We start from the raw sequence: 139,653 nt of genomic DNA, 5'->3' as shown, positions 1-139,653 counted from the left end.
CAGATATATACTCAGTATCAGATGTTAAGGCTGTTTATTGTTTAATTGTAAGATGTGCATCAAACTTCCAGCTGCCGTCAGGTTAACTTTCCATTATTACGAACGACTTTAATCTGACATCGGATGTGACGGCACAGTTAATATAGATATAAATGTATATGCTGGTTCAGACGGTTACATTAAATAGTGATTGCTGTGATTGTTTATTGCATTAAAATGTGCCTGACACTCTGGAAACCTGCCTCTGAGGGCAGCACATGTGCGCCTGTCACCAAATTACAGCTGCGGAGGGTGCGCTCCGTTTTGCGCCAAGAATAGACCAGGTTTGAGCTGGCGAGCTTTCAGCGCACCTTCTGCACTGTTTTTGGCACAAAATTGTCACTGCACCAACATGAATCTGCCGACACCTCCCCCTGACTGACTGTCACACCCATCTCTGCGCAGACGGTCTACCAAATTGTCAAATTGGCAGCGCACGGCGGTGTGCCACACGAAATTAACACTGCGCAGGGTGCGCCAGGCTTGCGCCCCCTGTGCTGCGCCAGGAAATTAGAGCCCATGATGTCATCCGACAATCGGGCCTTTGCTGGCTTTGAACGTAAGGGGGAAATCTGGACCAAAATCAGCCCGATTATCCTGTAGTGTGTACCCGCCTTAAGACAACACCTGGAAAAGAGACAAAAGGGATCAAAAAATGCCTGAAGTGCCCGGCTTCAAGCAAGACAGTGGATTTTAAAAGTCATTTCCGCTCAGTGTTACTGTTCAAAGCGTGAACCTGTTAACTGATGACCTTTAGCTGGGCATATCCTTCTCAAACAGCTTCAGATTATCACTGAATGTTTCCTCCATGAGTGGGAGGTGACACTGTAATAAAAATCTAAACTATGATGTATTCCCAAAGACTCCTTTGATGTTTTCACAGCTGCTGTAAACTTGATATCTACAACTCGATATCTACTGATATAAACTGAGAGTCGACAGTTAACAGGGTCACTTCTCAGGGTGTAACACCGGGGGCTGATGGGAATGCTTTCAGACTATCAGGCTCAGAGAAGCTGATTGTGGAGTTATTAAGCCAAGTGAATTATATCAAGTGAGTTTAATGTTGTAAAGGACAGCAGGTCAAATAAACACATTATGGATAAATATTCAACATTGACGGATCTGTTTCTCAAAGTTCCTGGAACCTTTTGAAGATTCTACCAGAGATAAGCAGCTACATTTAGACCCTAGTTCCTGCAAATACAAATAGCTCATACAGAAAAAGTTACTGCTGTCAAAAAGCACCTTAACAGTTTCCTCGAGCTAAACATGATAAATTGACCTGTTACTGTTTGTACGCCATCAAATTGACTGATTCACCTCGACCAGCTCATTTAGCCACAGTTACATTCCTGCTGTTCCTCTGTGCTCCTCAGAGGAAAACTGAGAAAGCTTCAGACATTTTACTTGCAGCACTAATGAGTTATTGTACCTCAACTAATGAGAGAATACATTTTTGGCAGCAAGGGAAAGCAAAAGCGAGCGCCTCCTGCTCCAGCGTAGGATGAATCACTCTTGTAGGTTGAGACCTGTGGGAGAAGAGTCTTACTGGGCATATGGCCTGAGTGCTGAGTCAAGAACGACTGCTGCTGACACATTTAACTTCCCACCAAATGACACAGAAGGGACCACTGGAGTTGTAAAAGTGGAACACATCATTTTAATTTAACTCTGAACCACTCTTGGTCATGATGGAGCCAGTTTCACTGCAGAAGCCAGGAGCCAGAGTCTCTGGCTAGGTACCACTGTGCTGGGAGCCCTAATGAGGGTCAGGCACATCCTGTCATGTTGTTTTGGCAGATTATGTGGTATGAAAAGAGAGCTGACATTTTGTAACAACTTCCTCTAAAGTTTCAAGGAGGCTGTGGCTCCAGTTTTGTGTGGAGTAACATATTTTTGGCACCAGTTCTCGAGGCTTCCCTGTGCTACTGGCCCAATAAGGACCGTTCTGTGTTAGTGTGTTGCTGGAACCTCCGCCGGGCTGTCCTATCCCCTTTTCCTGTCCCACGGGGGGGCCCTCCAGCAGCCAGACACACTGGCCCATTTTACTTCACTGTCTGCCTCCGCCTCTTCTGCCTTTCTTACTGGGTCTCCCTGCAACTCCTGCTGCTGCTTGATCCTTTATGTTTATCTCCTTTAAAGATGAGAGACTGACGCTTTGAATGATCAAACTATTGAATCAGTTGTTTCTGTATTAGCTTGGTCCAACCTCAATATCGGTCTCTGTTGATTGACTTTTTATTTTCTGTCTAAGTAATTAAGGATGCAGTAGCAGCTTGTGGCTAAAAATTTTACAGGGTTGTGTTGTCTCAACTCAAACACTGCTGCACTGCACTTACTGGAAGTGACGATCGCATTTCACAACTGTTCACAGGTGTTTTTCTGCTGTTCATTAATTGTAACCATCAATCGTTGTTTGATCCGTCCCCGCCCCTTCCTCTAACTAGCAAAGATGGCAGCAGAGAGTGTGAGAAGTATCTAGTGTTCCTGTTGTGGAAATTTTCCTGTTTCTGGTGAAGAATGAAATAGAGACTTCTGCCGGCCAGCAAGATTTTATTTTCCTTTGCAAAGAAAAAGGTCAGTCAACACGCGAGTGGTCAAAGTGAAGAAAGACCTCGAACATTGTTCGAGTAAAACATTTATGCTTGAGAGAAACGCCCCAAAAGGTACTGTTCACGCCCCTCTGTCTGCTGCAGGAATCCACATTGAGATCAGGCCTTGAAGTTAAGCAGAAGGTGTGATGACAAAAGGGTCTGGAAGCTTATTGGGAAATGAGGGTATGAGGGTCTCAAATGGTGGAAACAAAAGCAATGAATTTGCAATTACACAACAGGGCTTTGAAGCTGGGCAGAAGGTGTGATGACAAAAGGGCCAGGAAGCATATTAGAAGAAAAGAAACAGGACATAGGATGTCTCAAGTAATGAAATTACAATTACATTCCTCACTCAACTTTTTGACTGTTTTGAGTGCGCTAGCTGAGAAATCAAACCACTCTTTTCTTCCATACTGTCAGTGCCAATGCACTTACGCCCTCAAAATAGTAAGTGTAACCCTCAATTTACACATACTACATGCGTACCATGGTTCGTCAGCGCTGATCTTTTTGTGCCATTGGACGACTAGCGCTCATTCACACTGGCTGTGTCTCTAGAGCAGAGCACGACACACTCCACAACAGCTTGATATACAAGATCACAAGTTTACAGGAGAACCACGTGTTCCTGTGGGAATTTTGAAACAACATATAAAGAAGAAACATCCTGTGAAAAAAATGTACTTTACCCTTTATGTGTTGTTTGCAGTTCACTTTGAGTTGATTCAGTAATTTTTGTCTGCTACCATGGTTAAGTATGTTAGGTTAGTGACTTAGTGGTAATCCAGCGATCCAACTTTTGTGGTTCTGATACGATACTGATACCTGGGCTTTGGAATCGATTAATACCGATACTGATCCAATACCAGTGTTAAGTTATTACCTGCATACCCTGTATATAGAGTGGACAGTGTGGCTCTCATTGTACAGTTTTAAAGCCAAAATACCTCCGTCACAGGCGCTGCTATTGGTAGCAGTTGTGCTGCCAGAGTCTGCGCAGTAGAGACTGTGAGGGATTCTGGGAGAATTTGAGAGGAGCAGGGTGACAAAAATATATATATATTTTTTTTTCAAGAGTCTAATCACTTTTTGACTCTACCTCCAGACATATTTTACAATCCCCTAAAAAAATACACCAGAACGGCAGCTGTCAATCGTCTCTTAACGTGACGTAAAACTTAGTTTTTAACCTCTTGTAACTAATGAAAACAAAACTTTTCAGAAAAAAGTGAACTTCAATACAAGGCAGCCAAATTATATCTTCAAATCACCACAACATTGGGATGTGAGAAACATTTCTACAAGGTGTATAATTTTTTAAAGTTTGACCACAGCCCATCTGGAATGACTGGGGAGATGGATTTTGTTACCTGTACTGCAGCCAGCCACCAGGGGGAGCAGTTTTTGTGGAGACCTCACTCGAAGCCGAGCAAGATGACAGTCATTTTTTTTACCGTCTGTTGCCACGTTTCCACCAAGCAGTCTGGTTCGGTACAGTTAAGCCTGATCCCGTTTGAGTTTCCACAGCAAACCGTGCTCTCTCGTGGTTGGCGGTGTGTAAGCAGGATGCCGACGCGGTAGCAGCGCAACACAGTGTACCCTGCTAATAAATCCAACAAAGAAGAAAATCGCAACACAGTAAACAAAGAGCAATGATGGCAGACATCCAGCATTTCATCCTCTCTGTGATTGGCATGTAGCTCGTTGATACAAAGTGCAATCAAGCTTCGTTTCAGAGAAGTCTGTGTGCCGCCAGGAGAAATACAGTCGCTGTTGGGGTGAGTGATGATTCTTTTGACCAATCAATGGTCTGCAGTGTTGTAGCTCCACCTTACGAGAGGGGATCGGTTCAGTCTGGCACCCATACGAAAGAGTCCTAAAAATTGGGATGGCTTGTCTTAGTTATTTGGGGATTTGTCCCGGGATAAGTCAGTGGAAACGCCACAAAATGCGCACCATACTGAGACGAACCAAACCGGTCTGCTTGGTGGAAACGTGGCTTATATGCCCTACTGTGGTATAGGACTGGTAATGTTTTGGATAAAAGGCAAAAAATGAGTAGATGGAGTAACTGAAGTTTATATTTATTTAAACTATGAAATACTCAAACGTTTACTGTCAAAATGATTCTTCAGAATGTAAACAAGTTCTTTTCAAATGTAAACTTTTATACCCTGTTGACTGGCAATGTGGCAAAAAAACAAAGAAAGTGCATCAGAGGCAACATTTCAAATCAAGTAGCAAAGAGCGCTGGTAAGAAAGAAATAAAGCATAGAGCTGTTTGCCTGGTTCAGCAACATCGATACTGATCCAGTTTTCAGGGGTACCAATAAACCCATAACTAATACCACCGATTGGTATCTGTGCATCCCTATGACTTAGTGTTGATATACAACAATGAAATTTACGACTGGGAGCGGGAACATAGAGCTTTGTTTTAAGGTCAACCGGCTACTCTGTTCATTTTTATGTGTGTTTTCTGGAAGCTGGAAGTTGTGTATGTTTAGAGTGGTGGCTAAGTGCGGCATTGTGCGTGGTGCTGACGTACCACTGAGCACACTTTGCTGGAGTATGTGAGAATAGGGGCAGAAGTACGCAATTCAAGAAACAGCTAGTGTATCAGCTAGCTAAGTATTAGCTTGTGTTTGTTTTATGCTGTGAGTGTTGTTAAATATAGGATTGCAGCAATAAAGTAATTACCATCAGACTGCTGATGCAAGTCTACCCACCAAACCTCAGTGGATAATTACACAGAAGAGCAAGGAAGAGCTTGATAAGTGTAATAAGTGTCCTGGGCATTAAGAGGTGGCATCAGATTTAGAGACTGAGGAAACAGAAGTGCAAAGGGGGGAGATAAAACAAGCCAAAAAGAGGGGAACACCCTCCCTCCCTTCACTCCTTCTGCTTCTCAGCCAAACGTGTCACTGAACCAGCCGCTCACGTTTTGCTCCAGTTTCTGCAGCTCTTATTCCTCTGAGTTTTACCACTCCTTTAAACAGCTCTGAAAGGCAGATGAGGCTTTTAATTACACATTCGCTGACTCTCTGCCTCCCAATCCAAAGTTTTTCCACAAAGTCTGCACCGTTTTTCATCACCAGACCAAACAAAAAATGATCTCTCACAAATTTGGGTTTGGAGAAATGAAAGGTAGCTGTGAGCTTGACAGTGGGCAGTTGTAGGAGTCTGATATGTGTCTGCTTCTTCCCAACGCTGTGAAAAAGTGGTTCAGTAATTAAAAAAAGCCTTTCTCTGGTCCCTGCTGAAAAGGGACAAGGCGGAAAAGGGTGAGGAAGCAGAGAGAGTGGGTGAGTTAAAGAAGAAAGGCGAGATAAAAGCCAGGGACGGTTTATTTTTGATGCAAAGGGAAGAAAGGGAGGTTTTAAATTTAGCTCAGCGTGCCGGATCGCCACGAGGGGGGAATGTGGCAGCTGAATGCAGAGATGCTGATCGCTTAGACAGGGATGCACACACACACACACCAGCACTGACATTACATCTCAGAGCATGGGCACGCTGCAGAAATGCCCCTGAAGACAAGAGCTTCCCTCAGTTTACGTCTAATGACCGAGGCCGAGCTTTCAAGCGCATTGTACACACATCAGCAGTGACCCAGTTCAGAGCTTCATTTATTCCCCCAAAATCAGGATCCCTTTTCTTTATTGAACTGCTGTTTCCACCTAAAGTTAACACACTAATTAGGCTGCTGTGAAAGGTTCCCTGGCTCACACTCGTGACTGAAAAAGCCTCAAATCCCAGAGAAATGTAGCTGCTTCTCCCCCTGTAAACATTCAGCACAGTTTTTGTGTTCAAGCTTTTTCTGGTGCTCGTTATCTGAAACTTTCTGGCAGACTCCTCGCCTAACGAAGGCGTGAGCTGCGCCGTTCTGCCGCCTGGTGTGTTTGTTTTGAGAGGTGTCTCGTTCTGACCTACATACATTACCCTGACCAGCACTAAACTTTCCCTCCATGACAACAGGAGGTGTGAGGGAGGGATGTGCCCACTTAAAAAAAAAGGAAGGTTGCTGTTGTCTTCCCACTGTAGCACAAGCAAGCCCACACAGCGTGCAATTGGAGATTTATATCAGAGCAGATATTCGATAAGGTGTTAAGCCAAGACATCTCCATTTTGAATCAGCCCGAACATAAACACACTCTTTTTTTTGTTCCAGCGAGGCACGAGGGGATAAATGTTGAGAGAAGAAGAGGGAAGGTCTCTGATGTATAATTTATCTGTGCTGTGGGTGGGCGGACAACGTGGGGTGTGAGGTGGGAGAAAAGAGGGGAGGAGATGAGTGTGGCGGAGAGGAAATTTGAGGGAGGAAAGGTGGGCGGGCAGGGAGTTGGAGGGAATCCAACACTCTCACGTTTTCCCTGTTATCCATCACTGTGCCACAGACTCTGTAGGAGAAAGGAGTCTGTGTAAATTAATGAGACGCTTGCCTGCTCATGGTATGGTTTTGTTCCTCCACACATACAGCACTTCAACTTTAAAGATGGCTGTAATTTGTATCATATACATTCAGGAAGGTGCGTCAGTTTTCCAGTCAGTTTTAATTAAAACATGCTCCTCAGAGACACTTGGCTCGTGCAGCCGCAGCCCACTCACTCAAGCAAACTTACACTTGCACATGCACGCTATGGAGCTTTCTCAGAGCAGATGGCATGTATAGCGTTAGCGCTTTGAGCCTGTGAGCGCTGTAGATTGCAGAAAACAGAAAAGGAAGAGGAGGATGAAATAAGGGTGGAGGGGTGAACCGTAGACCGTAGAGGCTGGTGCACTCCTGGAGGGAAGCGCAGGAGAGCAAATCTGCTTTGTGAGGAGAGCGGCATAGAGACCTCATTCCTTCATCCCTCCCTCCCCTTCTTCAAGTTCCTCTCACCCACTCCTTCCCTTTTTTTCTATCTCCTCAAGACGTTTCCACGTTTTTGCCATCCACATGCCTGGCTGCAGGCTACGGATGAGGTGAAATGGAAAGGAGGAGAGGCTGCTGATTTCAAACGCACATTCCTTCAGGGATGGGGTGGGCTGCAGGCAGAGAGGGGTCTGCGGAGCCGGTAAACAACCGCTGAGAAGATGGGAGGGAATTTGTAAAATGTAATCTAAAATATGACCTAAATAAAAAGTACGCCACCTCCCTGCTTTTCTCTGTGCTCCACTTCAAGTGTGTGCCCGTCTAGTTGGTGTTAGTGTGCCTGTGTGTGGGCTCTGTTTGTGCACAGTTCCTCTGAAGAAGACAGTAGGCTGTGGTCTATGTGAGTCTGCTGACCACAGATAACACTCCGCCGTTGTTTCTACCCACTGATCAGTTCTGCATCAAACACCGTCAGGTGGGTGAACAAACACACGAGTGCACATGGTCAATCCACCTCTGCGTGCCCCACATTTGAGCCTCCACCATGGCCCCAGAACAAACAATAAAGCTGGCTTCTTTCTGGCAAAGCGTTATCGATTAGGTTTTGAATTGAGGTCAGGAAGAAGTTTGCCTGTGGAGATGATCAGTTTGTCAAGTTTGTTTTCGTCCTAACCTCATTTTCTAACTTAACACAGAAAAACATTGTTGTTCCACTTTGTTCAGTAAGCATCTTTAAAGGAGACTTCTTTAGTGGTCCATCACATAGTCAGCTGAAAGGGGAAAAATGAAGCAGTCATCACAGTCTACTCTTAGTTTTGTCATTGGTTAGGTCATGCCAAACACCTGGTTGCCAGGGCCTCATTAAATATTTTGATGCGTTGGTTTTATTGATAGTATGCTAGTTGGGCAAAAGCACCCATTATGAAATGCAGCTCTGTGCAGTTTGCTCTTGTTTTGGGTCGGCTCTTTGCTGTGCAGCACTTTGTCCTCATGAGCTGAAAGAGAAGACGACAATTCTACAATTCTACAGTTCTACAGTTCTACAGTTTCATTTAGCAGACACTTTTGTCCAAAGCGACGTACAACACAAGCAAGAATTTAGACAGAAGGAAAACCTAGTTAGCGCAACAACAGTGCTTCAAGTTATTCGGCTGCAGGTGCTGCCATTAAGTGCAAGTTTTATTTAATTTTTTATTTATGTATGTATTTATTTATTTATTTATTTATTGTGTGGAGGGTGGGGCGGCAATAATCTTCAAGCCAACTGCATGCAATGCTGCAACAGAATACCTCAGTCTTTATCAAAATTCAGTAATAGTGGTAAAAAATCATAAGAGCTGAGTCATAGACCCTCTGACTCATCCTACCCCTGAGTGCAAAGAGGAGAATAGTCAGCTTAAGTGCACAAGTGTTCCCTGAACAGATAAGTTTTCAGACTTCTCTTAAAAGTAGAAAGGGACTCTGTGGATTGTATAGAGTTAGGTAATTCATTCCACCATTTGGGCACAACAGAGGAGAAGAGTCTGGCTAGTGATTTGGAGCCGCGCTGGGCTGGGAGCATCAGGCGTCTTTCACAAGCAGAGCGCAGTGGGCCAGAGGGAGTGTAGACCTGGATGAGGGACCCCAGGTAGGCAGGAGCCATTCTTGTTAATGATTTGTAAGCCAGGAGAAGAGCTTTGAATTTGATTTGAGCTGCTACTGGAAGCCAGTGAAGAGAGATTAACAGCTGGGTGACGTGTGCTGTTTTGGGCTGGTTAAAGACCAGACGTGCCGCTGCATTCTGGATAATCTGCAGAGGTTTAAATGTACACGTTGGGAGGCTTGCTCGGAGGGAATTGCAGTAGTCAATGCGTGACATCACAAGGGCCTGTACCAGAAGCTGTGTGGCCTGTTGTGTCAGGTAGGGTCTGATCCTTCTGATGTTATAGAGGGCATATCAACAAGACCGTGAAATTGAGGCCACATGTAGCTTAAAGGTCAGCTGGTCATCAATCATGACACCTAGATTTTTGGCAGAGTTTGTGGCACAAGTTGATTGGAATCCAGCAGGACATTGATCTGTAGTTGAACCGAGGAACAAGCAGGAAGGACAATGAGCTCAGTTTTGGACAGATTCAGCTGAAGGTGGCGTTCTTTCATCCATGTGGAGATATCAGCCAGACACGCTGATATCTTAGCTGAGACAGTTGTGTCATTAGGAAGAAAGACAGGGAGAGTTGAGTGTCGTAAGCAAAGCAGTGGTAGGAGAAGCCATGAGAGCGGATCACTGCGCCAAGTGAGGTGGTGTATAAGGAAAGAGTAGGGGACCAAGCACTGAACCCTGGGGTACCCCTGTTGATAAGCCATGTGATTTAGACACTTCTCCTCGCCATGACACTCTGAAGGATCTGTCTGTGAGGACAATTCTTACCATTACTCTGAAGTCAGTTTTTGAAAGCTGTGAAAAAGAGATCCACCCCTCCAATTAGCAGGCAAGATCAAAAAGTATAGTTTGTAGGATTTTCTTTCAAAAATAAAAAAAACAGCCTGTGAACTTTTACAGGAATATTCCTGTTCTGCCGTCACTCCGGTGCCTCGATACATGTGTGTCAGCCTTGACCCCCTCCTCTGCCTGTTTGTTGATGTTTTGGTTGTATGGGGGCATTTTTGGGCAGAGAGTGGAAGCATGGTTACATCAGCAAATCACAAAGTGCCAAGTGCGCAAGTGACTTTGCATGTTGATTGTGCGTCACTTCTGAGGAAGTGAAGATGCTATCCCGAGTAGCACGGGCACGGAAAAACACAACCGAAGTGAAACAAAACGCCACACAGACAAAGCATTTTCGAGAATGAAGCCTGGCTCGACTTTCACTCGCTTTCGGGCACTTGGAGAGCAGCGTGAGTTAGCTTTTTGCAAACTAAGTATGTGCCAAAATACTCATGATTAGCTTGTGCTAACATGTCAAGTCGGTGCACAGCTCTTGAGTCACTCTTATGGATCAGGTGGTTGTTGGGCCAGTGAATGTGTACACGTCACGGTTGGAGGCTGTGGGTGTGTGCTGCCGCTGGCACTGAGCCAAGGGGGAGGAGCCCAGTTTGAATGTTGTGTTTCCTAACAAGTATCAAAATTTCCTGCAGACCCTACCTTTAACCTGACTCTTATAGTAACAGATTAGATTATGAATAGATGTATCTTTTTAGGTCATCCAGTGATGAGCTGGGTGTCATGGTTGCTGGAAAGTTTGGGCATGGATTCAGGTGGACAAGATAGTTCCTTTTTTAGATCAGTGTTCATCAAAGGACGCACATTTTTTTCCCCAGTGCATGCATAATGTGGTGTTGTTTTGTGCAATGTACAAAGACACTTTTTGGTCTGCTGTTTGTGGCGTTTTTAACCCTTTTCATGTGTTTTGTGAATTAGTGACGGTTTGTCTAATTTACAGATTTAGCTTTCACAAATGCAAACCTTATCTCTCATATGATTCACCAGGGCTTTATGTACCAGTACTTATAAAGCTGGAGCTGTACCCGAACCCTCAACCTTGTGATGGAGAGTTTTCAGACTGATCTGCATAAAAGTTTGAAAAAAAATCCAAAGTGATTTCAGTCACTCAGCATCGATTCAGGAGACCTGGAACTCAACTGTAAATCTGCTGCTGAGGATGGAAAAAACATACCATTTCAATCTCAGATGAACCCAGATTATGTAATCTGTAGGTCCTGTGGATTAAAACGACCACCTGCCATTCTGCCCTCATCTAACTCCCAAAGATCATTTGTTATCTCATGTATCTTAAGACAACCCCAAGCGACAAATGGTGCCTTCAGAGAAGCGTAATTCTTCACCTTGCACAGATTTCCTCTTCTTGCTGAGGGATTTAGATAGTTGTGTCCCTGTATGCAGCAGAGTGGTTACCTCACGGGGAATCTTGAACTCTTGATCTCACATTACCTCTTTGTTTCACTTCACTCAAGACAGGTCAGGTCATTCAGACAGGAGCTTCCGCCACCACACTGAATAATTTAGGAGACCATGATGTTATTTGTATGTGCAAGTGTGTGTGTGTGTTTGTGTGTTCAGGAACAGCCTCAGTAGTGTGAGTGTGAGTGTGTGAAGACGGTGCTGACACACAGGTTTCCTCTGTCTTCTTGGAGAAGCCCCATGGCCCACATAGGATCAGCTTTCAGGCGTCTGACTGGGAACGGGCTGGCTGAAAACTGACTCACTGTTTTGGGGATGTTGTTTCCTCGCTTCGACGTTGGGTGTCACAGCTACAGAACAGACCTGCCACTGTTAACACTTTATGATAATAATACCACCAACCTGTTGTGCGGGTGGATGATTTACATATTACCAGAGCTGTTGTCGTATTGCCCGTGCTGATATATTCAGAACGTGTATAGATGTGACTCACCACACTCAATGCGTCATCCTCCTCTTCAAAAGGATTTCCTGTAAATACACTATGCAGCCCTGTAATTGTAAGAATCTTGGTTAGCAGTGCGTCTTAGAAACACACATAGTGAGATGGGGGACGTAATGTATGCCGTTATGTTATGTATATGTAAAACGTTACTGGAATTTCTGTAAGATCCAACCTCTGCATGCCTGACTTAAGTTCATGGGCATGGCCAAGGTGTTTTCTATGGTTCCTCTTGGATTACATTGCCACCGGTCCACTGATCAGCACTGACATAAGGCTCTGGAGTTACACAGCACGAGTACACAGGGTGCACCCATACATCTCAGTGTCATGAATAATGGCTGAAGGGATGAGGTCAGGGTAGAGCACTCTTTCACCAAAGCCTCTGTATGGCTCCACCTGTGCTGCACTGTAAAATACTTTTTTGTACTTCTTGCACATCTAAGAGGGTGTCAAGCTCTCTTAAGAGAAAGATATGGCCAACGTTTGCATATCATTTTAGGTCCAATATGTATAACCTTTACACCAAACAGCCTTAAAAGTTTGATAAAAGGTTGCACAGAGTGAATCCAGACAATGAAAAGGTTTCTTTTGCTTCTTTTAGCTCTTTTTTTTAATTTCACCACCAGCATTATTGTTCAATAAGCAATATCCTTGTGAGGAGTTTCTAAGTGATCTTGAAAAAGTCTCACTTAGGTTGACAAAATTTTGCAGTAAGAGTGGTCCGAGTTCTTTCCCTGCTCAAAAAAGTTTCTTAGATTAATTTTGTAGTAATGGCAGACAGTGGAGCTGAACTGTCAAAAAGAAAAAAAGACAGAAGAGCAGAATAAATCTAAATAGGAGAGGGGTAGAGCACAGGCTAAAACATGCGCCAAGCTGTTTGTGCTAATGTTCATTCTAACCCTCAGTCAGCAGTTATTCTGCAGTGGTCTGTTCAAACCTGAGAGTCTATCAATAAAATGAAGAATAAGGTTACTTTAGCTTTGCTTGGTAGACTACTGGACATGGACAGGATTCACTAATGTGAGTAACACTAAATAAAAACAGTTACTAAACTATGGTACAAACTGAGTTTACAAAGTTTGTTGTCACATTTCAAACAGTAGCGTGACATAACTGTTGATGAAAACATGACCTTGTGTTGTATATGGAAAAAAAGTTGTCTTGATCAAAAAAAAGTAGTGTTAAAAAACAAACATAGCCTTGTAGTAGATGCTGCTTTGCAGTAGATGCTGGTGCTCATGGGAAACAGAGTCTTTATCCTGGAAAACACTAACTTCTCAGGATAGCCCTCACAGCCCCTTTGATGAACATTGCCATGCTGCTGTGCTCTACCATCTGTACGGTTTATAAACAAATACAGACTACAGATGTGACATTGCACACACGTCGCTGTTTGGTAGTTACTGATCCAGAAAAAAGGAGACAAAATCAAAAGTAGGTTGTGTCCGGTTAAACTAGTGTATGTAAACTGTGTAACCAGCACAAACATCTACACTGACCAAGAAGGATTGGAAGCTGGTGGTTTGGATCAGCTGGTGAGCTCAATGTCAGCCACACTTGACAAACCAATTCATAGCCATCCACCTACTGACTGTTGGATTCTGTCACTAAATAGATATATTCTCTACAGTTATGAGTGTTTTCTCACCTTAACATCCAAATGTCTGTTTAAATGGCTTGGACATCACTCTCTCATATCTTTGGGCCAAAGAGAATAGAGTATATGTTTTTTGTCACAGATGTGTAATATTGAAAGTCAGTGAAATAGAAATTGTAATGCCTAATGTAAACTCATGTGGCAAACAGAACAGTTTACTCTGCAACCAGGCTTGGGGAATAACGGATTACATGTAACGGCGTTATGTAAATATGATAGAAAAAAACCCATACCCGTGATCCATTACAGTTCAGAAAAGAATATGTAATCAGATTACTGGTATATTTGATACAAATGTGTATTATTTAGCAGGATTACATTTTAAAATCAAATGAGATATAGGCCTACTAAAATGTTGCAGATGCATAGTAAGCACACATGCATCATTTTAAGTTTGTTAAGCTTTGAAAAAACAAACTTTCTGTCAACTCTGTGAACAATACTGTTTTATAGGCAAATACTTGAATAATTTGGAATCAGTAGGTGTAGCCTTAATTTGCTTGATAGTTTTAAACTTTTTTATTTTTTATTTTTTTAAATTCAGTTTATGGACACCTGATTTGTTAAAAGTTTATTAGATTTTCTCGTATGTTTCTCTAAAAAAAATACACCGAGCATGAGACAAATCTTGTATACTCTCTTGTCTTTGGTATTGAAGTAATCCAAAAATAATTTAAAGTAATAAGGTACATCGATGTAATATTGTGAAACATAGAGTAAGTTACTAATTTAATTTAACCCTTCCAACACTGACTGCAACTACAGAGACTGAAAGTCAGAGCACACCAACAAAGACAGTCATTGGTTGTTAAATCAAGTCAAAACTCCAGGTTCAAGTCAAACCAAAACTAACAGGGGAATAAATTTATCTAGAAACAGTGGATCCAAAAACGTTCAGTTTTATTGACCTGCTTGTCACTAAAAAACTGATGATTGCAGCTTGAAGAGACACTGTAGTGACTCTGTAGTAGTTTGGATTTTTTCTGTTTAATCGAAAGCAATGTTTGAAGTCCAGATTCAGTATGAAGAATTATAGGTTGGAAAGCCTTATATGAGGGAAGTTATTTTAAATAAAAGAAGTTTGGCCTTTCTCTGAAAAGCTAAGTAAATTAGAAATGACAAAACTACAGAGCTGTCCATGTTGTACACACTGTGTGGAGGACTGTGTTTTTCAGTGATCAGTTTTGTGTCTTGACAAATGCAAAACCTATCGTACAACACTGCACAGGGTTTAAGAGTTGGACTGCTGGAAGGTTTAGCAGATGTACATCACTGTTAAACACATTTTTACCCATACAAAGTAAAATAAGGCAAAGCAAGTTATTTATACAGCACATTTTAAAGTGCTTCCCACAGACATGATAAAGACAGTATGATACAGGGTGAAGACATTTGTTATGGATTTGTTGCGGCTATGTCTGGACCAACGTTTGAAATCCTCAGAAAGTCATCGGCTCTGACTGTCTCCACTTCAGCTGGCCTCGTCTCTCTGCCGTGTTTTGTCAAGTGCTCCCTTTTGTCCATCACTCCACCCTTTTAACTCCTATTTCTGTACATTGTATTAGTCATTTTATCCCATATTCAGAGACCTCTCCACCCTTCCTCTCGCTTCTGCTCCGTGTCACAGTGGAGAGTGAATAATTCATGTTTGGGCTGCTCGCTGGTGGAGATGAATCATGTGAGCAGAGCAGGATACACGTGCTCGTCTCTGAGTGACTCTTCTCTCCAAAGACCTCGGGACAGCGTAGGGGGAGCCACTGTGCTCTTCTCACAGCTCTCTGTAGAGACCACTACTACAACTCCATCCTGGCTGCATGACAGGATCATCTCGGCTTTATGACAGTCACACGTGAGCTCTGCCTTCAAAGCCATACGTGGTGGCTCCCCAGAGACCAGGCGATAGCTTCTCTCTGTATACTGATACGCTGCTTTTACAAAGAGTGTTACCAGGGCTACACTAATTATCTCTTAACTGATTTTAATTTTTGCACACTCTCCTGCCATTGTTTATACCTACAGCATGTAAAAAGTGCAAACAGAGTTTGTTTTAGGACACCCCATGCATTTAAGAAACATTGCATTAAAAATCACTCTTGGTTCGTCAAGTGCAATTTCTTTTAGTACGGTCACAGCCAAAATACTAAAAACAAATGCCATGAAAAACTTAAAATTTGATTGGTTCCATCAAATACAGAAGCAATTTTGAGTACTGGGTCATATTGGTACCAGTAATCCATTAATGAAGGTCATGCTTTTTATTAAAAGACATAATTATCTAGGGGTGAGTAAAAATATTGATGAATAGATGCATCGAAATATTTCCTTGCCCAATTCAATACCGATTCAGCAAATCCTCTGAATTGATTCACCTCCTGGCAAGTGAGGGGGGACTGTTTGTGTTATTCGCATTGTATGGACGAGGGCCATGAGAGACCAAACAAAAAAAAAAAGTTATTTAGGTTATTGCTTCAAAAAATGTGAGGTGACATACCACATATGTTCACATGGGGCATGAAGATTGATAATCGAAGCATTTAAATAAACATCAAATCGATATTGAATCGAATTGCAACCTAAAGAATCAAAATCCAATCAAATCGTGAGGTTCTTAGCAATACCCAGCCCTATAAGTATCGTTGTCATGCTCCGTGTCTATGCAAGGCCAACACATTTGAAAGTCTTTTAGTGATGAATGGCTAACACAAGAACCTAATGCCTGAAATACCAATGAACCAACATCTCGGAAGACAAACTAAGATCTAGGCGTCCTAGGGTTTCTTCAGCAACAAATGACTGCATCCTGATCTAGAAGTGCAAGAAAAACCGCCAAATGGCATCACAGGAGCTTCAGCAGCAGAGGTCAAGCCAAACTGGCGTCCGGTGTTTCACCTGTCAGGAAACCCCTAATCAACGAGAGACAGAGGTTAGCCAGACGTTGTTGGCCCAAGCACACAAGAAGTGGACAGCCAGGAATTGGAAGAAGATTGTGTGGACAGATGAGTCCAGTTTCCAGCTTTATCTTCCTTCTCATTAGAAGTTCTGTTTTAAGGGACAAAACAAAGAATTTAGAAGAATTAAAGCAGAAAATCAAGAAGAATGGGACAAGATTATCTTTCAACAATGTGAAGAACAAACCAGCCAGGGCTAGAGCTCTACTGCATGCTGATGACAGGACCACTATATATTATTTTGATGTTGTGATGGTTTTATTATTATCAGTTCTGTTGTGAACACATTCTCTGTTACTTGTTGACTTTGATACAAACAATATTGTGAACTGACAGATTGAAACTGACAAGAATTTAGTTTGTTGGTTTTTCTTGAAAACAATAAGGGGTATGTGTAGAGGCTGTGATGGAGGGCAGAGCAGAAAGACACACATTGGTTCATGACAATGACATCACCCTGTCCAATAAAGTGATCAGCTCTTATTCACATCAGCTTCTGATGATGAGGTTTCTATTTATATAACACAGATATTTGACCAAAACATGCTCCTTCCTAACAGTATTCTCATGGCTCTGTTACCTCATACTAAGCTTAGCACAAAGCACTACTCTTCACACCTTGAGTCAAAGAAATGAGATTCCAGTCTTTACTCAGTCCAGGCCTTAAGTCCATAACTATGGGAAAAGATTGTTTCTTATCAGCTGTTTATGGCTACTTCCTGATGTTCAACCTGATCCATGCTTGTAATATAACAATATGTTGATCCCATTTGTATGTTTGCTCTCTGGACACTAAAAGTTTGCTGCCCACAGCTGAGAGTACTGCAGACTCTGTCCTTTCACTCCCACACACACACTTCTGCCACTAGAGGAACTCCCAGCCGGAGCCAGGCTCACTTTGGCTACACACACTTGTGTTTGTATGTGTTTGTGTGTGTGTGCCCTTGTTTGCCTGGGCTCTGCAGTCCTCTAACGCTTACTGTGTCCTGATGCACACGTGTTTCTCAGTCCAAGCATCGGCATGCAGGAGTCTTATGGACTCAGAACAACAATTATTCATTTGGAAGGACCCTCATGGTTTTGTGCTGTCACACTGCGTTATCAGTCTGCTTGGCCGAGCAGACGGCGCTGTGGACTGAAGGCGTGCTGCTTAGTGCTGGCTTACAGGGATGCATTGCATGTGCTGGCTTGGATGGAAGCTAATTTTAGGGAATTTGGCCGTTGATTTTATTCTTCTACTACATTAGTTCAGTTTCAAAGCACGTGTGCATCAGACCTGCCTTTCTTTGAAGAAGCCACAGAAATGCGAGGAGGTACCTGGGACTTATTTTTAAACTAACATCACCTCTTGTTTGGTGTCCCATGTGACCAGTTTTTAACCCATTATCTAAAGCAGGGGTAAACAACCTAGGGCACAGGTGTCATCGCTGGCATGTGAGGCTATTTATGTTGGCCCCCAAAGAATCATTACAATGAGGCAGAGGACTAAATAAATAAATAAATAAAATAGATAATAAAACTATTGTGTTTTATTCTATTTAACACTTAGCAAGAAATTTAGCACACTATAAATGTTCTTACGTAAAAACTTAAATAATAAATGTAAATCATGATGTTACAATGTTTCCTGCAAGTGCGTCACCGTGAATCTTTTGGGACATCAGTCTGCTAGCTTGCAATCGCATCCAATTAGCAGCAAACAAACCAAGTTCCAGTCATTCTTTCTAACATAACTGGACAAAGTAGTATGAATCAATTGCCAGAGATGGCCAAAGATCAAGCTACATGCACCCTTTGCTGTGAAAGTATAGTATGTAGTACTTCAAGTGGGCAGCATCTTTTTCGAGACCAAACATGGAAAAAAAGTGTTAAAGTATGCAAAACAAAGAAACACATCCAAAACTTTGTGTACTGTTAAAAACCAGGCAACTGGAGGAAAAGAAACCATTTCTCACTAGGGATGGGTACAGAATTAGGTACTTTAATAGGTACTGACCAAATTCTGTCAAAAGTACAGGGTACTGATCCAGGTAAAATCAAATGTCCCATGTTTAGGTTCCTAAATGCATTCTTGTGTCTGTGAGGGAGTGGAAGAGAAGGAGATTATCCCTGCTTGACATTAACACAGCATTGCAAGTTTATATATTGAAGGATAAATATGTTAAATAAAAAATAGTTTACATTTAATTATTAAACAAATTTATATTTTTTTTACCATATACACACACAAAAGTACCGGAAATTGGTACCATTGGGTACCGATACTGATTGCCAGAAACCGGGTATAGGTACCGTATCGTTTCAAATGTGAAAGGTACCCATCCCTATTTCTCACTGCATAGCTAAGCATGGAAAACCATTTAAGGAGACTTTCTTATCAACTGTCAATGATTTGATGAGAGAATTTAGTCTTGGCACTTTGGGTATGAGTGGATTTGAAAGTGTCACGAGTCATAGATAAAGTTGCCTACCCCTGATCCAAAGTGTCAGTATGAACTCTGTTTCCTGTAGTGTTAAAGGCTTTTCTTAAGGTGTTTTCACACCAGTGGCTTGTTTGCTGTGTTCCGATTTAGGGGCAAAAATGATACAACTGTAGGGGTTGTCACTTGGTTCGTCGTGTGTTCACAAACTAAAAGTGTAAACAAATGTTGCATCAACAACATGTGTGGCTAGTTTGCGTTATCGCGTTTATCTGGCTAACAGTATGCTGTATATGATCAATGTATGTGTTTTTTTCAAGAGTCCTGACTGCATTAAGGCACTTCGATGAGACACTTTTATTACTGCTCCTGCACGTGAGCCCACAACTCATTTTCCTCAGTTCTTCAGTCTTTTGTTCTTCTGCTGCCGTTGTTGATTCTTCTACTTCTTCTTCTACTGTTTTAACTGTACAGTTGTCAACCGGGCTCATTACTGCCCCCATCACCACAGTGTGAGCCACAGCTATGAGTCGGTTGTGCCGGTTGCTGGGGCGTTTGTTTGCTCCAGGGCTCGAATGGAAGCGAGCCGAGACCACCTATTTTTGGCGATCTCGACCCACTTGTTTTGTCCCACATCTGAGCGCGATTACTGTGTTCACATATGCCCAAACAAACTGGACTTTAGGGGGGAGTTCCCACTGTTTTGGAACAACTGCCCCAAACGATCCAGGTGTGAATACACCCTTAAAGTCAGGTCAATTAAGTTTTAAATGCAAGTGATATATATTTCACATAAGGGCCTTTTTGTGTTCATTTAATGAACAGAAATGATCTTTGTAGAGAAACATAGCATAACAAGAGTAACATGATAAATAATTCAACACATCTAGCTGCTGAGAGCTTGTGGGTTTCAGTGGAAGAATTCATGCAGAGTTTGTCTTGGTGTTAACCTCTCTTCTCTTTCTTTGTTTCTCAGATCAGTCGCTGCTTGAAGCCCGGAGGACGGTTTGTTTCCATCACATTTGCTGATCCCTTCTTCAGGAAGCGCCTCTATGCTAAAACACAGTACAACTGGTCCATTAGACAGTTCAGTTACGGGGAAGGCCTGGAGTATTTTGTGTATGTGATGACCAAAGGAGAGGAGCTCAGCCCTGGAGATGCAGCTCTGGAGAAGAAGCTTCTCGAAGATGCCAAACCACAGCCTCCAGTGGCCTGCTCGACTCAAAGTGAAGATGAGGAAGACTTTATTTCTAATATTGACTTATGAGAAATAACTGAACCACTTATGAGAAAGTTGGGAGTATATAACCCCTGAAGATCAACAAGTACTCATGATTTACCAACAGTGACCTCTGAATTTTCTCAGTCTTCTCAAAAATAACACAAAGTTCTTACACTTACCCGAATATATTTTTGATTTGTTAGATTTTAATTTGTAAAGTTTTGTTTTATTGCAAGTGGACTTGACATTCGTTTGGACTTTTCCAGGACAAAAGTGGTGGACTGTTTTTCTTTGAACACTTGACGGATTCCTTATTCATCACACAGCTGTATGAAATAACTAATTTCTGGAGTTGAATTGATAATTCTGCTTAAAACATGAATACAACTTGTTTTTATGCATTTTTCTAAACTGCCATGTTAATTTTAATTAGTATGGACAGTTTTGGACTCGTGCAAACTGTCTCTTTGTGCCTTTTTTTCACATCTGTGTTATAATATTCTGTCTGTTTCTCTCAGCTTCTGTTCTGGTGCGGTTCCTAATTGAATCTTTTATAAAGCAATTTTACATCTCGCAGGCTTCATCTGTTCTGTCGTTTCATCAGATAGATACAGCAGTGTGATTGTGCAGTGCAGGAAAAGACACGCCGATGTTACACAACTTGCAAAACAAACTGACAAGTCTAGACACAGAGCAGAAGAGTGGCCCCGCTCTGCATGTAAAACCAGTGTTGAAGCTTGTTAATATGTCAGTCAGTCAACTTCTCTTCCAGGGTCTGTCCCATGGCTGCTCTAGATTCTGGACAAAAGCTACTAATGGAGATATGCAGTGACACAGCTGTCCAGCACACAGGCTCTGGGTGTGTACACACAGACGTAAAAGAGATCGCTCACCCTGCGTGTTATTTTATATGGAAACGTGAGAGTAGACTCAGGTCCTGTGCTCTCTGCTGCTTAAATATAGACCAGAGAGAGACAGGGGAGTGCAGACAGGCAGAGAGGCTGGTGACTGTAGGAGAGGGGCACATTGATAAAGTGGAAATCATTTATTTTTAATTCTCTGCTGAGATCTAATTACTGCCTATTTTTAAGACCTGAAAAAATGTATGTGATTTTTCAAGATGGCTCTTCTTTGGCACTCTGGTTGTTCTGCTGGTGTAACTTGATAATTTTGACATTTCTTGGAGGCAAAAGTTCTCCCACAAGACCTGTTATGCATATTTTTTTTCACACCCTAATCACGCTGTCATTTTTTATTTTCATATTGTCCACTTGAGCAAAGGAAGTTTTCCCAGTAAGCAAATAATTATTGTTAGAACCAGCCTCTGTCGCAGCTTTAAAGATTGTCAGAAGTTATTTTCACAAGGATGAATTTACAGGGCTCTAATCATCAGTAATACTTTAATGAAATAATAAGTGCAGTTAGCTGGATTCATGAATGTCACCAGTGTTGATTTATCAGTGCAACAGCTATGGATGGGAATCGAAAACCGGTTCCTGTTGAGAATCGATAAGAAACGTTTCAATCCAGTGATATCGTTAGCCTTTGTGCTTAACGATTCCCTTATCAATTCTTTACATTGTGCCAGAGCCACTGGGCCTTTCGTCGACTAGTCTGCTGCAGCTATCTTAGCTTAGCAGATAGATAACGTTTCCCAAGAAAACTCTGATTCAGGATTTTTAGTTTGAAGTTTTACTGAAGAACTGACTTCATAAAGAAATGTACATTACTCTCTGTCAGGAGATTCATATTCAGTACATTTGAAATGGTATAAATCACCTTATTTAACAACATAACAAAATAGCGCAAGCTTGATGCTAACGTATACGGGAAACTACATTGATTTGCTAGCAGTTAGCATACATCAGTATAGCTTCAGCTTCAGAACAGAATTTCAACTTTCATCACAGAAACATATCACATCAACTCTTTGTAAAACATACTGAGAGTTTCAAATGTCAAAAGCTAACAGGCAACTGAAAGGCTCATGGCTGACTTCATAACTACGGAAAGATTCCAAACAACTTAAACCATTGCTATAACCACTTTGAGACACTAGATGGCCTACTTGAATTGAAATATTACAACACAGTACATCAACGTCACATTGTGTGCAATTTTTACCTGTTTCTGTTTAATTATGCCCAGAAATATCCAGACTCTGGGACCAATTACATTTTATCCACTTACAGTATAAACTCAATTAAATGTTGTTGACACAGAAAACCTGTAAAGCTGCTTTTTGTACCAAGAAAATTCACAACAGGAATTGATAAGGGAATCGATTAAGAATCAGGTCAATAAGCAGAGTCGATGAGGGCATCGGTATTGACAAAATCTTATCAATTCACATCCCTAGCAACAGCTAGCTGCACAACTAAGCTAAACCTTGTGTATTTGTCCGTTTGTCTTTAACTCAATTTTTTTCTTGTATTTCAGATCATTTTATTTAGAAAAAGAAAGTAATGTGTGGGAGATGGCTACCCTTGGTATTTCACTGTTTTCTTTTGTTTTGTTTTGTTTTGTTTTGTTTTTGTCAATTTCTGAAGCTTGGCTTAACGTTAACCTCAGAGCTCAGCGAGCTGATTAAGACCATCAGGATGATAAAAACTCAAGAACAGCTACCAAATGGACTTAAGGGTAAGATATTTTTTCGTTAATCAAAAACTCATTCATGACTTTCAAATTGTACCAATCTTCTGCGCTCTCAAGAAATGCCAAATTTACACAAAATTAGAAAACAAAGTATCAAACGATTCGATCTTTCTGTGCTGGATCTCCTCTCGACCCTCGCTGTGTCTCTGGTTAAGCTCCAGCTCTAAGATGTCTGTTTCTGTGCTGACTGTTGTATATATCACCTCTCATTGTGACGAGAAGGTTATAAAAAAGTATGCACTTATTGGACGCAGCAGGGTGCTTATGTAAGTGTCCTGGGGTTTGATATTGACAATAGAAGCTCAGGGGTGCAAATCAGGTACACTGCAGGACTGGTGCATAAAAATACATTTGATAAAGTCAACACTCAATGTAGATGGATGGATGGATGGAGGTTCGGTCTGACCCTGGAAATGCGAACACAGTTTTTCTGATTCACTCAGAGCTCTTTTTTTCTGGTCTAAGTTTAGTCGTACTTTTCCTTATGATGTTGCAGTCTATAGAAATATCAAAACCCAGTGTTCCTTACGTTTCTGCTCTCTGAGCTGGACTGACAGATGAGCAATGGCAGAGACCCCAACAGTGCGATTTAACTTGATTGGACTTTAGTTACATAACCGCGGAGCAGGGCACAGGCCTCATGCAGGATGGGTTTAGTCATCATTTTTCTCTGAAGCACTAACCTTTTTCAGTCGTATGTGCAGTTTTTTGCGTTTCCTCAGCTGATCACCTGAGTCACCCAGGTGTCTGAGGCCATGATTTCATATAGTGTGCTGTGTAACTGCCAGAGTTTTCTCTCCTGCTGCTAATTGTCCTCCATGCTTTGTTGCTCAAGGGCATCAACAGCATTAATCTGCTGCATGCTCAATACTTTTCTCTCTGTTTGTCTCTGTGTTTCTCTTTTTCTCTCTGCTCACTTCCAGCAGTTCCACCCTGTCCTCTGTGTCTGCATCGATCGGCCCTGAGTGCTGGGGTGTGTGGGTGTTATGCGAGGACTCGTGCAAGTCAAAAGGTCGGCTGCATACTTTAACAAAACATCTCTGAGTTATATTTGCCACATTGTGTTACTTTGCAACAAACTCATCCCTGACAGTACAGCGGCACATTTTTCTCCAATTAATACTTACTTCTGCACTCAACCTATGCTCCATTTTTCATTGGGTGCAGCTTTTTGCTTCTTACAGCCAAGGTCCCGTTTTTTGGAGATAAAATCATCTTAGCTCATTTCTAAGGTCAACACATGCAGCATTTTTGCTACAGAGTTAAAAAAAAAAAAAAAAGCTTACTTCAGTCAGGTCCACTCACCTTAAAAAAACAAAAAAACAAGACCTTGCTAGTTCTGGGTTGGACCCCTTTTGCCCTCAGAACTGCCTTAATCCTTGGTGGCATAGATTCAACAAGGTACTGGAAACATTCCTCAGAGAGTTTGGTCCATATTGACATGATAGCATCACACAGTTGCTGCAGATTTGTTGGCTGAACATCCATGATGAGAATCTCCCGTTCCACCACATCCCAAAGGTGCTCTATTGGATTGAGATCTGGGGACTGTGGAGGACATTTGAGTACAGGGAACTCATTGTCATGTTGAAGAAACCAGTGTGAGATGATTTGAGCTTTATGACATGGAGCATTATCCTGCTGGAAGTAGCCATCAGAAGATGGGTACACTGTGCTCATGAAGGGATGGACATGGTCAGCAACAATACTCAGGTAGGCTGTGGACTTTAAACCAGGCTCAGTTGGTACTAAGGGGCCCAAAGTGAGCCAAGAAAATATCCCCCACACCATTACACCAGCAGCAGTCTGAACTGTGATACAAGGCAGGATGGGTCCATGCTTTCATGTTGTTGATGCCAAATTCTGACCCTACCATCTGAATGTGGAGCAGAAATCCAGACTCATCAGACCAGGCAACGTTTTTCCAATCTTCTATTGTCCAGTTTTGGTGTTGCTGTGTGAATTGTAGCCTCAGTTTCCTGTTCTTAGCTGACAGGAGGGTCACCCGGTGTGGTCTTCTGCTGCTGTAGCCCATCTGCCTCAAGGTTGGACGTGTTGTGTGTTCAGAGATGCTCTTCTGCAGACCTCGGTTGTAACCAGTGGTTATTTGAGTTACTGTTGCCTTTCTATCAGCTCCAACCAGTCTGTCCATTCTCCTCTGGCATCAACAAGACATTTTGTCCCACAGAACTGCCGCTCACTGGATATTTTCTCTTTTTGGACCATTCTCTGTAAACCCTAGAGATGGTTGTGGGTTAAAATCCCAGTAGATCAGCAGTTTCTGAAATACTCAGACCAGCCCATCTGGCACCAACAACCATGCCACGTTTAAAGTCTCTTAAATCACCTTTCCTCCCCATTCTGATGCTCTGCTTGACCTGCAGCAGATTGTCTTGACCATGTCTATATGACTATATGCATTAAGTTGCTGCCACGTGATTGGCTGATTAGAAATTTGCGCTAACGAGCAGTTGGACAGGTGTTCCTAATAAAGTGGCCAGTGAATGTATGTTTGAATCTGTTCTGGCAGCTCCCTGCCCTTTCATGTGTCTACATGCTAAAGCCTGAGACAGGGAGAGCACACCCTCTCTAGAGCAGCAGCGAAGACTCCAGGAGTACAGAACAGAACAGATATCAGTTAAAATACATACAACAATGATAAAATTAAGTACTACACATAAAGAGGAGCTGGGGTCAGCTAGATGGTGGAGCTCCAGTTCTGCTGCTAACTGGAAATATTTGGTTTATCTGTCATTTTGCTAGCTTATTTGAAGCCAAAAAACATTGAAAGATGAAAAATATATAAAGAAATGCTTTACTGTTTCTGAATTGCAGTTTAATTTTTTTCAGTGGATGTGAAAGTTGTTAAAACAGTGAATAGCTGAGCTGTAATAAGCTCAAGTTTTCTTTTAGCTTACAGCGAGTGCCAGTGTTAACCAGCGTAGATTTGATGAGGAATCTCTCCTTCTCTTTGTGAGTGTGCATTATAGATGTACTGACAACCACTAGAAAGCTCTGCCTCTACTTTCAGCAGCTCTGTATATCGGCCTGTCTCCTCCGGGGCAGCGTAATGGCACAATATACTGTATGTCAGGCTTATGTAACTGTGGAGGAATATTAATGGATGTCCACTCAGGACGGGGCAAAAGTGCAATCAGATCAAAGCTGTTTGTCTTCACTGCACAGGCGCTGAGCTCTTAACTGTAGTTTTTGTTTGCTGCGTATGATTGTGTATTTTTACACAGGAAAAAAAATATTTATAACCCCCCTAAAAAAAGCACTCAACATGCACAGTAGCAGGTTAAAAATGGGACTATATTTCAGTCAGGATTATGTATCTGTTCAGTTTTTTTTCCATTTTTTGTGGTATTTGGGATGAATTTGATCCTTTGTGTGTCAACACAGTACAGACTGAACCCACAGCTCATTTGACCCCTAGACCCTCCACTACATTTACAGCTCAGACTATCAGTCACCTGACCTCTGACCTCAAAGCAGCAGACAGACTGGGTGGAAAAGCTAGGGCAAATCAATGGATTATAATCATTCTCAGGGGAGAGCAGAAAATCCAGGCCTCTTTAGAATAATAGATGTGCAGCGGTGAGTTGTTTGACCATAACAGAGACTCGGTTTGCATAAACACAACTTGACCTCAACTGAGCGCTAACAGCTCTGTCTAGAGCAAAACACCATACTTACACTATTGATCTCAGCTGTGCTCATCAAATATTTATACAATATATTTTAGATTCTGATCAGGGTAAAACTCGAAAAACATTTCTACTGATTGACAAAACAGTGACAAATCAAGAAATTCAATACCTTTGCCTTTCGCTAAGCAAACATATACTCACTGGCTACTTTGTCGGGTAGACCTTGCTAGTATTGAATTAGACCCTCTCAGAACAGTCATAAATCTTGGTTCTTCTTTTTTTCACACTGACATGATAGCATCACACAGTTGCTGCAGATTTGTCGGCTGAACATCCATGATGAGAATCTCCCGTTCCACCACATCCCAAAGGTGCTCTATTGGATTGAGATCTGGGGACTGTGGAGGACATTTGAGTACAGGGAACTCATTGTCATGTTGAAGAAACCAGTCTGAGATGATTCCAGCTTTATGACATGGAGCGTTATCCTGCTGGAAGTAGCCATCAGAAGATGGGTACACTGCTCATAAAGGGAAGTACAAGGTCAGAAACAATATTCAGGTTGGTTGAGGGGTTTAAACGATTGCTCAGCTGGTACTAAAGAGCTCTAAGTGTGTCGAGAAAACATCCCTCACACATGCCCAAATATGTCCATCCTGTTCCGGGCTTCCAGGGCTGTCATTACTGTGAAAAGTGTAATCGACCATGACCACACACACACGCACACATAGCAACAACAACAACAAAAACACGATCAATAGCACTATGTTCATTCAGCGTAGAGCTGGCTTTATCAGGACAGTCAATACTCTGTGTGATGAGAATGTGTTCGGCTTCAGTGATGATGCCTTGTTGACGTTGTGTTATTAAAAGCACATCTGGGCTCAAACATTGTTTACATGCGTTGATGATTCGACAGCTGATTAGCAACAGTCTGTCATATCTGCAGTGAGATTGCAAGAAATACCATCTTCATCAATCAAAAATCAACCAAGTGAAGGATTTACAGACATACCCAATGTCTGAAAAGTGTATTCATTTAAACACGCTGTGTATCAATCAACCCATGGTACTGTTGAGGCGTTATTGAAGCCGGGTAGCTCTGCTCTGGAAGTCTTCAGCTTGTCTGTTTTCTGGCTTGTGTGACTCTTATCTTCCCGTTGATACATACTTTTAGCAATAGGTCAACAGTATCATGGTCAGAAAAACCATGTGGTTATAATTTACTATGAACTGAAAAGAGGAGTTTTGACCTCTGAGAAACAATCCATTTCTTAGCCTCCACAGTATGTTGTCTTGATTGATAGGTATTTGGACAACAGCTCGTAAATATCTGGCAGATGAGGATAAAAGCTTGGGATAGTGTTTGAAAGCACCTGAAATAGCTGTTGTTTGAATGTAATTTAGACTGAGTGATAGAGACTCTTGTTTTTAATATATAAAATGTGCTCCATGGATTAACAGTGCCCTGCTTAACGCCGTTCCCTTGGCACAGAATTTACAGTGTTACATCAAGGGTTTCAAAAGAGACCTTTAGGATTTTTTTATTTTACATTAACAAGAAAGGTTATCAATATTTTCATTGTCAAATACATTTAAAGTGAACTCAGTCATGTCTACATGACCATAGCTTTCAGCCAGGAGAAGATGTCGTCAGGCTGTATTGCAACTTTCTCACCACACAGTCCATTGGTGAGTCAGCAGTGGTTTGCAGTCACTGTCCACTTCCTCCTGCCCCCAGCTCAACTCCTCCCTTCTACTCCAGAGCCAGAAGGACACACTTTCTACTGCCCCCCCTGCCCCCCCTAACCTACAGGAAGCCAACTTCCTCTCCCTTCCTGCTATTCCCAGGGCTGTGAGCATCTTCCTCACAGACTGTGCCCGAAAATCCCTACTTTGACCGGGAATAACCAAGTCTGCCACCCTTTGACCCTGCATTGCTAAGCAAGGTCCTGATTCTTGGTGACTTTCCTCTTGTAGACCTTCTTGCGTCAGTCCTCCCAGGGGACCGTCTCTTCAATCAGAATGATCTTCTTTACCACTTCAGACCATAAAACCACGTCTGTCTTCAGTGGTGTCTACACAACCTGGGGATAGAGTAGTCTCCTACCTAGGTCCATCCTCATCTCCTAGGATTGTGCTTCATGGAGAGGTTCTTTCTGGTCTTCTTCCTTTCTCTGATGAACTATAGGTGGTATAGGTCTCACGCTGGTCTGATCCTTTTTCCGTTGCGCCAAGATGTCAACCAGTGACCAGAGAACCTTATCATGGCACCATCTTTAATTGGTTTGATCCAAAAATCCCCTTTCCCACTCCAAATAAACATGGACATGTTTGTAAATCACAAACAGGCCCAGTAAACTTTCTTTTAATTTGCAAATGTATCATAAGAATTTGTGGAAAGATTGTAAAATAAATGCACTGAACATATATTTTCCAACAAATCCATTTAGTTATCGCGTCAGTCCATTTCTGTTTTCCATGATGTCTGTCACAGGACGGGACAGCAAATGGAGTACTTTTCAGATAGAGCTATGTAAGGTCATTGGACCATAAATGATGGTAGCCCGAACCATTAACTACAGAATAGGTTGGGTTTGTTTTTATGATTTACTTTTTAGAGGTCTTGGTGATATGGTCAGGTTTCTTGGTCATCAGAGTCTGTGCACCATCCAGGTCTTCTGTGGTCTTTGCTGCTGAATGAGGACACTGTACATGTGGACTGTGATAGATGATCATGTGGCCGGTGTTGGCTCCCTCGGGGTCTGTGCTTTAATGGATTTACTGGTGTAGGCCAGCACAGAGCTTTTTAACGGCTTAACAGATGGATCACCACTCCTTCCCTGCTCTTTAATTAAGGATCAGAATTGACTGCCACTGAGCTCATGGCTACAAAGCCCAAAGCCTACAAAGAAATGAAGACTTTGACTTTCTAATGCTAAAACTATGACTGTGTTCAGTTTCTGATAAAGATCTTCATTTTTAATCCATCCATCACCACTTCCATGTTTTCAACTTTCCATTGAAGTCATTGTGAAGTGTCTTGGGAAAAAAGCCATACCAAAGAGCCGCTTGAACATTTTCTTTCACCATTTATTAGTTCACCAAATACAGTGAAAATGGCATCATAATATACAATGACTCATTCTTAGAATGTCATGACATTTTTGTTGCTTTTTTGCTTCATAAAACGATGTTTCGTTATTGAAAATATTAAGGTTTCATGCACAACAAACCATATCCAGTTTCGTTAAAATAATGGTACAAAAGAAACGAAACAAACAAACAGAAAAACTAACAAAAAAAAACTGTAATGTCCAAAATCGGTCAAATAACAACATGTTATTTGAGGATACTCGTAAACAGTGCAATATACTCTAAAACTGCCATTTTCTAACAAATTCATCAACGAAGCTCAAGTCACAGTATACGATTTCTTAATAATAGATTAACATTGATGTGTGCAAAAACCCCAGACACATTCAGTAAGTCTTTAAAAAACTCGACCTCTGATATAGAACAAGACCAGTCCTCCAAAATCTCGGATTCGCCTCCATGAAGCCCAGTCTCATTCTGTATATCCTCTCTGAAGTAGAAATATTTTTGTTGATGAATTGTAAGACGATAGACTAGCATATCATTTAAATAACAAATATTTAGATATAAAAATACAAATATGACTTTTGTTAAAAAGAAGCGTGCCAGGGTAAGAGTAGTGGCACCTGCATTGGCACCGGAGTGAAAGTTCATGCAAAAAGATGGAGAAAAAACTCATAGAGGACGAAACACGAATAATAGCTAAATCAAAATAATCAAATTTTCTTTTTTTCCCATCAATTTCATGACTAATATTTTAAACATTTAGTATAATCTCCACATCTGTGCTGGCCTCTGTAGATATCTGAGCATTTCAGAAATACGAAAGAAAAAGAAAGAGGAAAATTAAAGATATGTGCTGTGTAAATCAGCTACATGGAGGTGCCATCCCGCACCTTTAACCACTGATGGGTGATTGAAGAGGAAGAAGATTGTAGCCTGTGTGGTTCAGTTTTCAGCTGTGGCCTAATGCTCTTTAACGGGCCAGAAACGAACAGGGCTCTACTACAGAAAATATTAACATTGCACCATCCTCGGATATATGTTTTTACATACAATAGATCTCCTCTATTTAGCAGACTAGAGAGTTTGGTTGGTCTGTTTTTTTTTAAGCGTTAGCAGCAACAGGAATGCATTGGACCAGTGCTGAAAGGACAGCTCCCTTGAATGCACCGCCGCTGACTGAATCAACAAAGCAAAGCCTAACGGAGGGGGAGGAAGAGGAGGGGGTGTCTGAGAGCTTAGCCTACCTACTGTACAACTTATTGAAATAGGGCTGGGATTTCTAGCTTCAGCCTCCAGTTGCAGTATTTAGTTGCTTACAGCGCGCTTGGAAAGGACAAAAAGAGATGGTCGTGAAGTAATGACAAGTTCATCCATCTTTAAAGTCAGCAGAGGTTGAGATACAGAGCAGGGTCCGCCATCTCAACATCGTGCTGCGCAGCAGTAGTTTAAAATCGGGATTCGTTTGGAGAATTGCCAGCAATCCCATGATAAATCTTTTTCCAGAGTCTCTCCCTCTTTATCTTTCTTCATCCATTTTTCTTCCTCATTTGTCTTCCTCCAGCCCTCTCCATCTCCCCTCCTTTGCCCTTTTTTCTCTTCCAGCTTTCCTTTTTGCGTCAAGCCATCCTCGCTTCGTGCCGTCGTTTTCTCCTGCAATCCTCGAACATGCACAGCCGACAAGTGCTTCAAATCGGTGATCAAAATTAAAAAAGTCTGCAAGGCATCGTTCATGTTTAAACGCCGGGTGAAGACTTGTCTGTCATCCCCTTCAGGACCTCGTCTATTCGGTCGTCCTCGATCACCACTGTAGGGGAGAAAGGGGGGAGGGGGGAGCATGTTTACTGAGACCAACACTTTCAAACACACCCAGGGAAAACAGCAGTGCATTGTGTTTCTCTACAGGTCACGATATCTTTCTTTGAGGCTTCATACTAATGAGGAGAATGTGGCGCACTGGAAAAGCAAGTGTGGCGCGGCTGCAGGTGAATAAATAAATAAATTGAAGTGCTGATGCAAATCCCCAACATCGAGTACGCGCACTTGGTGCCAAAAAAACAACTAATTTATGATAATGGCGACTGACCTGGCTTCATCCTCACAGTTAAACCCTATTGTTTGATGGGGTGTGCCCGTGCATGAAGACATCATTTGTCGCTCGTGCGTGAATGTAAACAGTCTGAGTCGTCGACCACAGACTCTCGTGACCGTGATGCATCTAGTTTTTGGTGCCTTTATGTACAATTTCACAGACACACTAAGTGAAACTTGAAGATACTCTTTGTTTAACATCTTAATAAACTGTCTGAAAGCCACTGTGGGTTCATCATAGTCACATATTTTCTTCGTTATCTTTAACATTAAAAGTTCTGATAGTGTGGTAGAATATCTAAATGTTAATTCTGTATTAAACCATAATTTACCTCGCTTGGCTCTGCCGATCTGTCCAAGCTTTGGGGGTCTTTTCGCCTGCGAGCCGCCGAAAAAGGCGCTTGTGTCCTGCAGTCCGCAGCTAAAGGACATCTGGCTGACCTCGCTGTCCGCCCCATAACCGCTCATCTTCCCCTCGTTGTATGGCAGCACCTCGGACATTGTGGCACGGCGTAGAAGGATCACCAGCACAGGTAAAAAGTAGACAAGAAAGCTTCCTTAAACAGCTACAAGCTTAATGCAGCCTTAGATCCGTTTTGAGCGCAGACTGCAGCGGTCGTCTCCCGTTTGGATCCGTTCTCGGTGCGGATCAGAGGGATAGAAAATCTGAGGTCCCTGTGTTGTTGTTGTTGTGGTCTGTCGGTGGTCTCTGGTTTGCGTTGCAGCTGCAGGCAGAGACAGCTTGCGTGTGTATGTGTGAGAATTGGAGAGCTGTGTTCGCCTCTGTTGCTGGCTGATGTCTGCTGAGGGAAGTGGGAGATCCCGGGATCATAAAGGAAACCCAGGCAGAACGGTGAAGTCATCCATCCGGGTTTGAAGCGCGCGAACGTGTGTGTTTGTGTGGCAGGGGACACCGAGCGGTGGAGGGGCAAGAGTGACACCAACAGGCGAGAGATGGAACTGCATGAGAAAGACCGACAAAGTAGTGCAAGCTAGTCAACTTCCTCAGTGTGTGTTAAAGTGTGTTTCTCTTCATGCCCAGGGAGTATCCTAGATGTTTTTAAAGATTGTAGCGGCGTCGTTGCTAATATTTTACGTACCAAAAAGCTGATGAGCCCCTCGATATGGGTTTATTAGCTTATGGGTTGAGCATTGCTCTTGAACTTTTTGAGCTGCAGTCCTTCTAGTTTGTTTTAATACTGACCTCCTGGGTGTAATTTTGGAGCATTTCTTTCCTCTAAATGACTCATTGAAAGCCCAAACAAGGAAAAGAAACACTACACAAGAAGTAAACCCCTGTAAGAGTGAAATTAATGAAAACATGACGGGTTCATGTGCTACAGTCAACATGCTATTTGTAATTTAAAAGATAAAATAATGTATTAATGGCGTTAAAGAATGAAATAATTTTAAAGAGAAGGTACCAGGTTGTAAAATTGTGCCATAGAAATCCAAAACCAAACAGCACAGTCCCTGTTGTGATTCATCAGTAAACTTATGAATGGCTCGTTTCAGCACCATGGACAGAGCCAGCACAATTAATAAGTTGGCTGCATTTGAAATGACGTCACTTCTCTCTGTTTTCTTTTTTAAAACAGTGTTTCATCATCTTGTCCTCGCAGCATATGGTGCCTCACAAAGAAGCAAAAGCCAGAAAGACTATTATTGGACCAAACCTATGTTAACAACTCGGGCCAGCTGACCCTGTCTATAAACATGTAATAACCTTTCCATTGAAGCAGCGTTCCTCTCTTTTAGCAGCCAGCCTGCATAGCTGACCGGTGAAAGTGACCAGCTGACAGTCTTGAGATCAGTGCTGGTGGAAAGGCTCTGAGATTTCTTCCCCTGCAGGGATAAGACACAGAGAGGCTGCAGAGTCAAAACAAAGCAGGCTTCTTTCAGCTGGCTACCCTCCAATAAAAAGATGGCCCATATACCCCCTGTGAGTCATGCTACTGAGTTCAGAGGGCTTTTTATCCACTTAGAAAACCACACCACCAACAATATGTTTTAACTCACAAAGTCTTTTCTGTGCATGGTGGAGGATGTTGTCAGTTGATGCGAAACAGCTCCCTCTTGTATACAAGTAAATGTTTCACACTCTGTGTTTAAGACTGCACACTTTGAGAGTAGTTCGGGCAGTGGAGGATTATTAGGCCTTAGACTTATCTACCAGTTAGGGCCCAAGAGTCAGTCACCCTCTTCACTCATAAGAAGACTTCAAACTTTTCTTTATTATCAAGATTGTAGTTTCTTCTACTTTTCCTCATTCACTACTAAAATCAAAAGGTACCATGTTTAGGTACCTAAATGCAACCTTGTGACTGTGAGGGAGTGGAAGGGTAGGCGATTTTCCATGCTGGACATGAACGCAGCATTGCAAGGTTATTTATTGAAGAATTGATATTTCAAACTGAAAAAAAAATCAATCAAATCTATATTTTTTACCACACAAACACAAAAAAAGTACTGAAAATTGGTACCGTTGAGTACCGGTATGATTGCCAGGTACCGGGCATTGGTACTGTATTGTTTCAAATGTAAAAGGTACCCATCCCTATTCACTACATATCTATTCTTTCATCCAATCCATGCATGACACTATTTATAGCTTTCCTGGAGTTTTCTTTCATCCCATAGGTTCCTGTGGATTCCTACTGCTTGAGATCCACTGCTTTAATTATCATCATCAGTTTTACCAATATCACTAAATTTCTGTCTGATGTTGTCTGTCTCTTTCTTCTCTACTTGCTCTAACACTAGGGGCAAACAGCTGTCTTACTGTGAGTCTTGTTTCTGCCTGTTAAGGAGAGAATTTCCCTTGCCACTATCGCAAAAGTGATTGCTCACTGAGATGCTGCGAAGTGGTGCTGTGGTTACCGTGATGCCTCATAGCAAGGAGGCTCCTGGTTCAATTCCAAAGGATCCAGGTTTGATTTCCTGGCTGAGCAGGTTCCTGTCTGTGTGGAGTTTGATCCTTTCCTCGCGCATACTTGGGCTCTCTCTGGATACTTAAACTTGATAGGTCGCTCTTAGTTGCTTATATGTGTTTAAGAGTGTGTGAATGAATGTTTGTCTCCTCATGTTAGCTCTGGTGACCTGTACAGAGTGTATCCAACCTTGTGCATTATGACAGCTGAGATAGGCCCCAGCCCCCCATGACTCCATAAGGGAGGAGCAGTAAAGATAATGGATGGATGGATTGAACTGATATAAAATGCACCCATAGAGATCATAAAAGGAATCATAAATGCTCTACTTTTTCTCAGTACAAGTCCCAAGGCATGACTCACAAATCTCCTCCTGCCTAGAAAACTGCATCCTCCAGCTGTCACCATGCAGAGCCACTGATTCATGCAGGGATCCTACACGGTGTCATCAGTCAGCGTCATGGTTTGTGTCTCTGCTAAGGAAATAGCTGACCCGCTGCCCCACATGGTGCTGAAAACTGTGTGATATTTAGCAAAACAGGTAAAGCATGTTAACTGTATGTTACACAGACTGGGCACAGCACACATGTATGTGCTGTTCTGTGTCTTTTTCTGAATTGATCTTCCCGAGATCACATACAGTGATTTCTTCTCCTTTGACCCTCTTCTTTCTCCTTCTCCATCTCTGCCTCTTTAGCAGGCAGCACTTCCTAATGATTGGACTCAATCAAGCCGTTCTCTTCTGACAAGGGCACCCACCCTGAAGAAACGAGAGCGTGTGCATGTGTGTGCTCTGGAAGCACTGCCACCAATTATAAGTGAATCACCCTGCTGAGTCACTCACCCCACCCCCCACCCCATCTCTGCCTTCAAGCAGCCCAGGCGCAGCTTAAGACACAAACACACACACACACACATCCCCATTGAGAGACAGAAAAAAAAACGATACAAAGCCAAGACTTAGAGCCAGGATCAATTCCCTCAATTCCCTATTGGCTTTTAGTTCATGTGCATGTGTGTGTGTGTGTGGGATAACATAGTTTTCAGTAAAACTAAAACACACACACCATCTACAGTCATGGTACAGATGAAGGTGTGTATCTGCTCTCCCCCTCCTCAGGAAGATTAATGCAGTTTGTTTCTCTGCATAACCATCCTTTGATATACGGTGTGAACGTTGGCAGAGATCCTGCCCTTGGATCAGTGAACACACAGCTGTTGTCTGCTGCATGAGGATGCTGCACCCAGGCAGCCATGCACTCCTCCTCCTGCACCTCATGTACAGGGGAGCCCAAAGATGAGACCTGAGGTGAATGTTTGATGGTGTATTACTAAGCTCTGCTGTATTTGTTGTCCTTGAGACTAGTTAGAAATAATGAGAGCCACCATGACGTACTGTAATGTACTGAAGAGAAACACTGGGTTGTTCATTTCTTTCTACATAGAAGTCTATAAACCAGAGTTTTAATTAAGTTATTTGTTCTATCAAAAGTAAGTTTAGCACAAAAAGTAAGGAAATTTGTGTTTGGTTGATTTTTTTCCATGTTGCAACAATGCATCTTGGCAATAAATCTTATACTTTTTGAAAAGTTTATTTCACTTTTAAATGGTGCCACATTTGACAGAGGTTGAGGCAGTGGGTAGGTAGGTTGGTTGTCCTCATATCTCTCTGACAGGAGGAGGAGGCACTTGGTCTATACATGTCAGAGTCTGCTGCCCTCTCATGTGGTGTTCCTCAGGGTTCTGTTTTGGGACCTATTTATTTGCTCTGTATTTGCTGCCCTTGGGCCACATTATCAGCAAATTCAAAAGTGTATCTTATCACTGTTACGCAGATGATATACAGATGTATGTGTCGTTTTAGCCTGATGACACAGACAAACTGAATGCTTGAGTGCCATTAATGACTGAATGGCTCACAACTTCTTGAAGCTAAACACTGACAAAAAGGAGGTCCTCATTATTACGTCCACTAAGGAGGTTATGTTTTTGGGAGAGTTTGTCTGTTTGCTTGTTGTGAACAACATTACTTTTTGAGTTATGTTGTTCACATACTAACAAACTAACAAACGGATCTTGATGAAATTTTCAGGAAATGTTCAAAATGGGATATGGAAGAAGTGATTAAATTTTGGAGGTGATCTGAATCACCGTCTGGATCCAGGATTTTTTTAAAGGATTCTTTATCATTGTGAGATAGGGCTGTTTTCACCATATGTGTATATAACTCCACCATAAATGGTCGGATTGCTTTGCAAAACAACACAAGACAAGGTCGCCATTATTTCTGACTGATGTTAAAGTATGAACCTTTGAGTCTCCCTGTACAAATTAATGTTTGATTATTCTATTTTTTTTTCTTTTTTATTGTTTTTATTATTTTTATATAAAGCACCTTGGGATTCTGTTCTACAAAAGGTGCTAAATTAAATAAAATTTACTTACACGTTTGTAAGGACCATGCATTTGTAGCTTATTCTGCTGTTAGCAGGCTAACACAGCTTTCTTCTAGAGAGCTCTGGAGTCAAAATTTGTTAGTGAATTTCACAACATCTTTTGCAGATACAATAATAATAATAATGAATTTTATTTATAATGTACTTTACATTTGTGAACAAATCTCAAAGTGCACAATGTTTTTATCAGCCTTATCAGTCTGTCACTAAAACTGTCTTTGAAACAGAGGAAATAATGCCAATAAAAACTGATCACAGCATGATGGGTCATTCAAAGATAGGTTTATTTTTCTTGTTCATTTCTATACAGCCTGATTGGAGCAAAAACCTCCAGACAAGCTGAAATCACAAGCAGGGTTATAACTCGATATGTCTGCAGAAACGTTGGGTGGAGATCTTTTTGTCTGACCAGTGTGTGTGTGTTTCCCTTTAATATCATCCCTGTCTCCCTCTCCTCCTCCGGTGAGGGAGCACTTGGTTTGTTGACGCGAGGAGAGGCACTGCAGTCACACTAATGTTACAAAGTAGGTCACTTATCCCACGTTTCACTGCGTGCCCAAAGCAGATGGATGACAGCGGTAATTGGCATCAGGAACGACAGCACGCTGTGATGGTTCTCTCTCCCGAGAGACTGCATCTCCACCTTTCCTCCTGCTGTCTGCTGAGTGTCTGCCAGTTCCTAAGTTAAAAAAGACCCCATCCACCCCACTGCTCCCCGTCACCAACACAAGAACAAAAGGTCACTGTGTGTCACTGATTCAAAAGAGTTTCTGAACTTCCCCTGCAGGTTCAGGCCACTTTAGAGTCAATCATTTGTTTCCGTTTGTTGTAGCTTATCTGGACTGAGAAACTTAACGGATCAGGACTTTAACTTACATGAATTAAAACACAATTAACAAATGATTTACACAGTTTACCCCTATTCTTTCAGGAATATGATGATATCGCTCATAGCCTACATCATTCTAAGCAAGACCATAAAGCCTGGCATGCTAGTCAGCTAAATGCTAATGTGTTCACAGTGACACTATAACATGCTAATAGATGTTTTGCAGATCATACTGACATTTTAGGACAACCACTTGGTTCAGTATGTTTGCACGAACCCAACACACAATGTAAAGTTTGTTCCTTGTGTACTTTATCTTGGTTTAGTGTGTTGACATGCTAAAACCCATAATTAACAAAGTAGTCTGGTGTAGTTAATGGGAATGGTTTGAGCTTTGAAGGCACTTATAAATTTAGGTCATTAAAGGTAGAGTCTGTGGGGTTTTCCTTAAAAATAAAATGTCAATTTTTACAGGTATAATCCTGCACAATCCTCACTTCTGGGCCTTTATGCACGTGTCAGTATCTGTGTCTGCCTCAAACCCTCATTTCTGCCTGTATGTTGATCTTTTGGTTGTGTCGGGACCTTTCTGGGTGGAGAGTAATCATGGTTACATCAGCCAATCACAGTGTGCCCAGTGTGTAAGTGATTTTGTGTGTTGATTAGCGAGTAGAAGATGCTATAGAGGACGTAGCACGGAGAAAGAGAAGAAAAAAAAAAAGTGAAACAAAACACCAAACTGATAAAACTTTGTACTAAAGGAGGGTGAAGCTTGGCTCAACTTTCACTCGCTCCCGGGCACTTGAAGAGCAGTGCAAATTAGCTCTATGCTAACCAAGTATGTGTCAAATTCCCGTGATTAGCTTGTGCTAACATGCTAAGTCAGGTTCACAGCTCTCGAGTCTCTCCCACGAAGAAATGCAACGCTGCAGGTGGTTGCTGAGCCAGTGAGTGTTTTCACGTATTCATGGTCGGATGCTGTGGGTGTGCGCTGCCGCTGGCACTGAACCAAGGGGGAGCAGCCCAGGTTGAATTTGTGTTTATGAACAAGTAAAAAAAATTCCTGCAGACCCTACCTTTAATATACGTAATTTTTATGGTTAACGCACTAGTTTAAAGTCAGGGGATCACCCTTCATCTTGGATGTTATGATTGATTCTACAAAATTTCATCAAAATCAACCATTCAGAAGAGTCATAGTCTGGTCCTAAGACTGAGTATGTAGTTTACCACCCTCACCCTGATAACGAACCCACCATCTAAGCAGAAAGAACTTTAGTTTGGTCATTGGTGAAAGAAAGGATTACTTTTTCTCATCAAATTAAAGTATTTTGTTTACTCAACTGTCTGCGTTAATTGTTCATATTCATGTCCGTGACATAGACATCTATTGGTTTATACTTGCACCAAAAGCAAAGGAGCATACCGCTCTGTTAGGAGGTAAGAAGATATGGAAAGGTCTTCCCTCAGTCGCTGTAGGTATTCAAAAAGACTTTAAATCAATTTCTAATATCACAGAGTTTCTCTTGTGTTACTTGTTTCATATTGTTAGTAAATGGTCACAACTGGGTCATTGTTTGGTCACAGTATTTGGATTTTTATGTGGACACATTGTAATTTCAAGCTTTTCCATATCCATTATTTTATTTATTGGATGTTTATACTGTGGGCATGAAAGATTACCTCAGTGATTTATAACAGGTTTATTGTCATAGTATTCCTTTTGTCTTTTGCTCTATGAGGTGTATTGTTTTCAACTTTGCTTTGGACTTTTCAATCATGCAGTTTGTGTTGATGGCGATTTCACATCGCATGAGAGGACCCCAGGAAGAGTAGCAGCTACCTTGGCAGTCACTAATGAGGATCCAAATAAATAACTAAATGCAGGTCAGCACCCACGGAGCTCAGCAAATAGAGAATAATCATATCTTCTGACGTGTTTGTCACGGATCTGGAAGGATTATACGGGATATGTCAGTGTACACTAATTGCACATGACTTGGAAACCATCCTCTGGCATCAGTGTCTTCCCTCACTTTCTGCAAGTGCAGCGAGTGTTTCTCTACCCCACGTGTAGAAAGATGGACACCTAGTGGTCAAACCTATTATCAGAATAAGATGGCCTGAAGGTAGTACAAAGAGTGAGAAATCACAATGCATACATTTTACTTTGTATATAGTCGAATCCTTGTACATTTGTTTCATTTTCAGTTGGGAAAGCAAATTCTCATTCTTCATTTAGCTGTATTGTCTTCTTAATACTGCGAGCTAGACGTAATCTCAACCACTATTGTTACTTTCCCATGCCCTTGGGGGTCAGCGGGTGCTACAGTAATAGTCTGTGCCCCTCAGAGCCACAGCTGCTGCTCTGCTGAGAGGGCTCATGAAGAATTTGTCAAAGTGAACCCTTATGACCGCCGAGCTAGATTTATAGGATACTCTGTCTCCCACCTGCTCCTTTTTTCACCCACACTCAGACTCAACCCCCATCTCTCCACACACACCTATTAACTTCTCCCTTTCTTCGCTATAAAAGAAAATCTGGAGGTGGCTTTTTATTTATCTGCCCTTCTCCCCATCTCCCCGCTGCTTGTTACAGGGGACTGAAATAGTGAGCGTGATGACTCACTTCACCCTCGTCTTTTCAGACACCAGGTGCCGTTAACAAGGATTTGTGCTTAAGGAAAATAAAAGAAATGCATCACGAACTGATATCATTTAAAGTCCTGTGAGACACGGGGATCTTTTCAGATGTGAACATCTCCCCTGACATTTAAGTGAAGCAGCCACTTGATGCAACAGCTGCTGTTCAGATGTCTGTGGATCACTTAGAAACACAGACTGGCAGAGCATTGAATCCTGAATGTGACAGGATTTTTATATGGTTGTGATGAGAACGATGCAATATTGCCTGTGAAACTCGCAGAGTTTATATATTATCTGTGGGTCAGTGGATTTGTATCACCTATGCATGGTGATACTGATGATTACTGACGATTAGTGACAATTACACAAAGCAGTTCTGCAGTCAGGTTTATTGAACTTTGTGCCGTGTACTTAATGATTCTGCAACTTCCAGTGACTCAAGTATGGTTTAACAAACATTCAGCTCAGCACCTGACCAAAAAAATAGAGACTCACAAAGTAGGTCAACCTTTAGCAGCAACTATATAAATTAAGGCACAAGACAAACTTGTAAGAAAATATAAATCTATATCACACAACTGTATACCCTTCTTCTCCTGTTTATTTTATTTTCAGCATTTGCTGTTACCGATAAATGCCCCTCATTAGAATGCTGTGATAAAGAAATCACACAATACCATTATGACTCAGCTTTTTCAAACACAGTATATTTGTAGAATAAAAAGTTTTATGTGCAACAGTTTTAACTTCTGAGGTGTAAAGCTGGTCAGGTTTTGTGGTGAAGCTCCACTGAGGTCACATGGTCACACAGATGCTTCAGGCGTGGTACAGAGGCACCACCCTTGAGATTCTTTGTCTACACATGGGGCACTTGCGATGTGGCAGCATCTGATAGCAGCTGTAGCAGCAGCACACATGACCACAGTTCAGCAGAATACAGTTACGTGGCTGAGTGAGACAAATAACACAGGTGTTTCCTGTGTGTTCTTCTTCATCCTGACCGGTGCCTGTCCTTTGAGCTTGTGGTGGGGTTTGAGCCCGAAGTCGTTCGAATTGCCTCCTCTCCTGCTCCCGCTCCCAGCGATTTTTCAGTTTCTTGTAATAACGCCAACCCACCCAGAGGAGCACCGCCGCTCCCACCAAAACAGAAGTGATGCCTAGACTTTTCCACAACACAGCTGTGCTCTCCTGGTTTCCTCTCAGAGTATCAAAGTCTGAAGTGCTCAGAATATACAGGGAACCATTAGCAGGAGGTCGGAGATTCAAGATGCCATCGGTGTCCAGAACCACCTCCCCTACACCTGTGAGTGTTGCTCCTACCTGTAAGAAAGGAAATACTTGTGTAAATGGGTTTTTGTTAATATTTGTTTACATGGTTGAGAAGGATAAAACAGTTTTTGTAGAACTGACTTTTAACATTTCCTCTGTCTCCAGTTGGCCTTTGATCTTCTGCCCACTGAGGTATTGTCCTACGATGTCACCCAGGCCGTACTTGACTTGGTGGAACTTCTCGTAAGTGGTCTCCATGTGATCTCCAGAGGCTTGCAGTGGACACAGGACTTTGATGGTGGTCTGATCTGATCCAACTAACATGAAGGGCACTGAATTCATTCTTTCATGTAATAATTTTTCGCTGTCTGTCCTGCAGTAGGTAAAAATAAAAAAACATCTTGATTCATTAGTATCAGATATGGCAGTACCAAAAAATGTCTTACACTTTGTTGACTTTGAGTATTTTTTTAAATGCCTGTTTTAACACAAATAACATAACTATTACTCCTGATTTACCTTATTAGCTAACTTTACTGAGACTTAAAGTTAGGTTTGTGGAAAGTATTGAAGTAATGTTGTGACTTTTTGGAACAACTCTCAACAGTTGGAAACCGCAGCATGTCACAGAGGCGGGTGAAGCTGTCAAACCAAATATAAACCAAACTTCTGCAGTTCAATTCCAACCAGGTAATCTTCATTATTTGTCATTCTATTCTCTTTTCTCCTCTCCAACCACGCTCGTTTTGTCCCTTTCTCACTGGTTTCCAAAAATGAAGACCAAGAAGCTACAAAACAAAATGTATGCCACCCTGTAATATTGTTCTCACCATGTACGTGAAATGCTGTTCCACACCAGTCTGTGTTCTTTTAAACAAAATTTCTGCAACACTCCTGCAATGTCTTTCTGGAAGTGACTCGTCAGAGGCTCTCCAACTGGTTGCACAGCACCTGCAGTGTAAACACACACAGCACATGGATTTGTACCCTTCCTTCAAAACAAGCTCATGTCTGAAAAACAAATAGTGAGACCTTGATTACCTTCAATGACAGCATACTGAAGACATGCTCCCGGTGTGACTTTCAAGATGTCCCGGAGTTTGTTGTCTATGTCAAAGTGTGGAGCATCCTGACAACATGAGACACAGAATGCTTGCATATGCAGTATACCAACTGTGGCAGACAGACCTTATGTTTGACTGAACTATACATCATGTCACAAAGCTGTCAGATACTCTACAGGTTAAAAAAAAAGTTGTAAAAACAAAGAAAACTTTGTCGTTGTTTTACAACAAATTATTAAGCATATAATCAACTATTAAGCAAAATATAAAAAATAGCCAAATCAGTAGATTTTCTATATAAATATTATTAACACTCAGAGACATAGCAAGTGCTGAGCTGACAAAACAGGATTTCAAGCAGTATGTAAAATCTAGAGATTATTTTTTATGGTTTTGCAACTAATACTTTCTCTTTCAGTTGATAAGACAGCATAAGAGTATAAAATAAATAAAAGAATAATATAAGAATATAAATAAATCAAATGTCGTATAAAATGACATGCCTTAAACAGGAGCCACAACTTACATCAAGTTTATCTAGTGCTCTTCGACTCTTTCTGTAGGCGTGATAGCAGATGACAGAGAGGCCCAGGCTGGCCCCAAGACACAGTGCCTCAGAAATATATAAGTTGAATCCATCCATTTTGACTGTTCTGTCAAGTCTCTGGAAGTAGAACTGCATGAAAATATCAAAGAAAGGAAGTCAGTAAGTAAAACCACCATATTTAAATTCACATCCACAAAAAGACTGACTTTCACTGTATTGAGATGTGCTGTGAAAAGTGAAGTATGTGTCTTATTAGTTTGGTCTGAATCGAATAAGACTGGAATTTATCATGATACAGACTTAACCAATGTATTGATAACTTGTCGTAACAGAGACCCCTATTATTATGATCACTACAATGGATGTGTTCAATGCTGTGTTATTAGCAGTCTTGATTTAAGTATGTTTAATACTGCTGACTCAGTGAAGATGGCCCATAGAAATGACACAACTCTTTGTTCTAGTTTATCATCTTTATCTTTTTTTACTTTCAACATTTTATGAGGAGTCTTTGCTTAAAAAAATCTTACACAATGCCATAAATAAAAACACGCACCTATAGCAAGCTATAAATTATTAGGGGTTGAAAACGCAGCACAACTTTATGACACAAGCAAGGGAGAAAATGTGTTATTGTATAATGTGATCACTCATTTTCTTATCCTAATATAATAACAAGTAGAAATGTAAATTAAAGTACAAATGTAATTCTACCAAAGACGGCCAGGTTTAATCAAATGCAGTTGGTTGGAGTCTTTGAAAATTCTAGAAATACCATCAGTACATTTTGTTAAGCAAATCAATGTTTCTCAAAGTATGCTCTTTCCTTATTCAATTCAAAAATACATGTTTATTTTGAAAAAAAAAAATTGGTCAAAAAAGGGGAAATACTTACTTAACAAACTACCACACTGAGAGCTTGGTCTTCTTAAAATGCCTTTCAAAGATTGACCACAGCCAATTAAAAACACATGTTTCTGGTGGTTGCAGCGTATTGAAAGTCCGTTGCTAGCATGCTAACGTTGCTAAGGCAGCAAGGGAACCACTAGTGACCTCTAAACAAGTTTTGATAACCAAACGCATAATGTCCTTATAAGCGACTGCGTAGCCTGAGAAAGATTCTTTGTGGTCAACGTGCAAAGCCTCTCAATGACAAATCTGTTTTTACCTGTCACAGGAGAAGTCTCTCAGGTACACACGTCTGAAGATAGAAGTGTCAACCATTGGTCACGTGACGTCCTGATCAAAATGCGGCGTCACGTGACCCAGTACGACGCATGTCAGCTGTGGCCTGTCTCCACGTCTGCGTGCCGTCGACATGGCAGGAGGACTGAGGAAAAAGTCCCCCGGTTCCTCCTCCCCGGTGTGGGGGAAACTTCACACTTTGTGGCAGGACAAACATTTGGTCCTGTTCAAAACGGAGTACACATTGTTGGTTGTTTCGGTCTTGTGGTTCCTGGAGATCGGCATCAATGTGTGGGTCATACAAAAAGTAGCGTGTAAGTAGCAACGCGGCTAGCTAGCATGCTACCATGTTTCTCGTGTTCTTAAACGTAACCCAATGCTAAGTAGCTAGCGTTAGCTAACCCTCTTACTTCCACAGCCACCTGTCAAAGGGAATTTAGTGCCCTTGCATGACATATACAGCCGCCCGTCCTGTGTGTGTTGTGTTACGTTGATCATTTTCGATGCTCTTTGAGCCTTAAAACATTATGAAGCTAAGGATAAAGTTGTAGTGACTTCACTGTAAAGGTTTTATTTGTCATCATAATATATTATTGCATATAACGGGTCACTGTGGACGTAACGTATGTATTTTAAGCATCAGTATGTCATCTGCACATCTAACTTGTTCGTCAGATTACAGCAGCAATCAAAATCGTCAACCGTTCTCTGTTTACAGTACTATGTAACCGTATGATTGCCGTATTATACAGAAAGTGGGGGGAAAAGAGTTGCATTACTGCCGACACAGTCAACACCTGTTCTACACAGGCGTGTATCTTAAGTATGAATAAATTATAAGTCAAAGGGATAAAAAAGTATATTGAAAATATTCATTTAAAAGACACATGGTCAGTTTTTGGCAGACAGAGATACTAACAATTTCCAGACTTCATGATGACTGATTTCTATGTTATTCTTCAGACACTGAGATCGACTGGAAAGCCTACATGGATGAAGTAGAGGGAGTCATCAATGGTACCTACGACTACACTCAGCTCAAAGGAGACACAGGCCCCTTGGTGTGAGTTTTAGAAAAGCCTTTCTTCATGTACGTTTGTTTTATTCTGTAACTTTCAGTCCAAGTATAAATGTGCACTTTGATGTTACAGGTATCCAGCAGGCTTTGTCTACATCTTCACTGCTCTTTATTACATCACCAGCCATGGGGTCAACATCCGTCTGGGCCAGTACATTTTTGCTGTTTTCTACCTCATCACTCTGCTGCTTGTATTCAGAATATACCATCGCACTAAAAAGGTCAGTCTGTGTTACAAAAAGCTTATTTACTGTCTAGTACTACAAACAAGAAATAAAACACAATGACACGTTCTTTTGTTATGTATATTAACTATGTCTCTGATTTTTTTTGTATTTTCCAGGTTCCTCCCTATGTGTTCTTCTTTGTTTGTTGTGCTTCTTATAGAATTCACTCTATCTTTGTGCTGCGTCTCTTCAATGATCCTGTGGCAATGATGCTGCTCTTTGCAGCTGCAAACCTCTTCATGGATGGATACTGGACTCTGGGCTGTGCTTTTTACAGGCAAGTGTGGACTCAATTTCAGTCTAATGCAGCTTTTTGATAGAGTGATTTTCAGTTGGTTGAAATTAACTTTTATTTGGGATCATGAATCATTGTAATTCCTTTTTTGAGCAATGTTGAGATTACAACTCAATTTTCTTCTCTTTCCGACAGTTTAGCAGTGTCTGTGAAAATGAATGTGCTTCTTTTTGCTCCGGGGCTCCTTTTCCTCCTGCTGTCCGAGTTTGGTCTTATCAGGACTATCCCAAAACTTTCTCTGTGTGCAGTCATTCAGGTAAACTATTTCCTATCACTGTACTTGAGACAGACATTTCCTTTCATACCTTAAAGTGATACTCTGGGATGGAACAAGTTGGGTCCTATCGCGAGGTTTAGGGCAGAAATTACCCCTACAGCAGTGATTTTGTGCAGCAGAAGCCCAGGGCTCCTCTGCCGGTTTCCTATGCACTCAGACAGGGCCATATTTTACTTGACCAAAAACACAAATAAACGAACTCCCGTCGAAAAAATCTGATATCGGTCTGCATTCACGCTTTATTTAGAGAATTTTCAGCATGTTACTTTCACACAAAAACACCGCTAAATAAGGCTCTAATTCTCATCGTTCATCGTTAATTCTCACCTCAGCTACCACAGCTGGCTACGAGGCGCTCGCCGCTTAGTGTATCAGTCCGCGCGCGCAGCGTGCCAGATATAAACAAACACAGGTAGTCTGCCAGGACGAAGAGACACTATGAGAATTAGAGCCATTTAGCGGTGTATTGTGTGAATGTAACGCGCTGAAAATTCTCTAATTAAAGCGTGAATGCAGACCCATATCAGATTTCTTTATTGGGAGTCCGTTTATTTGTGTTTTTAGTCGAGTAAAATATGGCCCCGTCTGAGTGCAGAGGAAACCGGCAGAGGAGCAGGGAGGGGGTGTTTGGTGTGAGCGCTCTGGGCTTCTGCTGCACAAAAACACTGCTGTAGGGGTAATTTCTGCCCTAAACCTTGTGATAGGACCCAACTTGTGTCATCCCGGAGTATCACTTTAATGTTGTCAAACATTGCCACACCTTATCTCTAAATATGTATCTGTCTTGATGTTGCAGCTTTTGTTGGGTCTGCCTTTCCTTATTGAAAATCCCGTGGGTTATCTGAGCCGGGCGTTTGATCTTGGTCGTCAGTTTATGTTCAAGTGGACAGTGAACTGGCGCTTCCTGCCAGAATGGCTCTTCTTGAATCGGTACTTCCACCTACTCCTGCTGGCTGCCCACCTGCTCACCCTGCTGCTCTTCGCACTCCGCCGTTGGAAGAGGTGAGACTGACTTTGTACTGATCCACAATCCACAACACTGCAGGCAGTCAGTATTTGATGCCATGTACCCTGGTGTGGTGTTGTCACATATTTAGATTTGATGGAAAAATCCATTCAGAAGCAGGAGCTACCTTCTGATTTGCTTTACATTGTCTTTGAGCATTTCATCTGGTCTGTAAACTGTTTGTCGAAACATGGATCTTTTCCTGTAAATGTCAGCAAAGTTTCCACTCCAGACGAGGTAGGATTTTAATATTTGTTGTGAAGCTGTAATGCCAACTTTAGGAACAGAATCTTCCTTCAAGAGTTTTCTGTGCTACTGTGCTTTATTTGTGTCATAGAGGTTCAATTAATATGACAGGTAATTATTTCCTCTCCCATCAGGCCTGGAGAGAGCATCTTTGAGCTGCTCAGGGACCCAAGCAAGAGGAAAATCCCTGCACAGAAAAACACAGTTGATCATATCCTTGTGTTGCTTTTGAATCAGCCCTCAGTGAGAAAAATGTTGTACTGTCAGAAATGATGTTGTGCATAAAAAGAGAGTGGTTGTAATTTGATTGTCACTGTTATTTTATTCATAGGTTGAGCAACTAGTTGTGCCTGTTTTTGAGTAGCTGTTGTGACAACCCTTAACAAACAATCACAGATAGTGTTGATCCTTTTTACCTCTAACTTCATCGGCATGTGCTTCAGTCGTTCGTTACACTACCAGTTCTATGTCTGGTACTTCCACACCTTGCCGTACCTGCTCTGGAGTGGAGGCGTCAAGAAGCTGGCCCATCTGCTCAGGTAAGACATGGTCTAAATATTTATCCCAAGTTATTTTTATGTTTGTTTTATCCTTCAATCCCTTTTTAATGCTGCGTGGTTTTCTCCTGGCATTCAGAGTCCTGATCCTGGGTCTTATCGAGCTCTCGTGGAACACCTACCCCTCCACCAACAGCAGCTCAGCTGCCCTCCATGTCTGCCACATCATCATCCTCCTGTGTCTGTGGCTGGCTCCACCTCTCCTTTCAGCACCAGCAGAAACAGGAGCAGCTGCTCCAGTAAAAGACAAACGTCAGTGAACTGCAGCTTCGTCAGACCAGTTGATGCATTTGGTGAAATTGGCTGCAAAACAGCCTCCATGCTCCTCCTCTCTTTGCTCCTAACAACGCTGATGAAGAGGGAGGTCACTGGGGTAGACCGTTTCTTCAAGTGAATACAAGAAGCTCTTTGATGCTTCTCATCTCAGCGAAGGAAGCTAACCTGTTGGTGCCGTCTGCAGACAGAAGCCTGTGTGATGATATGGCATGAAGTCGTCACTTGCAGCTGAAGAGATGAAAAAAAAGGATTCTCAGGTTTAATTTTCATAAAAAATGTTGGTGTAGATTTCAGTGTGAAGAGGACGTTGTGAATGTTGAGCTGTTTGAGAAAAAATTGTTACATAGGGTTTACCTACCTGTTATGATAAAGTAAATGGAAGAATATCGTAAACAAACCTTGTCACTGAAAGCTTTTGATCAGTGGCACTATTGGCATTTCAGTTGCTACAGTAGTTGCAGTTTTCATTTGCAGTATTTTTGAATACAAGGCCAAAAGCTTAAGCAGCACTAATTCATTTTCATCCAGTATGTGTAAAACTAAGCTGCAGACAATCAAATCTGCACTTTATTGAGACAATATTTAGATTTAGATTAGACTGACTCAGACAGCAAAAATGTGACATTTTTATATTAAAAAGAGATGCCACTCAATCTTAATGCTGTTTTTTTTTCTCATTTATGTTTTTTGTACATATTATAAAAATGGAAAAATAGCTTCAGACTGTAAACCAATGGGTGGAGGTTTTGATGTCATTATGAAGCAGGTTTGGTAGACTATAGAACGGATTCAGCCTCTCCACAGAGCTGCCAAATCTCACAAAAACATCAAAAATAAAAGTTCCTCAAAGCTGCATCACTTTAAGGTTTTATTTTTTCAAACAATCATTCTGATAATCAGTATCATTCACTTTTAACACTGACTGATTATACATTTGGCAGGGTGAGACAATACACTGACGACATACAGACTCCAAACATCCATACAGTCATTAATGTGATTGCATAAAGCTTTTTCATCGTAAAGGTCACTTGGTATTTGCCATGTCAATGGTCGTCTTGGTGCATATATAAAATATTTCATATGTATTATTAAATATAACCTCAAACCTGGTGCTGGGTTGAAGTACACCATCATTCAAACAGGATTTACTTTCATTTTCAAGGTGCTGCTTCTGTAGCCTGGCTTTTGTTAGTTTACGATTTTTAAAAGCCTGGACGAATCTTAAAAATGTTTATGTTCTAGATGGGGCAAAATCTGTACCAGGAATGTCGTTAAATCTTGGCCCTTGACGTTGGTTCGTGGCTAGTTACAGTGGATGGGAGCTGGAAAAGCAAACATAAAATCATGTTTAGACATGAAGAACAAAAAGACCTCTTTGGCTGAAATAAAAGTCTTAACTGTGCTAAGTGGAAACCTGGAACTGGATATGATCCCACACTTAAAAAAAACTCTCCTGTCACCTCTTCTGTTAATCAAAGGATGGTGCAGTAGACTTTAATGTGCAGCCATCTTATTGCATTTTCCCAGCATCCTTTATCCCCTGTGCAACCTTCCCTATCTAACCATGTACAACCAGGTTGATGCAACAGTGTGGAACTCTACATGGCTGCTCGCTTCAGCCTCATCAAATAGGAGCCTCTTCTGTTGTCATGTGACTACAATATGATGGGGCTGTTTTGAGACAAACATTACGACAAAGTCATACAACAGAATAATTTGAAGTCAACTCAAAATGATTTGCTTGTGAGAATCTAAGAACAGAAGCTGCTGGATTGACCCAGATTATTGATGTTTCAGTCCCTTAGCAAGGCTCTGCATAGATTCAACACAGATCTGGTTTTAGAAGTCAAATCAGTGGTAAGTCATGATTAAGCGAACCATTAGACCTGGCTCAGAGTCCTCAGAAGTCACAGCCTCACATGTTGTTAGGGTTGTAGCACAGCATGTTGAGCTTGATGTTCTCGTCCCAGTGGCGCAGCAGCAGGAACAGCTGTCTGGCAGCTCCCTTCAGCCCTGCCAGGTCCACTCCATCGGGCAGCTCCTGACAGCGCAGCCAGAAGTCTGCTTTCGCCGCCACCAGCTCCCACTCCATGAAGTAGCCAGCACAGCGATGCTCCAGCCAGGCTAGAGCTACAGCAGTGGCCCAGCTCGAGCCCTCCAGGTCTTCTTGAGCCAACTGGCTGCTTTCCTGGAGGTCAGCGGGCTCTAATGAAGAGCCTTCATATACATCTGTCTCTGATCCACGGCCGCTATCTGCCTGGCCATGATTCTGGCTCTGATAGGGGCCAACTATTAACTCAAGAGAGCCCTCCTCTGAGCTCGGCAGGTCAGGGGGTGAAGTGACAGGGTCCCGGTCAGACAAGTGTCTGCGGCGAAGCCTCGGTTCGAGCATAAGGGGAGTGTCATCTGGAGTGTGGTGAAAAGGAGGTGCAGTTGGTTTAGCGAGGGAGAAGGAAGAAGGAGAAAAGGTAACGTGGTGACTGGTTAGACCACCAGGAGGCTTGGTGGAGGTGGATAATGACGGGGCACTGGGAGACGTGCAGCGGAAGGGCGGGCTGAGGCTGCGTCTGTGGAGGCTGTAGGGTGATGCTCTCTTCAGGCGGTCCAGGGGGATCTGAACACAGTCGGAGTAGATCTCTGTCAGGAGAAAAGCTCCTGAAGCCAGCTGCAGACGCACCTGATCGAACACCAAAAACACAAATCATCACATGAGATTTCACACATGTCCAGTAAAGTTAGGATGTTTGAGGTGTTTCTGCAGCTCACCAGAGGCAGGTAGTCAGGAGTTTCAGTTTCAGGTGGTTTCTCATTCTCTGCTGACAGACAGTGAGACTTCAGAGGAACCTGCTTTCCTGATGAAATCGAGGACCTGAGTCTGCCTAGAGGAAACCTGGAATAAAGAGGAAAAAAAGGTGCGACCTTAAAGTGTTTATAGTTTCAATTCTTTCATGGAACATTTTCTTTATTTCTTTAAAATTGCAACTTTCTCATCAGCTTTACAATTTTACCTGTTGCCAAAGAAGCTCTCCATTGACTTGCTCTCGATGGATCTCTGTGAACGGGTGCACAGGGCTCCTGCTATTGTTGGGGCTGTAGCAGAGTACAGACTGCCCCCTACATCTGAAACAGTAGCAAGACAAGAAAACGTTATTGTGTCAGCAAAGGGAAGTCTTCTCTCGTCTTAATACAGGCGTCACCTGTGGCAAAGAGAACAATCTAGACTTCCTTTTTTTGCTAAGTGTCTTGAGATAACTGTTGTTATAAACTGGAGCCATACAAATAAAGAATCATAGACAGGCTAAATGAAGATGTGTGTCCCTTTTCATGGTGTAGTTTCTACATGATTAATGTGGATATCTAGACACTTCCTCTGAAAGGAAGTGGAGAGATAAATCTTTTTTAAAAATGCATAAATTGTGTAGTTTTAACCCCTTACTGCCTGAATTAATTAGCAATTATCAAAAAATGTATATTTTTTATGTGTTTTTGCTTTCTTACTGATAAATTAAGTGGAGATTGTACATTTGAGTATAGTGCATGATAGTTATAACTAAGTTATATTATATACATAGACATGAGAAGTTCATCCCCTGACCAATATATTGTGACACAGTGGATCTGATACCATCTTTGGTTTGTGTAGAATATAAATCAATAGGTAAATGAGATACAAAGGTTGCTTCAGCTGCATCTAGACCTGACAGGGTATCAAGGGGTTAAATGACTCCACGACCTCACGTGATGCTTATGAGTGGGATTCAAACAAGGAGTGCCCCTTTGCTTCTTTTCCCATTGCACAGACAGAATCTGGACAGTTTTCTGTCACCTCTAAACTAAACTGTAATTCATTGGTTTCAAGTATTGAGCCGACAGGAAATACTTACTGGAGTCCCAGGATGTAAGGCTGCAGGGTGAGGCAGGTGTGTCATCTCTGTCTAAAGGATACAAAGACTGATGATGAAGATACAGTGTGAACAGATATTAGTGCTGGTATCAATCAGTGTGTCTACCTGTTGAGTTTAAGGTGTCTTCAGCCTCTTCACCATCTCTGCAGCTGCGCTGTCTGCCCAAACCAACAGAGTAGGGCCTCTGCCTGCGACTGCCTGACTGAGAGCTCTGGCTGTCCCCTATATGCATCCCTACACCCATGAGCATACACAGACAAAGAGAAACAGGATGAGTTATGACAAACGGTGGAAAAAATTACCCATGTCCATACTTGAAACATAGTTTTTTTGGTTGAAAGCCACACCTGTGTTTTGGATGTCCATATCCTCTTGCAGACCTTTGTTGGGGTTTTTGTCTGTGGTAGTGAAGGCTGTGTACATGCAGATGATGTTGCAATGCTTACTCGTCTGGATTGCCTTTGTGCGGTATCGCTTAGCTGACCCTGAGAAACAACACGTGTAATGAAAGTGTTAGCCAATATAACTTAGAGAAAACAGAGAATAAGTCACTGGGTTTGTTTGAATCAGCTCAGCCTCACCGTGCCTCACATCCCCCTCCTTTTCCGCCATCTTCTCAAAGTCCCGTATAACTGAGCGCGCAGTCAGCTGGTGGATGATCTCCTCCCATGGTTCACCTTCTTTCCCTTCCTCCCCTCCTCCTTGGCCTCCCTCAGACTCTGGCGTCTCCTGGCCTTCAGAGGTCCAGAGGTGCCCCAAGTCTACAGAAACCTCCCAGGACACAGGTTTGCCACTCAGCATGCCATGAATGAACGAGCGGCACTGACCTAGTGGGGGATCCTCAGATGGTGCAGCAGTAAAGAGGTACTCTGGGTCTGTGAAGCTGTCCCAGTCCAGAGGAGAAGCTGGGAACAAGAGTCCATCTAAGTGACAAAGAGAGGAAGAGAAATCTAATCAAGGTGTGAAAAAAAAACAGCTCTTCTTGTCGTGGTGCTGCAGCTTACTGGAGTCAGTGAGGCTTCTGCGGGACAGTGAGGCTCTTGCTTGGGGCTTTGCCTCTCCATCGCTTTCCTCCAGCCTCCCTCCCAGAGTCTGGTCAAAGGAGACCCTCTCCAGAGCTCTCCTCAGGCGATGCATCTCCAGCTCCCCCTGTGGGGACGAGAAACTCCGAGCTGCCATGGTGGAGCGGGCTAGTGCTTTGTGTCTTCTACGAGCTTCTTCAGCTTCATCTAGCTGCCCACCCTGGGTGCACAGGAGGGAAAAATTAGGTTAGACTGACAATTTGTTTCTTTGCATGAGATTATGGACCCTATGGAGAAATAGAGAGCAGCGTCCTCTGCTTCACTGCCCTACATGTGAATCATTTTAGAGCCCTTGTCAGTCATGAGTCCTAAGATTTGTCTTTTCCAGTCTCCATCATACTGCTCCCTGTGCAGGTGCAAGTATCTCACCTGTTTGCCATGAACAATCAAACTTTGACCCAAGTAATCTAGAGAGCTTGAAGTTTGTTTTATTTTATAACCCATATCACCTTGGGTCTTTTGTCTCTTCAGGTTAACCGCATTAATAGATTAATCAATTTCTTATATTTTTCTCTCATAGATTTCTCCCATCGTTTTAATAAAAAACTTGTCACAAAATAGTTTGTGTCAAAAGAAAAAGATGATGCGCTAATCTTTTTACCTCAAGCAAGGAGGTTATGTTTTTGGGAGTTTGTCTGTTTGTTGGTTGTCTGTGAACAACATAAATCAAAAACTAACAGAGCTTGTTGACATTTTCAGGAAATGTTCAAAATAGGATAAGGAAGAAGTGATTAAATGTTGGAGGTGATCTGGATCACCATCTGGACCCAGGATTTTTTAAAGGATTCTTTATCATTGTGAGATAGGGCCATTTTCACCATATGTGTATATAACTCCACCATAAATGGTCAGATTGCTTTGTAAAACAATAAAAGACAAGGTCACCATAATTTCTGACAGATGTGAAAGTACGATCCAGATCCTGGAAATATTCTGGATACTAAAATCTGGAATATGTAATATGTGCTGGGTCATCGTAATTTTCAACACTGTCAGGTAACAAATTATGGTACAAACCTGCAGCTAACACCAAATAGTAGCAGACAGTCTGCAGCAAGGGAGTATAACATTAAAGTAGGACTAAAGTGTTGGTGACAATCACAATATACTTGGAGGTCTGCACTCTCTGACTGCTTTTTTAGTTTTTGTTCTGTTTTTGTGTCATGTTTCATTTCTGACCTTTTTCGCTCCACTATCAGGCGCTTCCACTGAGAGGTTTTGCTGCCACGCAGAGTCAGCCCAGCGAGACAGCGACGATCTGGGTTCTGGTGAAGGCATCTTCTCGAGGCCTTGAGGTAGAGACCCTGTATCCAGCACTGAACCCGAGGAGTGAGGGTCGGGAAGAAACACCCCGACTGTGGAGTCTGAATGAGATGAGGCGTGCATGTGTGACTGTGACTGTGTTTGTAGACTGGCCACAGAGTTTGTAGGCTCTGTGCTGAGGGAGCAGCGGGTGAGGACATACTGCTCCTGGATGTAAGAGCTCTGCTGAATCCTCTTCCTCACGTCACTGGACCAGTCCAGCTCCACACCTAAACAGATCATAGTGAAATGTTAGCTGCTGTAGCATGAGATGACCAGTGTATAAATCTGTTGGATACACTATCCACTGATTTATTGACTCACCTGGACTCGTGCCAGGATCTGTGTCTCTGGCGCAGGAGAACTCAGAGGAGATTTCTCTGGAAATCTCTCTCAGGGCTTCCTCCAAGTCAGTGCCATCAGCACAAGTCACCACAGGCATTAACTCAGAGGCAGGAGGAGGTGAAAGCTCATCGTTTGATTGGCCAAAAACTGAGCCCGTGGAGCCTCGATGAACTCCTTTACAGCCTCTTCCTCGAGACTGTGAGAATTAAAATCTCTGTGAGAGATGTTTTTACATACAGACATTCACACAAGTACGTTTAAAGCATAACATGATGTGTACCTCTGTCTTTTTTGTTTTGAAATTAGTCATGTCATAGAGGGTGCAGTATCCAATCAGCCGATTTCCAGGGTAGAGTGGAGGGATTTCATTAGGGGAAAGAAAAGCCTCCATGTTTTCTGGTAGGTACCAGTCAATCCGAACATCAGTCAGCACAGGTTCAAAAGCCTTTTTCAGAGTCTTGATTAACTGGGGAGGAAAATGGAAACAATATTTACAACTACCAAGTGGGCAGTGGTGGAAGAAGTCCTCTGTTTCTTGATTCAATATATTGTGAAATACTTTAAATAAAAAAAAAAATTAAAATACCTTTAGATACAACTACCAATTCGACTCCTTTAGATAAAAACTGGGTATGGGGGAATATCTGGACTTAATGTCAGAGTGACTGTGCTGTCTTTGAACAAATGATCTATCACTGTTAATTCAAATTTTATGTATCAAAAGTAGGCTACTACAAGGTGGGCCCGAAAGATTGACCCATCGGTTTTTCCGCACTTTCCAAAGACGCTTGCAGACAAACATAACAAACATTGAAAACAGTTTCTATACTTCATTCTCTGTCATGAAAAAGATTTACATGGCATGAACGCCACACTGTCTCTACATCAAGTTTTGACCATGACTTCATCAGAGCTGTCTTCAAAGTGGTGACACTGCTGTGAGATACTCTCAAGACCTCCCTCTTCAAGATAGACCAGATCCCAAAGTCCATTGGATTGAGGTCTGGTGCTGGTGCACCATCTTGTGTAAAGACAAACTGGTTTCCAAACTCATTGGTACACCAAGACAACACTTTTTCTTCAAGCATTTGAATGTACACCTGGCTGTTCACTTTTACACCCTCCTGAATGAAGACCAAAGGAGACTTTGAGCCATCAGATGCAACAGCAGCCCACACCATGACTCCAGCTGCTTCTGACCACGAAACGAGTTCTGCAGCCTTCGGGTAGGTGCTGTGCACTATGTGCATAAACCCTGTCATTCTGAGGATCGACCACTGCCTGAACGGTGAAGATCTTCTCATCAGACCAAACCAGGACTTTGTCTGCGGCACTCTGGATCTCCTGCAGCATCATTTTCCCCCTGTCAAGCTGTTTATTTCTTAGAAGCGGCTGAAATCCGTTGTCTGTGTTTCATTTTTAGTGCTTTCAGTCTGAGATCCTGTTTGACAATTCTTCTCAGTGAAATTCTTGAGATGTTCACTTCCTTTGCTGTTGCCCTCATGCTCCTGCGAGGATTCCTTTGGATCCTCTTCATCACCATCTCAACAACCCTTTTGGTCTGGACTGAACGTTTTCTTCCAGGGATTGGCCTGCTGGTGGTATTGCCAGTCTCCTTGTACCGTTTCATGACATTGTAGACGGTCTTACAACAAACATTCACCTTTTTCATGATTTGCATTGTTGTCAGTCCAGCCTCCTTCAAGGCCACAATCTGGTCCTGCCTACCCTTCGATGCCATACTTGACAATCATTGGGAGTAAACAAATGAACTCAGGTACATCAAAAGCTATGCCTCTAAAGAGAAAATATCCACAATTTAATTTCTAGGACAAAACCTAGGCAAATAAAATAGAGAAATACAATGGGTAAATCTTTCTGGCCCACCCAGTAATAGTATTAGTACTCGGTATTGGTGAGTACTCAAGAAGAAGTACTCGTTCTGGTATCAGTCTGAAAAAAAGTGGTATCAAACATCTCTTGTAAGAACCAAAGTGTCCCCAAAAGCCCGTCAAAAGTACTTGTACAATACTGCTCAAGGCAGGTATTGGTGTTTACAGCTGTTTGACAATTTCCATTACCTCCAGTAGGTGGCAGTGCTGCCTTTCTGCTTACCTTGGGCTGGAGTCTTTCTTCATCATCCAAGAACTCTGTTGTCCCTCCAGTCAGTTTGGCAACGCCCTGCAGGAGTCTCCTGCAGGCTCGGGGACCCAGACCCAGACCAAAGCATCTTCCGAGGTGAAACAAAACAGAGGCCAGTTTGTTAGCATATTCCCCAGGCAGACACTGCAGTTACTGTGTGAAAATGATCGTCCGTCTCAGTATTGCAATGAGGTGTTGTTCTGCAGAAACTGCTAAGTCACTTGGTTTTCCTGTCTGGACAAATCAATTATCAACTCAGACTCATGTTTGTATCTATTTGTGGAATCCTAATGGCAAACAAAGGCATCAATTTGTCTCAGAGAAGAGCAAATTGGGTGTCATCAAAACAGACAGAACTGTTATTTGAGCTCTCAGAGGGATCGCATGCCATTTGGCTAATTGAGAGTTTGAAAAGAGCAGGGGAGCAGAACAACTGAGAAGTCTGAGATCTTAAGGTTCTGTTTTTAAACCAATGGATCTATCTGATTAAAATGATAAACAAAACAATTTTGCTTATTTTTCCAAGTCTGATATTCAATTCACTGAAGTGAGATGCAGTGAGAGAGAACAAAGAAAAAATATGTAAAAACTGTGGAGAGGGACAGGCAAAGTATAGTGGAGAAGTCACTCTGACAGAGGAATACTAATGAGGCATAAATGGAGTTATTGGGCATCGCTGAAAGGTCTGAGAGAAACTGGAGGGGTGTGGCTCGTACTGCAGAGGAGAGCACTTAACAGGATTACTGGGCGGGGCTGAAAAATACCTCAGCCTGTTATAGTCTTTATTTCTTCCACAGAGCTTTTGTCTGAATCCTTAAAGATGACAGTTCACCTGTGACCCTCTTTCTTTCTTTTCCTACATCATGTCTCTGCTGCGTCTATCACCTCACTTTGCCTGCACTTGATGTGACTCCAACTCAACCTCAGTGATTTAATGTTCTTCCACACACTGGGTGCACTGTAAATATCTTTCAAAATTACTTTTTTCCATGTTTAATATTTATATCTTCTAATACCTTTGCACAAACTTGCTCACTAAAAAGACTGAGATGCATTAAAGCCATACACAAGGCAATTCAAAGTGCTTTACAGCTAAAATAAAATAAAATAAAAATAGGCAAAATAAAATCATTGCATAAAATCATACCATTAAACATTAAAATGATTAATTCAATTAAAAGAGAAGAGAGCAGATAAAATACTTTCAGTTGTTGGACCCGAGCAGCAGCGTTCTGGATGTACTGCAGCTGTCTTACAGCTGGTTTAGAGAGTCCAGTGAGCAGGCTGTTACAGTAATCTAACCTGCTGGAGACTAACACATGGATAAGTCTTTCTAATTCAGGTTTGGACACTATTCCTTTAATCCTGGCAATGTTTTTGAGATGGTAAAAAGCCGCTGATGTTATTGATTTGATGTGGCTGATAAAGCTCAGGTCTGAGTCCAATATCGCCCCTAGATTTCTAACCTGGTTACTCACATTTGGAGAGAGTCTGAAGGTGACTGATAACACTTTCTCTTTGTTTCTGTGGGCCACAGACAATGGTTGCAGTTTTATCTGAGTTCAGCTGGAGGAAATTGTTCTGCATCCACACACTGATCTGTTCGACGCAGCGACAGAGTGAATATACAGGCTCATGTTCGCCTGCCGTCATTGACATGTAGATCTGAGTGTCATCAGCATAGCTGTGTTAGGACATGTTATAGCTGCGTATTAACTGACCCAATGGGGCCATGTACAAATTAAACAATAGAGGTCCCAGGATTGAACCCTGGGGAACCCCACAGGTCAGGGTCATTTGGTGTGAGACACAGTTACCAATTTCAACAAAGAAAGTCCTGCCCTCGAGACAGGACTTGAACCAGTTTAAAGCACTTTTAGTATCACTTTAATTCAGTAGTCAAAGATAGCTTTTATTCAGTTTGGTACTATTTATTATGCACAGAACGTATTTATTTATTTTCTATTTAGGGGCAATTCTATTGTATCTTACTTTTGCTAAATTTTGCAACAAGCGTCATATTTATTTTTGTGGTTTAGTTAATCTTATTAGCTGACCACCTTTCATTATACTGTTTAGATATCAGGTGGATTTTTTAAATCTTTTTTTAAAATGTCTTCATTGTTAATGTGTGTGTGAGTGCTGTCAGTGCGTGACGCCTACTGAAACTAATTCCAGTCGACAGTGTCCACATGTCAGCAAAGTATCTTTAATCTTGAATCTTATGAATTACCTGCCGGCACATGTGTTTCTGCGGACCAGCTCCAGCACTTTGGCCACATTGCTGATGGATCCATCTGTGATGATGAAGACCTGGCGAGGGAATGAACGCTGCATGGGCTGTTGGTACACCCAGGACAGCGCCCCTAGCAGGTTAGTACCTCGCATGTCAGCTCTCATCCTCTGAACATACTCACGAGCCTGCATCAGAGTGACCTGTATGAACGCAGGAAGGGATATCCAGAACAGAAAGGTGAGAGAGGCAGGCATCATACAACACCTGTCCTACTGCATGACGTTGACTACGCAAACATCATCTGTGTTATCAAGATGAATTGCTGTTTGATATCAAATGCCCCAATTACCCTGTGACAGGGTGAAGAATTGAACTGCTCCATTTCCAATAAAGAGAGAGCAAACACAGACACAATAACACTGGCTTTAACTACCTCAAATCACACCATAGACAAACAGGTCTGACACAGGTGAGGGCGATGAAAAGACTTCTGCCTTGGTGAAATTGCATGAAAGGTCACCATATGGTCTGGGCTGTAAGCAGTGATTGTTTGTCCTTGCAGGCCCTGCTGTGGATCAAACCTGATACTCTGCTACTAAGGCAACCCAAGAGACTGACCTATTGGCTGAGCAGAGAGGAGGCAACACAGAACAGAGGGTCCCACATGTTTGAAAAACACCTGCTTCCAGGGAACAGGACCCAAATGCACCATGACTGCGTGCGATTGAGAATAACACATGATGTGTTTCCCTGGAAATCTAATAAACAAGAGCGATTAAGATAACTGTCTGTTCCAAACGACTTAATGTCCAAAGCTCACATCAGTGCAGAGCTTGCTGGAGGTGAACAGAGGTTTGATGGTGGTGCCAAAGCCAACGATGTTGATCATGGTGCCAACAGGGATGCTTTTCAATGCCAGGACCATGGCTACCTGTGAAAGAAACAAAAGGGAATACCGATCACTGAATTATGAGTCTAAATCTGACAACCAAAATGTGTTATTGGTGTTTTTTTCCACCTTTACACGTTGGATGTTGGTTCCACTCATGCTGCCACTCCGATCCACAAGAAACAGCACTTCTCTTGTAGCTTTGTGAAGCTCCAGGGGCTCACGCAGCAAGTCGGGGCAGAAGTTCAGCATCAAGACGGGGCTGTTCAGGATGTCTTTGTGGTACCGCTTCCTGACAAACTCAAGCTGCAGGCAGGAACGTCAGCACCTCAGCTTTTTATGCAGCAACAGAGTCTGAGACGAGGGTGAGACAAAGTGAAAGTAAAGGGGATTCTTACCTTCCTCTCAGGCTCAGAGTCCTTGCGGGTGAAACGGATGAAGTCGCGGCGGGAGAAGATCTGCTGTTCGTACTGACTGAATGAGAGTCGACCCCTCTCCAATATGACCAAAGGGCTGTGAGGTTCTGTGGAGGAAGTTTTCAAAATCAAACAACAACAACAACAACAAAAAAAAAATAGAAAAGAAACAACAGACACAATAAGAAGAGTATGAAAAAAAAGCTTGAGACAGATTGTAAAGTCTTACCACTGAGATGGAGAATGATCTCTATGTGTCTGTCATACGGATGCTCCTGTGCTAAGGTGATGTAGGTGGCAGAGGCACTTTGGGCGCTAGGGTCTGCGTCTGCTCTCAGAGCGTGAGTGGGGCTTTCCAGACCTACAAATCAGTTCAGGGAGAAATATGAACAGACAAGCGGCACTTTTTCATATGTAATACTGCACTGTTTTTGATGAGTAATGGTCATTTTATACTCTAAAATAAAGATCTTTAGTCGTTGAATATTAACTTAAATATGTCTATTTTTCATTTTAAAAACAAACAAACAGAGAAGATGAAGTCCTCAGTCTATTCCCTTCTAATTTTATGTTCCTATTTATTTCTGTTCTCACCCTCTTCAATCATTTTAGAAAAGATAGCCCATTCAAATACTTAACCATGGCTATGCAAAGAATCCTTCAAGTAAGATATCTGAGCAGGAAGACAGTACCAGCCAATAAGCAGGCCCCTCTGACCAGCAGCTGAAAGTTGAGTTCATACGGTGCAAGGTTTGCAGCTGGACTTGTGAAAATAGCATGAGCACACTGCTGCTCGGAGTCCAAGGCCCGGTCCTGTTTCCCTGAGGCTGCACCGAAACAGCTGGTTGGTCTAAGAAAGACACCAATTAAGACCATTTAGTTGAATAATGTAAAACGTTTCATCAAGATTACTTCAAACAAATTAAAATCTTAGGTGAATCTCTGTTTGTACATAAATACCCTGTTTCTTCAGATTTCCCCCCATTTTCACTCTTGCTTTGAGTCATCTGTCCAGTCACAATGGGAGTTAGCAAGTTGGGGTAGACAATGCGTATCGCTCCGTTTTCTAAAGTAGGGAGTTCAAGAGTGGTGCTTATGACGACAGACACAATATCCATGGGACCGATGACACCTGTGCCCACAATGAAAGTGGTTCTCTCCAGGTCTTCATCCAGGATGAGATGTCCTAAAGCAGAAACACAGCATCAACTTTTAACACAAAACAAATGAGACATTTGGAACTGGACAGGAGAGGTGTCTGAATTTTATCTTCAGTTTACAGTGAAAACAAGGACCTGGAAGCCGACTTGAATCACTGCTTTAAAAGATGTGTTATTTAAATTCTTCTGCATGCATGATACCACATTTTCCTGCATACACTATGCAGGTTGAATGGAAATACATCTGTGCCAAGGGAACGCCAATAACCATTAGGCATGCAGCCAAATTTAGTTTCCTTCCATGTCTGTCTCCTCAACGCTGAGTGAGGCTAAAACAGGACACTGGGGGAACACACCAGGGCCATATGCATATTTAAAAAGAGACTAGGACAGCATCAGACAACAGACTAAAACAGCTTGACAGGAGCTTGACAATATCTGAGATTTATTATATCACAAATTATATTTTTATACCTAGGTTCAATTCACTCTCTGATCAACTCAAATGGAACAAGACAAAAGCTTGGACAATAGATTTTTTTTCATTCATACTTTCATATATTCTTCTTTGTTTACCGTTAGTGCACTGCATGTCCAGAGTGGCGCCCCCACAGCAGCCCCACTCACGACCGTTCCCACAGTGGCCTTCAAGACTTGAACCAGCGCAGCAATCCAAGCAGCAGTCCTTTAGCTTCCCCCGACTCTGGATCTGGACCCCCACCAACCGGCCTGCAATCACAGCCTCGAAGCCGACCACCACCTCCCGTTCTCCAAGAGGGTACACAAACACACCTAGATGACCAAAAACGTACAGTGAACAGGAAAATGATTTAAAACTTTACTTCCAAAATACTGAGACTGTCAGAGCATGATGAAGGTTAACTGTCCTACAGCCTTTATTTCTGACTTTTTAAGACTTTAATATATTAAATTGGACAAAAAAGTGTCTGACATTTTCTATTTCTAGATTAAAACTCTATGCCATTGTAATTTAATAGATACAAACTTACCTCTGTTATTGCTGTATGTAAACATGCTAACATAAACCAAAATGTATGAATGATGTTTACTTTAGTGCCCATATAGTCAAGAAGAAGTTAGTGAATTCTTATCCATTGACTACCTACTTTCAACTTGTTTTTATTTTAAACCATACATTAAAATTGAATTCTTTGCTCTTTTTGAATATTTTTTTCTAGCTAATGTGATTGCTGTTTTTGTCAAAACAGTGTGTCGTCTAAAATTTAAATTTTCTGTGGTGTTCCTCAAGGGTCATTCCTTATTCCTTGACCTTTTTTAGAATGCATCATTCCCTCTGAATCACATGGGTTGTATGCATAAATTTAGTTAAACAAGACAGAAATGAAGGCATGAAAATTCAGAAATTCAATTATGAGCTTTATTATTTGAAATTTAACGAATTATTTCCTTGAATGTATTGGGAGGTCATTTCACTCAGAAAGCTGTTATGAGGGTCATCTTAAAGTGGCTGACAGGTGATTTTGTCTTTCAACCCCAAAACTTTTGAACTCCTTCTCATGATACAAAGTATGGCTGTTGCTGGAATCATTATTAAAACTAATTGTGTTAACATTTTACCTACCTTCTACAGACTCTATATCAGCATTGGCATAGGTGAGGTGTGCAGTGAGGCCCAGCGAGCAGCCATTGGCACAGGACTTGATGCTGGAGGCCTTTAATAGCAATGGTTCCCACGTGGAGCAGTTCCTTAGCCCCACCATCTTTTTAGGACAGCAACAAGCCTCTACCCTGCTGGGTGCATGAGAACACAGGTACACAGCACTGGGAAACTGAATGAGAAACAGACAGAGCCATGTGTGAGTGTGCATTTCAATTCTCTCATTTCTATTCACCTCACAATCACAGTAATCTTCCTAAAGCAGACCTGTTTTTGCTGCATCAATTAAGAGCATCCCAAATTTCCACATCTTGTACATCTTTTGTAAAATAAATATGACTGCCAGGTATCTGTTGTTACATCAACAACTGACCTCAAACATGTTACCATATTATGTCCGCTCCTCAGGCACTTAGCAACCAGTTACTGAGAGTTTGAGTGTAAGAGGTTTTGTTAATCATTAACACGGTAAGTCACCTTTTACAACACCATGCATAGTGCCTGAAATACAAGATCGGTAGCCAGCCTATATGCAAATCCACATGGAGTTAAAATCTCTCTTGGCGGACTAACTGGAAAGAGCTACAAGGCAAAAAAAATAAAGTCTTCATTTTTTTAATCCAAACTGGGTAAAGACCAAGACACTAATTTCATTTTCCTTCAGTGTCCCCCTCTATGTAACTCAATCTGTATGCAATAAATCTTCACGACTGAATACTTAATTACTTTAAGTGCATCAGGTGCAGAGATCAGTGCACAGATCATAGTTAAGTGAATGGTACACACCACACACACACACATACGCACACACACATTTGTGAGCATGTCTGTGTTTGCTGTGGTCCCGGTAATGGTCTTTTCACATCTACCTTTCTAACAAGATCAACAGCCTCCATCTGGCTACTGTGCTCTCAGGTCTTAACAGGCAAATAAATGCCTGGTTTGTTATAGCAGGGTTTGCTTTTAGGATCCAAACAAATGGAAAACTACAGCATGAAACTCTTCTGCATACTGTGGTAAACCTGACGGCATCTTTGACAGTAGATTTAGTCTATAACGGAACATGAGCTTGTCACATGTGCATGTATTGTTTCAATTATGGTTAAGTAAAACACAGAAAAATAGAGTGAGTAGATCATATATACATGCAGATACTGAAATAAAAAGTTTAGTCTTAAACTGAAACAATGATTAAGCAAAGTATCATTTGATAATAAAGCCCCATCTCAAATTTACATGGATTTTCTTCTGGGAGGATAAATTACTCTGCTGGGTGTTTGCAGTAGCAAAGCTGGCCAAGAGTTAGCTCTGAGCACTGCTGCAGTCCCCTGTGTCAGTTACAAGCTCCAGATAACAAGCAAAATAATGGTCCTGGAACACTTACTGTACTGTTCAGCGCAGTGTCTGATAATCTGTGTGTGTGTCCAGCCTCTGCATCACTCCAGCATCACATCTGCTTGAAGGTTTCCTCACTGACAGACGGCCAGGAGTTTTCCTGGTTACAGACTGACTCCCTCCCTCCCTCCCTCTTCTCCTCTCCTTCTCTCTGCACTATCTTCCTCCCTCTTCCTCTTCTAATCCAAATGTTGACCTACAGAGAAAACATATCAAAAAGACAAAAAAAAGCCAGAGATTTGTAAAAAAATAAAATAAAATAATGAATAAATAAATAAATAAATAAATAATAAAAAGTCCCAAAAGGTAATTAAAAACAAATAATCAATATGCACATTTAGATTGTTGCTGGTGAACACACAAATTCAAATATCCTGTTTTTCATCGTTTTCTGCGCTAACCTCCTTAAAGTGAAATGTCATCTCTGCTTACCTGCCTTGACCTGCTCCACAGAGCTGATCTGTGGGATCTAAACCTGCTGGTGGGAAGTAAGCTAACACACAGTGGTATAAGTGAAGCAGTGCCTGCTTTTCATCCAGACAATTGGCTGTGATGGTGGCAGCACCATAATTCATGGCTAATGGCTCGGCTGGAGAGAGGAGGCAGGATGAAGTGTTCTGCCTCTCCCCACAGGTCAGTCAGACGGCAGCAGCAGCAGCAGCAGCAGCACTCAGGACTAGGTGAGACCACAGACGCTGCTGCAGCTTTTTGATGTTTTTTTCTCCACTTTCAGGATTCAGTCTGATAAAGTGGAAAGAGAAGTACAATTAAAAAGCAGAAACAATGAGCAACTAATGAGAGGTAAGGGAGTAATTAAGACATAACCAACCAACTTCTTCTATTGGTTAGTGTTATTAATAATATAACTGTGTCACATACAATGCTGAAATTGTGAGTGAAGTACTTTTCAACTGTTGATGCCAAGTAACTGACCATAACTGATATTATCTCCTTCTAAGTCTCTTCTTGACTTTCACAACAATACAGAACACAAATCGAGGAACCCATGCCTTTACTTACACAAATAAAACAGTGTCTGGGAATGAACTTTACTGACATGGAAGTTACTGACATGGAAGTGACATACTAATGACCTACTTGAACTGTTGTAAAAATTAAGCCATAAAGATACACACAAAAAAAACGTATCCATGGAAAAACTAACATAAACTGGACCAGAGTGCTATTAAGTGTGTGTGTGTGTGTGTGTGTGTGTGTGTGTGTGTGTGTGTGTGTGTGTGTGTGTGTGTGTGTGTGTGTGTGTGTGTGTGTGTGTGTGTGAGAGAGTGAGAGTGTGAGACTGAGATGAACTGGTGTTGTAGCCTGTGTCCAACACTGCCCCCATGTGGCCTTTATAGTTTATTTATCCCACGCTAAGAAGGAGTCTACTGAAATGCAAGTTTTGTTACAGTTCACGTAAATTCTTTTTCTTAATTTATCTTCATCTACAAAAAAACTTGATTTTTTTTTTTTTATATCAAAGTAATTAAAAAATAATAATAATAATAATAATAAATAGCAAATTAAATTAACACAATAGAAAAATAATCCAGTTTAAAATAGGTATCTTTGGGTATCTTTAACTGTTTCTTTTCCTTTGGTTAAACTCAGTCGTCTGCTCTTTTTTTGGGTGGTCTGTGTCCTGAAAAGCGTCATATTCAATTATAAAAAGCTGTGAATATTAAGAGTATCAAGGAAATCCTGAATTTTTCTATATATTATAATTTCTTTTAAAACAAGGGTGTGAGTTAAGGTGGTATCTGTAGGCCTACAGTACAAAATGCAGTGCGAGCATTAGCCTATTGAGCTAACTAGCTACTGATTTTTTTCTCTGTATTAGCGACTGTTATTTTTTTGTCAGGGTTTAGTTAACACTTTTGATATTCACAGAACTTTCCATGTTCATAACGACAACAACATTAAACCCCTAGGAGAAAGTGTAACCAATGACGCTTTGAAATATTTATTTGACAGCTAGCTGTTAGCAAACCATTCCATTAGCTAAAGCTAGTTGGCTAGAGTTTTTCTGACTGCCTTTTAGTTCTTCCAGAAATAATGTTTTAGGTTTTCTTATAAACTGAAAAAAAAAAAAAAACTTTTTTTAACCTGTTAAAAAAGAAAAAAAAAAAGTTTTTTATTTTGTCTACCATTCCTACATTCGGCTAATTGTAGTCGCTGAAACATAAAATGAGCTATCTATTCAGCAAATTGACCGTGTGGTTCAGCACAATATATAATGCAAAGAGTTTGAACGAACCTAACACGCATCACTGTTCTTCACTGTCATCATTGTCTGTTCAACCTCCATGGATTCAGTGAGCTCAAGTCAATCTCCACACGTTTTTTTCCAGCTCAGGGAAATAAATGATTTTCATTTTCATTTTTTATTTTCTACACTAGATGTCAGCATTCTCAAGTCACCTGTTGCATGGCAGTATTAGACTGAATGGTCAAATGTTTCTTTTTTTCTTCGCACACCAAAAATAAGCAGAGTTTTTTTCAGCTTTTCTCTACCATTGATCATACAGAGTATGGTTAGCTCTAAATTTGTTGACTTTGATGTTGGTAAATACTTATAATGTTGACCAATGTGTGTATTTGTTTATTTCTTAGTATGAAGTATGATCCAGAGTCAAATCAGGGTTTGTAGATCACAAATAAATTCCTGGCTCATTCTCTTCTATTTTTGTGTGACTTTAGGGTTGAAAACTGTGAAGCTGTATTATACCTGCCAGCACGTGGACAGAATAAGCGCCCAGAATATCTCAGCCTGCCTTTCCTCCTTGCAGGTAACATGTATCCACCTCCAGTTTTAAAGCAGCGTAAGTAAATTTTACAACCAAAACCTTGTTGAAAACAGAAGATGTTATCCAAAAGGGGTTGGAAAGAAAGTTTTAGCCCCTCAAACTTAGCTCTCAAAAGTCAATGCTTCAACCTCCCTGCAGGGGAGCAGCTTTGTCTCAAAAGCATTTTGAACCCATTCTGTCAAGTTAACTTTTAGTTGTGTATAAGCTTTCACAAACGTCACAAAATCTTTTGCCGTTCAATTTTTATGTGTATTTTTTATTTCTACCCAGTGCTCCGGCTTGAATCGTTTACTCAATGACTGTATGAAATTAGATGACAAAGGCAAAGTGTTTATAAATTTAATTGTTTTTAACAGGACAGAAACGATCTTAGCTATGTTTCTGTTTAGATTTTATCAACTAGAGCATCAGTATCACTGAATTTATGTAAAAGTGACCACTTCATGATAGAGCAGTTGGAGGTTAATGTGCATTTCAGGGCAGTTAATGTGGTTGTTGAGGTCATAATAGATCTAATTAACAACATGTCTAACAATGACCCAGTACAGGCCTGTGCAGACGAGATGCTTGTGCTTGACTATTGTGAGGGGGGTTCAAGTGTCTGTCTGTGCTGAAATGTTGGGAACCTTTTCTCTTTTGCGTACCCCACTGACCTAGATTTCAATTGTTTTCTGCAGAAGACAATGGGAGAAATGGTTTCATAACTGAACACAATACCTGGGTGTTATTCAACACGATTGTTGTTAAGGTTCTCATGATGGTGGTGTGATTTTGTGTTGGGCATTGAGTGTTTTCTTTATGTAACCTGCTCAAGCAGCCAGCCAGCCAGGAGCCTGTTCACCCCACGGTAAATTTCTTCCGAGCGTCAAACAGATGATTATGCATTCACAGCATTTTTGTTGCCCAGCCAGGTCAATCGCAGCCGTTCCAAACCCAGGAAGACCTCTCACACGATTTTCCCAACTTTCCCAACATTAGAGGCAATTGGGTTTCTAACAGATCATCCTCTGGGTCAAACGCTATTTAGCTGCTCCAACAAAATAACTTCTATTTAGCTGTTAGACAGACTTGTACTGAGGCCTGTGACAGTTACATTGACTATAATATTAAAACAAAATCTTGTCTTTTTCATATCATACAATGCTGAAAGCTTTTCTTTTTGGCCTGGCTGATAAAAACATAGACAGACTCTCTGAGAGCAGAATAGTCATGACACTTTGAAAAATAAAAAATCAAAGCTGCTGCGAGGAACTGAAATCTGCTGCGCCCCCTGTGGACAACAAAATATATTTTATTTCTCTTTTTGTCTTGTAAATGCCAAGGCAATTTGTATTGTGCTTTCATTTTTAAGTCCATTATAAAGGCATCATTCAAAAAGCATTACTGTTACTTTCAGTCTGTTAAAAATACATCACAGAGGCTTTAAACACTAAAAATAAAACAAAAAAGTAAATTTAGTATTAGTTACATTTGTGTATCACATATATTTAATCAGCACATTGGAATTTAAATGGATTAATTATCCTTGGCACTGTTCTGTATTCTACTGCTGTAATGCAACTTTTCAGGGTAGTCAAGGTGACTCAGTTTGCAGGGCTGCCAGAGATTTCTACCTTATGAAAACATAAAAAATGTTTCACTACTGACCCAAAATGTACTCATGTAATTACATTTGTTCGGGCTCTCGCTGGTTATGGGCCCTTACACTGCAAAAAAAAAAATCTTATTGAGTGTTTTTCTCTTATTTTAAGTAAAAATTGTCTTGTTATACTTGATATAAGCAAGATTCCACTGATCAGTCCAGAAAAATGTCTTGATTTGAGTCATTTAAAGACAAATATGAGGTCTGAATTGCTTGTAACAAGAAAAAAATCTGCCAATGGAACAAGAAAAAATTGCTTGAAACTAGAATAATGTCCCGATACAAGTAACTTTTTTCCTTTTCCATTGCCAGATTATTATTTTTTTGATCATTTACTCATTTTTGTTGTTACACACCTTGAAATAAGACATTTTTCTGAACTGGTCACGTGAATGTGGCTCCTATTAAGTCTAAAAAGACATTTTCTACTGAAAATAAGACAGAATCACTTGATAAGACTTCAGTTTTTTCCAGTGTAGAAGGGTCCTGTCTTTTCTTCCCTTTACAGGACCTCTCTTTGTTTGTTTCAGCTGCATGTTGAAAACAAAAAGCATTTTAAATTGCTCAACACAAATTCATTCCACAAAACCAGACAGAATGACAGAATACTAAACCAAAAAGAATAAGGGGCATCTCATAATCAGTGTGGTTAACCATTAGACACAAAAATAAGAGTCTGAACTGATGTGAAAAGAGTTTGTTTTCCTTGTGCTCAGCACAGAACTTCTTACTGTGACTGGTTCTGACTCAAAGCATCAAGGACTGACTTCATTAGGATGTATTCACTGATTTTTAATCAGCAGCTCTGATGCAGTTTTTAAATGTGTACCTTATTATCAGTGCTAAAACAGTTAAGATCTGAAGTGAAAAAGAAAGAAAAGGTTTCATTAATTAATAATGTTGTGTTGTCAGATCATACAAACACTTCTTGGATAAGAAAGAACCGTTCCCTGACTCACTCGGGCTCTGATAATAGATTAACATTTGTGTCAAAGATGGAGGAATTAAACTACTCAGATTTTTTTGCCGATCTCTTGTCCAGCAGTGTAAATGTTAGGATGTAGACACTGTTAATAAAAGACATGAAAAAGATGATCTCTGAACATGAAGATAGAACCCTGCAGATAGAGGAGAACAGAGAGAGACAGAGCGCTCCATGCTTTGTGGACAGATGAAGGAGAAGTGAGCAGAAGGCAAATTAATCACAGGACATCAAAGGCAAATGGACTGAGGGAGGGAGGAGTTGAAAGAGCGCCGCCAGTTTGTCCCATGCCGTCCCCGCTCCGCTCCGCCTGATCCCGCTCTCAGATCTCCAGGCCATTGTGCCGCACGGGTGCATTGAGGGGGCTGGGGCACAATGTACACAGCAAAACATGCACACACATACACACAGGAGAAGTCTGACAGCAAGGCTGGCACAGGAAGAAATGCACTTTTCTGTCTTCTGAAGCCCAAACTTTGACTGTTTGTGGTCAGTGTGAGAATCCTGTAGTTTTCTTTCCTCATCAGTCCCTTTATTTCATCAGGACAGCCTGTGGCTGAAACATAAACACAGTCGCACAGCGGCTAACACAAACTGTATGTTGTTGACAGTGTGAACTCTGCCGTCATTGCTGGCTTGTGGCAGCAGTGGACGGCTCTCTTTGAAAATGCACTGCTAGACTCTGCCGCCGCTCTTTTTATCATTCGGCCAGTTAGTTTGCTCAAAGTTGACTCCAATTTGTGCTTCCCATTTGAGCTACTGGCCGACACAAACTCATTTCTGAGTCAATGCTGATGCCTCCCTATCATCAGAGAGTGCACGGATATTTATCCTTCCACACCCTCTGCAGAACGTTAAAATACTTACCGCGGTTGTACATTATTATAGTAATAAGCCTCAAATATATGATATTATATTATTTATGATATGATATTATTATTATTAGCATCAGATTTTGCTTTCTTGATGTTGAATTTAAATGAGGTTGGAATAAAAGTCAACGTTTTGTTTTAAGCAGCAGTTGTAATTTAAAGGACTTATATGCAGATGACATTGTTGAATGCAGGTTAAATTTCAGTGTAGAGAAAGTTTTAAGAATATTATTTCAGTACATAATATTTATCTGCTAAAATCAATGAGATTCATCCCCTTAATTAGATTTTCTCTCTTCTTTTCACAAGCTTATGATTTTGCGCATTTGCTGCAAAGTTATTGCTGAAACAGAAGTCACATGGGGCTGAAAAGTTCAGGATCACAAGCTCAAGTCAGTACAGCATTGTTCATAACATCAAAGCCCAAGAATTTAGTTTAAAAGTCAGTTTGGCTTTCTTTTTAACAGGCATGTATGAAAAAGTAAAGAGAGAAATGAGATAGAAACTTAAGAATAAAAATGTGTCTTCACTCAATGAGGAAACTCTTTTGGACATCCAAAATAAACTGTGGTCATAGGCACTTTTTTTTTACTGTATCTTTATGTAACAAAAGCAGAGTTCAGCAGAGAAAGACAAAAGTGATGTGAACTGACAATATTTTAATGGGGGGGATAAAAGACTGTAAGTGATCAATGGAAGCGGCGGCCAAGTGATGCCCGGGGGACGGCTTTGATGTGGGCATCCTCAGAGGGACGCCGGGGACAATGCCCTCTTTGAGAGACATGCAGAATGGCAGACACATCCCTCTCCCTCTCTGCCGCGCTCTCACACACTGTCACTCAACGTCCCTCTGCGTCCCGCTGGCCCCCATCACGCTGTAGCTCCTCGGATCAGACGCTCTGTGACATCTATCTGCCTCTGAATTCCTCTACTTCGCTGTCACATCAGCCCATATCCTTATCTGCATAACTTTCTCCCTCTTCCTCTCACATTAATTAATTCAAACAACACCCCTTCCCCGCCGCCCAGCCAATCACTCCACCTCCTTGTTTTGCCCCCTCCCTGCTGCAGCTCTCGCCCTCCCTCTGTCTCCTTTCACAGAACCAAACCTCTTTGTGATGTCCAGCCTTGGCAAGTTGCACCCGATTTGCTGTCACAGTCTTAATGAATTCATCTGTTTGTGTATTGGCCATGGGAGCATCTCTCCCTCCTCCCTCTCGGTGGTGTTCCCCTGGGGACTCTATATATACCAGGGACCACTCCAGGCACCTATTGTTCCTCTATGTAAACTTACAGACAGATGCCCTGCACCACAGTGTGGGAGAGAGCCCACAGAGTCAGGAGGAGGGAGACTATCAGCGATCTGAGAGAGAAACCAGACGACGAGGACGTGGAAGCACCGCAGGCAGCTCTCATCTTCAGCTCCTCTGCATCCTCGTCTGCCTTCACAAGTGTCTCCTGCCTGTGTGGAGGTCTGATGTTCTGACACCATGCCACTGCTCATTTCACTGCTGCTTATGGGACTCGACTGCTTGCTGGGAGCTCCAGCTGGTCGAGAGGTGTACAGGATGCCCCAAAGTGCGCTCAAAGGTAACTCACCAAACTTACTCTTTTTAAGCTATTTTCATAAACCACAACAGCTCCGGCTGCCAAACAGTTTGAAAACCTGATCACTGTGATTTATGAATTAGTCTTGCAGGCATTTCCAGGTGTGACACTTAGTTTTTAAGAACTACCTGGGAAAACATCAAGAGAAGTGAATGTTTATGTTACAGCGTTACACTGTCATCACACTGGTGGTGCTGCAATGATTCAAAAATATGTGGTTGATATTTTCTAGCCCTGCAAAAAAAGCCCTGACACTCACTTTTTGTGAATGTTGTGTACTTATCTTGTGTACATACACACATTCAGCTGATTTGGGTTCACACAGTAAAAGCTCTTTTTAATGTGCAGCAGATATCTTAGCTCAAAAAGACACACTTCTGATCACGCTGCATATTTTAACCTCCTCTTAATTATCTTTCTAAACTTGCATCAGCCAAATTCCTGCACTTTCCAGGCTCTTCAGTGCTGTCAGCTACAGGAGAGTTTGTTAAATCCTCTACTGAGCTCAGGGAAGAAGGACCTCTGGCCCTCACTGGTTGCAGCACAGAGTACAGCAGAGCCTTCATACAAATGGCTGGTGATAGCAGTGTGTGTTTAGAGTGTTCAGAACAAGGGACTTGGGGTCCCAGCCGCCCCGGGGCTGCCAGCCCATGCCCCTGCGGCCTGTCCCTGCCCGCCAGCCTCTGCCAGCTCGGCCCTGGCCCTCTAATTAAGTCTTCAATCAGCATTGTTGTTGTTAGTGGCCTATCCTGTGATGTGGCGCGGCACAGAGGGGGGCTGCAGGGTCGGCGGTCTGATTGATGTGTGTCTGCGGTAGCCTCACCAGCGTGCTGAGCGTGAGCTAGCTTCCATAACATGCTGCAAATGAGCTCAAAGAGAAGCATGAGAAAGGATGGGGCTGCTCGCACACATACCAGAGAGCTGAACCTGTTCACAGAGCGTTCCCTCAACAACTTGTCTCCATGAAATAATGAGTAGTCTCTTTATTAGCAACGCCTCCCCAAAAAGTCTGTAAAGTTGAAGATATTCTGCAAATTTGTTGCTGATCTTTTCAAAGTATCACTCCTGCATATCTAACAGACACTCTAGTTTAAAGCTTGTGTCTTACTTTGTTGATTTCACTTATACGCATTTTTATAGGAATTCTTGTTACATATTAGTCAGGAATATATCTGCTCATCAGTCATGCCAATATGCTGCTCAATCTGTTTCTATCTCTCTTTACATATTTCCTTTTGTTTTCCACAAACTTGTCTCCCATCATAACACCTTTTTAATTGTTACTAAAGTCTTTCCTCTTTCTGTTCCTGTCTGTCCTGCAGCTCTGTCTGATCGCGGTACCGTGGTTCTGGAGGCGGCCATGACCAGTGCTCTGTCTGCTCTCGATCGAGCTTCGTCTGAGAGAAGTCGGGCTGAAGCCGGCTGCAGGGGCTGTGTCCCCTGTCTGTTTCAGGATTGTGGACAGCTGTCAGGCTCCTGCTGTAAGTCAAACAAACTGTTTCAGATTGCAGATTGAGTGAGTTTTTCCTGTTTGTGTATTACTTAACGATTACTTACAAACATTGTCAGTAAGTTTGGTATCTCCTGTCGCCAACAGCGTCTCCCTCTAACGCCCTATCAGAGCCGAGCTGTGATGTCATCAGTAAAGCTCAGAAACTTCAAGATGAAGCTGAGCGGAGCTGGGCTCTGAGTCAGGCCTGTGCGTACTATCAGCACCGCTGCCCGGCCGGCGAGCTGGACAAGGAGAGCTGCATCAGGATCATGGGTGAGAGCTGCAGCGCTCGGGTCCTCCAGTGCAGCCTGCTCAACACAATGCAGAACCTGGAGCCTGCGACTCAGACCCACGCACAGGGTGAGTGCAGTATTATCAAGGCTCTCCTATCCCTCTGTGAGGTCAGCCGCGGTGTTTTCTTGACGGTCAGTGTCTCTGTGTCCCAGCAGCAGTGTGTGGTCAGAGATCATCCAGGGTTCAAAACATCACACAGCCTCGCTCCAGGATCGTGGGCGGCTCTCCTGCTCCTCTGGGCAGCTGGCCCTGGCTGGTTAACCTCCAGCTCGACGGAGGTCTGATGTGCGGAGGGGTCCTCGTGGACAGCTCCTGGGTTGTCACTGCTGCTCACTGCTTTGCTGGGTAAGAGTGAAGACGTGTGAAATACTGAAGATGAATGACTTAACAGTATTTCTCCTCTAACCTTGTTTTATTGTTCTGACTTCTGCAGCAGCCGCAGCGAGAGCTACTGGACCGCCGTGGTGGGGGAGTTTGACATCACTAAGACTGACCCTGATGAGCAGGTCCTCAAAGTGAACCGCATCATCACGCATCCTAAGGTAACAATACATTATGAGGAAGATAACCATTTGATTGTTTTCTTCATTCTCTTTAATCCACAATTCAGACCACCAAACAAGTTATCCCATCATCACAGCAATTAATCATTTCGACTCTCTCTGCTCCTCCTGCAGTTCAACCCAAAGACATTCAACAACGACATCGCTCTCGTGGAGCTGACGTCTCCTGTGGTCCTGTCTGATCACGTCACTCCAGTGTGTCTCCCGTCTGGACTGGACCCTCCTACTGGTAGTCCATGTCTGGTGGCAGGCTGGGGCTCTCTGTATGAGGGTGAGTAGAAATAGCTGAGACAGATCTTGATAATAATATTTGCTCCAATCAGTTTTTATTCTACATCAAAGTGTGTCTGTTCTTCAGATGGCCCGTCTGCTGACGTGGTGATGGAGGCGAAGGTGCCCCTGCTGCCTCAGAGCACCTGTAAGAGCGCTCTGGGAAAAGAACTGGTCACTAACACGATGCTGTGTGCTGGCTATCTCTCCGGAGGCATAGACTCCTGTCAGGTGGGTGGAAAGCAACATATTCTAGTTGATCTCACAGTTTTTGGATCTTCCTCATCTTTTTTTGGGTGTTACTGAAATTTGCTGTTTCTACACCAACAATGCTTGTGTTGTTTCTGACAATAACTGTCTTCATACCATTAAGAGAAATATGGTTTCCGAAGATAACCAACTCATCTTTTGTTTTTGTAACTCACAGGGAGATTCTGGAGGCCCCCTGATCTACCAGGACAGGATTTCAGGCCGGTTCCAGCTCTACGGCATCACCTCCTGGGGAGACGGATGTGGTGAAAAGGGCAAACCGGGGGTCTACACTCGAGTGTCTGCTTTCTCTGACTGGATTCAGGCTGAGATACAAAGTGAGTTTCAAGCAGCAAAAAGTAGCACTCAAAGAACTCTTGAGTTACTTCATAGCTGAAAATAAATAAATAAATAAAATAAACTCCACATTAAAACTTTGGCTTTACTCCTCAGAGTCATTTGGAAGCAGGGAGCCGACATGTCCGGAGCTTTTAAAGACGACAGAGATGACAGAAGAGGAGCAGAGGGCAGAGTTCAGCTCTCTGTGTCGCTTCTACACGCTGACCTGCCCTGCTGGACAGTCGGTCAGCTCCTGCAACCGAATGGCCGAGGACAAATGCATCACCCGCTTCAAGAAATGTCGTAAGTACTTTTATTGAAGCCTCATCTTCTAGAGATTCTCTTAAAGAATGACGAAATATACACACATGTACTCATACAGTAAAATGAAATCATGCTGTTGAGGTTTCTGATCTGACACTCTTTCTTTCTGTCGCTCAGAGCTGCGCTCGTTTCTGCAAACCCTTTTGGACCTGCTCCAGAGGGCCGAGGACTACATCAGAGACAAGGTGGATTTGACTTTTTTCACCCAGACTCTCCCTCAGCTGGTGGAGCACATCTACAGCACCGCTTTCGCTCACATCAGGGAGAGGAGGGACTTAGGTCCCACTCAGGTTAAAGGTACGTCATCTACAGATGTTGTTCTTCGTACATAAATAACTGAAGACAGCCGTGCAAACACGTCTTCACCTCTTGAAGAGTTTATAGGTGAAGTGATAGACCATGAAGCATATTGTTGGTCGTGGCAGTAACAGGGGTTTTATTACTTGCAGAACAGCTAGGTGGAGCTGTGGGGCCAACAGGGCAGGATCCTTCTCCCACTCTTCCAGCTTTATTCAGAGATGTCGGCCCCTCGGTGGAAGACTGGGAAAAATACCTGCGAGGCATGGCTGAAGACCTGGACAATCAACACTCTGACATCTCTACCACAGGAAGAAGTCAGGAAAACATCCTTTTCTTACAGGTAAAATATCTGTTTTGTTGTAGACCTGTTGAACTTTGGATGAGATGTTCTCACATTATATCACATCAGATGACAATTTTGCCTCTAGGTATTTTTCAAAAAATACTGAGCACCCTTTATAATTAAATTTAATTTTATCTTTTTTTTTAAGGGGGAAAATGCATTTTAATTGACATTTTAGTAAATATGCCAGAGTTAGCCAAGTAGGCAACCTAAAAAGCACAAGACAAAATAAAACCGAGCAGAATGAAATGAATTAGTCAGTAATTAGAAAACAAATCACACCCTAATGTTAAACATTACTAGAAGAAAAAAACACATAAGGATAAATAACCATAGATATGAGACACATGCAGGACAAAAAGGAAACTGTATTAGGATGCTTGTGACTAAGAGATGCAGACTCAGCGATCCAGTTTGTTCAACGCTTAACTTAATGTCTCATGTTTTGGTTTCACCTTCAGACAGAAGACTCCTCAGTTCATCAGCTGGAGGGAGAACTTCGATCCATCATTTCAGCCCTGCGCTCCAAACTGGACTCAAGAGCTGCCCCTCCCATCATGCACCTGAACACAGCCTACCTCCAGGAGGACTCTTCCTACAATCCTGCTTTTTCAGCATCTTCCACTCAAGCACCAGTTCATGACAGCCACTCCTCTACCTCCTCTTCCTCCTCCCACCAGCATCCATGGTCACTTCTAACCGCCCTGATGAATGAAATGGACAAATTAAGCACACAAGACAAAACTCTGACAGAAGATACATCTCCTGATGCGGTCTGGAGCGCCACATCAGAGGATTTTACGTTCACTGAAAACGGAGACGGAGCACAGTTGAGATCCTCAGCGTTGCCACTCGATGAGCAGTCTGTCTCTGATGTTCAGACAACTGCTGAGCCCAAACAAACTGTGCACGCTGTAAAAACTTTAAGTCTTCACAGAAAGTACAGGAGCCTTCTCCGCAAGAGGCAGATACCTGGGGCAGCAGGGAAAAGTATGTAAAAATAATATAATGTAAAAATATCTGTAAAAAAAAAATTCCTGTTTTATTTCTTTTTAACATGTTTAACAAGTTGCTTGTTTTGTTCCTGTAGTTTGTCCTGGAGTACGAGAGTCTTCACAGCAAGTCAGCCAAGTCAGAGACTCCTACAGCTGGGTCTTAAACATCCCAAACAAGAACCTACGCATGAGCTTCCAAGAGGTAACGCGTCGTCAAATGAAAATTTTATGATGTGTAGATTATTAAAAAGATAGACTGTTACATGTTAAGTAATTATTTCTTCTTTGGCTCTTCAGGTGTTAGTCGATTTGAGCTCCAAGAATGACCGAGGACTCTACCAGGCGCGGGTCAGAGCAGTGGTGGGAGGACGACCTCTGACCTTTTACAGCCTCGTGGGCCTCGAGAATGAGTCTTTTTACCGCAGCGTACCCAGGATCATCGCTGTGGCTCTGGACGCACTCAAGACATGACTTGACCAGGGAAGCAAGTGAGGCGAACCCTGTAACAAAGACTCAAAGCGTGAGATGAAGAGACAAAGACTCAGAGAAAACAATCACCAGAAAAGCCTTTTCATGTGTCAGAGACGCACACAAAACGCACACTCACTCAAACTTCAAACTTCATATTCTGCCTTTGAAATCATCTTTTCCTTCCCGAGAGCCTGAGTTTAGCTCGAAACGAAAACGCAGCCATGAATGTATCAATCCAACTATCGCCGCCCATCATGTGACAGGATGTTTTTTTTTTTATATGGTTGGAGACGCCGCCTTGTCTAACTTATGAATCTGTACAAAAAGATAAGTTATTCATTATGTCTTTTGCAAAGGTTGAGCCTCTTGTGAAGCACACAGACTGTATGTATTATTCATATTCTTACCTTATTATGGTCATATTTATTTGTATAGAGAAAAACATTTGTATTTTTGTAAAAAAAAAAAAAAAAAATCTATTTAAATAAAAACGTTATTAATTGTTTACCATGTGTTTAATCTCTGACTGTAAAAATGAAACATTCAGACAGCGTGCTGCTAACTCTGAAGTATTTGGCCCCTAGTGTACTAGAGTTCTTCCAAGACCCACACATACCCTCTTCAGTAAGGTTTCAATGCTGATTGGTTCCCGTCAGGACTCCAGATTGACCCCAGTCCTTTGACCCCTCAGGGGCTAAGCTTTCACATCAACACTGCAGCTGCTCCCTGAGACCATCGTACTTCTAATCCCCTCCCTGTGTTTACGCCTCATTTCCAGGACGAGACAGGCGAAGAACAGAACTTGGCGAGCTGTCGGAGCCTCTTCTTGTCAGTAGTGAGTCAGTGATGCAAGAAAAGACAAACCGTGCCTGATGAAGTAACACTCTCACTTGTGGACAAGCCGTTCATGCTGCGTCCTAACTTGTGGATGCCAGATCTCTGAAAGTGGTTATGACCAGCGAAATAATCCCCAATAAAACCAAAATAGCTTCATAAACAATTGCGACCACACAGACTGTTGTAGTCTTCGTCCTGGTCTAAGTGCTAAATGAGGGATACACTGGGATAAGAGTGTAACAGCTGAGTAAACACTGAGACGGACACTTCTGTTGCCAAACATCAACCCTTGTCTCTGGCATGTGTGTTTATGTGTGTGCGGAAAGTGTGTGAGAGCGTGGTAGGAACAAGTATTTTTGACAAACACACACACATTAATGACATGCCCCTCGCGCACACGTAACCCCCACAGAGCCCCGTCACCCATATGAGAGGTCTGTGTGCTGTAAATGGGAGAGACTTAACACCTGTTCCCTCTTTACTGTACGGCTCTTTGAGCTCGCTGAGCAGACGCTCTCAGGTTGCTGCCCTCTTTGTCACCTAATCTCTCTGCCTTATGCTCTTTTATTGTAGAGATTTCATTTTGTCTGAGGATGGAACAAACTTAGATAAGTCATTAAAGTTGATAGTCGAGGTAAGAATCACTTTTCCTCACTGAGCTCAAGTGGACGGCTGAGTGACAACAGCCAGGTGTTATGATGGGGGGCAGCCACGCACAGAGTACAGCACAAAGTGTGTGTCATTCTCCCAGTGTGTGTGTGTGTGTGTGTGTGTGTGTGTGTGTGTGTGTGTGTGTGTGTGTGTGTGTGTGTGTGTGTGTGTGTGTGTGTGTGTGTGTGTGTGTGTGTGTGTGTGTGCATTGTGACAGCTGGCTATGCAGTACTGGAAATACACTCTTAGATCCAATCCTAACAATCATCAACCCCCAACCATTCCCCTCAACCCCAACCCTCCAGTCAGCTGGGAAACAACACACTCTCTTTCTGTCTCACACACACACATACACACACTCATAGTCACACAGGGCGAGTGCCAGCAGCTTCATCAAGTAGTGTCCATGTGTATCAGATTAGTGATCACAGCGTTGTATCCGTCGGAGCAGCACAAACACACACACCAATGGACTGTGGACCTCCACTTACTCTGTCACTCTTATTGAGGGTGTTTATGATTTCTGCCACAGGTAGGGACGCTCGCTCATCCAGCAGATTATTTTATACCATAACTTTTTAATTTCTGAAGATTTGCATGGTGTGCTGTTCAGATTTCACTTCTTTTATTTTCATATTTATGTTTCATTAGGTGCTAAAACAAGCTAACAACACACTCTGAAATCCCCTTTTCATCACTTAACCTCCTTACTTTTTTTGTTTTTAACTCTTAGTCTAAATACAAACATACTTAAATTAAGACCTCTGTTAAAAGTGTAAGTCAATTTAAGTATCTTTTCTCTCTAATTCTATATTTTTTGTATGAAAACTGTTTTTATGTTCAGGAAATTTCCCTTTCTTTATATTTTTTTTAACAACATCAGAAAAGTATTGTCACACACATCACGCTGATTCCAGTTTCACACCCATTTGACTCAAAGTGTATGGGCTAAGAAAACAAAAGCGAAACTGAAGCAGCATTTGTTAGTGACTTCAAAATTTTCCCAAAACAACTTAAAACCTTAACAGGGTGTTTTGTCTGTCTGGTTTGTTTGGTCTCTGGAGCATGGCTCAGAGTGTCAGACAGTGAGCTAAGTCTTTTACCAGAAACTGCCTGTTAGAAAGAAAACTACTGAAGATCACGTGTCTGGTCTTTGTAGGCAGACAGGGTTGTGTGTTGGGTGGGGGTAGAGTGGGGTTAGGGTGAGGGTTTTGTTTCTTTATACAGGACAAGAATCCTTTAAGTGAGTTAAAAAAGCGCCCCCTCTAACCCTTGTATTATGCTAAGCTAAGTACTACTTATCCTTTCTTTTTCTTGATGAAATTTTGTGACTTTTCTCATTTAGGGTCATGAACTTGGGTGTAAAATCTTGACACTTCATTGTGTAGTGAAATGTCTGTGCACAGTTTGTATACAAAGATGATGCTACAGGTCATCTTGACCTGGAACCTTTAATATGGGTAAGCTAGCTGTTCAGATCCCAAAAAATATGTTTCTGTGATGTAATTTATTGTGATGGCCCAATTATTTATAGTTTGACTGCCTATGAATAGAAATTCAGACCCGGAGACCCAGGTGTGTGTAGAGGAGGAACTTTTTCTCTCTTGTCCTTGTCGGTGTTCTCACGTCATCTCTTTGACATTTTCGCCAAAATTTAGCTCAAGTACATTTCCAGCTGAAGAAGCTTTACCACAGATTTTAAACAGTGAACTGTCAACATCACCAGAAGTGTGCACTGACTTTTTGATGGGAAGGGGCCAAAATGAAAAACAATGGAAAACAAAAAATGGAACAATTGGGCACACTTTTTTTTCATCCAAAGTTCAGCAAAGTGTGTAAGCAAACCAGGAGGGCTCTTGGGCACAGGTTTTGGCTCCTTAGAGAGCACTTTAGTGTGTGTTTAGTTTCCCAAGAGAGCACTTAAGTGTGTGTTTTGGCTCCTTAGAGAGCACTTTAGTGTGTGTTTAGTTTCCCAAGAGAGCACTTAAGTGTGTGTTTTGGCTCCTTAGAGAGCACTTTAGTGTGTTTAGGCTCCTTAAAGAACACTTGAGTGTATTAAGGCTCCTTAGAGAGCACTTTAGTGTGTTAAGGCTCCCAAGAAAGCACTTTAGTGTGTGTTTAGGCTCCTTAGAGAGCACTGAAGTGTGTGTTTAGTTTCCTAAGAGAGCACCTAAGAGTGTGTTAAGGATCCTTAGAGAGCATTTGAGTGTATTTAGGCTCCTTAAAGAACACTTGAGTGTATTAAGACTCATTAGAGAGCACTTGAGTGTGTATAGGCTCCTAAGAGAGCACTTCAGTGTGTGTTTAGGCTACCTAGAGAGCACTTTAGTGTGTGTTCAGGCTCGTCTGTCCTTTTTAAGAGGACAGAAAATTAAGTGTCTCTTGTGTCAAATGATAAAATGACAGAGAGCACATAGGGACATTCCATCTAACATGTTTAGAACATTGAAAATGTTGAAGAAGGAGAATCTGAGAAAATGGGGTGAGGGAATGAAAAATTATGTGTTGTAAAGAGGGAAAAACTTAAATTAAATAGTAATTAAATTTAGTTTGGAGATTGAAAATGTTTTGTATGCCTCTTTTCTATAGATATATATAATTAATAACAAAGCTGTCATTGATTATACCTGGTTTTTGACTGTTTAAGTGGTTTTACACAGTGCAGGTCAAAACAACCCAATACATAATCAACATATATTTTTTCTGACATAATACAAGGGTTAAGAGATAAATACAAGCCTTTTTAACATCATTCAGGTTAATTTCCTGAAGCACAAACAGCTCCCTCTAGAGTTATGGTCAAAACACACTCCACAGCTTGGCTCCTCATGGTGAATAAACCAAACTCATGGTGTGAAACATACGATGTCCTGAATGAGAGCTCTCTCTGCAGCATCAGCAGTCAACCTGGAGGGGGATCTCTTCAAAGACCTGATGAAGGGCTACAACAAGGATGTGCGCCCCACAGAGAAGAGTGGTGACGTCACGAAGGTGGACATCAAGATGACGCTCACAAACCTGATCTCTCTGGTGAGTGTTCAGTCAGCCTGTGGTGTCACACACCTGACTGCCTCAACATTAACAAACACTGTGTCTCTCCTCAGAATGAAAAGGAGGAGGCTCTGACAACCAGCGTCTGGATTGAACTGGTAACTCTGACACTCATCCCATCATACGCTGGATTGTTTTTATGTTGATTTGTCAGATATTTGCAGGAAATTATGAAAAACTAAACCACATTGTCCGTTTCTGTGTGTAGCAATGGTGTGACTACAGGCTAAGGTGGGACCAGCCACCCAGGTCGGCTCTGTACGGGAACATCACCTCTGAGCTACGGATCCCCTCAAAGAGCATCTGGCTGCCGGATGTCATCCTGGAGAATAAGTGAGTGGAGCAGCCTCAGTTATGTTTTTATTGTAAACAATGAAGTTCACCTGAGAAGACAAAAACTACGGTGGCCCTGAGAGCTCACAGCGCTGCAACTGAAGAAAACACATGCAAAAAGACAAAAAACAAGCAAATTAAGAAAACAACTTCATCAATTTGACAATATGCACACATGTTGTTGTTGCCGCAGATTTTCACAGAAAATGTTTTCTTAATTTGCTTGTGTTTTGTCCTTTTGCATGTGTTTTCTTAAGTTGCAGTGCTGTGAGCTCTCAGGGCCACCGTACAAAATGAACACAAAGTTAAGTTTTTCCACAGGAGTTTTAGAGCCAGACAGTCGTAACAACAATATGTGTGTGTTTGTGAATATAACAGTGAGTGTCACTTATTCTTTGTCCTGACTTATGCACAGTGTGGATGGACAGTTCGAGGTGGCGTATTACTGCAACGCTCTGGTGTCTCCTAATGGCTGTGTGTACTGGCTGCCTCCTGCCATCTACCGCAGTGCCTGTACCATCACCGTCAACTACTTCCCCTTTGACTGGCAGAACTGCACCATGATCTTTCGGTGAGTGGAGACGAAATGTCTTGACATTTGATCATATGTTCATGAGAAGTACAAATAGGTTAAAGAGGGGGTCCCTCTGTTACCCCCGTAGAAGCATAGGCTGTAAAAAAAAAATGGAGGTTATTTTGCTTGAAGTGAGGTCGCTACCAAAACTGCTCCCCTTGGTGATTGGCTGCAGTATAGGTCAAAAAATCCTGCTCTCCAGTCATTCCAGATGGGCTGTGGTCAAACTTTAAAAATGAATACACCTCAAAGAAAAGTTTCTCACGTCTTTATGTTGTGTTGATGTAAAGATAAAATTTGGCTGCCTTCCATTCAAATCCTCTTTTTTTTCTGAAAAGCTTCATTTTTATTAGTTATAAGAATAAAAAAAATAGGTTTTACGTCGCGTTTAACAATGATTGACAGCTGCTGTTCTTGTGTGTTTTTATAGGGGATAGTAAAATTTGTCAGTAGGTAGCGTCAAGAAGTGATTAGACTCTCGAAAGAAAAATAATAATTATTATTTTTTGTCACCCAGCTCCACTCAGATTCTCCCAGAATCCCTCACAGTCGTTATTGTGCAGACTCTGGCTGCACAACAGCTACCAATGGCAACGGAAGTATTTTGGCTTCAAAACAATACAATGGTAAATGGTGGAGCCACGCTGTCCTCTCTATACACAGTCTATGTGTAGAAGCATTATATAATTTACAGCTCAAAAAAAAAAATCAAATTTTTCTGTTCCAAGATTTTTAGAAAACTAATTTCAGCCTTCGTCAGGATCACTATCTTTTAGCTGCTGTATCTTCAAGGCTCCATAAACCTCCTTCTCTCTGATTGGCATTTAGGGAGCAGAGCTATTGGGATACCTTCATGTTTGAGGCCCAGCCCTTCAATATGTCATGACTTGGGATGGGTACTCAACGGTACCAGTTTTCGTTACTTTTTTGTGTTTATGTGGTAAAAAATATCAATTTGTTGAATAATAAAAGTTTTTTTTTTATTTTTTTTTTTTTATGTTAATTTGTCAATATATAACCTTGCAATGCTGTGTTTATGCCCAGTAGGAAAATCGCCTACTCTTCCACTCCCTCACAGTTACAAAGATGCATTTAGGTACCCAAACATGGTACCTTGTGATTTTATGTGAATCAGTACATGGCACTTTTGACAGAATTCGGTCGGTACCTATAGAAGTACCTAATTTGTTACCCATCCCTAGTCATGACCCACTGAAAAGATCCTTATGGGATGAGCTCATCTTAATAGCAAGACTCATGAGGACCTCTTTAAGATCTCTTGCTATGTTGAGAACAGACTGTTTGAGAAGTCTCCAGATAGAGTCAGGGATTTCTGTAACATATAAATATGTAGTGGTTTGAAAATGTGCACACGTTAATACGGACTTCCAGCAATGTTTCTCTATGTCCATGTTTAAAATATGGGAAGAAAAACACCCCCTCTTTAAATATACACAGAAGACTTAAGCAGTACAAGAACTGTAAATCACATCAGGTTAAACATTTGAAATCTAACTTATCTCGTGTTCTTCATGGCTGCACAGCAACTTTTCTAAGTTTTTCTCAGAATATTTTAAGGTTTAGACAAATACAGTCACACAAAAACAACACAAGGAGAGACAATAATAGACAGATATCTTTAAGTTGAGCGCTAAAAATGTAAAGTTTTTTTTGTTTATGAGAAAACATGTGTGAGGGATTTTCTTCTGTTTTTAAATTGAAACAGCAGAATCTGAAAAAGGAACAATGCTGCCCTTTATAAGTGCTCCCTTTTCACCGTGCTGTCCTGTGAAAGTGAATAGATGGTCGTGTTTGTTGTGGTGACAGACTGTTTCCCTGTGTTCAGCTCTCAGACCTACAGCGCCAATGAGATCGAACTGGTTCTCAAAGAGGAAGATAACCACACGCTGGAGTGGGTAGATATCGACCCACAGGCTTTCACAGGTATAAAAACAATACGTTTGGGTCTCCCAGTGGATATCTTTGTGTCCCATCTGAAGTTAAAACTGAATGGTGTCTGCTTGTTTCGTTTGGAGAAAATGGAGAGTGGGTCATCAGACATCGGCCGGCGAAGAAAGTGATCAACAATGAGTACACTAAGGATGAGCTGGAGTTCCAGGAGGTGGTCTTCTTCCTCGTCATCCAAAGGAAACCCCTCTTCTACATCATCAACATCATCGCTCCCTGTGTGCTCTTCTCCTCACTCTGTCTCCTTGTCTTCTTCTTACCCGCCAAAGGTCTCTATCCAACCATAATGAAGAAATATATCATGTGATTAATCAAAAGCAGGCAAACTCTTTATGTGATTAAAGGGACAGTTTTAGCTCCATGAGGTCAAAATGATCTATCACAGTTTATTTTCATCCACACAAATCCTCACCACTCTGTCCACTCTCGGTTTGAGTTTTGCAGCTGGTGGTCAGAAGTGCACCATGTCTATTGCCACGCTTCTGGGTCAGACTGTGTTCGTCTTCCTCATCGCGAAGAAGGTTCCAGAGACTTCACAGGCCGTGCCTCTTATTGGGAAGTAAGTTTTTGTGAATGTGACAAGGTTTAAGCCCTCTTAGTTTTTAAGTGTTTCTGAAAAGTCTGTTGATGAGAGTTAATGTCTGAACTTCTGGCTGCAGGTATCTGATGTTTGTGATGTCAGTGACAACCATGGTGGTAATGAACTGTGTGATCGTTCTCAATGTCTCCTTGAGGACTCCAAACACTCACATACTGACCGACAAAGTCCGAAAGGTGCGAATGGAGGCCATACCAAATCCTTTAAAAATATATGAAAGATAATATGAGACTTCTTAATGACCCTCTGATCCCTGTTCCAGGTCCTGCTGAACATCCTCCCTCAGCTGCTCAGGATGCAGATGAAACCCTGGACTCCAAACAATGACATTAACTCAAACACAACTACAAATAGTGATGCTGAGATGACGGACAGAAACGGCATGTTCCTGGTCCCCTGCAGGCGCCGCAGCTCCATGACCCTCATCAACAAGGCAGAGGAATATGCCATGAGAACAGCTCGCTCTGAACTCATGTTCTCCAGGCTCAGAGAAAGAAACGGATTGATGAAAACGGTGTTAGAGAAGCTGCGTAAGTACTTTGGTCTGTTATGTGAAGAGGAATGGAAAAGGTGTTTGTACTGTGTATCCATGGAAATATCTGGTTTGTCTTGCACAGAGGACGGGTTGGAGGAGGGCACAGCTGAGCAGCTCAGTGCCAGCCTGGCAAGAGCGTCTCCACAGCTAAGGCAGTGTGTTACCTCCTGTAAACACATCGCTGAGACTACAAGACAACAAAACAACTTCCAGAATGTAAGATCCATGAGTTATTATTATTATTATTATTATTATTATCATTATTATTGTTAATGTTATTAATTTGTTATTATTATTATTATTATTATCATCATCATCATCATCATCATCATCATCATCATCATCATCATCATTATTATTATTATTATTATTATTATTACTTTTTTTATTAAAACTTTTTTTTATTATTAATATTAAGACAGACACTCACACCCAGTGAATAAGTACATCCATTAACCCTACTTGCTATCGATAAATCTTAGTGGAAATATAAAAACCCTACCCTAAAAGGGTGTCAAGAAATCATTCATTTAACCTTCTTTCTTTGAAGAACTAAAAACTAGTTTGCAATTTGAAACTCCCAAGGAAGAATATATACCACAAAAAATTCATCCTAGCACCCTGTTACGGCATGGCCCAAACAGCTGATCATGACATCATTCTTGCCTTTAATAAGACAAAAATAACTGATTTTTGTTTGAAAAAGATGGCCCCATCTGAACTGATGATTGAAAGATTATATTAAAATCACAAAATTCACTTATGAGTTTGTTATTAGTGGCAAAAAAAAATGCAAACCATTCTAACTACAGCAAAATTAGCTTACTGATAAACCTGCTTAGACTTAGCATGATTTATAAAGCTAGTTATATTATTTCAGAATCTATTTAAATGCACACAATGTATAAATATTGTAATATGTCTAAACTGCTCATGAGCTTGGACGTCATTTATCTTTCATTCTTTGTCATTTATGTTTCTGTTTTACATCCCTCATGTTACAGTTACAGCAAACTTGAAGTTATCTTTTGTGTTCTTTCCAAATAAAAGCACATTTTAGTCAGAGCAGAAGATAAAGCACAAAAACAGGTTTAGGTTGTTAAAAGAGTAAATTAAAAGTGTCACAGGGAGAAGTTGGATTATTTAATCTAGATTTAGAGCTAAACCTTAATTGGACTTTTTATAAAAGGTAAATACACTCAACCTTGAAATCAAAAGGAGGAAATGCTAACAAGATGTAGGTGTTTTTATTAGGGTGTCAGAGGCTATGGGTCTTGTTGCAGCAGTCACTGGTTCAATTCCCATCCTAAACCATTTGCTTCCTTTCAGGTCCTTTTTCAGCTGTATTGACAAGTGAAGGCCAAATAACACAAAGAGAAAAAGATGCATGCCCCATGTACAGATCCAACATACTTCACACTCCTCCTTCCACCTCACCATCTAAAGCAGGTCACATGACAACACAAAGAAATGGGTTCAGAAGTTAAACAGTTACTTTTCTCTTCCTAAAAGGTTTAATTACTTTCAGTGATCTTCATTTTCTTCTCCACTTCAGGAAAATGAAGAGTGGATTTTGGTTGCCCGGGTGATCGACAGGGTCTGCTTTATCGTCATGGCATCTGTGTTTTTTATTGGCACCATCGGGATCTTCCTGATGGGTCATTTCAACCAGCCTCCCCTCACGCCGTTCCCAGGGGATCCTAAGAGATATCTGCCTCCCATAAACAATCTCACCGATCTGACCCAGAGCGGGGCTGCAGCAGAGTCATTAGGGTGAACTGAAGGAGGAGGTTTTAATTCTTAAACTGGGGACGTGGCTTCATACGCCAGGGATTATTCACGACAGCTGCAGCACAGAGAAAAAAGATGTTTGCTTTCTCTCATGGTAATGTACTCTGGTACCAAGGTACGAACACAGAGCAGCTTGTCCACGGTGATAACGGATCTGCTGCCACACTGGTGCACAGTGTGGATGCCACGTTTGTTATGTGATGGTGTGTTTCTGGAATCAGTCCTGGTGGATTTTCAGGTTGAAAATCATCTGCATTAAATGCTGTATTTAACAAAGAGTGATCTTATACGGTCACCCAGCAGCTAACTCTGTTCACATCTGTTTTATTTATTTATTTATTCTGAGGGTGATCACAGTTGTGACCCAGTAAATTGATTCATTGAAACAATTGTGGGATTTCACACCCTTTAAATGTCACTATTTTCTGTTATAAAGCAAATAATCAATATTTGAAAGTCTCACAATCACACCTTTATGAAAAGTAATACGAACATTGTGAAAAAAATTTTTTGAAGAGGTTAAAAAACTTATTTCAACTGCTGTAACATCTGTCACTGGTCCTTTAATTTTTCTAATTGTTCTCACTTACTTGCTGTTCCAACTGAAAAACTTAAATAAAAAAAGAAGCAGTTCCTGTTTGATGTCCTTTTAAAGACACACAGCGAGCACCGACACCCTCCAGACTCCCTGAAACACACAGACCTGAAACATGGACCCCCACCTCGAGAGCAGGATTTCAATTACATGGCTGAGCGCTGCTTTTCTGAGCCGACAAAAGGCAGATCTGGCTGGTTGGGATGGAAACAGAGTCAGGGGCTGAGGAGGCTCTCCAGACACACACACACACACACACACACACACACACACACACACACACACACACACACACACACACACACACACACACACACACACACACTCACACACACACACACACACACACACACACACACACAGAGTGAACATTCTCACAAACAGACAGAGGTGTTCAGGATGTTTGTGCTCCACTCCTCTCCATGAAGACTTCAGGATGTTTGGTAGCTCTTCACTTCCTCACAGATGAGCTTTGGAGTCTAAGACGCGCCTGGACTTTAACCACTGATGGTAAGAGACTTTGAATGCTACTTTTTTGTCTGTACTCTGCTGTTTTTGGAATAAGAAAGGTCAATGATGCACAGATTATATTTGGGAACACTGCCTGATCCCTCTTTGTTGTGGAGTGTTGACGTGTTGTGTGAATCCTGACTTTGTAAGTCTAGAGTGTGTCGAATACAAATTGGTTGAAGGCTGGCTGTTACTGATGATTTAAAGAGTTTTAAGAAGACAAGATGTTTTGTTCCTCTTATTCCCATAGACCTGTCTGAACCTGCTAACATTACCTGTGTGGTTAGTTCTTTATTACTAAGTTAACTCTAAAGTGGGCACTTCAGTTGGATTATAAAATTGTTTTTATTGTAGGAATGACTATTGAGTTTAAAATTAATTACCAAATCAACTTTATTTTAAGTTTTTAGAACCTAAAAAAGGCTCATGAAATAATTCCAAGAGGTAATGATCCTTAAAGGTCCCATATTCTGCTCCTTTTCTGCAGTTTAATATGGATCATTGATGTCTTCATGAAATGGTAGTAACATGTTTTGATCCAAAAAGCCAATAAATCAAGCACAGCAGCATTGTTTCCAGGCTCTCATAGCCCCTCTGTTCAGAACGCTCTGATTTAGTGGGCGTGGCCTTCATATGTAAATGAGCCACCGCTGATACCGTCCCACTCTTCCACATCACTGAGAGCGGCGCCGAGTCCACAATGTTTAGAAAACAGCGAAGCTCGTTTACTGTAACATTACAGGCTGAAACAACAGGCTAACTGCAGCTAAAGTTAGCATCCTGAAGCTAACACAGAGACAGGGGGACACAAGGAAAAGCTCTTACATCTGCTTCACAGTACACAGCATTTAAAATACTGACATTTCCAGGGTCCGAGGTTTGTTGGCGGATGGTTGGTAATGCGCCTGGATTCAGGACCAATCTATTCGCTAGCCCTCTGTTGTACTGTCTAAAGTTGGAAAAGCAGTCGGCCGTGAAGTGACTAGCACACACATGCACAGTTTTACTGAGTGTAGCTGGCACATTTCCTTGATAAATGAACTCTAGCCACTTAGTCTTGTCTTCTTCCGAGATGGGAAGCTTGTGCATGGAACTATGTGGCTGTTTACAGCCAAAAACAGAGCAGTGATGGCTCTTCAACTTTGGTGTTCCCCTCCCCACTGCTGGAGAGAAATCTCTCTAGCAGTGGGCAGGTCAGACTTGCTCCTGATTGGTCAAAAAAAGGGAATCGCTGATGTCGTCAAATCCCCAAAATCCAAACAGCTCGTTTCAGGTCAGGATTTTACATTCACAAGCTCTACTAAGTACAGGTTTTTTCATTAAATATCACATTTTGTGGGCTTGGAGGAAAGCCAAAGACCCACAATTTTTACTAAAAGAATAAACTGATTTTTACACAATATGGGACCTTTAAAACTAGAAGCAGATCTGACAGTTGGCCAGGACTAGTCCTACAGTAAAAACAGGAACCAGACCCCTGGTTTGACCCACAGTCTTGATGCTTCTATCTGTTCAAATATTTCTAACAATCAGATATATTTCAGTTTGGTGTCATGACAGCTGTGACCAATCAGCCTCTTCCTTTTGGTGGACTGGAGCGGGAGAAACACATCCAGATGATCTTTAGAGCTTTCCAGAACCGCTGTGGGCCATCCTGTGAGTGCCACACTCACTTACCTGGACCCAGACCTCACCGGCCCCCTCCTGACTGGGGATCTGATGAGCAGACATCAGCTCTCACTCCTGGAAGAAAGGTGGAGAACATCTTCCTTATTCAGCCATCTGCAAAAGTGAACAGACCAGGGGTGGAGGAGCAGCCAGGTGGTGTGGTGGGATCAAACTTCATGTCTGTGCTGGAAACAGTCAGTCAGATACACATCACTGCCAGGCCAGAGCTGCAAGGTGTGTGGACTGGATCGCTTTTCAGGTTTTTTATGTTCACAGATTTGCAGACTTTGATAAAATAGCTCTTCGTCATTGCAGGTCCACAGTGTATTCCCAGGAGAGTCTACAGCATCACAACAGGCGGCAGCAGGTCACAGTTATTTGTGGCTGTAGAAGGTACCGGTCTCTATTCAGCTACATGTGTTCAGTCTGTAGTGTAACAGTGAGTATGTTTGCAGAGCATTTTCTCAGTCTCTCATGATTTCTCTTTCTTGCCAGAGAGTTCTTGCGTGTGCCTCCAGTGTTGTGGTCCAGCTCGGGCCTGTACCCTGCAAGGCTTTGACTGCCAGGGCCGCCAGGTCTTTTATTTTGAAAAACCCTTAAGACTGGACGCCTGCTGCTTTGGCTGCTGCCTGATGGAGATAAGAGCATACGCACCTCAAACACATCTCATTGGCTCTGTGCATCAGAGGTTAGACTCACTAAATCTGTACTGTACTGTTTCTTTTCATGAACAGGAGGAGAAAAGTTTATATTTGTGTGAATTATGATTTGGAGCAACACTGATTTTGAAGGATATTCTATTTCATATGATGTATTTTTCCATAAATCACAGGAGAAATTATATTTTTATCTTTGATCTCTTTACCTCTAAGATCAAGCATACCAAACTGATCCTCAAATAAATAAACAAGAGGCATGTAATATCACCATAAAAGTATTCCTAACCCAGTTTTTTGTCCTCAAGAAAAAGTTACTCCGCATGAATGTCAGGGCTGTCAAGCAAAAGAGTAGCTGGTAAATAGAATAGAATAGAATAGAATAGAATACAATAAAATAGAACATCATTGTCATTGTAACAAGTACAATAAAATTAAAGTCACAGCAGCAATCAAGAAAACAAAAGTAAGAAAGTGTATAGAAAGTGCAAAAAGGTCCATAAGAAAATAGATGCTGACAGCTTGTCCATCATTGTCCAGTTCAGCCAGCCTCCACCTCCACAGGGTCCAGGACTGAGCTTCTTCAGCAGTCTGTTCAGTCTCTGTCTCCTGGATCCTGTCTGCTCACAGCAGGTGAAGCTCTTTCAATGTGGCGTTGGTGTCTGATGTTAGCTCTGTTAGCCATGTCTGTGAATAGCATGATGCTACTCTGCCCGCTGGTATCCCCTCTGTTGCTGGGTTAGCACAGCTAGCTCGTCCATCTTTTTGGAGATAGATCTTACGTTCCCAATAACGATGGATGGAAGGACAGGTCCACGTCGTCACTTCTTAGCTCACGCCTGAGAACCAGCACGTCGTCCTTACCTCCTTCTCCTCACCTTGTGGGGAAACATCAGGCCCTGCACCAGTTAGCATTGACATGCTACAGGCTGCTAACAGCTGAGTTCACATGTAAACAATGCAGCCATGGTTACACATAGGATCTCCAGACAAACACAGGGGAAAAAGTAGTAAAAATATCACGGAAGCCACAAAAAGTTTGGTGTCCATGACCAAAAAATGAGCCATACAAAGTGATGATCCACTCCAAATACAAAAATTACAAAAAAGAGACGAAATATTACAAGAGACGAACAAAGAGGATGGAGCTGCTGCAAAAGGCAGCCATAGCCATTAGGGCGGCGCCTAGCAACCCTGCAACCCCAAATAAGCTTAAAATAGCTTTTGACATTTCTGTGTGCTTCCTCATGAGATTTCCAGGTGGCTATTGATGCCACGAGTTCAAAGATATAGGACCTAGAACTGAACATGGGGTACACCACAATCAGTTTTATACCTCCAAGAACACTGATCCATGTTGACTAAAATTTTATATTTTTTTATGACACAGTTTGAACCAGTTACCATCGGAACAAACACAAAAAAATGTATATACAAGAGTGAAATCAAACTTTGCTGTGTTTGTTTCAGTCACACAAGCTATCCCAGTGCTGTAGGGAAAAACATTATAGTTTTACTTACATTTTTTTAGTTGGGTATTCATGTGCATGAAACTTCATAACCCCATGACTCCCATTAACAGAGTACAACACAAGCAATTTGAATACGCTACATTCTCAGACTGGATGATTTTTTCCATATCACTCTCAGCCACTGGCTACTCTCAGCCACTGAAAAAGCCTTGGACTTGTCTGTAAATAGCAGCGAGATCCTCTACAGCTCCACCCAGCTGGGTGTAGTCTAAACCTGGAAGAGTCTGAACTCACTAAACAGCTGTCTGCACAGAGACAAACCAACAGAGCTGCTCTGGGCTCGAGGGAAGGAATGTGGCATCTTTCCTAATGGGAATGTCGGCTAATGGTAGACACAGCAAACCAAAATACTCCCTTCACCATGTGGCCTGAATCTGACTCCAGGGTTAGCCGATGTGTCTTTGTGTTTCAAATTTAGAGTTCTCCATGAAGTCCAATTACGGCTGACCTGGCAGTGGTTTGGGTGGCTAGAGATCTACTTGGTATAAATATTCTCTCAGTTGTGCTGGAATAAAGCGTGCCCCAGTTTGAACTCCTCCAACACCAAGCCAACAATGGTTTTGGTGCTGCAGAATCATGACAGCTGAAAATGTGATCAACCGAGCATCAAGGCCAGGCTGCGTGAGTGTGAGTGTGAGGAACTGGACGGAGTATCAGATAGGTTGCTTACTGTGTTATTGCATGATTATGTAAGGAACTATATTGAGCAGCTGCTGTGTGTTGGCTGATCAGGTGGAGCATGTTCACTCCTCTGCTCGAGGTGTGCGATCCAGACGGGGCATCCAGCTTGAGGATCCATGGCTCGTGCTGTCCAACCCGCTGCTTTTCCAACCAGCAGTTCCAGGTTGGACTATTAACAAATCAATGAATAAAAGAAGTGTGTCTTACAGAGTGTCCATTAAGTAGTTTTGTTTTATTTGTTTTTTCTAATCAAACACAGATTGTCTCCAACGTTGGTGAGAAAATAGGCACAATATGGAAGAAATGGCTGGGCGTCAATGAGGAACGCAACATGGACCATGAGCATTTTGGGTTAGAGGGTGAGTAATAACTCAATCTTGCATGCTTCTAAGGTCAAAACCAGGCCTAGTCAGATTGTACAAACACAACATAAATAACACAACACTGTCTATAGGGATGGGCACCAAATTAGGTACTTTTTTAGGTACCAATTGAATTATTTCAAAAGTACCAGGTATCAATTCGTGTTGAGTCAAAAGGTACCATGTTTAGGTACCTAAACGCATCCTTATGACTGTGAGGGAGTGGGAGAGTAGGCGATTTTCCATGCTGGACATGAACACAGCATTTCAAGGTTATATATTGAAGAAAAAATATGTTAAATTGTTAAAAATATATATTCTATAATTGAACAAAAAGATTTCTTACCACAAAAAGTACAGAAAATTGGTACCGTTTAGTGCCGATACCAATTCCCAGGTACTGGGCATCAGTACTGTATTGTTTCAAATGTGTAAGGTACCCATCCCTAACTGTATATCTCTCTGATTTGTTGTTTTCACCCTCCTAGTGCCACCAACTATGGAATCACACACCAAGCTACTGCTGCTAGCTGCTACTTTCTTGTTGGTAAGCTAACAAATTCCCCAACCCCACTTTCACAGCACCATGAAACCAGACCTGTCATTAAATCGCTGAAATAAACTAATGAATTTCTATTGTTTCCTCAACAGAATCACATGTTCTTTGAAATGAGCTGATCTAGCTGTAGAGAGGGATCGACATCATTTATGACAAACAAATGAAGCTAACCAGTTGGGTCGCTATCACTAATAGCAGCATGGACAGGATTCAGTTTCAACCAATCAGGACTTCTGTGCTGAGAAATGAATCCTGTGAACTGTTACAAAAAACAGCAGATCCCCTTTTCTATTCAACGTGTTGATCAGACTCAAATCTCCTCAGATCCCTTAGTGGTACAGTTTCATAGCATCATGTTTTATGCCCGGTATTTAACCTTTGTTTTTTGCATTTGATGAACAGCTTATTTCATTAATTATTGCATCTTCTTAAGGGCTGAACTTAAAGATGCTATGAGGAGGATCTGTTTTAATTGCTCTCACTCGCCACCTTGTGGCCCAGAGTCTTCGCACACTGTCGTTAATTACTTTTAGTGAGGCGTGAGTTTGTTTTGGAATTAATTTTTCTTTGTTCAAGACAACTTCTTACTGGATATAACTGGCCAAGGTAAGGTATCTATCGGTACGGTTTGAAACGTGACATCAAGCAAATGTAGCAGCCAGCTATTTGCTAGCCCGGTACTCTGACATATCTGTAGGCTAAAATGACAACAAGTAAACACTGGACGACCCGAACTGGAAGCTAAGAAGTAGCAATTTATAATCTGTAACCAGTATTATTGGTGCTGATTATCTCAATTTAAAGTGTGGATTACGATCAGGCATATATCTAAGAAACCTTTTTCAAGATCACTTTCTAACTCCTCACAGCCCCTTTAAAAAATATGTTGTTCATAAAATGGGGGTCAAAAGACAGATGGATATGAAACTTGTAGATTCAAAAGGAGAGCCTACAAACCAGTGACTGACTTTTATCTGGAGCTATTCTCCTTTTTTTACACATTCTTTTATCACCAACATTTATAAATCAAATAAGAGACACCAATCTAGCTTTAGCAGCAGATGCATATTTGACATTTATTGCTATAATCCATCAGGTGTACACCCAGCAGTGTTGCTTCACTTCTGACATACACTTGCACCCATCGCCACACCACCAAATAAGGGCAGCAATACAGTTTTTCAACAAACTGTTTCCTCTCTTAATGTGGTTCCAAAAATGCTCCCGAGGAATTAATAAAAACTGACCCAGGGCCCAGTTTCATTTCTGAAAAATGGAAAAGGAGTGTAGGTCACTGTTTTAGGACTTCTGTACACCTTTGTTGAGGACATTAAAGCGGAGCCCATCCCTTGGATTCCGTAAAGGCAGGGAATAAAGACAAAAGAGGGAAAAACTGGTTTGGGTTGGGCTCTTGGCCAGGCACAGTGATTTAGGCAGCTTGGCAGTCCATTCTGAAGATGCCGATTATAAAACCCCCTGCCCAACACGGGATGGTCTTCATCCTTTGAAACTGAAATTCCAGATCAAAGATGGAGAATCACAGTTGATTCAGATGAGTGATCTTTGAAGTGGTCTGTATTTACAAATATATCATACACAATAATAGTAATCTTTCTAGTTGGAAATGTCCAGAGGAACTGTAGTTAAAATACAGCACTGTAATAAAATAACATCTACCTGCAACCCTGTTTGAGTCCCAATGAAACAAGTTCAACACAAACACATTTAAACAGCAGAGAGTGTGATGTTTTGTTAAGCAGTAAAATCTAGTAGCAGATTGTTGGGTTTTTGTCAAGTACACTTTGTTAACAGCTAATGACCAGATCAGCAAAAAAGTCACTTGACCTCCCTCAGGGGGGGCAGTAAATATGATGTTACAAACTGCATAAAAATAATAAAACAAAATAAAAAAAAAATTTGAGGCTTTTTTCCATCTCTGGTTGATTAAAAATAACGCATGTTTCTGTCTTCGGCATGGTTCAGTGTTCAGTTGACAGGCTCTTCGGTTCATTTCCAATTTGACACAGAGGATGAACGGTCTTCTGATCCTGTCTTCATGTCACACTACCTCGGTCCACACAGAGGTTTCTTTCCTGGACATGGCAGACCCCAGCGCATCATCTATACACACACCTACGCACCATGAGCAGAAACAGTTCTCATTAGCATCTGAGAAAGTGCAGAAACAAACTCATTACATTGAAAGCTAATGCTATAATGGCTCTTACTCTTCCAGAGGTTTTCTGTGCGAGGGGCTAACGTCCGCCGCTAGCATTCACCAGACCATGGAAGTCTTCCCAGGCTCTGCAAGCAAAGACGGATGCAGTATTTCACAGTAAAAAAAACTTATTGAACAGATACTTATACCTTTGGAAATGAGGAATCACAACTTCAACATTAATCATCTTAAAAAACTAAAACTAATGCCAAAGAAAAACAAAATGGCTTATTATTCCAATTAAATGTTACAATACACTGAAAATGATCATTTACTGGAGCCAATGGTCAACTTATCAAGTATTTTTCAATTCAAAAGTAAAATAAAATGTGCATTTTTAACAGCATTAAATTGTAAAATAAATCCTTTCAAATTTAATTACTCCACTTTATAAAACAGCATTCATGCAATAAGTCTGAGATCATGCATACATTTATGTGTGAGAGAGGAGAGGGTAAAGAGAAAATAATAAAACAAAGAGACATACATACTTAATGCTGTCTGTATGTGTCTTGTACTCCATGATGGTGTTTGGGGGCAGGTTGAGGACTCTGCGCAGGGTGTCTCTGATGCGGGCAGTGGTTGCCTGGTCACTTGCAGTCTTATTCCATATAGAGATGATGTCCTCCTGCAGAAGTGGAGCAGAGTATTTCTGAGATTACAACAGTAAGTAAGGCATGACTAATGTGAAAACAATTGCACATGATGTTACCTGGAAGCGTACAGACACCACAGCCCCACAGATCTCCTCCCCAACCATGAACTGCTCTCCAAGCATGGCCAGGATCAGGTTCTCCCAGCACCGAGACGCCAGACCTTTTCTCAGACGGATGATCCACTTACCACCCATCTTATTGGCATCATCCTAAAACCAAATTTTCAGGGTTTCAGGGTGAGATTTTCTTTCTTTCTTGTAGTTTAAAGGGAAACAGATCCAAAAAAAGATCAGTACCAACCTCCCACATTGGCTTTATACCCTCCTTGAAGAGGTGGAAGTCACTATGGCCCGTAAGATCGCCTGGCCGTATCATGTGGCTATAAAAACGCCAGAACTGTTCCACCTGAAGAAAAGACAAGGATCGTTACATCCACAGATGTAATAGAATGAGTCAGCACGAGCTTGGATTCATAGATTTGATCTGTGTCTGGTTAAAGTGACAAAGCAAAGCAAGAAAAGAAGCTTCTCTTTCTACTGAATGCCGCTACTGTTCTTTATTTACTGTCCGTAAACATCATCAGGGTCAACTTACGGAGGCAAAGCTGCCGATCTGTTTAATATTCTGTTCATAGCTCTGAGTACTGGCTGGTCTCCCTGGGGTGCGTCTGGAGTACCAGAAGGTGTAGTTGTATTGAAGAGGGTGCTCTCCTGCCCCTGGCACCACCATCTGCAGAACAGAAAGACAATGACTAAGTCTTAAATCAGGTTTAATGCTTCAAACACATGTGTCACTCTTTAATATGTACCTTTTTCTTGGCGGTGTTCTGTTCCTTTTCCTCATCTTCAGTTTTTTCCTTCTCACCGTCTTTCGGTGAAACTTGGTCCTGGTCGTGGTCTCCACTGTCATCGTCTTTCAGACTAGAGGTTGAAGGAAGAAGTGGTGAAACGTGTGACAGAATTTCAGTTTACCTGAAAGTCTTTTGACAGTTAACTAATATCCCATATGAAAACAAACATATGAACCCTGTAATATTTCATACCATTATAAGTGAAGTTTTAGAAGTTTGAGTCAACTTTAATGACGCGTTGAGTCTGTAATTTGAGATGCTTTCAGGTGTTTCAGATTGTAATATCAGACTTTTTTCTCAGTGTACTATCCCGAATGTAAGCATTGAAACGTAGACATCAAAAAACTTCAATGACGTTACAATGCATTGTATTGCTGCTTTACATTTCTTAACAACTACCGTGAAAACACTCAGTGAACTGTAAAACTGTTGTTAACCCTGCTGTCGGCATATATACTGTCTGTTAGAGATGCACACGTATAAACGTCCACGTAAACTACAGTGACCGAAGATACACAAAACACACAAAACACACCCCAAACTATCTCTCCATACTTTAGGGCTATGGGACTCCTATTACAGCCGACAGTGCACGCGTCTTTCTCGGCTTCACTACAACGAATACACCGAGGATTTGAGGCCTGTTCGCCTTTCCGCCAGGCTAAGCTAAAGCTATCAACACAACCCACCCCACGTTATAAAACACTGATCAATCTTTTTTGCTACTCCTATTTGGTTTCAGTGCAACAGTATGTGCAGACCTTGCTGCCATGTGGTTTATAACCGTACACAGAGCATGCAGGACCATGCAATAAAACTGACACACCTCTCTTTCAACACGCAACAGCCTTCATTAATGCTATCGTCCCCCGTGTATTTGCAGTCACGACGGGGAGCCCACTCTCTGGCTGAAATTCCACAGAAATGTTTGATTACTCACGCGTCAAATTTGTTGTTCATTATTTTCTAGGTGTTAGTCTTTCAGAGTCCAACCACTGCCTCCTGAATTCCGCAGGAACGGCGGCGCGCACTGTACGTGTACGCGCACGCAGTGTTTTTAGTCATGATAAATGAACGTGCAGGAGCTCATGTGTGACAAACCGTGACACAGCGTTCCTCAATGCATTCTCCATGCTCAGTGCAAACATTCATGGCAAAAATCACATTAGCACTAAGTTGTGTTAAAACATTGTTTAATCAGATCCTATACAGCTGGTCCCACGCATCATAAATACAGTACAGTACCGCTCCAAAGTTAATTATAGCTTAGTAAGAGTCTCTGTTAACACTGGCTCAAATGAATTATCAGAAACCCGGTGACTTCCCCTCACAGACATGGTTGCTAGTGGGCGGACACACACCACCAACACAAAAAGGACTGGCAGCTCCTTCATATGAACCGACCTTCTCTGATGTGCCGCATCCCCCCTTTCATCCCTTCATCTGCCCGCTTGTCATCTGGTCCGGCGGCAACTTTAAACAGCGGCTCTGTTCAGGTCCGAGCAGAGCTGTGGACCAAGCCGGGGGGACAATAAGGGAGCTGTGAGGCGAGGATGGAGTCAGGAAATGATTGGACTACTTAAGTTTGAGCCTGATTTTGGTTCAATTGTGAGAGAATGAGAAACAGACGAATTCTCGAGGCTGGGTGAAGAGCAGAGTGCTTACAGGGGGGTTGGTGGGGGACAAGAGGACACCTCTGGCATGGTATGGCACGGTATGGTGTGGTGTGGTTTGGTTGGCTCTGCTGTCGGGGGACCATCCCCTCGCCCTTGCCCCCTGTGCCTCTGTGGGGACCTTCATGAGAGGGCCCTTTGTTCAGGGCCGGCAGGCGCACCAGTGAGTGAATGAGCAAGAGCAGCAGCGGCCCTCTTCAATGGTGGCTGTTTGTTTACACCAGCCAGTCCCGTCATACTTCATTAGCAGCCCAGCCCACCGACAACCTCTGATGTCCTAATCGCCGATGAGTGTGTGGCTGCCCATCAGCCCTGAGCCTCAGCAGTTTAGGATAAAGGGGTTTCCAGGATTCCCGACACACACATTCCCACTAGATCTGCCTGACTGTGTCCTCCACCTCTGACAATACACTTCCAGTACATACACATACATGTACACACACATGGCTTCTCGGTTTGGGTGGACAGGGGAGCAGGATCTTTCATCATGGGCCAAGAGGCACAAGGAGGTGAGCCGACGTCACTGGAGCAGCAACAGTCCCAGAGAACTAGCTCTGCATCACAGAGATGTGAGAGATCTGCCGACAGCAGCACACAACAGACAGACAGAGCGATTATTGAGAGCAGCCATCTTCTAACTACAATCACAAACTTAGAAACAGTAAATACGAGTTAAACAAAATAACACAAATAAAACAGAATTTGAGGCTCTTTAAAATCATTGACACTGACACAGTCTCAAAGAGTCACAATTAGTGTTATGTGATCAAAAGTATAAAACAATACTTCTACCTGGAAACCACAGAATCAACACAAATAAACGCATCAAGTTATCCATTCAATTTTCAGCAGGTTTTTCTTTTGTTGTTGTTGTAATCATATTTTAAAACATGAACTAAAGGTTATGTCCTAATCTGTATTTAGGCCTCAGTGTTAAATATTTACCATTTTACCTCCTCTTCTTAATGTGTAACATTTTCTATATGAATTAATCATCAGGTCTGTTTATTTTTATTCAGCATTCACGTCTTTTTAAAATCCACATAGACCCAACACAACCAATGAGTTTCACCACTGAACTGACCTCCTGAATGGCTCTTCCAAGCATTTCCTGGCTTTTCACCACTTTCCTGAAAGATACAGTCATTATTACTTCTCCGTACAACAATACAATACACACTCACCGGCCACTTTATTAGGTACATCTTGCTGGTACCGGTTTGGACCCCCTTTTGCCTTCAGAGCTGCCTTAATCCTTCATGGCATAGATTCAACAAGGTCCTGGAAACATTCCTCAGAGAGTTTGGTCCATATTGACATGATAGCATCACACAGTTGCTGCAGATTTGTCGGCTGAACATCCATGATGAGAATCTCCCGTTCCACCACATCCCAAAGGTGCTCTATTGGATTGAGATCTGGGGACTGTGGAGGCCGTTGGAGTACAGGGAACTCATTGTCATGTTGAAGAAACCAGTCTGAGATGATTCCAGCTTTATGACATGGAGCGTTATCCTGCTGGAAGTAGCCATCAGAAGATGGGTACACTGTGCTCATGAAGGGATGGACATGGTCAGCAACAATACTCAGGTAGGCTGTGGACTTTAAACCATGCTCAGTTGGTACTAAGGGGCCCAAAGTGAGCCAAGAAAATGTCCCCACACCATTACACCAGCAGCAGCAGCCTGAACCGTTGATACAAAGCAGGATGGATCCATGCTTTCATGTTGTTGAAGCCAAATTCTGACCCTACCATCTGAATGTGGAGCAGAAATCCAGACTCATCAGACCAGGCAACGTTTTTCCAATCTTCTATTGCCCAGTTTTGGTGTTGCTGTGTGAATTGTAGCCTCAGTTTCCTGTTCTTAGCTGACTAGAGGGTCACCCGGTGTGGTCTTCTGCTGCTGTAGCCCATCTGCCTCAAGGTTGGACGTGTTGTGCGTTCAGAGATGCTCTTCTGCAGACCTCGGTTGTAACCAGTGGTTATTTGAGTTACTGTTGTCTTTCTATCAGCTCCAACCAGTCTGTCCATTCTCCTCTGACCTCTGACATCAACAAGGCATTTTGTCCCACAGAACTGCCGCTCACTGGATATTTTCTCTTTTTGGGACCATTCTCTGTAAACCCTAGAGATGGTTGTGGGTTAAAATCCCAGTAGATCAGCAGTTTCTGAAATACTCAGACCAACAACCATGCCACGTTCAAAGTCCCTTAAATCACCTTTCTTCATCATTCTGATGCTCGGTTTGAACTGCAGCAGATCATCTTGACCATGTCTACATGCATAGATGCATTAAGTTGCAGCCATGTGATTGGCTGATTGGAAATGTGCGTTAACGAGCAGTTGGACCTTATAAACCTGTACCTATTAAAGTGGCCGGTGAGTGTATGTTCACTTTTTGAATGACTGACACAAAAGAACAGAACCTACCTGTGTATTTTTCGAGCGAGGCTGAGGGTGAATTCTGCTGAGCAGTCAGGCTGATAGGTAGACGGCACGATGGTGTAAGTCCCAGCAGACAGACGACAGGACAGACTGACGTCCTGGGTGTAGCAGTGAGGGACGCAGCTGGCCACAGGGTCCTTGTCTCTGGGAAGTGTCTGCTCAGGCGCAGCTTCAGGTACCTGGAGACAGAATAGAGCAGACAGTGCACAGTCAAAGCAGCTTCTTCTTTAAAGCTGTGGTAGAGTTTTAGGGTTTACATTCCCTCAGAATTCTGAACTGAAAAAGTTTGGTTCTTAAACATCTGAGTTATTTACCAATATTGAACAGTTTATTTTGTAAATGTGAGTTTAGTTTTTATCATCTGCTCTTGTAAGTTGGGTGATTATCAGTCTTTAATTTTGTTCAGACAAACAGTTCCAACATTTATACATAAATGATGAGGATGATATTTGACAACTAAAAAAAAATCTAACAAATGTATGTTTCGTCATTTTTCAAGGAGTTTTCCAGTCTTCAGTGTAAAATATCTTTTCAAACACAAAAGCTGTCAGCAAGTTTCAAGCTTCCTCAAACACCTAATGGCCAAACATAGGGTGGCCATTACAAATATAACACCATGTGCGGTCTGTGTATAATAACTGAAGATAAAGTACACAGAGGTTAGTGGCCCAGACCTTTGACTGACAGGTGGGATTTCCTGCCAAGCTTGACTGACCTTGTAAATGTGAAAGCCAATAGGGTGCAGATCAGTGTCAGGGCGGCTCTGGTGCAGGGTAACCCTGACATTAACTCCTGATGTCTCTGCTGACTCAGCACAAACTGTAAAAGGGAAGCTTGGGTTCTGCCAGTGAGACGGGAAGTTCCTGCTTCCTCCAGCCGTTGCTCCCTCCACCCACGAGCCCTGGAAGAAACTGGTCTCCCACTCTCCATCGGTAATTAAGGGCAGTGAAGGTGCTGGGCTTTTCAGGGCACTAAGAGGAACATCCACATTGATACATCATGAATCATTTCATTCATTCTGGTAGTGCTGTAAATTTGAAAACAGTGATAAAACTACACACAGTGAAACAAAGATCAAGTGGAAAATATTTCTTTAAAAAGTTTTCTAAAAAACAAGGATGAAACATTTAATGAATGATTCTTTGAGGATGTTATTGAAAATGACCAGCAGGTGTCACTGTATACTTACTGTTATTCATTTATACGGGAAACCATGAACACATAGTGTGTGAGCACAAATCCATAAACAGTAACAATGCCTGAAAATCCTCTACATTTCCTTATGTGTTCATTAAAGTTGCACAATTTTAATGTTTCCTAGTTAGACAGGACTCAGTTTTAACATCTCATTAAGTCTTAGAAATATGTTCTGTTAATTTCTGTATCTTATTGATTTTCTTTTTGAGATCAATAGTATGATTTACTTTGTTTCTTTTCTTCACTACTTGAGTCATTGAATTTGATCGTTGCTGCATGTTTTTTAAAGCCTCTTTTCAATGACACAAGGAGCTTGCTGTTCCTCATTTTTTAAATTTTGCTCACCAAAGGGAAGTGGAAGAAGAAGCAAAGACCCTGATAAGGAAGCGGGCCTCGGCTCCTGGCTGGTAGGTGCTTGGGATCAGCAGGTAGTATCCTGGCTCCAGCTGCCCATGCAGAACCACCTCTCTGTCATAGGCATGGCAGTGAGTCGAAGCACATGGGGGTTTGTTCAACGTACGGCTCAGACTGAAACGCTTCTTCTCCACCTGGAAGCAAACAAAACACATCGGTTTGTCAAAATGGAAAGAAAACAAGTCTATGCTTTGAACAACTGATGGCACAAACCTTCCACATGTGCAGAGCTATAGCCTGGTAATGCTGGTGCTTTGTGTTATCGCCACTCCCCCGTGGCGTTTGTGCGTATTTCTCCGTATGTCTCCATTTTCTATGCTGAAGCAAAGATACTAGCACCTCTCCTCTCTCACACACTTTAAGCCAATACTTTGGGTTGCTGCTGTAGCTGCTGCTGTTTCGGCTGCCACCTGCAGAGTGACCTTTCAACCACCGGCCAGCCATCTGATGCTTATGACTCAGCAGATTTCCTGCCAGAGTGGAGAGGATGAATAAAGGGCATTACAGAAGTTAAAGCCTGAGTTTTGAGTGTCAAATAAAAGTCTTAAGAAAATGCCAGGACTTACCAGTATAGATACTTTTAAGATGGCCATCTTCAGTGATGGGATAGCCTATAGTGACATCATCAAACTGGGACATGAATTCAGTCTCATCCAACCAAAACTCACCCTCAGCCACTCGAGATTGCAGATCTGAAGCAGAGACCTTGTCGACAGAACTCCAACCAGCACCACTGCAGAAACAGAAGAAGACTGAGTGGAAACCCTTTTGTTTTTAATGATTAATTTTACACAGTTTGTTTTCTTTTAATTTTATGAACATTTGACCCAGCATACCCATGTGTAACGTGTCATAATGAGTAGTATATTACAACAGTTTTGAATCACTTCATAATTCCAGAAGGTGGACTTCTGGACACATTCTTACCTCTCTTTCCAGGCCCCTCCCCAGCAGCACCTTCCCCAGGGGTTTCTGATCCTGAGCAGCAGTAATTCACTTCCTATCAATGTCTTCACATCCGACCACTCCATGACACTCAGTGCATGATACTGACCCAGCTCACTGGCACCTGGAACAGTCAGACGGGTCATCATATGATGTAACGCTTCATCAAAGTCACTTGAATGTTTGATAGTTCCAAATTTTCAACATCTGTTGGTAACTGATTCTTCAACAATGTTTGCAAAGCATTTTGTATTTCTAGATTTTGACAAGGGCTCTAAAATTTATGGCTATTGAGTTTCTCTAAACTTCCTTACCTCCAGGGCTGCTGTGAGTGGAGCAGCTTATAGCACACTCATCTTTAACAGAGTGTATAAGGTTCAGGTCCAGCCTTCTCCTCCTGACCTCGTCACTGTCTTGTTCTGGTTTCTGCTCCTCCTCTGACCCCAAGTCTCCCAGACTCCAGCGCTCCGCTAAGCTCCCAGTGAAATCCACCAGAGCCTCAGACACCTGCCCAGCCCACAGCCGTTCGTATGAGCCGTGAAGCCTGAGGAAGAACAACCTTTTCACTCAACCTGTTAAGAATGCAATGCCAAAGAAAGTTTTAACTGATAGACTACAGAGGAAGTTTATGGGCTTCTTACTTGGCATAGGCCTTTTCTAACAGGGCTACCCAAAAAGCAGAGGGTGACAGGCAGCGTGAGAAGCAGAGAGTGGAATTGATACAGGGAAGCCGGTCATCTATGTTTACATTCGTCCAGTGTCCCTGCTGCCAAAAACGAAACTGAAAAGAGCCCCGGTACCTGCTGCCACCCCACTGAGGCTGGTCTGGGAGAAGAACCTACAGAGAGTCACACACCAAGTCAGTACAGCAGTGTGGGACATAAGGCAGGTAACACACTTATAATTAATATTCCAACCAATTTCTATAGAATTTACAGTCTATTATTATATTTTATATATTGAGGTACTGTAGATGGATAGAGGCGCTACCTTATTCAGTAAATGTTTGTTTTTCAGTAAGAAGGTGCAGGCACAGAGAAACCAGCAGTCTCCTAACAAGCCTTGTTTTGCATGACCAAGGTTGATATTTTCCGGGAAGAGAGCTGGAGTCTGACAGAGTTCCTGGAAGCGAAAAAAAGACAGAAATGAGTTCTCTAGTGAGAAAAAACTGAGGAGCTCATTCTTCTCAGAAACTGATCTGCCCCCATAAGTAAACTGCATTTACATAAGTAAAAATGCATTTCAAAAACTTTTTTCTAAGTAAATAAGATTAAAACAAGTTTCATGGGGATTATTTTGCACTTATTTTAAGATAATTCACATACACTTGTAAACATTATACCCCATTTCCACTGTTTCTGTTCAGTAAAAAATGCTGCTGACTTCTACACACTGCACCTTTTAAGCAAACGGCTTAAAGCTGAGACCGTCTATACAGATCTGAGTATGTCACATGAGTAGATGATGAAAGTGATGACAGCGCTAACGCACAAGGAATTTACCCTGGCATCCCCCATTTACCTTTGACACTTTCTCCTACCTGTGGGCGTAGCCAGGTGATGCTTCCCTGCAGCCTGGCAATGGGTGTGGATCTGTCAAAGTAAAGGGAGGTGTCCTCAGGAGGGAAATCTGGGTCCTCAAACAGAGATTCCCCTTCACATTCTGCCTTGCCTTCTTCTTCTTCTTTCATCACTGCTGGTTCTTGTCTACCTGGATTGTACTTTCTGGGTTACCTCAGCCAGCTGTGACATCCTCACTGCCCTCACACACAGCTACTACACCTGAATAGAAAACAAAACAGTAATTGTAAAATAGTCGTGAGGTTTTGTGATTAGTAGATTTGTGGAACAGCCACAAATACAACATTGCTATCCATAAAGAATACGTGGGTGAGGGTTTAACCCTGTTCAGTTGTGATATTATTATATTACTCTTTTCAGCATTAGTTTCAGAAATGTGTTCTGCGGTTATGCCAAAATAAATCCTGACTGTGCAAGTTACACTTCGCTATTTCTTCTGTTTTCATGTCGAAATTGATTTGTGAAGAAATATGGGTTGTGTAATGCTGTTACAAAATACAGAAGCATAGAAATAGTCTTTCTTTATACGTGTCTTACCTTTCTGCGTTATCCAGCATCTTCTCCCCCGTAGGTTCTCTTCTCCATGATAATAACAATGCAGCAGCATGCTAACCGTTAGCTTCTGCTAGCTTGTAATGCACGAAAAAAAGGCTTCTCCGTGTCGTGACATCTCATCATTATTGGAGAAAGCTACTTAATAAAAACGAGGGTTTATAGAGCGTCAATGATATTTTCAAACTCACACTAGAGTATAAAACATAATGCTTCAGTGCCAAAAACAGGTTCAGTCTCTTCCGCTGTGACATCCAGCAGCTCATTCATAGAGTGAATCCTTCCTGTGTAGCCGAACACTTCCGCCCCCTAACGTCGGTACAATGAATTACAAATCATATATTAACTGCTGTTTGGAAAAACGAAAGAAAACCAAATAAACAACAGCATTATAAGTTCTTATAAAATGCATCATATGTATCAACCTGGTAAGACTTAAAATAAACTTTTTAAGAACTTTTTCAGATTCAGCCTCACCCTCTCTGAACTATTAAGGTACGATTAAAAAATATAAAAACTATTCATTCAGAGGGAAATTATGACACAATACAAAATTAGTGAAGGTAAAGAACACAAACTGTTGGTATGTAAATAACAAATGAAAGACAAAGCACCACAGCAAATACCTTAGTGAGTAATACAAAGTCTTAAAGCAAAATTACACAATGTTAAGGTGAAGTCAATTCATTTGAGTGATCAGACAAGTAAAATTAAGTTATATAATAATGATGTAACACATGAGGAAACTAACTTTTTATTTATGTAATAAACATATATGAGAGCTGTTTTGTTTGTGTCCCTGTAGAGGGGGAGGAATTGTAAAGCCTGATTGCCACAGGTAGGAAAAACCTCCTGTGGCCTTCTGTTGAGTCTGCAGCAGTCTACCACTGAAGGTACTCTGACTGGACAGGTGGCATGCAGGCACTGTATTTTTTTTTATTGTTTAATGGCTTCTTCTGTTGAACAGACCTTTTGCCCTGTGTTGTTTCACTTTGGACCAACTTGGCTGATACCAGAATCAAAAGCACTACACTGTCAGACAAATTTTAGGTTACAGCTAGGACCAAAAATCTGTTCGGAGAAAAGGACATTGGTTAGGCAAGCTCAATCAAACAGCAACAGTAGAAGTAATGAAAAAAATTACTTATTAAATATAAACTGTGGACTAGTGTCCTTCAAACATGGTGCAGTTTGTCGTCAAGTTCGTGATGCACAATGAAATCTTTAATCTTTAATGACTTATCTCAAATCAAACTTCTTGTTTTATTCCAAGTCACATTTTTCCACTGATTCTACAGGATGCCAGGATAATTTAATTTTTATAGCTCTCATTGTCCCCTTTATATAAATGATCTTATTTATAATAAATCACTCAAGATAAATTATGAAATGACTTAATGTTACTTTGCACTTCATCTTTTTCATGTGTGGCCCATCCCTTTTCCACAATCTTCCTCTTTCTTTGGGGAGAGTTAAGCTGCTGTGATCAACAGTTCACCACCACAGTCTCCACTTGAAGACAAACGGGACAACAGCTCAGATCAGACTCACTGCAGCCAGCACAGAAGAGAACATGGTGTCAACCAAAACTACCGTGATGGTGATCACGCTCCTCACCTTTTGTCTGCTTGTTTCAAACACATCCGCAGGCAGGTGTACCTCAGTCTGCTTCTTTATATTTATATTTGCTTTTAGTTGATCAGTTTCATGGAGGTTAAGATTGGAAACGATAGACATAATGAGTTACCTTTGAATTCTTACTTCAAGAAACTAATCAGATAATTTCTTGTCTGTTTTCACAGTGGCTCAATCATGTTGCCTTTCGTATGCAAAAGTGAAAATTCCATATGCTGCACTCACTGGGTACACAGTCCAGACTACCACAGTGTGCCCTATTAATGCCATCATGTAAGTATCAAAACAAGGACTTTGTCTTACTTCTTGTAAATCAGAAATTAACTCATATTCTGAACTCACTTTTAACAAAATATAAATATAAAGTGTGTCCATGTGAATTCCCTGTGGAACACCATGAGATATTTTTGCTGGGATAAAAACGGTATTTAATCGAATACTTCTTTGTAAATGTTATGAATTTTGAAAAAAAAAAAAAAAGTTGAAACATAGAAATAGTTTCAGCAAACAGAATCACAAAGGAAAGTAAGTCAAAAACCAATCAGCTATTTTCTACAATTTCAAAGCAACTTAATCATCAATACAGATTAAAATGTCTTTGATTGCTACAATCAATCAACAGAATCCATCTCACCCAGGAAACTGAGAAAAAACAATGGCAATATTTATGAGAAATGTAAAAAAATAACATCAAAATCAACCAACTTAGTCTATTTGATCTAAATTTGATCGTTAATTACTTAAAGAACACCATGCTGTCCCAGAGGAGACTTGAAACCAAAGACTGAGAACATAAACTCATTTGGAAAATGTTTACTGAGGAAGTAAATCAACTCAAGAGCGTGAGCATTTTCTCCCAGACCTCTACCAAACCTATTTCTGCAACAGAGGCGCCCCCTGCTGGTCATTTTAAAGAATGCAAGACCCAATACAGTTGTAAAAAGGAAGTTGTTGTTTTTTTTCTATTTTTTAGTTTTTTTTTTTTTCTTCTTCTTTTTTTTTTTGAATAGTTGCACTAAAGTGTTCCAGTACTGAAGTGTAAATATAATAAGTACATTTCTACTGTTTCAAAATTCATCAAGTTTGTCACATTGGTCTGACCCCAGTCTCTCCTTATAAATATGCTGTTGAAATATTGTGCTGATCACATGACCTTTGCACTCTACATATTTTATAGAATGTATTGATCTTTTGTTTTTTTCTATTTATTTCTACCTTGTTCCTTTTTTCATCAACCAGTTAACCTTTTAATTCTTGACACCCCATTCTGTTCAATCAAAAAGTTTTTCAAGCTTCTTGCAGAAATGGACAAATACTGTCTCTTGATGCTCATTTAGTCTGAATAAAACACAAGAGACATTGTGTTGTGTGTTAATGCCAATCCTGACACTGCCTGGGTGATGGACTATGTTCACCGTTTGCTGGGAATTACGGTAAAAATCAGAAGCAAGTCATTTTGCAAATAACAAACAAAACAATTCTGCAGGCTAGGAAACAAGTTTGTATAAAAGTAAATGTTGACTTGATTGGTTCTTGTTGCAGGAATAAAGCAGGAATGGTTCACCTCAACAGCTCAGCTCTGCCTTGTGTCAAGTCAGCATGATGTCTATCAGCACTAACAGTGATCAAATGAAGTTACAGCTATCAGCTCAGTTCGAAGTGCATTGAATGATTTCACAGTTTTCTGCTTGAATCAAATGTTGTATTTGTACAAAGTGTAACACATAAATATTAAAGCTTTTGCTTTGCTCCTGCTGCAGCCCTCTGCTTTTATTTCTTCCTGTTTATAAAAGCATTTTGCAACAGTTTTCTGTACCTGTATTTCTACACACTCATCTGGTCAGTGTATACCAACTAAGAAATAACTCATTATAAAAGACATGTCTATCAGTTAGTTTCAAACTATATATAGTTATATTAGTTGAATTGATTTTTTTTCTTTTTTAAGAGAAAATTGATGGATCTTGACTCGGGGGTGATGCCTGTTTAAGTGTTTCATTTTAGTATATGGTATGACTTTCTCAAGTCCTGGTTCATTTTTCTATTCTCTCTCTGTTGGGAGTGTTATAACAGCTTGTACTGTCTTTAAACTGGGTCAAGATGTTAAGAAGTCAATGTAACAAGGTAAAAACAAAGTGTATGTTCTACTGTTTTACAACACAGGCAAATTTTATTTCACTGTTGTCTTGGCTTTAAGTTATCCTGTGACACCCTGGAATAATGTAGATTCACATAAAACAATGCTCATGAGAACTCAATGAAAGAAAGAAAGAAAGAAAGAAAGAAAGAAAGAAAGAAAGAAAGAAAGAAAGAAAGAAAGAAAGAGAAATGAATAGCCAGAATGTATCACTATCCACATGAGTATTCGATGAACATAGAAGCCCCAGCATCAAAGAAACTCATGGTCCATCAGACAGCCTCCCCTCAGCAGTCAAACAGTGTAACAAAGGAGGAAATTTAAGGTTTGACTCTGTAGGGAAGTTGACCTTATCATTAATTTTCTTTAAAGGGGAAAGGTAATGTCACACCACAGACCGGGGACGCCTGGTTAACCCATTAAATATCACATACATTTTGAGACCAAGCCAGAAATGGTGCATGGAACGTAATTTTACCCACAACAGTGGCACAAAAGCCCCTAGCTGCGGTCGGTACACATGAATTGAGAGACGCCTTTTATGCAACTGTGAAACCTTTTTAAAAGTAGAGCACGGCATGGTATACGGATAAAACAACTTGCTATCAGTTAATGGAGTTAAAGTACAGGTTATCGTTTTATCGTATCGATTAAGAATGTAGTTTATTACATTAGAGGACAATATGATGGTCTCCTCTTCTATATCACTGGTATAGTTCCTAACCACTTCATAGTTTCAGTGATCACACCAAAAGTGGCTTTTTTTTAAAATAAATAACAAAATAATGTTATTTTCACCCATTCAAACTCAAAGAGTATGAGCAAAGTGTTGTCACAGTGCCACACCCCCACAATAACATGATACCACATCAAACAATAATATTCTGTTGACTAAAGGACTCAGGATAAGTACTTTACATAACACTGTTTCAAAAAAAGGTTTTTCTTTAGTCACATTGTAAATGTTTTCCTTTAAACTCTCAGACTTTTTATTATGAAGTTTTTATAAGTTCACTGAGTAAAATATTTCAACGCCTTGTAAGAGTGTGTCGTTAAAATACTTTTTCTGAAATCAGCAACCCCCCCGAAATACCAGAGAAAAAGAAACACCAAACGTTCAACGCAACATGTTGACAACAACCTAAAACCATCAGAACATCCTGCTGACCTGGTTGCTGCATTTAGACAACACAAGACCACAGAGAGAAGAAGGCTACAAAGTTTGTCGCAATTCTTTGAGACAAAAATTTGAGACAATAGTTTCTAATTTATTAAACATTCCACATGATTATAAACTGATATCATAGTCGTAACTTGTGGTACAAGTGTTCTGACTAACACATTTTGAAGATTTTCTTTTTTCATTAATCAACTTAATTTTTCTCTGAAATGCAATAGTCTAATAAGTGTTTCAAAGCTTTCTAAGAAACTTGAACAATGCACTGTAGGGGGATGTGAAGGAATAAAATGATCCCAAAATTGTTTGTGAGGGCCCATTTATGAGCATGAAATGTTAGAAGTTTCTGTCAAATAGTAATAATGAAAAATCCATCATTTTATTTTAATATACTTCCTGTAGTTTTTGTTTTCTTCTCATTCACATGATGGAGTACAAATTTTCGAAAAAAAAAATATATATAAAAAAATAATAATAAAAATAAATAAATAAATATATATATATATATATATATATATATATATATATATATATATATATATATATATATATATATATATATATATATATATATAATTTAAACTTCCACAAACAATCAAACATCTCCTGAGGGATTTGATGTGGCTATTAGCAGCAATTCTATACCGGTGTGAACATCCAAAAGATGCTTCAAGTTGTGTTGTTCACCGGTACTGTGATAATTTCGGTGAAATAAGCGTGAAATATTACAAAAATCAGAACTTGCCTCTCCCAGTCTCCTGGAGTGTGTTAGCTAGCATAAGCTCTGAAATAGAGTTAGCCTTAGCTAGTGTTGACAAAAGAGTCCAACAAAACAACTGTAAACATTTCTCTGGTGACCTTCAATAGAAATTCAAACAACATAGAGAAAGACTTGAGAAACACCAACCGGTAACCTCCCTTTTTTGTCATGTTATGGTGTGTACCAATGTGGATGAAAAGCTAGCTAGCTTACATTCCCAAATACTGTCTTGAGAGGATAACATTAGCAAGGAGCAACATTTGACCCTGTATTATGAATTCTCCATTTTGACGTTTTCTTCCCAGATTGTTGCTATCATCCAGGAAAAATAGTTCTTAAAATAGCTTTCTTGCTGTTTTCAGATTTTCCTAGCAGCTAACAGGATGCAGAAACACTAGCATGAGCCAGCTACTTAGCTTAATTTAGATAACTAGAAAATTAATCTCTAGTCAACTTGTTAGTTGCTTGCATACTAATTAACGTTACAAAGCACTGGTGTTAAACAGTGTACATCTGAATTTCAGCTTTGTTACAGCACTTTTAAAGCAAATGATGAAGACAAAAAAATTAAGTAAATGTCTTATATGAGACTGTATGAGTAAAGCAAATGTAGCAGGAAGTCAGACTGAGGAGGTTCAAACACGGTGCGGCTTTGACGGAAAGTTTATCATGCCTGTTCAAAGTCAGTTTTTGCATCATGACCTGTTTCTTCTTTCCTTTGCTGCATGCTTCAGGAGAACGTGAGATGTGTTCCTCTGACCTAGAAAGAAAACCTCTGCACAGAGCAACCTATTTGATGAGATCGAAACAAGTCAGAGCCCCGTGACCTCTTTAGAGCAGCTTTATCCTGCCTGACCTTTTATGAGTGAAGTTTAAATACCTTGTTTTTATTTAATATTCTTCACTTGTTTAAGGTGGGAATCACTCAGAGAAGAGCCTCACCTTTGGAACTTCCCATGTTGCCTCAACAGGACTTGCTGTTTTATGAAGGTGTGGTGATGGGAAAATCAAACATGTGTGACCAAATCAATACCACCTGTTAAATACTGAAAACTCCCCACTTGGTTACATCACTCTAATTCAGGTGTGAATATTCTAGATTGTCTTCCCCATTTTTGTGATCGGGGAAAGTGAGTGGGGGTTTTTGTGCTGGTGTAATACTGCGGACATGGGTGGAAGTTTCCTGTTTCTAAGATGAATATATAAGGGCGGTGTTGAACAGCTCAACATCACAGACTTCACCTGAAGACAGACAGGACAACCCTCAGCTCAGAGTCACTGCATCCAGCACAGAAGACGACATGGTGTCAGTCAAAGCTGTAGTGATGGTGCTCACTCTCCTCACTGTTTGTCTGATGACCTCAAACGCATCTGCAGGTGTGTACATAGTTTCCTCTTTCCTCATCAGTTACTTTTCTATCTTCCATTTACTTTATTAAGTTTCATGCACTCAGAAGAATCAAGGCTTACGTGTTTTCAGTCTGTAAAAATGATTTATCTCTTGTTTCACAGCACAACCAAGATGTTGTCATTGGTATAGCAAAACCAAACCAGCATTTTCCGAGATCAAGGGGTACTCTGTCCAGCCCAACACTGGGATGTGTCGTATCAATGCCATAATGTAAGTACAGAAGCAATTATCTTTATCTCCATGTACAGTACAAAAACAAATAAAAGTTTATCTTGAGTTAAAAAGATATACTCTCTTTGCCTTTAATTTCTAGTTTCCTCTTAAAGAAAGGTAAACTGGTGTGTGCCAATCCTGCAAAGGACTGGGTGATGGACTACATCAACCGTTTGAGGTAAATATTGTGCATCATGACTGAGGAACAGCCTTTAAACGTACATTTCTAATAGCATTGTTTAATTTTAAACCCATTTATTCTCATTTCAGGAACAAAGCACAAACTATACACAATATCTCTCTGGCAAAGAAGTAGGAGCTTGTTTGCTTTTTGAAGAGCGGCAGCGGCCCACTTGAAACAAACAAATTGCTTTCAACCTCAGCTTTTCCCCGATCCAGGAGCCAAAGATATTTTCAAAGTGATACCTCAGTTAGCCCCTATTTTTGTTTGTTTCATTAAACTGCTTTTAATGCTATTTTATGCCCTCAGCTCAGATGTACAGTAGAAGTTGTAGAATAGACTTTTCTATTTTTGTATTCTTTCCTTGAATAAAAAGTTATATATGTATTTTATTAAAAAAATAATAAAATTTTGTTTTTTACAAAACTTGTCATGACTTGATTTTTTTTTGTTAACTTTGTGATGAAAGGGACATTTTAGCACCATTATCATGTAGATACCAGGTGACCTTATATAAACACTGCTCTGAGTTTACACATGTGGGGGCCACCTGCATGCCAGCTTTATCTTTCCTTCCTTATTTATCTTAACATGTGAAAAACTCCAGCTCAGGAATTTTTCCGGTCCCGTGATCAGGACCTGGCAAATGGTTAAACGCTAAGTGGAAAAAGTCCTGTGACATCATCAGGAGGAAGTCATGAGAGAGTTGTTTTCCCACACGCACATGGCAGGACAGGTGTTTCATTGACTTCAACAACATAAAGTAGTGACAAAAAATAACATGTTATAGCAGATTTAGAGGCAAAAACTGGTAACATATACTGGGGAAGAAAAAGATTAACAGACCAGAAATAAAGTCTCTGGGGTAAACCTGATTTACTGTCTTTAAATAATAAAATGAGGGTAAAAGCTCCAGATAAGTTTGGTTTTAATGGCAAAGTAGCATGACATTAGTATGGTTTAATTATCTATTCTAGTTATTTAGATCTGCAAGCTGCTCCTGCTTGTTGACAAATGGTTCATATGATGAAGATGATTTGATCATACCTTTATGTATGTGTTTTACACCATCAAAAATATTAAAAAACATCAATTCATAAAACCAGGTTTGTATAAAAGTATTTCATAAGCTCTAGGGATAATCTAAGGATTGTGATTATCATGATTTTTTTTTTTTTTAACAAACTGTTAATAAACATTGAAATCAAAACTGATGCTACACTATTAAAAGACTCAATAGGCATGTTTTTAATTTAGAGATAAACTTAAAAAAACATCTTTTTGTTGTATCGTTTGTTTTTCTCGGATGACCTGATCACTGTTATTCATGCAATGTTAATCATTTACATTTCATGACATTTCCTTGAATTAAAAAACATTCAGTCTCCTCCTACATGAACTCATGTAAAAATATCTCTGAACACTAGATGGCAGTAATCTCCTCAAACTGGTGCGTGAGAAATTCTGTTAAAGCAGAATTTAGGTTAGTTTTGCTTGTTCATTTTTTCTCACACAACCCGATCACGTTCAAGATTGCATCACAGGATGATGTGCACGTTTATCCCCACCACAAAAAACAACACATTTTTTTTCTCATGTGAAAACAGCTGTCATGGATGTGTTTTAAAAACTCTGATTTCCAAATTTACTGAAATGTGCTGATGTAAACTCTCCGTCCATCAACATTAAAGCAGAACAAATAATCAAACCAGTGTTTTTTTGTTTTTTTTCTTGTCGCATGAATCCATCTTAAATGACGGAGTGGAGCCATGCTTGCAGCCACGATTACATCACCTCCACTGTTCTGCACCACTGTACAAAGTGCTTTTCTATGAATAATACAGAGAGACGGGGACATGGACATGGTGCTTGGTTACTAAATGACAGGGAAGGCACAAAAAGTGACAAAAGAGACGCAGAGATATTCAAGATTAGAACATAAAATTTCTTGCATAACTCAGCCACAAATAATCACAAGACACTGACGTACAGGTTCTGAGTGCACTTTAATAAACTACTGAATGAATCAGCAAAATAAAACTTTATGCAAAACATACAACACCTTGACAGAGGATTCATTTCACACTTTTTTTTCAAACATTTTACACACAACTGTAATGAGAAATGGCAGCAGCAAGGCCGGTCGGAGACAGTGTGAAGGCAGACAAGGTTATAGACTGTTTTCCCATGAGGGGGGAGTCTGCTTCAGTACAGAAAGAAAATAACATATTGCATCCTGAGATCAGCAGACAGGCTCTCTGTCATGGCGTACGTGCGCACACACACACTCACACACACACGCTTTTACAGAGGAAGAAAGAAAACCACACAGCCTGTTAGAAAAGTCACACACAGATAATGAGACACAGCAAGGTGAATATCTTTCAACATCTGAAAACACCTTATAGCCCAGCACATGTGCGGCAACATCAGGGAGAATATTTTACAAACTACTCTAAAAACTAGATCATCTTCTCGCTGGCGGTTTCATCTTCCCGTCTTTTTCGCTCCCGTCGTCCGCCCTCTTTGTCGCTGGCTCATTCTTGCCAGCACAGTTAACAGAGTTAACCGAGCTCAGTGTATAATTAGACAAACAAAAAAGAGAGGGATGAAACATCTAAAGGAGAAGAGACTCCAAATGATTACACATTCACTCCGCTTCCTTCCCCCTTGCTGCACACATAACCACCAATTAGAGGAGAAAAGAGGAGGATGAGGACAAGCAAAGCAGCCAGAAGTCTATTTGTGTCTCCTTCTCTTTCTCCCTCTCTTCCCCTGAAGACTCCCAGCACCAGGGAGGGAGGAAGAGAGGAGAAAATAGAAGTGAAAAACAAGAAGTATATAAATAAAGAAATCAGAATGCTTCACATCCGGTCGACTGATTGGCTGAGACACAAGTCAGGCAGATCTGGGCCACAGTTGCACTCATTGTTCAGTGAGCTTTTCTACACAGTCCAACCCAGCGACAGCAATGAATGTTGATTGTGACCTTTGGTCTTTTGAGTACAGTGGAAACAGAGTGTCACGTTTTCTCTATGTGTGCGTCTTCGCCTTCGGATTTGCATGAGCCCACTTGCCCTTTCGTTCTTTTTTCTTTTTTTTTTTTTGGAGGGGTTCACTCTTGACGTGGACGGAGCAGGCGAGCCGCGGGGCACAGTCAACGGTCGATGGTTTTTATGTGATCCATACCAAACTCACCGACAGCGTTGAATGTTCGCCGAGGCAAGCAGGACAGCAGCTGTGACCGAGAGATGAACTGCCACAGAAGGCAGGGTGAGGAAGGAGGAAGGACAGGGGAGGACAATGCTCAGGCCAAGACAAGATGACACAGATGACAGCAGCAGCAGAAAGAGTCCACTTCCCACAAGGCAACACTGCTCTGGTTACGTTCTACATGAACATTTGTGTTTATACCTGGAACTGAAACTGAGAGGATCTGCTTTATTTCATTACCCCCCACCTCTTTAATCAGGAGTCTTTCATCTTCAGCGCAGAGTCATCCACGGCAGCATCTGAAACAGACAAAGAGGAAGATGTAAGCATCAATATGACACAGTGTTTCTGTCCTTACAGGGTCAGTGCAACTAAAGGAACAAAACGACACTTCCTCCATTTTCTTTAATAGAATTTAGCTACGCAGCGGGTTTGGTTTTCCTTTACACAAGTTGTCAAACACCAGTCCTTGAGATTTCAAGAGTCTGGCTCTTTCTACAGTTTACCCTCCTTGTTTTCATTTAGACATATAAACGTCCAAAAAAGGATAGTTTTTGCTGTTTGGTTGAACTGCTTCTCAACAGTTACAAGTAGGGATTGGTACCTTTTACATTTGAAATGATACGGTACCGATGCCCGGTACCTGGCAATCGGTACTTGTACTCAACGGTACCAAGTTTTGGTACTTTTATGTGTTTATGTTGTAAAAAATATCAATTTGTTTAAAGTGAAATATTAAAAAAATTCAATTTAACAAATTTATTCTTCAATATATAACCTTGCAATGCTGTGTTCATGTCCAGCATGGAAAATCTCCTACTCTTCCACTCTCTCACAGTCACAAGGATGCATTTAGGTACCTAAACATGGTACCTTTTGGTTTTACATGAATCGATACCCAGTACTTTTGACAGAATTTGGTCGGTACCTATAAAAGTACCTAATTTGGTACCCATCCCTAGTTACAAGGCATGTTTCCCAATAATGAATGATACCAGTGTTTTGAATTATTGAAATAAACCCTCTTTGTGTTTTGACAAAGCTCAGAAGATTTCAAGTATCTTTCAGCCAGCCACAGTTCTTCTGAACATCCAGCTGACAGAACAATGCAGCGATGTCCGACTGTGCAGCCGCTCCTTTCAGACCCCGGCACATCGCCGGGCCACAGCCTGAGAGCTCCCACAGCCAGGGAACAACTGCAGACAGTGTCTCCCAGCTACTGCACAGACAAGAGGGCTGACGTCATGATGTTTAACACTGATCTACGGTCATTCACTGCCTTGTTTCATGGACTCAGGCTGCTGATGTCACTGAGCAGCCCAGTGCTGCATCCATTACCCCGCTGAGGGAGGGCGGACGTCAGGCTAGCATGATAACACGGCAGCTACAATGGATGAGTAATGCATCACGTTATTATTGGAGCTGTAATTCAGAAGGTCATAAAGCAGACAACTTGGCCTTTGTCTGGTGAGTATGCTGAGAATCTAAATTATTGCTTCAGCATTCTTTCGTGACATGCTTCATGAATATGCAAAAACATATAAAAGACTTGTATGATCAGGGGGAGACATATGTCAGACAGACGGTTGTCAAAATTGTAGCGAAATATTCACAGCCACTTAGTTAATTGTATTAAACTGCTTGCATGATGAAGGTTTTTTTTTTTTAAAGCTTTTTTTCTGCTTTCCTCCTGCTGTCTGAAGTGCAGCATGTGAGCCAGAAGTCTCTTTTCTCAGAGTGAAGCAGAACAGATAAGAGGCTAAATTCATAAGCCAAATTACATCTTCCCTACTCCTTCGCCCTACAATGAGACCTGAAATGAAAAATAGGCACAGGGTCGAGGGAGAGAAGCAAAGCGAAAATATAAAGGGGGGGGGGGGGGGGGGGGGGGGGGGGTTGGGTGGGGAGATGGGGGAGTCTTTACCATGGCAACCCTGGTGTTAGCCAGCCATTTCTTCTTAATCCCCCCCCAGTTCAATGTCGCGCCCTCTGAGGGACCCCCGCTTTCTACAGCAGAATATTTCTTTTGTGTTGACAGACTCTGTATGTATATATATATAAATATATATATATATATATATATATATATATATATATATATATATATATATATATATATATATATATATATATATATGTTTGTGTGTGTGTGTGTGTGTGTGTGTGTGTGTGTGTGTGTGTGTGTGTGTAAGTGTGTGGGTAAATCAGGGATCCTGGCAGGGGGAGGGACCCCAGTTAAAGGGGGAGATCATAGCTAACCCCAGCTTAAATGAGGGGCCAAGCTGCAGGCCACAGAGTCTCAACATTACACCGGGGTACAACCTAGAGATCAAGTGACACACACACACACACATGCGCGCACACACACAGTTTATACACACACATTTAAACACTATATTGATGGAGGGAGATAATCTTCTGAAATAGCAGATAATTACATCACATTGCAACCAGCCGGGTACGTTTTTTTTTTTTTTTTTTTCCTTCCTCCACGAGCTCATCAACGACAAACCCGCACATTTCTCCTCCTCTTCCTGCTATGAAACTCTCGTGGTTGCTTGCACTACTTTTCCTGACAAAAGCGGTTTCTGGAGGAGTGGGTGGGGAGAGGCGTCAGCTGCTAGACAAAATTAAAAGGCCTCTATTTGTTCTTGACAATAAACGTCCCCATCGTTCGGAGCTCCTCCACAGTTGCGGCAGGATAGGATTTCGTTTTTTTTTTCTTCTCCATACTGCAGAGAAACGTCTCCTTCCCTCTAACTGTAAGCCGATTTGGTGTGCGAGAGGAAATATAGGACGTTTATAGTCGACTTTCTGTGATGCCCACCAAAAAGGAAGGAAGGAAAGTGACACAGGGAGTAGTCAGTGAGGGAAGAAGTTTGGTGTTTATGGGGATGTTTCGAAGATGATGAAGGGTATACCTGATGGAAATGGTCTTCAGTCACACTGGGGAGCACAAAGTGAAACCTGGAGGAAAAAAAGAAAAGAGCAGATTACTAACAAGTTCAGAAACTTACAGGAGGAAGCAACTTATAACGTACAATCAATCAGACTTTCATTCAAAACTTCCTAATCAACGATTTATGTCCAGCGCATCCACCGGAAATCCCCGAAACCTCTGCCCTCCACACCCACCAGCCTCAACCCCCAAAGGCAGAGCGACGGAGGCGGATGAAGGAGGAAGTGCCAGTGGTGTGTCTCTGGGGTGGTCTGATGTGGCCGTGGGCGAGGCTTTAATGTAGCTGCATGTCCACTCCAGTGTATACTGTACATTCAGATGTAATGACTAACAGACCTGCTGTCTGCCTGCCTGCAGGGGCCTCACACGCCACTCACATGCCTACACATGCATACGCTCCACTTTAATGGCAGCCTTCAGACTTTATTTGAAGAACGCTGTGGTGCTCGGGAAAAAAAGAGAGGAAAAAACTGAACCCGGATTTTAATAAGGGAGGAAAAATATGACTTTGAAGACCCTCAGGATAATATTTGACCATGTTTTCATTTTTGTAGAGTGGCCATTTAAATAAAATATGGTTAATTAAAGTATGGCTGCTTTTTCTATTATATAGGTCTGCTAAACATCTGGCTACGATATTTTATGAGACATAGGCTGCAGACATAACTTCAGTCAGAAGGCTCCGCAGCTTCAAGTTGTAGAATTTTAGTTAAAATGATGCAACAACTAAAGCAACTTGTGCATTTTTCTATGACGCCTAAAAAGGTGACTTTATATACAAATTAATAAAGAACAGATCCAGTCTATTAGAGAGCAAAGGTCGCATCGTAACACAAGGTGCAAAGTCTGTTCAACAAGTGCACAGACACAACGCAAAAACAAAGGCGCAGAGTTCGAGCCTTGGGCCTGATTGGCAGGGTGGGGTCGTTGGGTGACCCCTGACCTTTCTAACCCCCAGGAATGTTGTCATGCTGGTGCGTGTATTGTTCCAGCCTCCCTGAGGAGTCCCGGCCATGCATCAGATGAATGTGAAGGTTCCTGAGGGCTCCTCTTTTACGCCCCACAACCCTCCACCTTAAAAACCTTCCCTTTCTTCCTCTAATCCTATTTTATTTTTCTACTCTTCATCCTTGGCCTTAAGCAAACAAAAGGTATCAACAGGTCTTAGAGTAAGGTGCTGCTGTCGGCCGAATTGCACACGCACGCGGAAAGGCCGCTAACGTGGGAGTTGGAGCTGGTTCTCCTCGCTGACCTGAATGACCAGGAGAGATCCGTCTGAGAAAAAAAAAAAAACACACTCCAGAGAAGCCCTGGCTGCCCTGTCCGTCATTAGATAAAGCAGAGTTTTTATTGGTCCTCCGTACAGATCTGAGAGAGGAGAGTATCTTTAGGCAGTCTGAGAGTCTCTGGAGGAAGTCACCAGCAGCCGAAAGGAGACTGACAGATGAGAGGGCCAGACAGACAATTACTGGCCAGGTATGTCCTTTATACCCACCTAGGGCTGGTCAGAGGAAATGGAGGAATTTATGATGTCATAAAAAAGTGCCAGAAGAGAGGTGCCTGAGAACAGGTTGTCTCTGGAGCAGGAGCCATAAAAGACTCCTGCGGCTTCTGCTCCCTCCCCCTGGCTACCACCCGAGATGATAACACAAGACTGAGTGCCACTGGGCCAGAGCAGACAGACAAAAATACAAGAGTGTGTGTGGCTTAAAACATCAGAGTGGCACTAAATTCAATCTGAACTGTCCTGGATAAAACCAGACGTAAACCAAGTTGCAGGTACACTATGAATCAATAGGTTTTTAATGACACGAGCACAATGAGACTTTAAGTCTTACTCTACCTAATGAACATTGCAGTTGTAAACAGTGTTATAATATGGAAATTATTTGATATGATGTAAGGTTTGTTCTAATCCTACTTAAAAGTAAATTTAACCATTTGTTAGCTCGAATACACTGAGATTTACCTTCAAAGAAAATACATATAGTAAAACAATACAACACCTGCTGTTCTTAGCTAACACTTTTTCCTGTTTCATTTTGCTCCATATCTTAATATCTAGACTTATAATTCTTTTAAGTGCTGAATAACTTTAATTTCTTATATTCCCACTCAGGAAAGAATAAATGAATATATTTTGTTGATAGTGCACTTGATCAAAAGCTTTCATCCCCCCTTCTGCACATTTCTAACTCTGTCTGCACAGCTCCTATCTCAACAGAAAGAGAGAAATCTAAATCCAGACAGCTTATTTAACAAGAAAAGCACCATCTGCCTGCTCAAGCAGGTGTAGGGAACAGAAAGCACAACATCGTTTCATGTATACACACAGAACACTCTTTTCTTCTGTGTACACACACACAGACACACACACACAAACTTGCGTCTATACGTGTACACACACGACAGCTCTTCCGTCCCACTACAAAAAGATAGAGACACACTGTCACAGTCTCAGTGCTTGTTAAAAAAAGGAAGAGGAGAGGTTGTTATTTGCTCTACAACCTCGCTGAGGAGGTTTCCCATTGTAAAAAGGAGTGGCTGCACAGCCCCGTTTCCTTTCATCCCTCTCCTTCAGGCACACTGCCTTTGTCTCACACAGGACAGAGCAGCCAGCCTCCCGGCTACGCTACACTGGTCAAATACCTGAGAACTACTGCTGGCCCGGTGGGAAAAACGACAAGAGGAGGAGGAGGAGGAAGAGAGAAGGAAGGAGTTGAGAGTGGGGGTTAAGGTGTAAGCGTTAAACAGAGGTGCTGCAGGACCGACCAGCTGAAACAGAAGTCGCAGTTGAATTAAACCTGTTATTAAATGTCACAACAGAGGAGGAAGGTGAAGAAAGCTGCAGAGAAATGTGAACACCTGGCATTAAACTTCACCTGGAAAAGGACTTCTGGTTTCAGAAGGAAATGCGAATGTTAAAGCAGAGTTCAGAAACCTGTTTTTACTTTACTCTGAGTTGAAGGCATGCTCGTTTCTCCTTATTAAAAAGGTATCAAACTGCATGTGTGCATTAAAAAAAAAAGCTGAGGTTAAGAAAGGCCCGCCTGACGTTTTTTTTCCTCCCTCAAACTCTGCCCTTTCATGCCAGCTCAGCAGAAAGAAGGCAGTTTCTGTATACCATGTACCGTATGGGGGTGAAGTGAGTTTAAGTCCACCCCAAAGCTGACCGCAGCCGGCTGAATGTAAAGCTTTTAGGTCCCAGCCTGGGGATCCAGACCTCACTGTCACACCTCATAAAGCCCAGCTCAAGCAGCAGCCTTGTGCTTAAAGCAGGAGGGAGAACGATAAGGCAAAATAAGGACAAATACGGACGGAAATAAGAAAGCAGCCATTCTAGAGACCGTTGAGAAGGGACTGAAAAGCCCGAGACAAAAGCTTTTTATTTTTTGCTGAGACTGTAGATGCACATCTCCAGTGCGCTGAAAAAGAAAACATACTCTCAGGACAAATTGCAGGAAAATGTAAGAAAGTAGAAACAGCACAAAAAGATTCTTAATCCTCTCTTCGTGTTTCTAGTTTCTGCTAAGCTGTTGGTGAGGGAAGCGAGGAGTTTATTTTCAAATAGTCCACAAAGAATGCCTGTCATTTCCTGGCGTTCCCCACTTCCATACGAAAGCCCCCCTTTCCTTTAGGAACAATGGGAAAGATTCCAAAATTTCCATGGGGAGTTTCTAGCAAGGCGATACAATAGAGAGCATGTTAGGACAGAATTGAGACAGACTGTTTCTCTCAGCTGGGACAAGATCAGGACGAATGTGGTGTTTTTGTCTTCAGAGCTACTTCACTTCATGGTTAAAGCGGCAGCTGGGACATCTCCTGGATGGGCCGAGGCTGAAGACTGATAGAATCTGTAGTTCACAACTTCTCTTATCTATTTTTTTGGAAAATGGTGTAATTTTCTTGATAAAAGAAGCTTCTAGAGCATCAAGTTGTTTGGACAAATGTCTGTCTTTATTGAGAGGAAATAGTCCACAGAGGAGAGATCCTGAGCTGAAACGGTGTAAGAGGTTTCTTTACTTTCTGTTTTCTAAGGTATAACTTTACCTCTAACACAAAAACACACACACTCCTACACACAACCCGCCAGAGTTCCTTAATTAACCAAAAGAAAGCCTTCCCTTCTGGAGTGGAAAGAGTTCAAGTGTCATGTGCTCCCAAGCGGGCCTAAAGGTTCTTGAAAGCCACCTGGTTTGACCCGAGCAGACCTGAGCCTTTGGCTAGACAAGAGGTCAGAGGTCATCCACTCATCTATAGATGGGCAGTATGTCGCTGTGCCTGGGGCAGGGTGCATTACCTCAACCTCTCCACTTACCCAACACACACACACACACACAGAAGGAAGCACACACATGCACATATGGACACAGGTTTCTCCTGCTGCGGTGAACTCATTCACCCTGACTTCATTCACCTGTTAAGCATGAACACAGCGCAGGAGTGAGTGGAGTGCAGCTGCACAGAGAGAATGAGAGCAGCAGCGTGGACCTACAGATGTGCAATACATGTTAAAGAAAAACAAGAGACTTATAAGAGCGACTTGTTTTGAGTTTGCCTTACTTTTTTTTTAAAGTAATGAAGAAAAATCTCGTGTGGAAGCATTAATTTTCCTCCTCATTTTGACACTGGATGAGAGAATTAATCAGGCCTCAGCTGGAGGTCATGTGACGCTGGGAGAAGTATGATGGGACTCCCTGCTGCTAACATTACCATCACATTTCCACTGACTAACAGAAACTACAGGAACTCCTTTTCCCAATTTGAACTGTGCTCTTGTCGAGACAGAGGCGATGAGTAACTCTGCATCTCTGAATGTTGACCTGCGGTTGCAGAGCCTCTCCGCTGTGATAGCAGGTTGCAGCTCAGCGTAATGGTGGGGTGCAGCTGATGAAACGCTCACATGTGGTAATGAGCTGCACAGGAGTGATGATCATAGTTCCAAGGAGGAGATAAGATAAGCCAGCATCCAAACCAACTCTGTGCCTCCAGGACAGACAGACGCAGGAAGGCTTTGCTCCATTCACTTGTGTCACACTGATAACTCTGGCAGTGAGTGGGAAATGTATTGAAACCCTACATGAGATGTGGACTAAATGTTGCTTTTTGCTGAGAGAGAGCAGAGGGTTGCTCATGCTTTTCTCCATGGGGGGTGGAGATAAAGTGACAGAGGTGAGGCTATCACAAAGCATTGGTTGCTAACTGCACCAATTATCTGCTTTGCATCTTTAAATTAACATGAATCATGATACATATTTTCACTTCTTGTTGAATAAGCCTTTGAAAGACTGTTGATGTTTACCTTCAATCAAAACATGTGCAGCTCTTTTCTTAGCAGACTGCAAACACTTCAAAGCTGGTGAAAAGTGGAGCTGCACTAAATGTCTAGACCTCCTATATTCTAATGGTAGAACAATTTATGTGGTCTGCCTCATTAACCTTAAGGCACATTAGTGCTTGGCTCTGCACGCTGCAGCTGAAGTCCTCTCAAAGAAAGACTGTCTCAGCTGCATTTCTCTGACTGCAGGGTCAATACTGAGTGTCATATCAAGCCTTAAAGTGAGCATGCACAGAACATAATAAAGTGTGATTATGTGGCTAGCGTGCATCCTCAGACTGCCCATCCTAAAAATGGCAGTCTGGCTCATTTCGCCATGTGCTGGAGGCCCTAATTCCGGGAGGAAGTCAGATGCGCAAGGACTGTTTCCGAGAATTCAGGATGCGTAAAGCAATGCGTGCAACATGCATGCATTATTACACACTCTTGTCTCCGCGTTAAATAACTGCACATACATCCATGCACTATTTTTCACATGTGAAACACTTAAGATGGTGATGGTACTAGTTTGATTAATTCATTTTCCTGCTCTGTTACGCACCCATCATCCACACACACACACACACACACACACACAGTGAGGGATCTCATCATGAGTCACGGCGCGAGGAGAGACGGGTGGCGGCTCTGACTGATCGCTGTCTGTTTTTTTTTTTTTTTTTTTTTTTACTCTTCAGGTGTCTCGCTCAGCTTCTCTAAGGGCAGGGGAGCTGCTGTAATATCGATACAATGACAGATGGTCCGCACAAAGCCGGTGCGCATTGTTCAGCTGAAAAAATAACAGCCACCATTTATCAAGTGTTCGCCGACTTTGTGGCCGAAATAATCGAGAGACTGTGCTGAGGGAAATGAATCAAACTTGTATTGTTTGGGAGGCTCCTCGCAAGATTCCGCCGTGCAGCACCGGCTGTTCAAACTTTCCAAGCGACGGAACCAGGGTTTGTCTGTACACTGTGTACCAACGACGCGTCTCGCTAAGCAGCACAAAAGTTGCAGTGTGCGTAAAAAGGTCTCGCAGTGTGTGGGAATCGTGCTTTTCCTGGAGACTCATGGATGAGCTTCTGAAAGCAGCGATGAAAGAGACGCTTTTTTTAATCCACACGCGCTTATTTCAGCGACGCGTTACGGGCAGCCACACATGATGTCACAGTTACACATTAAATCCACGTGTATATACAGGGAAATAAATAAAACTGCATGACATATATGAAAAAAAAATCAGGAAGTACATTCTTCTTCAAGATCCAGCACCAGTTTGCATAAATTTAACAACACTTTGTCCTTATCTACGCTCATATTTGGTATGACATTTAGACATACTTACAGCATTTTCCTCCACCTCCTGCTCGTCCCACAGCAGGATTCACTCTCGTGTCTTTTTTGGACTGATGTTTCATCAAAGTGTGCCCCAGTGCCTTATTTTTACTCTAATCACTTCCGTCCGAGTCCAACTCTCCACCGACTGAGCGCCTGCCCCTCTGATCCACACATTACGTCTGTCGGAGAGGCAGGAGGGAGGGCCTCCGGTTTACAGGGATCACTGGGAGCACCGGAATTGGCTCTGAGGAGATAGCTTGATAAAAATGCGCGGCTGCCATTGGACGAGAGGGCGAGCGGGGAGGGCGCGCTGTCGTGTATTATTCAGGAGAAACCGGGTGGGGAGCGGAGGAAGAAGAGGAGGAGGAGGAGGAGGATACTCTGGGTAAAGCGGCATATGTAGACAATACCCTGTGTTTGAGAAAATCAGATTTGATTGGATGGTTTATCCATTAATCTCCTCATATGGACTAACAGTTAAACTGGAGCACTTCTGTTAACCCAAGAATATCTGTGGAAGCTATTAGTGTTTCTAATAACCCCAGAGTCCTTAATATAGGCTCTGGGATCACTTTTAATAACCTAGCATGGCAGTTTCCTGCAGGGAAAAATGAAATGACTGGGAGGAAACCCTCCAAATATCACCACTGTGGTTATGTAGCTCTGTTTAGCTTTTCTTTATTTGATAGACCTACTTTTTAAGGTTTAAATTTACATTATTTAAAAAACACCAGGCTAATAAGAAGGGAGAAGACAACTCTAAATATGTCAAACAATCTATTTAATTTTAATTTCAAACGCCGGTAAGCTGAATGTGTGTCCCTGCATGTGTGGCTTAAGGACGAGGTATCTCCCAGTGTGTGTGTGTCTCTGCTGTATGTAGGCTACGAGAAAGCTGGAACTGCAGAATTTTCCACGCAGGAGTAAGGGAGGAAATGGTGCATGGATAATTCTCTCTTCAGATCCTCTGGTTCTCGCTCCGAGAGTACTCGGCTGAATCAATACCGCTCAAAGCTTTCTCATGTTCCCTTTCTCACATCAGTGCTGCTCTTAGGAGGCCGCAAAGTCCATCGCAGTCCATTTCAGGCAATATCTGGAGGGGATGCTGCGAAAGAGAACCTCAGATATTCTTTGTGTTGAGGGCTAATTAGGACTAACCCACCCTTGACCTTCGGGCCTCCTGATAAACCCACATATCCACCTCCATGGCACAGACTGTGAGTTGTTAACCTGCATACTGAGGCGGTGTGTGAGGAGACAGAGAAATCCTAATAACCACAGCGGGGGCTCTTCTCTGACCGGTAGCCATGGTGACTGAACACATTTCTCCACACAGCAGAACGGCAGTCTGTCTGTGCAGCACCACACAGGCCTTTATTAGGCCCAGACCCTTGGACTGGAAGGAAGGAAGCACCAAGTAGAGGATCACGCCCATTTCATTGTGACTCTACAATTTTACGACAGTCAAGAGGCCGCCGACCACAAATTAGTTCTTTTCTTGAAGATGCTCAGCTCTTGTCTCAGTTAAACCGATAAAGCGGCACTCCACAAAGCGGCACATCATCTGATTATTGTGTGGATTTGAAGGCTAATTTGCATAGCTGGTGGGAATGATGCTCTTAGAAGTATAGCACCTAGAGTTCTTCAGTATTGAGTCTAATTTCAAACATCCAAATGAGAGCAACAGCCTTGGCTTGATTTCCTTTAAGCTTCTAATCTCTCTTTCCTCTTAATTTAGCTACAGCTTCAATCACAACTCTTTCACAAATCTAACAGTGTGGGAGTTGGTGTGTGACTGCTATCATGTGAATCTGTATAATTCCATATTCACAGTTTTAATTAAAGAGTGATGTGGTTCTCCATGGTTTAAATATTAGTACGAGTTTGTGATAAGGAGGTCTTTATGACAGATCTTTAAGTTATAGATTACTTTCAGATGCCCAGGCTGTGAAAACAATTTTGTTTTAGACCTTTTGGGTGTGTGTATATGTATATATGGATATGCAATACACATTAAAACTATATTAGAAACTGAAAAGGCAGGATTTTTATTTACCAGCTTCAAAATCTCCTGAGAATGACTCTCCACAACTTGTTCCAGGATCACTTTGTGAAACTGCGCTGATGAAGAGAACAAAGGCTCAACAAGAAACGTGTTAATTTCTACAACAATCAAAAGTTGTTCTCATGAGTGTATCCTCTCTCTCATCCGTTGGTTAATTCGTTTTTATGTTATCATCCAAATCGAGTGTAAACATTAAGGATATTAATTATTCCACCTCCTCTAAAGCAACGATTTAAGTTGTGAAATTTAATGCTATTTTAATTGGCCTTTCTTTCTCTGATGTGACCCTTAGATACAGTCAGTGTTGTGTCATATTTTGGGGCAAGCAGTGGTGCGCACAGACTTTTTGAAGGGCAGGGCTGAAAAGAAAAAAAAGGCACATACAGTACATTCTTGCTCCTGAAGGGGGCGCTAAGTTCCATGTGTTTTTAAGAGCACTTAAGACATTTCATGCTTTAACCAGCCAAAAGGGCGGTTAAGTGTGTTTGGCCAACCAAGAAGGAACTCTAGCACGTATTTCCTCAGATGGCACTTAAGCATGTTTTGGCTCTGAAGAGAGCGTTTTATGTGCATCTTTGCTCTCAGGGCGCATTTTAGCATGCGTTTTAAGCTCCCAAGAAGAAACTTAAGTGCACATTTTGGGAGGGGGCCTTAAAGGCAGGGTTGGCAGTACTAAAAAACTAGCATGGTTTTGAATGTAGCATCTTGTCAGGACTCCGTCTAGCCCCTCCTCCCCCTCCCCTTAAGCTCCTCTAAAGCAGCGTCCCCGCTCACATGCATGAGCGACGCTGATTATTGACTATGATTGTGAATGACTGAAAGACGGACTCAGCACATCATTTTATGTTTTGCACTACGTCGAGTCATGTCTCATTTAGAGGTAAGAAACACCAAAACATTAAAACGTAAAGCTAAAAATACAAATAAACGAATGTGACTTCTGTTGGTACTCGCAGCTGTAGTGCTAGCGTTATCAACTTTCACCTGTGACACAATAACAGGAGTAAAGCTATAACACAAATAGTACATGTACATTTTCCCTGGGACTTACTAAATATCATGATTTTTATTTGTTTGTCAGAGGAGCGGTTACCAGTAATCGGGGTATGGGTAGTTTCTCTGCCATTCTTCTGCTGAGTGCAAACCTGTACATCGCTAAACTCGGGAACACGCATTGACACGCATTGAGTCAGGGGCAGTTTGCGCCAGTGTAATGTACGCGCAGGAGAAGGTCAAAACGGCAGGACAGGATTTGATTGGTTTAACAGATTGGATCCTAATAGATGTGATTGGCTGATGCTTTCCTGGGTTTTCTCCTGCCGTAAATAGCGGATATTATTTGCTCTTATTTAAGAACACATCATGTATTGCTTGCCATCGGGACATATAGATCATTTTAACCTGTACAACAAAAGGTGTATCTAAATCAAACTACCAATTATACCTTTAATTGACAAGAACAGGACAGGATCTGATTGTTGTCTTTACGTGGTAAAAGAGTGGACAAATGATCCCACTGATGGAACTCAAATATAACATTTCCTACTTGTTAAAAAAGAAAACATTGTTTGGGTGAGGTGGATTTAACGTGAAAGCTACTTGAGGGCTCACTTCAAATTAAATGTTTGGATTTTGGATCCCACAGGAGGCCAAGCTAATGTTCAGACCTTGTTTCAACCTGTAGTCACCAGTCATTTCACAGACTTATCTAAATGAAAAATGGAAACACCCATAGTGAGCTTTATACACACACTGGCTGCTGAATCCTTACTTGGTCTGGCAGGAGCCATAATTTATGGTGGATGAGTTAGTGAAAGGTATCAAATGTAAAATTTCCTTGTTAAAGACACTAATTCCAAGAATTAAAATTTCAATCTAGAAGCATACACCGTGGCTAAGCTCTCTCTATATATACTGGTCTAATTACTGAAGCCTAATGCCAGGATAAGACTACATTAAAATTCTGATGATAGCACAGAAGCATAAGGTTTAGGAACCCTTTAGCCCCAAGAATCGATTGTGTAGTGTGTTACAGTGTATGAAAACCAAAGCAACATCTGGGATGCACCCTTACTTCCCAAAAGAAAGTCTGGCACATTTGATTTTTTACCTATGTGGTCCATCACGTCGCTGATGTTGACCAATCAGAGCATAAAGAGCTTTATTTGTGCAAAAGTCATGGGCATGAACTAACCTGGTGAAAAGAAATGAAGATGGTGCAACAAATGGAACTATACATCTCTGAAGACCTCACCTTGTTTGGGGTCAAACACGGCAGCTCATTTTTTTTAGCATCATCATGTCGATAGAGCTGATTGGTTGGGTACCACTGTAGTCTACATCTCTCTACAACTCGATGGCTCCGTGATCAACTGATCTGACAGAAACCATCACAACAGACAAAAATAGTGTTTTCTAACCTCAGCGTTATTTGTCCTGATCCCAATCATCTGCTGGCTCATATTAGCAAAGTTTTCATTATCTAAGTAATGTGATACTTAGTCACTTCCTTGGCTTATGAGTCGATTTGTGTGACTGTAAACTCTAACTTTGAGCAAGAACAGAGTTTTACTACAACATTTTGCGAGGGTCTGTTTGGTTTATCAAAGTTGCTTGTCTCTGTCCAAGCTTGTCTGATTTTTGATTTTACAACTATGCCCATATGTGTGCCTGTGTGTGTGTATGTGTGTGTGTGTGAGAGATCCACACACAAGCCAATCCTGGACGCTACACAAGTAGAAAGTGTCCGATGAGCTACTGTTGATTTCCATGACAACGTATTAAGCTGAGGCTTAACATCATGGCTGTGCCATACTGTGCTTAGTAAGAGTGACATCTCCAACTGCTTCAGTAATGAGCTGTCTAACGTGCTGTCATCCCCTACACATGGAGTGCACACTACAGAGGCCATCCAATACTTCCTGTAATCCAGTCAGAGCCCTTTAACAGATCTTTATGAAATGTGCTTGTTCACTCTCTTGTTCAGACTTGTATCCCCTATTTGTGGCTAACATAGAGCTAAAATATTGTAGCTTAGCGCAGAGAGTGGAAACAGTTGTATGAACAAAATACACTTCACACTTCGTTAATCACGACATAACATATCTCATTAAGTAACACCCACAGCAAGAGCTTTCATGAAGACAAGAGCCCCATTAGAAATTCACAGTTAAGTATCTAAAAGCAGGTGCTTCATCTGTGTGTGCAGCTTATCCGGTCAAATCTACAAGTCAACTGCAAGAGGGACAAAAAGCATGTCCAGAGAACTCACTAAGACTGTGGGAAAGTCTGTCTCAGGTGAAATTACATGTTCTTGATACATAAATTTTACCATGGCTTTGCATGATCATTTACTGAGTTCTGTAGAAGTGGCAACTTCCTGCTATGAGGAATGAAGCTCGTACAGATGTGCCAAAAACTGAAGTTCCTCAGGTGTCTGCTCAAGGCTAGCTTTGAATGTAGTGGAAGCCACGCAAACAGCCATTACAAAAAGCAGATTTTTTTTCTTAAGTTATTTTAGGGCTTATTTTTTACACCTTAAATGCGATAAAATAGCACAGTGGATTGAGCAAGTAACAGAGCAAGAGTGGGGAGTGACATGCAGGAAAGAGGCCACAGGCTGGATTCAAACCCAGGTCTGGATGAACCTCATGGGGTGAGTCCTAAACAAAAACAAAGAAAACGAACAATAGATTTCTATAGTATGCTTATAGCCCAGTTCAAAAAAGAAAAAAAGAATTGGACTAAACTTACGAGTTGACCTGACTGACAGGTGCGCACTTGTTGGGAAAGAGGCTAAAAAACAACCTTAACTCCTCTTTCCTCACACCAAAATGACAAAATAAAGGTTGAGGTCAACATTTCAATTACAGCACACGACAACAACAGATGGGTGACATCAAAGAGTCTATATCCGTGTTTTGTGCAGTCTTTGGTTCTACATCACAGCGACCTAGACTAAATGAGGAGTAGACCAGTTAACCCCTTGATGCCTGTTTTTAGCAAATTTGCGACGTACCCTGTCAGGTCTTGTTGCAGCTGAAATTACCTTTGTATCTGATTATTACCTATTGATTCATGTTCTGAACAAACCAAAGATTGTATCAGATCCACTATGTCACAATATATTGGTCTGGGGATGAACTTCTCATGTCTCTATATATATATTATATAACTTAGTTATAACTATTGCGTGATAGCTCTGGAAAATTCTTTACAATGTTGTTTATAGACTTTAAAAAAAGGAACTTCATCTTGCTTGGCTCGAAGTGAGGCCACCGCAAAAACTGCCCCCCCCTGGTGACTGGCTACAGTAAAGGTAAAAACAATCTGTCTTTCCAGTCATTCCAGATGGGCTGTGGTCAAACTTAAAAAAAATACACCTCGTAGAAATGTTTCTCACGTCCGATTGTTGTGGTGATTTAAAGATGTGATTTGACTGCCTTGTATTCAAGTCCTCTTCTTTTGAAAAGTTTTAACTTCATTAGTTTTAAGAGGTTAAAAACAAGTTTTAACGTTGTGTTTAACGATGATTGATAGTTGCCGTTTTCATGCATTTTTTTCAGGGATTGTAAAATATGTCAGGAGGTAAAGTCAAAAAGTGATTAGGCAAATATATATATATATATATATATATATATATATATATATATATATATATATATATATATATATATATATATATATATGATGTTGTTCACCAACTTGGTTGTACTGATAGTGCTGAGGAATCTCTGTTTTTTGGGGGGAATAAAGTTTACACACCAATATGTTGAGTCAATGTACTTTAGACACAAAGAGTGTAAAATAAAAACACAAACCTAAAATTACAATCAACATTTGTTTTAAATGAACCACTGAGATACTGATGCTTTTAGCCACCATTATCAGACTTCATGCCATGCCAGGCTGGATAGCTTTTAAAGAGATTCACAGACATGAGCGAGGTATTAGCAATCCCATTTCACTCTCCACAAGAAAGAGACTCTACACAATTTCCAATTTCAAAAGTTACATTTTAGATAGATTTAAACTACAGTAATGTGCACACCCCAGCAACGTATGTGACTGGAGAGCTTGTGGTAATTTAGCCTTCAGATATCAAGCACTTGTGATCACCATCAAGTGGCTATAAAATCTGGATAATCGTTAGGCACACAGAGATTTGTTTGGCTGATGGGTCAGAAAATCTTTATTTAGCTGCTGTTTGGAAACATTTGCCGTACGAGCCACAGTGTGATGCTGTGATCTCACACCATTGTTAGAACGGCACAGTCCACGGTAATTCTGAATCAACCAACACGGCCATCATGGATGCCTCCATGTTGGTTTTCACTCTTGCTGGATGCCAGGAGCAAATGCTCCGTCTCAATTAATCACTGAGTTTCTAATGGAATGCTTCCCTTCAGGATGAGGCCCATCACAGAGGGGGCTGCAGTCAGTGCTGTCGGTGAAGCCGCTCTGATTGCCTGAATACACTCCCAGCTTTGGAGTCACTGCAGATGTCTGCTAATTGTGGTGATTATGGTGAACGGAGGGGGGTAGGAATATGTAATGAATTTCCCATTGCTTTCATGCCTCACATCCTTTGGTTATGTGGATCTGCTACACAAGCGGAGCATCCGCAGGGTTTGGAGACGGACAAAAGTGACATGGGGGATTGGGCACAGGCTTTTGGACAGGCAGCTTTCTTAAAGCCAAGTGCTGCCAGATTGGGTCCATTAATTTTTTTTTGTTTCGTACCGAGCTGGATTTAATTTCTCCCTCTCCTCTCCTTTCTGCTCTTTGCTTTTGTTCTAACACAGTTTTACATTTCCTTTCTTTCTTTTTTATACGTTCTTTACGGTCAAATACAAGCTAAAGTATAATAAAAAGGTTTGTGTTTATCTATCAAGCCCAAAAAATTAAATCCTGATAAAATTCAAGGTGGAGAAAGGGAGAAACATCAGGAAGACAGATATTAAGTCACAAAGAGAGCAATGCTTAATAACCTGCTACATGGAAAAAGACAGAGGGTATAAATAGAAGCTTGGGATTAGTTGAAATCTACAAATTTGCTTTCTTATAAAAGTCCATGCAACTCGTTTGCTGGTTCTGTTCAACAGCAAAAACATAAATCCCGTATTTAGAGGCTGTAGCCCCTCAGTGCAACTGCTGTGGTTCTGAATTGATCCTTAGCCGATGCTGCATCCTCCACTTGATTTTCTCAGGGTTAGAAAGAGAAATCTATCTGGTTTGGGCAAAAATGATTAAAAAAAAGTTTTGAAAGATCCACACCACTTGCATGTGAGGCTAAAGCTCTGATTGGTAAGGGTTTAGGGTGGGGCTATCTTTTCTGTTTCTGGTCCTTTTTTGTTAGCCGTGCTATGCTGACTGATACTTTAGAAACAGGCTGGATGTTCTCATTTTTCTATGAGCACTGAAATGAAATATAAATTACCCAATTTAACTTAATTATAGATTATTGAGTGATTAAAAGAAATCATAATAAATAGCATTTTTTACCTTATAACCTATCCTAGACTGAAAGACATTCTCAAAAACTCGTTTAAGGACTGGATGGGTAAAGATATTCAAGGTGCTGTTACATAATTTTTAAGATGCGTCTGTGATAACGTGTAACAAGTGAAGAGAAAAACAAGCTCAATCCTAAATCCATCATATACAGTTTGTTTTTTGTACTTTGACAGGAGCACTGACACTGGTGCTGATGCTAATTTAAAAGCCATATGTAAATTTCTTGCACAGCTTAACAACTTATTAAACTGAAGGGGATTAAACCGGCAACCTGAATTTCTGCACATTCTTCTCTTCAGGGTTATCATGCCACTCTTGGACATGCTACTCTGGACGCTGAACTGGAACAAATCATATTCATACATTTAGCATATTAATGGAGTTAAATATCAGACGCTCTCTCCCCTCAGTTGCAAACGCAAACATGCCTGATTTATTGTGGATGTGCTTTTGCAAGGCATGAGTTAGCTGATTCCTTTGGGGCGAGTGCCCTTCCTGTCACACTGATCAAAGACTTTCTCTTGATATGAGCATAAACTGCTCCATGCCCCATCACCGTCAATGTGTGTGCATGCGTGTGAGCTAGTGTGTGTGTGTGTAACCAAAGTGAAGTGGGGGTGTTGTGTGTTGTGCATATGCATCCCCCATCACCAGAGGCTGTATTATGCATTGTTGTTGGCATGGCCTACATGCTCAGCCAAGCATGGTCCAGTGTGGTACAGTACACACGTCTTTCCATCCTCACTGCACTCCCCTGTTGTGTCCGCAGGCCCGCTTCATTTACCTTTGCTCCTGAATTAATGCTAGTTAACTGTCACATTAACTCAGATCTGTCGGCCTGCTTTGTCAACAGCATAAACTAGCTTCAGTGTGCGATAGCGGAGGTTATTTTTGCTCTGATACACAGCACACACATGGACTGAACTAGACTCAATGTATATGGCTACACAATGCTACAACCATCCATATATAATGTTTGTTGGAACAAAGCGCTCTGTTGCATAAGATTTTAGAGCTATATGCAGCTTTGTGTGTCACTCAGCAAACCTGTAGAGGTTATAGAAAAATGCTAAACTTGCCTGCAGAGAAGTGCAGTGGTAGCTATAGTGCAGGTGTTTCATTCAGTGTTTCAATAGAGGCCAAACTGTGGGCGTGGACGCTCGATTGAATGAGTGCATTGCCTTGTATCTGTGTATCTCTTCACATGTACATGTGTGTGAAGCATATATTTGCTTGCCAGAAGTGAGTGTGTTAAATTCTCTTAGCATGTGTGACGAATCAAGTGGCTGGGAAAAGAGCAGCGCGTTGCGTGGCCTCTCTCGGCCTCTTGCAAACTGAATTCTAAAGAGGCGATCGATCTGTCAAGGTCTCTGTTCATATTTTTGCTCTGTCCTGAACGAAATATCTCATTTATCTTTGTTCTACCCCTCCCTGTATCTTCAGAAGTGTCTGCCTTTGTGTCCTTTACTTTATTTCTTGCATATTTAGTATAGGGATGAGGCAGAAGATGCAGTGAGCGTGTGATACAGATAAAAAACAGAGAGCATCCCCCACTCATACGTCTTTCATCCTAATCCGTAGTCTCTGTCCAAGAAAGGGCCTCCTTTTCACTTGTCTGCCCTAAAGCCTCTTATATGTGACCCCACTGTGTCTCCCTTAAGGCCCTCTCCCACGGCCAGAAAACACACTCACACATCTGTGCATTTTATTTATGGTAATACAGCACATGCAGAAAAAGGTTCATGTGTTTTTGTCCAAATAAAATCATATTTCTATTTCAGCAAACAAGCAGAGGTCAGAATGCATTTTCTCCAACACTTAACTACTGCACTGGACAGAGCTAGCCGAGCTGACAGAGCCTCTTACTATAGGTTTTCCCTGAAGGTGAAGGCAAATTTACCGCCAGGCTGACTAACACAGCTGCTGGGAGAGCGTGTCTCTCGTTAAAAGAACTGACCTCAATAAAGATGGACGTTTGGCAGCCTGTTATGTAACGGACTGAGGATGATCCTGAGGCTGTGTGGATGTGTGTGTGTGTGAGGGAGCGTGTGTGAGAGTGTGTCACTTATTTTGAGCAAGTTCTTTCATGTGTGCTTCTGCCTTCATGTTTGCCATGTCTGTGCGTCTTAGGGAATTATACTTGGGGAAAATTACCATGCACGTCATGCCTGGTTAGGAATTGACCAAATGACTGGTCTGAATCTCTTGTTTCACTTTTTTTTAAAAAAGGAAGAACTAAAATACATTTGGTGGTGTTAAATTGCTAAGAAATATACCATAATTTTCATACCTCTGTATGAATTTATGAATTAAAGTGTGATTTTTAATTTGCAGAATGTAAACATAAGTTTTGTAGGCCTCTCAATAAAAATTTTCTTTTGCAGTGCCACAACAATTCCAGTTGGGCCATAATTGAACATGGTTTACCGTGGTAATCTATGATTTAAGAAACGCACTTTGTATTTTTTTTATACTTTTGTGTCTGTCTCTGCAGCTGCAGAAAAGCCCCCGCCCCAAGCAAGGAGCAAACACAGTTTTCACCAGCTAAAAGAAAAATGAGTCAAGACAGGGTTGGCAAATGTCACAGAGCATTGAGGAAATATGTGGCGATGTGTGTTCATGTTTTAGCCCACCACATTCTACAGGCTTCAGTTTGATTTGAGTAAAACAGAAACTAAACATTTGCTTTAAATGATAATGTATTCAT

At 41.6% G+C, this 139,653-nt stretch overlaps 11 protein-coding genes across 15 annotated transcripts in view; 6 read left to right on the top strand and 5 right to left on the bottom strand.

Annotated features, from left to right (window-relative positions):
• The window catches only part of ece2a (endothelin converting enzyme 2a), a 131,444-nt gene extending 110,754 nt beyond the window's left edge, over nt 1-20,690 (top strand). Inside the window, exon 4 of the mRNA XM_074687912.1 lies at nt 19,896-20,690. Within this exon, the coding sequence (XP_074544013.1) occupies nt 19,896-20,186 (291 nt within the window). The 3' untranslated portion in view covers nt 20,187-20,690. The remainder of the gene's footprint in view (nt 1-19,895) is intronic.
• Nucleotides 20,691-29,521: 8,831 nt separating this feature from the next.
• On the bottom strand, nt 29,522-32,464 carry camk2n2a (calcium/calmodulin-dependent protein kinase II inhibitor 2a). The gene is made up of 2 exons (XM_074689462.1): nt 31,972-32,464; nt 29,522-31,355 (listed from the first exon to the last, which is right to left on the bottom strand). The coding sequence occupies exons 1-2, from the start codon at nt 32,138-32,140 to the stop codon at nt 31,285-31,287; spliced, it is 240 nt and encodes a 79-aa protein (XP_074545563.1). The 5' UTR covers nt 32,141-32,464; the 3' UTR covers nt 29,522-31,284.
• Nucleotides 32,465-40,879: 8,415 nt separating this feature from the next.
• On the bottom strand, nt 40,880-44,642 carry mul2 (mitochondrial E3 ubiquitin protein ligase 2). Of its 2 annotated transcripts, none has more exons than XM_074688673.1 (6): nt 44,549-44,642; nt 43,360-43,509; nt 42,811-42,898; nt 42,600-42,720; nt 41,911-42,142; nt 40,880-41,820 (listed from the first exon to the last, which is right to left on the bottom strand). In XM_074688673.1, exons 2-6 carry the CDS (start codon nt 43,474-43,476, stop codon nt 41,317-41,319), a joined length of 1,062 nt encoding a protein of 353 aa, XP_074544774.1. In that variant the 5' UTR covers nt 43,477-43,509; nt 44,549-44,642; the 3' UTR covers nt 40,880-41,316. The 2 variants fall into 2 exon arrangements, with proteins under 2 accessions (XP_074544774.1, XP_074544775.1); XM_074688674.1 differs by lacking the exon at nt 44,549-44,642 and adding an exon at nt 44,276-44,542.
• A 56-nt stretch (nt 44,643-44,698) lies between these two features.
• alg3 (ALG3 alpha-1,3- mannosyltransferase) lies at nt 44,699-49,363 on the top strand. The gene is made up of 9 exons (XM_074688672.1): nt 44,699-44,879; nt 45,529-45,628; nt 45,717-45,864; nt 45,987-46,147; nt 46,301-46,421; nt 47,239-47,444; nt 47,829-47,906; nt 48,090-48,233; nt 48,331-49,363. Exons 1-9 carry the CDS (start codon nt 44,699-44,701, stop codon nt 48,509-48,511), a joined length of 1,320 nt encoding a protein of 439 aa, XP_074544773.1. The 3' UTR covers nt 48,512-49,363.
• Nucleotides 49,364-49,393: 30 nt separating this feature from the next.
• On the bottom strand, nt 49,394-63,749 carry vwa5b2 (von Willebrand factor A domain containing 5B2). The gene is made up of 21 exons (XM_074688675.1): nt 63,611-63,749; nt 62,584-62,799; nt 61,808-62,033; nt 61,540-61,697; nt 61,077-61,208; nt 60,830-60,954; nt 60,561-60,737; nt 60,363-60,473; nt 59,540-59,742; nt 57,280-57,394; nt 55,445-55,630; nt 55,144-55,360; nt 54,697-55,049; nt 53,440-53,677; nt 53,017-53,358; nt 52,783-52,920; nt 52,541-52,669; nt 52,415-52,465; nt 51,539-51,650; nt 51,297-51,420; nt 49,394-51,207 (listed from the first exon to the last, which is right to left on the bottom strand). The coding sequence occupies exons 1-21, from the start codon at nt 63,747-63,749 to the stop codon at nt 50,446-50,448; spliced, it is 4,254 nt and encodes a 1,417-aa protein (XP_074544776.1). The 3' UTR covers nt 49,394-50,445.
• Nucleotides 63,750-72,636: 8,887 nt separating this feature from the next.
• prss56 (serine protease 56) lies at nt 72,637-78,991 on the top strand. Of its 2 annotated transcripts, none has more exons than XM_074689033.1 (14): nt 72,637-72,934; nt 74,275-74,433; nt 74,550-74,804; nt 74,894-75,083; nt 75,172-75,280; nt 75,416-75,572; nt 75,660-75,802; nt 75,999-76,158; nt 76,274-76,462; nt 76,601-76,780; nt 76,933-77,123; nt 77,588-78,116; nt 78,217-78,323; nt 78,419-78,991. In XM_074689033.1, exons 1-14 carry the CDS (start codon nt 72,835-72,837, stop codon nt 78,590-78,592), a joined length of 2,643 nt encoding a protein of 880 aa, XP_074545134.1. In that variant the 5' UTR covers nt 72,637-72,834; the 3' UTR covers nt 78,593-78,991. The 2 variants fall into 2 exon arrangements, with proteins under 2 accessions (XP_074545134.1, XP_074545133.1); XM_074689032.1 differs by having other exon boundaries at nt 74,891-75,083.
• Nucleotides 78,992-80,501: 1,510 nt separating this feature from the next.
• chrng (cholinergic receptor, nicotinic, gamma) lies at nt 80,502-89,366 on the top strand. 2 transcript variants are annotated; one of them, XR_012599637.1, is made up of 13 exons: nt 80,502-80,612; nt 82,974-83,110; nt 83,185-83,229; nt 83,340-83,464; nt 83,880-84,035; nt 85,885-85,982; nt 86,075-86,275; nt 86,451-86,565; nt 86,666-86,780; nt 86,867-87,134; nt 87,222-87,355; nt 88,469-88,588; nt 88,695-88,817. XR_012599637.1 is itself a non-coding variant. In XM_074688915.1 (12 exons), exons 1-12 carry the CDS (start codon nt 80,549-80,551, stop codon nt 88,914-88,916), a joined length of 1,680 nt encoding a protein of 559 aa, XP_074545016.1. In that variant the 5' UTR covers nt 80,502-80,548; the 3' UTR covers nt 88,917-89,366. The 2 variants fall into 2 exon arrangements, 1 of the variants encoding a protein (XP_074545016.1); XM_074688915.1 differs by lacking the exon at nt 88,469-88,588 and having other exon boundaries at nt 88,695-89,366.
• A 536-nt stretch (nt 89,367-89,902) lies between these two features.
• On the top strand, nt 89,903-96,552 carry LOC141804121 (phospholipid scramblase family member 5). Its single transcript, XM_074688398.1, has 8 exons — nt 89,903-90,035; nt 91,580-91,937; nt 92,019-92,096; nt 92,199-92,391; nt 94,624-94,735; nt 94,832-94,931; nt 95,423-95,481; nt 95,586-96,552. Exons 1-8 carry the CDS (start codon nt 90,033-90,035, stop codon nt 95,610-95,612), a joined length of 930 nt encoding a protein of 309 aa, XP_074544499.1. The 5' UTR covers nt 89,903-90,032; the 3' UTR covers nt 95,613-96,552.
• A 134-nt stretch (nt 96,553-96,686) lies between these two features.
• On the bottom strand, nt 96,687-100,287 carry eif4e2 (eukaryotic translation initiation factor 4E family member 2). 2 transcript variants are annotated; one of them, XM_074688400.1, is made up of 8 exons: nt 100,158-100,287; nt 99,176-99,287; nt 98,962-99,096; nt 98,668-98,772; nt 98,424-98,576; nt 98,199-98,339; nt 97,722-97,797; nt 96,687-97,626 (listed from the first exon to the last, which is right to left on the bottom strand). In XM_074688400.1, exons 1-7 carry the CDS (start codon nt 100,175-100,177, stop codon nt 97,762-97,764), a joined length of 702 nt encoding a protein of 233 aa, XP_074544501.1. In that variant the 5' UTR covers nt 100,178-100,287; the 3' UTR covers nt 96,687-97,626; nt 97,722-97,761. The 2 variants fall into 2 exon arrangements, with proteins under 2 accessions (XP_074544501.1, XP_074544500.1); XM_074688399.1 differs by having other exon boundaries at nt 98,203-98,339.
• A 117-nt stretch (nt 100,288-100,404) lies between these two features.
• Nucleotides 100,405-108,317, bottom strand: capn10 (calpain 10). Its single transcript, XM_074688397.1, has 13 exons — nt 108,010-108,317; nt 107,433-107,673; nt 106,883-107,014; nt 106,534-106,730; nt 106,207-106,436; nt 105,875-106,016; nt 105,514-105,680; nt 105,161-105,417; nt 104,879-105,081; nt 104,052-104,307; nt 103,322-103,515; nt 101,975-102,020; nt 100,405-101,468 (listed from the first exon to the last, which is right to left on the bottom strand). The coding sequence occupies exons 2-13, from the start codon at nt 107,580-107,582 to the stop codon at nt 101,439-101,441; spliced, it is 2,004 nt and encodes a 667-aa protein (XP_074544498.1). The 5' UTR covers nt 107,583-107,673; nt 108,010-108,317; the 3' UTR covers nt 100,405-101,438.
• Nucleotides 108,318-109,383: 1,066 nt separating this feature from the next.
• ccl20a.3 (chemokine (C-C motif) ligand 20a, duplicate 3) lies at nt 109,384-115,684 on the top strand. Its single transcript, XM_074688643.1, has 6 exons — nt 109,384-109,673; nt 109,827-109,932; nt 114,956-115,110; nt 115,246-115,354; nt 115,458-115,535; nt 115,628-115,684. The coding sequence occupies exons 1-6, from the start codon at nt 109,598-109,600 to the stop codon at nt 115,671-115,673; spliced, it is 570 nt and encodes a 189-aa protein (XP_074544744.1). The 5' UTR covers nt 109,384-109,597; the 3' UTR covers nt 115,674-115,684.
• Nucleotides 115,685-139,653: the final 23,969 nt, after the last annotated feature.

Source organism: Halichoeres trimaculatus, unplaced genomic scaffold (genome assembly GCF_033239565.1).
Source record: "Halichoeres trimaculatus isolate MK-OKI-2021-1 unplaced genomic scaffold, fHalTri1.1 fHalTri1_scaffold_15, whole genome shotgun sequence".
Lineage (NCBI taxonomy): Eukaryota > Metazoa > Chordata > Actinopteri > Labriformes > Labridae > Halichoeres > Halichoeres trimaculatus.
This window is presented reverse-complemented; position numbering and strand designations above follow the sequence as displayed.

What these genes read in the sequence shown, in the direction of transcription:
- capn10 (XM_074688397.1), bottom strand. Translation starts at nt 107,582, where the DNA reads ATGAAAGAAGAAGAAGAAGGCAAGGCAGAATGTGAAGGGGAATCTCTG. An exon ending in ACAAACATTTACTGAATAAG is followed by an intron (nt 106,731 to 106,882) that starts GTAGCGCCTCTA and finishes GACTCTCTGTAG; the next exon opens with GTTCTTCTCCCAGACCAGCC. An exon ending in TTGGCTTTCACATTTACAAG is followed by an intron (nt 103,516 to 104,051) that starts GTCAGTCAAGCT and finishes TTCTGTCTCCAG; the next exon opens with GTACCTGAAGCTGCGCCTGA.
- ccl20a.3 (XM_074688643.1), top strand. Translation starts at nt 109,598, where the DNA reads ATGGTGTCAACCAAAACTACCGTGATGGTGATCACGCTCCTCACCTTT. An exon ending in TGTTTCAAACACATCCGCAG is followed by an intron (nt 109,674 to 109,826) that starts GCAGGTGTACCT and finishes CTGTTTTCACAG; the next exon opens with TGGCTCAATCATGTTGCCTT. An exon ending in TGCCCTATTAATGCCATCAT is followed by an intron (nt 109,933 to 114,955) that starts GTAAGTATCAAA and finishes GGTGTTGAACAG; the next exon opens with CTCAACATCACAGACTTCAC.
- mul2 (XM_074688673.1), bottom strand. Translation starts at nt 43,476, where the DNA reads ATGGATGGATTCAACTTATATATTTCTGAGGCACTGTGTCTTGGGGCC. An exon ending in TCAGTATGCTGTCATTGAAG is followed by an intron (nt 42,721 to 42,810) that starts GTAATCAAGGTC and finishes TTTACACTGCAG; the next exon opens with GTGCTGTGCAACCAGTTGGA. An exon ending in AGACAGAGGAAATGTTAAAA is followed by an intron (nt 41,821 to 41,910) that starts GTCAGTTCTACA and finishes CCTTTCTTACAG; the next exon opens with GTAGGAGCAACACTCACAGG.
- vwa5b2 (XM_074688675.1), bottom strand. Translation starts at nt 63,749, where the DNA reads ATGGTGGGGCTAAGGAACTGCTCCACGTGGGAACCATTGCTATTAAAG. An exon ending in GATCATTCTCCATCTCAGTG is followed by an intron (nt 60,955 to 61,076) that starts GTAAGACTTTAC and finishes CTTCCTCCACAG; the next exon opens with AACCTCACAGCCCTTTGGTC. An exon ending in AGACACCTTAAACTCAACAG is followed by an intron (nt 52,466 to 52,540) that starts GTAGACACACTG and finishes TGTATCCTTTAG; the next exon opens with ACAGAGATGACACACCTGCC.
- chrng (XM_074688915.1), top strand. Translation starts at nt 80,549, where the DNA reads ATGGACTGTGGACCTCCACTTACTCTGTCACTCTTATTGAGGGTGTTT. An exon ending in CCAGCGTCTGGATTGAACTG is followed by an intron (nt 83,230 to 83,339) that starts GTAACTCTGACA and finishes TTCTGTGTGTAG; the next exon opens with CAATGGTGTGACTACAGGCT. An exon ending in GATGTCATCCTGGAGAATAA is followed by an intron (nt 83,465 to 83,879) that starts GTGAGTGGAGCA and finishes ACTTATGCACAG; the next exon opens with TGTGGATGGACAGTTCGAGG.
- prss56 (XM_074689032.1), top strand. Translation starts at nt 72,835, where the DNA reads ATGCCACTGCTCATTTCACTGCTGCTTATGGGACTCGACTGCTTGCTG. An exon ending in CACCCGCTTCAAGAAATGTC is followed by an intron (nt 76,463 to 76,600) that starts GTAAGTACTTTT and finishes TCTGTCGCTCAG; the next exon opens with AGCTGCGCTCGTTTCTGCAA. An exon ending in TACGCATGAGCTTCCAAGAG is followed by an intron (nt 78,324 to 78,418) that starts GTAACGCGTCGT and finishes TTGGCTCTTCAG; the next exon opens with GTGTTAGTCGATTTGAGCTC.
- alg3 (XM_074688672.1), top strand. Translation starts at nt 44,699, where the DNA reads ATGGCAGGAGGACTGAGGAAAAAGTCCCCCGGTTCCTCCTCCCCGGTG. An exon ending in CTGGGCTGTGCTTTTTACAG is followed by an intron (nt 46,148 to 46,300) that starts GCAAGTGTGGAC and finishes TCTTTCCGACAG; the next exon opens with TTTAGCAGTGTCTGTGAAAA. An exon ending in CTCTGTGTGCAGTCATTCAG is followed by an intron (nt 46,422 to 47,238) that starts GTAAACTATTTC and finishes TTGATGTTGCAG; the next exon opens with CTTTTGTTGGGTCTGCCTTT.
- LOC141804121 (XM_074688398.1), top strand. An exon ending in GTTATTTGTGGCTGTAGAAG is followed by an intron (nt 92,097 to 92,198) that starts GTACCGGTCTCT and finishes CTTTCTTGCCAG; the next exon opens with AGAGTTCTTGCGTGTGCCTC. An exon ending in ATTGGCTCTGTGCATCAGAG is followed by an intron (nt 92,392 to 94,623) that starts GTTAGACTCACT and finishes TTGGCTGATCAG; the next exon opens with GTGGAGCATGTTCACTCCTC.
- eif4e2 (XM_074688399.1), bottom strand. Translation starts at nt 100,177, where the DNA reads ATGAACAACAAATTTGACGC. An exon ending in AGAACACCGCCAAGAAAAAG is followed by an intron (nt 99,097 to 99,175) that starts GTACATATTAAA and finishes TCTGTTCTGCAG; the next exon opens with ATGGTGGTGCCAGGGGCAGG. An exon ending in TGGTGTCTGTACGCTTCCAG is followed by an intron (nt 98,340 to 98,423) that starts GTAACATCATGT and finishes CCACTTCTGCAG; the next exon opens with GAGGACATCATCTCTATATG.
- camk2n2a (XM_074689462.1), bottom strand. Translation starts at nt 32,140, where the DNA reads ATGTCCGAGGTGCTGCCATACAACGAGGGGAAGATGAGCGGTTATGGG. An exon ending in GATCGGCAGAGCCAAGCGAG is followed by an intron (nt 31,356 to 31,971) that starts GTAAATTATGGT and finishes TCTCCCCTACAG; the next exon opens with TGGTGATCGAGGACGACCGA.